Source organism: Staurois parvus, unplaced genomic scaffold (genome assembly GCF_062004578.1).
Source record: "Staurois parvus isolate SC_StPar_1 unplaced genomic scaffold, SC_StPar_1.0 ptg000779l, whole genome shotgun sequence".
In the NCBI taxonomy this organism is placed as follows: Eukaryota; Metazoa; Chordata; class Amphibia; order Anura; family Ranidae; genus Staurois; species Staurois parvus.
The window spans coordinates 2,496,838-2,641,016 of record NW_028318575.1 but is presented as its reverse complement, the minus strand read 5'-3'; the positions used below and the strand labels follow the sequence as shown (position 1 = coordinate 2,641,016).

Here is a 144,179-nt window from a genome sequence, read left to right as displayed (position 1 = left end):
TTAGGTCAAAAGCGGTTTTAGACCGGCTAGAGAACAGCGATAGTAAATCAGAACCACTTGCAGAATTGAGTGATAATGATTCGTGGGGGAAATTCCTCATCAGACACTGAAAACGATTTTGCGACTTTGCTCAGCTATGTACGAACTTGGCGCTATATTTCAAATTTCAGTGTTTTTGGTTTGATTATATTATTGAATTGAATTTATTATTATTATATTATTATTTTTTATGATTATTTATTAAATTATAGTTTATGATTTCGTGTTTCAAATTTTATCATACCCGGAATGTTTACTAGACTCTTGTTCGGACAGATTTCAGTGAGTTATTCCTAAAAATTACAGCCTACAATAAAAAACTACATATTTCCATGCAAAAAAATGGTACCGCTTTCAGCACAAAAAATCGGAAATAATCATACCACCAAGGAGGTTAAGGACCCAGGAGGTGCCGGTGCCAAGGGGTTAAAAAAAAAAAGAATTAAGGCTAGGTTCACACTAAACATTTGCGACATGCGTTCTCTGCATGTTCCCATGCATGTAAGGCAGCCCATTCATTTCGATGAATGCCCAAAAGAAGTCCCTGACCCTTTTTTAAAATTCTCGCCGCACTGAACCGCATTGTGCTGTGGCAGTATGCGATTTGGCACAACCTGCATGTTAGCTAATGTATGGAGGTACCATTAACAAGTAACGGCACCGCCATGTGTCTGCTAAAGGGCAGTGCATTTTGCGCACATTCCCAACATGTACAGGATGTGAACACAGACTTAAAGCAGAGCTCCAGCCAAAAAAGGAAGTTCCGCTTTAAGCTTTTGTCCCCGCTCCCCATTAATGATTGGCACCTTTGGGGAGCGGTGGGGGAGGGGGGGAGAGTGTACCCAAAATTGACAGGTACCTGCTCCCACTTCCACTGCGATTGCCTAGGTGATCGGAAGCAGAAGTTGTCCCCCCCCTCCCTACCTGTAGTCTTCTGGGACACATGACAGGTCCCAGAAGACTACAGGACCATTCACAGTGCAGTGCTTCTCGCACATGTGCAGTGGGCACCCGGCTGTGAAGCCGCAAGCTGTCACAGCCACACTGACGACATTGAAGATGCCGGCGCCGGGGGAAAGAAGACGGCCGGTGAAATCAGCCGTGGTGAAGACACCACGGGACCGAGGGACAGGTAAGTGGCTGTATTTTAAAAGTCAGCAGCTACAGTTTTTGTAGCTGCTGATTTTTAATTTTTTTTAGGTGGAACTCCGCTTTAAGCGGCATACTCACTTTATTAATTCATGAACGTGATGCAAATGCAAGCAAAATTGAACGATTTTGTGAACACACAAAACCTAGCCTTAGACTGCATTCATTTTTGTGAATGCACACAAAATCACACAATCTTGTGTGCATTACAAAATGTGCAAAAGCCGCCTGTCGCGTTGCGCTGTCATTCATTGTTAGGGAGCCGCCTGTCGCGTTGCGCTGTCATTTATTGTTAGGGAGCCGCCTGTCGCGTTGCGCTGTCATTCATTGTTAGGGAGCCGCCTGTCGTGTTGCGCTGTCATTCATTGTTAGGGGTATAAAAGTCGGACTCAGCCTCTTTTAATGGACTTTAAATAATCCCAGATTCTGAGTGCTCCAGATTTAGAAACCCCCCCCCCCCACCACCTTGTGTCTAATTACAGTTACAGTGTTCCAGTGTAATCACTGAGGGGAGGTGACTGAGGAAATGCTTCCTTTTACCTGCAGCAAACTGAGATGTTCTAAGCCTGACATCATTCCTTACTATGTGTGAAATCTGTGAATGATCACAGAGGTCACATGGTACAAGGCTATTCACAACAGCCTTGTACCATGTGACAAGCTGTGACCAATCACAGCTCACACAGTACGGGAAGCCTAGACAAAGTCAATGAGGTAGTGGTAGAGGAACTAGAAGTAGTAGAGCTGTGGGAGGGACCAAACAGGCTCCACCCTCTACAGACTGGGGGCGGAGACAAGACCAGTCACCCTGCACAAGGGAAGAGCTGCAATACACTCTCACTTGAATTGCAGAGAAGGGGAGGGGGCGTGTCTGACCTGGTCTGTTACTGAGTGCTGATGACTGGGTTTGCCCATTGACCCATGGACCACACCATTATATTTGGACACCACGCCCAACTATTATAAAAGAAGAGTTAGTACAATGTCTATTTAGCTGTATATCTATTTTTGTGAATTCTGTTTGTCTTTAAAGTGGAACTCCAGGCACAAAAACATTCATTGAAATATATTCCTCAATGGCCACAAAGGATACAAATGCATTTTGCTTTCCGTTTGCAAACCAAGATGTTAACTTGTGATGTAGCTGTGACATCATCTATGTGCTGTGCATGTGCAGAGAGCAGAGCTGTGGGAGGGACCAAGCAGCTCCACTCACTACAGGCTGCCTGCAGAAAACTACAGGAGGGGGGCGGAGACAAGACCAGTCCTCCTGCACAAGGAGAAAGAGCAGAGCTGTGGGAGGGGCTCAGCAGGCTCCGCCCACTACAGGCTGCCTGCAGAAAACTACAGGAGGAGGGCAGAGACAAGACCAGTTCCCCTGCACAAGGAGAAAGAGCAGAGCTGTGGGAGGGGCTCAGCAGACTCCACCCACAACAGTCTGCCTGCATAAAACTGCAGGAGGGGGGCGGTGACAAGACCAGTCCTCCTGCACAAGGAGAAAGAGCAGAGCTGTGAGAGGAGCTCAGCAGGCTCCACCCACTACAGGCTGCCTGCAGAAAACTACAGGAGGGGGGGAGGCAAGACCAGTTCCCCTGAACAAGGAGAAAGAGCAGAGCTGTGGGAGGGGCTCGGCAGGCTCCACCCACTACAGGCTGCCTGCAGAAAACTACAGGAGGGGGCGGAGACAACACCAGTCACCCTGTACAAGGAGAGAGTGCAGCAGTGAGCAGTCTTTATTACAGGAAGCTCTGCACAGAGGGAAAGTCTCACACTGGAATACTGTACAGATTTGGAAGAAATACACAAAGCACACCGAGATTCAAGGAAGAAAACACATGATGAATGGATTTAGACATTGGGGTTGATTTACTAAAACTGCAGAGTGCAAAATCTGGTGCAGCTCTGCATAGGAACCAATCAGCTTCCAGGTTTTATTGCCAAAGCTGAAATGAACAAGCAGAAGTTAGAAGCTGATTGGCTCCCATGCACAGCTGCACCAGATCTCCAGTTTTAGTATTTGCTAATCCTGGAGTTCAGCTTTAACTACTTGTGGAGCAGCAGCGTGGCCGTACATTGCTGGACTCCAAGCAGTATACCAGGAGGATCAGCCCAAGACTGTTTTTTAGAGCCAGCAGTGGACTCTCTTGTAACGGCAATCGGAGCGGCTAACTAGCTGCTCAATTGCTTTTGCCAGCAACAGGAGGGGGTGTCCCTCCCTCCTGCTGCCTTCCGCAGCTCTCTCGGGGTCTCCTGTCCCACCAGGAGATCCAAGCAACCAGCCAGCACATCCATCAGCTGGCCGGACAGCCGAACAAACCCGGGATCGGCTTTGATTGGCTATCCATTATAATAACCCCGAAAGCAATAACCTGACATCACTTCTGGATTACTTGGAATTAAACGGCGACATTTAAAAAAAAATGAAAAGCATTCTAAATAATCATCTTGGTGTCTTGAATGCTTTTAAGTGCAGAGGAGGGATTTGGGGTCTTATTGACCCCAGATCCCTCCATAAAGAGTACCTGTCATGTGCCTATTGCTGTCACAAGGGGAGGTGCATTCCATATGACAGCACTAAAAGTGACCACTTTTTTTTTCTTTTTTTTAAAGAAACAGTGTAAAATAATAAAAATTAATAATTTTTTTTTAAAAGGTAAAGTGTCCCCGCCTCCCTGCTCGCGCGCAATTACGAACACACACGTCGGTCACGCAAGCACAAAAAAAAAGCGATTGTCCTACACGTGTGGTACAACTGCGAATATCAGATTACGAGTAGTAATCCTAGCACCAGACCTCCAGACCTCCTCTGTAAATCCAAAGTAGTAGCCTGTAAAGGTGTTTGCCTATGGATAGCAAAATTTACGTTGACTGGTGCCATTGCGCAGGGGTACGCAATTTTAAAACGTGACATGTTTGATATCTATTTACTCGCCGTCTTTTCTAGTTTGGTTATGTATTGTGGGTTGTTGTTTTTTTTGCATTAAAATTCAAAAACATTTATTTTTCCCCCAAACATTTTGTTTGAAAAACCGCCACCCAAATACTGTGTGACATTGCAAAACCCACTGTTTTATTCTCTAGGGCCTCTGCTTTAAAATAAATAAATTTTAAAAAAAATTAAAAAAAAATTATATAATTATATATATATATATATATATATATATATATATATGTATGTATATATACAGGGGCGGACTGACCATTTGGAAACTCGGGCACTGCCCGAGGGCCCGGGGTCAGTAGGGGGCCCCATAGGATGCCCCTGGTACCTTTTTCATAGGCTTTTTTGAGTTTGGGCAAGGACACAGGGGCCCCATGCTCCCCTATTGCCCTGGGGCCCCATGAGTTGTCAGTCCTCCCCTGTATATATATATATTGTTTGGGGGTTCTAACTCATTTTCTAGCAAAAGATGTTAATTTTTACATGTAAACCAAAGTGTCAGTAAAAGGCCTGGAGGGCAGTTGCTTGAGCTGAATTGTACACTGACTGGATATATGATATACTAACGGCAAATAGACTATGCACATTGCAAGTGCAGCTGCTCCAGAACTTAGTAAATGAACAAAAGCTCTGCTGACTTCCATCATCCAATCATGTGCAAGCAAACATGCTGTTTTTTTATTTTCCTGGGGTCTGATTGGGTATTCTTTGCAAAGTGAAGCTTTACCTCATTCACTAAGCTCTGGAGCAACTGCCCTTTGCAGAGTGCACAGTCTATTTGCCTTTGGTAAATCAACCTCTGAGCACTCTGTTGGTATTAGTATGCCATCTAATGGCCATTTTTAGGAATTACAGGTGTGATTCCCCAGCATCTGCTCAGTGCTGACAGTAATCCTCCTATGGAGAGCTGAGCGATTCCAGACACACATTGTAAACATTAGCTACATCAGGACATATATTAAAGGTTTGATTGTCAAGGGGAAGGGGGGGGGGGGGGCTGATCGATGGACAGCAGGTCGCTATGATTACAAACATGACCAAAAAGCCAATGAAAGACTTTTCTGCTATTTTATTCATTGACCCATCATGGGTTAGACACGCTTTTTACAATCCTGGTAAAGATTACAGACATTAGTTCATAGTTCATAGATGATTCTCTCTGCAGATGCTGCATAGTGCAAGGGGTGCAGCTGGGAGCATGCTTCAAGTGTTTATACAACCTTCACCATATGGTGCTGTCATATATACAGAACGCACAAAATACGTCTTATTATTTATTTCAGGTACTTATATAGCGCCGTCAATTTACGCAGCACTTTACATATATATTGTACATTCACATCAGTCCCTAACTCTCTATTACATAGACATGACTGTTATCATCGGGAAACCTGGCCTGAGAAATACCATGACCCTAGGTTCACATCTGTGCGGAAATTCGTGCAGCCGCACCACCTGCACAGAGAATTGCGGACCCACAGGCGGGTGCCATTAGTTCTAATGGCACACTGCCCGCACTGGAAAATGCAACTGTACTGGGAACCGAGATTCCCGTGTGGAATGTGTTTTCCAAAGAAGTGCAGGGACTTCTTTCCCTGCCTAGAAATTCTGAAGGACCCTTGTAGCTCTCCCCATTGTGTCTTTTCCCCTATGTTAGCATTGTGTCCACAGTAGCACTTGCGTAGGCAGGGCAGAGTAGGACTGGCCATAGAGGGATTACTTTGACGCAGTTGGCCAGCTTAAACATGTATTGCAATATGTGTGAACCAAATATCCCTATTTGTTGCATAGTTTGCTTGAAAGGGTATATACCAGTGTGCAGAGGGTCCTTCAGAATTTCTAGAGTTAATGTGGTTACACCCCTTTAGCACCTGATGGATAAATGCATGCACTAGCTGTATGGATTTGAGCACAGGGATCTCTTGTTTGTTCTTTCCCTGCCTGTCACGGGCATGGGAGTCTATTCAAATGAATGGGCTCTCGTGCCCACGCAAAACACGGCCCGCACAGCCGCATAGATGTGAACCGGGGGTGAGTGCAAACCTCCCAACTTTCTGAGATGGGAATAAGCGACACCTGCTAGCAAAAGTATGTAGGGACAGGACACACACCCTGCCACACCCCCTTAAAGGAGATATGTACAAAAAAATGATAGATTAGATCAGAGTTTCTCAATCTTTTTTCAGTCAGGGCACCCTTTAAAATTATGGACAGTCTCAAGGCACCCCATTCTAAAATGTGAAAAACTATTCTAAAAACGCAGCAAAATCCAAAATGTAGGACACCCAATGTTAGAGGTGATTTATTCTTCCAAAGCAAATATACTTTTGCACACTGGTAGTGACTAGTATTCCAATGTTTCTCTTCTCCCTCAGTTTTCTCCATCACTGAGCTGATGTGACCCCAGCACTGATGGAGAGGGGCGGGGGAGGGGCAAACTAGGATGCTGTGCAGGCAACTGACATCCTCCTGATCAACTGATGATGTAATTGGTTGTCAGGACGCTGGTGGCTAGAAGGTTGTAATGGCGCACAATGAAGACCTGTGGCTTTGTGTAACTAAAAGGCAGGCATGTTCCACCCGCTGGCTTGTAGACAAGTTTTGGGCAATTTTTAGACATTTTACCAAGACGCCCCTGAAGAAACCTGGGCACCCTGGTTGAGAAAAGCTGTATTAAACCGTGAAGTGCAACAATTTAGAAATTGGGTGAAAGGTTTAGCACTGGGAAACACTTTTTGATTGCTAAGTAGTGTATTTTTATGTACAACTACAGTGCTCAGCATAAAGGAGTGCACCCCAACAGATTTGTCAGAAAACCTTTATCTTCCTTTCAGAATCAACATTACATGGGACACTATACTACAAAATCCTCCCACAAATGCTGGCCATTGATTGCAAACAAGATTTATTTACTTGCACACACAAAAAAGTATTTTTCCTAACAAATTTATTCAAGACCATGTTGCAAAAATGAATACACCCCAATGAAAGTCTTGGGAGCGAAGCTAAGTTTTAGACAACAAAATCATAATTAACAAAAATTCAACTACAGGTGAGTCTAATTATTCATTAAACAGGAGTACAGCAGACAGGTGATTATAAAAGGGCGATACTTAACCAATAGCCTCCCGGCCAATAGCCGTTTAGCAGCTGGCAAAATGCTGTAGATCTCCGGGGTGGACGCCATATGGCGTCCTCCCGGGCATGCTCAGTTTTTGCACGATCTGTCACCGGCTGTATACCTCGGACATGGCCGATGACATATCTGAGTATCGGCCCCCGTTGCCGGTACCATGTGACCTGCTGTGACCAATCACAGCAGATCACATGACAGTTGTATATTATTATTATTATTATACAGTATTTATATAGCGCCAAAGGGTTTGCTCAGCGCTGTACAGTAGCAAGGGGGACAGAACATGTGACAAGACAGTAACAATACACGAGGGGTTCGAGGGCCCTGCTCTTTCGAGTTTACAATCTGGCTTCATTCATGCCATCCATTGTATACTAGTGTCTAGCTGTGAATGGTCACAGCGATCACATGCACATGTCATGTGATTAGCTGTGGCCAAATCAGAGCTAAGCACAAAAAAAAAAAAAAACCTGAATGAATTGATGTCATTCAGGTAAATGCTTGCTTATAGCAAAGTAATTCTTTGCTATAAGCAAATTGTGTAAAAAAAAAAATACTGATCACTTCACCAAAGTAGTACAATGTTACTATGGTAACATTGTACTACTTTGGACATAGTGAAATATGAAAAAAAATCTTAAAAAAAAAGAAAATAAATGTAATAAAAAATTTAAAATAATAAAAAAAAAATAAAAAAATTATATATTTTTTTTTCATACTGTCACCAGTCAGTGTCCCTGTTCACCGCCATGCCAGTTATATGATGATGCTGTACTGCACGGGTGACAATATGTAAAAAAAAATAGTGAAAATAATTTTTTTCATTTTTTTCATTTTCCGAAAAATTATGACAAAAAAAATACAACTTCAAAAAACTCGCCATGCCTCTTATGAAGTACGTTGGACTGTCTACTCTGCAAAAAGGGGTCATTGGAGGATATCTGTACTGTCCTGACATTTGGGGGATATCTGTACCGTCCTGACATTTGGGGATATCTGTACTGTTCTGACATTCTTGGACCTCAAGAAATTAGATTGGCTGTCAGTACTTCAGGATTGATCAATATTCAGATCTATACCATAGTTTGTGAACTCTATAACTTTCCTACAAACTAAATAATACATCCTAATTTGCGTTATTTTCACCAAAGACATGTAGCAGAATACATCTCGGCCTAAATTTATGAAGAACAATTATTTATTTGCAAACTTTTATAACAGAAACAAAGGAAAACATGTTTTTTTTTCAACAATTTTGGTCTTTTTTTGTTAATTTAGCAAAAAATAAAAACCCCAGCGGTGATTAAATACCACCAAAAGAAAGCTCTAGTTGTGTGAAGAAAATGATAAAATTTTAGTTTGGGTACAATGTTGTATGACCGCGCAATTATCATTCAAAGTGTGAGAGCGCTGAAACGTGAAAAATGGCCTGGGCAGGAAGGGGGTAAAAGTGCCCGGTATGGAAATGGTAATTACTTGCCCTCCAGAGGATTTACCCCCTTCCTAACCAGGCCATTTTTTGTGTTATGGCACTGCAATACTTTAATTGACAATTGCACGGTCATGCAACACTGCACCCAAATGAAATGTACGTCCTTTTTCTCCCACAAATAGAGCTTTCTTTCGGTGGTATTTGATCGCTTCTATGTTTTTTATTTTTTTGCGCTATAAAAAAACAACTGACAATTTTGAGAAAAAAAAAATATTTTGGACGTTTTGCTATTAAACATGTCCAGTAAAAAAAATGTAAAAATCAAATTTCGTCATAAATTTAGGTCAAAATGTATTCTGCGACATGCTAAAAAAAAATCCCAATACGTATAAATTCATTGGTTTACTTGAAAGTTCTAGTGTTTACAAATGGTGGTATATATACTGAAATGTTTTTTTTTTTACTAGTAATGGTGGCAATCAGAGACTTATAGCGGGACTGCGGGCATTCTGACACTGGGGGGGTAACTGACTTTGTGTCACTGACATCCCCAGTGACACCAATACAGTTATCAGTGCTGAAAAAAAAGCAATGACACTGTATTAATGGCACTGGGCATGAAGGGGTTAACATGAGGGGCAATCAAAGGGTTAATTGTGTGCTGGGTGTGTTTTACTGGGGGGCAGTGTGTTGGTGCTTTACTGTAAGCACACTCCTCTAGATGGCTGTGCTGTGCAGTGTGCCTGAGACGATAGGGAGGAGGACTGATCCTCAGTAATCACCGGGTGCCTGCAGGTAATCACCGACCGGGCCAGGTGATTGATAGCCGTGGCCGCGGACGGACATACAAAATCACGTATATACTGTATACACGTGATTTTGCGCACCCCTGAAACCTTGTAGCAGTGTTTCTGCTATAGGGCGGCAGGGAAGCGGATAACGAAAAAAACCCCACCCATTTCATGCTGTCAGCAATGGCACCACATGGAAGAGAAATGTCACAAGGCCTGAGAAAGATTTTATTTTACACAAGATAGGTGAAGGAGACAAGAAGATCAGCAAAGCTTTACTTATCAGTCAGACTACTGTAGCAAAAGTGGTATAAAAAAAACAAAGATGGAACTGCAACCATCTCACAGAGATGTCAAGGCCATCCACAGAATTTAACACCTCGACAGGAGTGTCTTCTGATGAGAAGGGTTGAAGTATATCACCATGCAAGTTCATTGCAGTTAGCTACAGAAGTAGAAAGCCAAACTGGGGTGATTGTTTCCCATGAGACAATACGGCGTACACTGCAGAGGAATGGCATGCATGGTGTTGCCCACGAAGGAAGCCTCTTTTAAAGCCAATGCACAAAACAGCCTAGAATTTGCCAGGGCCCATGCTGAAAAAGAAGAAGACTACTGGGACTCTGTACTCTTGAGTGATGAGACCAACATAAATGCTTGGCTTCAAAACTGTATGAGGAGTACAAATAAAAATGCATGAAGCCTACAATGAAGCATGGTGGTGGCGGTGTCCTTCTGTGGGGCTGCTTAAGTGCTGCTGGTGTCGGGGAGTTGCATTTCATTGATGGTGTCATGAATTCACAGATGTACTGCTCTATATTGAAAGAGAAGATGCTCCCATCATTCCGTGCCCTTGGTCGTTGTGCACTTTTCCAACATGACAATGATCCAAAACACACATCTAAGGCCACTGTTGCATTTATGAAGAAGAACAGGGTGAAAGTGATTCAGTGGCCAAGTATGTCTCCTAATCTGAACCCAATTGAACACCTATGGGGGATTCTGAAGAGACAAGTTCAGCATTGCTCAGCATCCAGGCTCTAAAAGAGGTTGTTTTTGAAGAATGGAAAAAGATCGATGTTGCAATATATCGCCAACTTGTTCATTCCATGCCTAGAAGACTTGGTGCTGTCCTTACAAATCATGGAGGTCATACAAAATACTAGATGGAGTGTTTGTTGTGGGGTGGATTCATTTTTGCATCAACTAATTTGAATAAAACTGAAGATTTTGCACTGTAAGTTATATTATTAACCTTTCTTTCATTTAATGAGCCAAACAAATGTTCTATAAAACTCTGTTATGTCAAAGGTTTGGAAATTGTTCTTGTGTTCATTGAGATATTGATTAAAATCTTACTTTTCAAAAGTGGTGTGCATATTTATGCTGAGCACTGTACAGGGGTGGACTGACAACTTATGGGGCCCCCGGGAAATAAGGGATCATGGGGCCCCTGTGTCCTTGTCCACACTCAAAGCACATCCAAAAAAGCCTATAAAAAAGTTACCAGGGGCATTTCATGGGGCCCCCTACTGACCCTGGGCCCTCGGGCAGTGCCTTAGTACTCGAATGGTCAGTCCGCCCCTGGCACTGTATATAGATCAGACCAAAATGAGGGACAAATTAGGAGGAAAGAGGGACAGAAGGACTTTGCTCCGAATGAGGGATAGTCCCTCCAAATCAGGGACATTTGGGAGCTATGTATGTGGATAGGAAGTGGCTGCAAAGAGACCGCAAGGAAATAAGCAGCAGCAATATATAACAAAGGATAAAATAAGGTGGAAAAGTGTTTTTATCTTTTATTTTTTTTAAATGTCAGTGTACAGAGCAGACTGTCATTCAGATATAGGTTTACATCTGGTCCCAAAGTAGTCAGTGGCAGTCAGGGGTGGACTGACCATTCGAGCACTTGGGCACTGCCCGAGGGCCCGGGGTCAGTAGGGGGCCCCATGAAATGCCCCTGGTACCTTTTTATAGGCTTTTTTGGGTGTGCTTTGAGTGTGGGCAAGGACACAGGGGCCCCGTGATCCCCTATTGCCCGGGGGCCCCATGAGTTGTCAGTCCGCCCCTGGTGGCAGTACAAAGCCCGACATACAGCCTGCAGCAAGTCTCCAGGGGTTTCCCTTCTGTACATAGAGGTGGCCTCTGTAGCTATAGAAGGTTCCTCCAGTCCTGTCCGGACATGCTGATCCTGATCGGGCACTTCACATACTACAATAGAAGTTACATAGTTGCTAAGTGCTGGTCAATGCTCTTTTCACAGGCAAACCAGCAATGACTTTTCCAGTTTTTGTCAATGAGCGAGGGAGCAGTTCCTATTATTCCGTCTCCTAGTAACTCAGTTTGGTGTGGAGCTCCGGGGGTGTCCCTGAGCCGGCTGACAGCAGATCACAATTTCATGTTTACCTGACTGCAGTTGCTCTGGAACCTCAATGAAGGCCAGATTCCGATAAATAATTCATCTCCCTGGAGGTAAGAGATTTCCCCATATATTTACTATGATGACGCTGTCAGAAAACTGTAGACATTCCGTATATTTCACACTGACCCATTTTTTTAATGTGTTTTGGGGGGTAAAAAAAAGAAGAAAAATGCGTGAAAAATGTATCCCTTTAAATACTATGGAACTCTTCACACCAGGGCACTGAAGGTGCGGTGTGTTTTTAAAAGTCCTGCATGCTGCATTTTTGATGTATGTTTAAAAACCACATCTAAAACACGTCCCCCCTTTGAAATGAATGGAAACCGCATCAAAAACGCACCCAAATTTGTCCACATTTCACAGATGCATGTTTGGAGTCAGGAATCCATAAAATGTGGCAAAAATGCACATTTATTTCAGGTACTTATATAGCACCATCAATGTACAGAGCACTTTACATACATATTATACATTCACCTCAGTCCCTAACCCTCAAGGGGTGTACAATCTAAGGTCCCTAACTCACATTCATACATACACATACTAGGGACAATTTAGACAGGAGCCAATTCACCTACCAGCATGTCTTTGGAGCGTGGGAGGAAACCCACGCAGGCACAGAAAGAACATGCAAACTTCAGGCAGGTTTTGCCATGGTTGGGAGTTGAACCGGCAACCCGAGCACTGCCAGGCAGAAGTGCTAACCATTTAGCCACACTGCATATGTGTTTTTACCCGTGTGAACTTCGATAATTAAATAAGCAATTCTTAAATATAATATATTTCATTTTAATGAGATGAAATGAATCGATCTCAACAGATATGTGTGTTGTGTGGGCATTTAAACCCACCTCTATGTTGCTGCACATGTTGGGCCGTTGTAAAGGGTTAAAGTGTTACTAAGCCCACAACAGTGAAATCAGTCTGTATATGCAGTAAAGCATGCTTGTTATACTCACTGTGGAACCTAAGGGGCTTAATCCTCTGCATTGTGTAAAAAGGCTGTTTGATCCTGACTTCCCTGATCCTCCCCTTCTTCCAGTGTCCCTCTCTTATCTCTTGATAAGACATATCATGTAGAGTAACTCTGCACATGCTCAGTTTAGTGTGTATTGTTAGAGAGTTTTTTTAAAATTGGGAGGGTGCATGTGATCAGCACAGGGCCAATCAACACTGTCCAGACAGAGGTCAGGGGTTTTACATCCTCCTAGAGCAGAAAGAAAGCTAAGGTATTTAGCAGTGTATATTTACTACAATAATTGTATTTCCATGTTCTGTGTACTGTGGGAGACCGGATATAGTGAATGCAGGGTCCAGGGAAAGCAGATATAGTGAATGCAGGGTCCGGGGAGACCAGATATAGTGAATGCAGGGTCCGGGGAGACTGGATATAGTGAATGCAGGGTCCGGGGAGACCAGATATAGTGAATGCAGGGTCCGGGGAGACCAGATATAGTGAATGCAGGGTCCTGGGAGACCAGATATAGTGAATGCAGGGTCCGGGGAGACCAGATATAGTGAATGCAGGGTCCAAGGAGACCAGATATAGTGAACGCAGGGTCCCGGGAGACCAGATATAGTGAATGCAGGGTCCGGGGAGACCAGATATAGTGAATGCAGGGTCCTGGGAGACCAGATATAGTGAATGCAGGGTCCTGGGAGACCGGATATAGTGAATGCAGTGTCCGGGGAGACTGGATATAGTGAATGCAGGGTCCGGGGAGACCGGATATAGTGAATGCAGGGTCCGGGGAGACCGGATATAGTGAATGCAGGGTCCGGGGAGACCAGATATAGTGACTGCAGGGTCCAAGGAGACCAGATATAGTGAATGCAGGGTCCGGGGAGACCGGATATAGTGAATGCAGGGTCCGGGGAGACCGGATATAGTGAATGCAGGGTCTGGGGAGACCGGATATAGTGAATACAGGGTCCGGGGAGACCAGATATAGTGAATGCAGGGTCCAAGGAGACCAGATATAGTGAATGCAGGGTCCGGGGAGACCAGATATAGTGAATGCAGGGTCCGGGGAGAGCAGATATAGTGAATGCAGGGTCCGGGGAGACCAGATATAGTGAATGCAGGGTCCGGGGAGAGCAGATATAGTGAATGCAGGGTCCCAGGAGACCAGATATAGTGAATGCAGGGACCGGGGTTTAGTAACACTTTAAGATAAACTTACGAGGGGCATTCAAGTCAAACCAGGACCTTTCATTTTAGAGGTATAAAAAGGGATGCTAGCATGGCGGTACTACACTCAGAAGTAAGTGGCAAGCGTGTCCTATTACTGATAGGCAGCTCACATGTTGCGGGTCAGTCCAGAAACCGTTAATCAAGATGGCGGATAACAGTGTCAGTGTGTGCATGGAACAGAATGTGGTGATGAAGTGTCTTGTGAACAAAGATGTAAAACCCACGGAGATCTACAGAAGACTTCAAGCACAGTACGGTCAGCCCCTGCAAGACATTTGAATGGTGTAAACACTTCAAAGATGGCTGTACGGCTGTCAGTGACCATCCCGGCCATGGTGGTTCCCAGCCCACAGCAGTCATTCCTATGAACATTCAGCGTGTGGAACACCTGATCCTGGATAATTGACGCATACTGTAACCTGTAAAGAGATTAATTTTTCTGTGGGAACGGTGTGGGAACACAATGATGAGGTAGTGAAGCTGGCTGCCCTAGGATGGTTCAGGCATACTGACAAATCTTTCGAATGTCGAAGCATTGCAGGCATTAGTTAAACGCTAGGATAAGTGTATAAGTGTAGCAGGGGAGTATGTTGAAAAATAAATGCAGTTTCCACTCCTTGAAATTTGTTCTCTTATTATAAAGATTCAAAAGTCCCGGTTTGACTTGAACACCCCTCGTATAAGCAACAACAAACTGTTATATGATGGCTGAGAAATAATATTTTGGTGTTTTTTTTGTTTTAGGGGATAAGTGATGATGTCTTTTCAGGTGAGACCTCCATCTGAACATGATCCTCACTATTTCTTTGCAAGACAAGTGAAGTTTAGTGCCAATAGAAGATTGGCAATGGAAAGAAGTGAACATGTCACCAACCCAAAACATATTCCAGAATACAATATCTGGATGAAGAAACCTCCGGACTTCAGCATCAAGCTGTACAAGTCTCTGGCATTGCCAAGGAGGTCCAAGGACTTTCATACTGAAGAAAAGAAAAATGTGACCAAGGACACCAAGCAGTGGAATAATCTCGAAGTGATTCCAGGTCCACCGAACCCCATACAGCTCCCTATAAAACCACCCACAAAGTTCTTAACAAAGTTTAGGCATGTTGGTCCCTTCGAGGCCAGCCTCATGTGTGTTAAAGACGGCTTTTACCCAAAAGATAAATTCCAAGACCCAAAGCCACATGACTTCAGACAGGTAAGTCAATTTAGTGGCAAAGGCAACAAGCATAATGTGAAACAATAAACTGAGTAGAAGGCTTAAACCACAGGAGTAACTAGAACCTTCAGGGAACTGGTGCAAAAACCCATGAGGGGCCCCCTGACCCAGGCTTGGGCCTGGGCCACTTTACCCATTCACATGTTCTGCAGTGGGCCTCCTTCCTGACCTTACATTACAATCCCCCCCATATATCAGACTTCCCAGAGCACTCTTTACATTAGAGTTCCCCTTTACAGTACATTAGAGTCTGCAGGGTTTGCCTTATAGTGCAAAGGGGAACTCTGTGTGCCCTGATGTAAAGGGGAACTCTGCAGACCTAAATGCAAAGAGGAACTCTGCAGACCCTATTGTAAAGGATAACTCTGCAGACCCTGATGTAAAGAGGAATGCTGCAGACTCTGGTGCAGGGGCGGACTGACCATTGGGGAACTCGGGCACTGCCCGAGGGCCCGGGGTCAGTAGGGGGCCCAATGAGATGCCCCTGGTACCTTTCATAGGCTTTTTTGGGTGTGATTTGAGTGTGGGCGAGGCCACAGGGGCCCGATTATCCCCTGTTGCCCGGGGGCCCCATGAGTTGTCAGTCCGCCCCTGCTCTGATGTAAGAGGCTCTCTGGTCAACAGAGCCCCCCTTACATCAGAGTTTTCAGAGTTCCTCCTTATCTCAGAATCTGCAGTTTCCCCTTGCAGTGTAAGGGTGAACTCTGCTGACTCTGATATAAGAGGGAATGCTGGGAAGTCTGATGTACGGGGGTCTTACATCAGAGTTTCCCTTTACATGAGAGTCTGCAGAGTGAATACATTGAGCTAAAGGGGTTCACTGATGTAAGAGGGGAATGAGGACACTGATATAAGGGGGGACCTTTATATCAGTGTCCACCCTTACTTTAGGGTCTCCACTCACCCCTTACATCAGTGACCCCCACAGATTGACTGACTGACTGCCCTGCAGAGTTGTCACACACTGACTTTCTGTAATTGCCTGCAGACTTTGGTCCTCCTCTCCCGTGTTCCCCCTCCTTGCAGTTGCTTTAAAATGGAAAGGCGCCAAGCGCCATGACGTCACTGCATACACAAGCTTCCTCTCTCCCCTGCTTCCCCCCTTCTGCACCTGACGAATGACGGACCACCCTCCCCGCTCAAGGCGAGCCTAAGCGAGAGCAGGCTGAGCTCAGCTGATTACTAACTGGCTAAGTTTGGCTCGTGCGGGGGGGCGGGGGGCTTTCTGCTAGTCAGGTGTGCAAGGAGAGGGTGCAGGGGGAGAGGAAGCCTGGGAACAAGAGGAGTTTTAATGGGAAATTTTCTGCTGATTACGAACAGCAGAAAAGTGCCCTTTTTTTTACTGGCAACACTGCTTGGGGCTCCCCACAATGGTGGAACACCAGTGTGACCTTTGCAACCCCAGTAGTCCCGTCACTGGCTGAAACTTCACCAGCATTCCAGTGTAAAGTTACCTTCATTATATTTTGCCACAATTTCAGGGCCACACAGGGTCCCTTCCATAAGGATGTCGCTATATCACCTTGGGGAAGGGATTTTTCATGGTCCTAAATGTTGACTACACATGTCAGATGTAAGTGTATATTATGTACAAAGGAGTGCTAGTGATGTCTTAGTAAAACTAAACTGTATCTGAGCACCACAAACCGAAAACACAATTTAATTTATATTTAATATTCAAAGCAAAATCACCCATCTATCCATGTCTCCTTGCTTTATTTTGTTGAGAAATCGCTCACCTAGTATTTCTAGCCATGGCCATCTTGAGTAAGGGAGATGATTCATATAGCATTTACTTTCCGGAATTCATCTACCCTTAGCTCAGACATGTGGGCAGATGGAAAAACTCCGGGATGTATGACATAATTTTGGCCTAGCCTAGAAAGCAAAAAGCATTGAAAAAGGATTGAAAATAGTCAATGTTGATTGAGAGTTTAGTTCGGCTTTCACCTTCCACTGTGTTCTTCTTGGTGTCATTCGCTGGTGTCACTACAAGCACCCATCTGCTACTAATGTCGATCACTGCAAGGAGTGCAAGTCATAACTACATTTTACTATAGATTGAGCACTGACCTTGCTTAATGTACATATCACTTTTTTTTTGTTTTTAGTTTTAGATGGGGAAGGATTATAAACTCTGTCAGGTTTTTACTACTATCCTGGTCTCTTTTAGGCTAGGTTCATACCTATGCAGTTTACGTTTGAGCTGTTTCTGCATTGCATTTTGTGTTTTTGCACCTGCGTTTTTGTTGCGTTTATGATGCATTTTCTTTCACTTTTCTTGTTGCTAGGTAGGTTTAACATGCAAAACGCATTAAAAAAATGCAGCAAAAATGCACTACATGCTTTTCTGAAGAATTTCCATTGAAGTCTATAGAACCAAAAACGCAACTTTTTGAGTTAAAAAAATTCTCTAACCCTTTCCAAAAATCGCAACGGGTGAAAACGCGGAGATGTGAACCTGTCCTATAGGAAATCATGTTAAATGGATTGTACTGCATTTCTGCAAAATGCTGCAGAAAACTCTTTGGTGTGAACCTGGGCTTAGAGAGATTACTTCCTGTCCTGCAGGCAATGGGGTTGATTTTCTAAAGTAAAATAGACTGTGCACTCTGCAAGTGCAGTTGCTCCAGAGCTTAGTAAATGAGCAGAAGCTTTGCTGACTTCCCCCTTAGGAGTCGCTAAGTTTTGGGTTACCCAATAGTCTTGCACAGCCAGGCAACACTCATTTTCTTCAGACCTTGCACACAGGAGACAGTAAATAGTCCTTAGGCTTGTTTTTTTGTGATTTTATTGAGGGGTAATAAACTTGGATGGGGTTGAGGGATGTATGGGATGCCCAAGAAACAGTAACTGAGGACAACTCCTGAATAACTATGTACTGGTCTCTATGCAACAAAATATCTTCATGGAGAGCTTTCCAGCATCTCCCGGTGTACCACCCCAGTCCCCAGATAACTCCACTTTTCATCCAGCTGCCTGAGGGAATACTTGAGTAAGGGGGTCCCAGAATCTGTCTCTTTAAGTGCACAGTCCCAGATAGGGGCTAGTCAGGTTTCCCACTAGAATGCCCTACCCCCTTATCTGGGCCAAGGGGTGTAGGATTACTCACCTGCAGGCTTGTTGGGTTTGTGACTGCCTTCAGGCCTTCTGCTGGGCTGGCTCCTTCCCTGGCTGTAAAGGTGGTCCTCTCTCTGCGGAACTGTGAGGTCAAGTGATCCTCCTTTCCAGCTCCAACCTCGAGGTGGGTCCCTTCTCACTGCCCCCCCCCCCCCCCCCCAGCTCCTGTATCACAGCTTTTCACTCCATCTTCCACCTGAACTCTCCTGCCCGCTGATTGGTCAGCATCCCCTAAGCATGCAGATCAGCCCCTCCTCACCCCCACCCACTGCCTTCTAGAAACTTCTCAAGTCTCTAGAGCAGGAGGAGGTATCAGAGAACTGATCTGCAGAGCCCTCACCCCTGATCTAATGTGACCTGGCTGACTTACACCGAGGCTGACTCATGCCCAGTTTACTACTCAGATTTCCTCACTAAAAAAACTAGCTATTTCCCCCTGGCTACCTAGAGGGGCGCTACACCCCAAAACACATTCTGCTACTCCTTCTGAGCATGGCCATGCCTTGTGTGAGACTTTTTCACAGCCTAGCCGCACAGGGGCTCAGAATCCAAAGAGCACCTTCAGGCTTCCTAGGGACATAAATTACACATCTAATTTCCTGAATACCTATCACATTTTTGGAGGCCCTGCAAAACCAGAACAGTAGAAACACCTAAAATGACCCCATTTTGGAAAGCAAACGCCCCAAGCTATTTTCTGAAAGTGAGTCTTTTGAAAAAGTAATTTTTTGCCAAAACTTTTTGGAAAATGAAAGAAAATGAAAATTTATTTTTTACACAAAGTTGTATAATAATAAGATATTTCTAACACACATCATAGGCATGCCTAGAAAAACACCCCAAAACACATCCTACTACTCCATCTAAGTACAGTATGTCAATACCACATGTGTGAGACTTTTTCACAGCCTAGCCACGCAGATGGGCCCAAAATCCAAGGAGCACCTTCAGGATTAAATTACACATCTAATTTTCTTGACTACCTATCATATTTTTGGAGGCCCGGGAGCACCAAGACAATAGAAACACCTACAAAATCACCCCATTTTAAAAAGCAAGACTTCATTTTTTGCCACAAACTTTTAGAAAATGCAAAAAGAAAAGAAAAAAAAATTTTTTTTAAACAAAAGTTGTCAAATAAATGTGTTTTATTAAATTGACAACTTTTGGTAAAAAAAATTATTGCATAGGTATACTTACAATTACAACCCAAATAACATTCTGCTACTCTTCCTGAGTATAGGGATACCACATGTGAGACTTTTTCACTTTTTGGACTGAATTTATGCCGGACATTGTATCTAGTGTATCACACAAATCAACTAATTGTATCAAAACCAATGTACTGTAGTGGTCACCGCTGTACGAGTGGTCAAGGAATATAGGTTAATGTAGCATCACCTATAGCAGTCCCAATGCCTATAAGCCAAGCAAGCCTAGCCTTCAGGTACGTGGCTGCCCCAGGAATGTCATGTTCACTTGCCATGAAGTACAAAAAGGCTAAAGAAAGGAAGAACAAACGAGTTCCTGTGGTTCCAGGAGTGCAGTTGTCTGCAGGGAATGGTTGGGACTGGTGTCTCGCAGAAACCTTTGGACTAATATTGATAAATATTTATTATTTCAGCCTCAAATATTTGCTTATATAGTTTCCTTATAGCTGTATCTTTCATGTTACTTTTCACCTCTTCTTATACAGTATGTGCAGCTTATCTGATATAGATGGGGTTGATTTACTAAAACTGGAGAGTATAAAATCTAGTGCAGCTGTACATGGCAGCCAATCAGCTTCTAACGTTAGCTTGTTAAATTAAGTGTTGACAATAAAACCTGGAAGCTGATTGGTTCCCATGCAGAGCTGCACCAGATTTTGCACTCTCCAGTTTTTGTAAATGAACCCCAATGTTTTCTAGAATATTACTGCATGTCTCCCCCTTTGTCTTTCTCTTTCACTTTCTCTCTCTCTCTGACTTTATTGACAGGAACAAATGCATTTTAGCATTGCCACAGTGATTGAAAAGTTTGCTTGGATCTAAGAGGATGGGAGGTAGGGGGAATCGGAATATGATTCCCCCCACCTACTACGACAAATTATAGTGGTAAGGGATATTATAAAGGGGCTAGGGGGTGAGTTCATGTAGAGGATTTACAAGTCCACAAACCCTCCCCCACTTCCCCCTCTCTCTCTACCACTTTCTACCTCCCTCCCTCTTTCGCTCCCTCTCTTTTCTCTCTCTCTCTCCCTTCCTCCTCTCTCTCTCTCTCTGTGTCTCATTATCTCTCTCCCACCCCCAGTCTCTCTCCCTCTCTTTCTCTCCCACCCTCATTCGCTCTCTCTCGCCCACCCTTATTCTCTCTCTCTCCCCCCACCCTCATTCTTTCTCTCCCACTCTCTCCCGCCCTCATTCTCTCTCTCCCCACCCTCGTTCTCTCTCGCCCCCCCTCTCTCCCCCATCCTCATTCTTTTTCTGTCTATCCCCCTCCCTCCCTCTCTCCCACCCTTACTCTCTCTCCCCCCCCCTAATTTCTCTCTCTCTCTCTCTCTCTCTCTCTCTCTCTCACACACGCACACACTCATTCTTTCTCTCTCTCTCACCCTCATTCTTTCTCTCTTACTCTCTCCCACCCTCATTCTGCCCCCCTCTCTCTCTCCCACCATCATTCTTTCTCACTCTCTCCCACCCTCATTATTTCACTCTCTCTCTCCCCCGCTCTCTCCCCCCACCCTCATTCTTTCTCTCCCACTCTCTCCCGCTATCATTCTCTCTCTCCCCACCCTTATTCTCTCTCGCCCCCCCCTCTCTCTCTCCCATCCTCATTCTTTCTCTCCCCCCCCTCCCTCCCACCCTTATTCTCTCTCTCTTTCTCTCTCTCTCTCTCCCCCCTCTCTCTCTCCCTCATTCTTTCTCTCCCCCCCCTCTCTCTTTCTATCTCACACACACCCTCATTCTTTCTCTCTCTCCCACTCTCATTCTTTCTCTCTTACTCTCTCACACCCTCATCCCCCCCCCTCTCTCTCTCACACCACAATTCTTTATCTCTCTCACTCTCTCCCACCCTCATTATTTCACTCTCTCCCACCCTCTCTCTCTCTCTCATTCTTTCTCTCCCACTCTCATTCTTTTCTCTCTCTCCCAGCCTCATTCTTTCTCTGTCACTCTCTCCCACCCTCATTCTTTCTCTGTCACTCTCTCCCACCCTCATTATTTCTCTGTCACTCTCTCCCACCCTCATTCTTTCTCTGTCACTCTCTCCCACCCTCATTCTTTCTCTGTCACTCTCCCCCACCCTCATTATTTCTCTCACACTCTCTCCCACCCTCATTCTTTCTCTCACACTCTCTCCCACCCTAATTTTTTCTCTCTTTCTCTGACTCTCTCTCTCTCTCTCTCTCTCTCTCTTCCACCCTCATTCTTTCTCTCTCTCTTTTTTCTCTGTCTCCCCATCTTTCTCTTACACTTAAATGCAAATACACTTTGAGTGAGATTTACTAAAACTGGTGCACACAGAATCTGGTGCAGCTGTGCATAATAGCCAATCAGATTAGAACTTTAGCTTCCCCAATTAAGCTTTGACAAAAAAAAAACTGGAAGCTGATTGGTTGCAGCACACAAACCAAGCTGCACCAGATTTTGCACACTCCAGTTTTAGTAACTCAACCCCTCTATTGGCAGGACCAAATACATTTTAGCATTGCCAAGTTGATTAAGACGTTTGCATGGATTGGATAGGAGAAGATAGGAGGTGTGTCCATGTAGGGGATTTATAAGTCCACAGTTTTTCATATCTTATGATATATTGTGTAGCTATGTATGCTCACCATTGGATCCTCTTCTCCTCTTCTCCCAGTACAATGTGGAGTTTCCCTTTTTATTCTATAGAAGTGATGTCCGGAATGAGAGCAGAGGGTCTCTGGAGGTCGGTGTCTCCCACCACTATGTATTTGGGGACAGAGGCATAGCTTGAAGCTTGTGAGGCCCAATGCAAAGGTTGACTTGGGCCCCAGCCACTACCACCTGCCAGTTCACGCTGACCTGCCGGGTGAAAGCAATGGGCTTATATGTAAAAGATGAAACTCAGCATTCCCAGATGCCCCCCCCCCCCCCCCCCCAGGGTGGCCTGTTCTCTTACTTCCAGATTCCCATACAATCCCAGTGTCTTCACCCTACAGATCACAATGAGGCCTGTTTGCCCCCACCTTGTGTGCATGTGCATGGTTGAGCAGGGCTGAGCATGGTGGGAGGGGCTGTACTGGGCTGGGAAGGGGACTGAGCAGAGAGTGCACCGCTGGGGAAAAGGGCTTGGGACCTACACAGGGTGGCACAGCAAGTGCAGTTCCCCAGTCACGGGGAGGTTGCACAGGCCCCCTGGAGCATGGGCAGGGTTGTCATTGTCACCCCTGCGAACCCCCAAGTTCCTAACATGGTGAACAATGTCAGTAGCGTTTTTATTATTTTATTTTTTATTATTTTTTACAATATAATTTTTTCATTACTTTTCTACAATTGTATTTTTGTTGGGGGGCTTTGGTGAAATATCAGGGGTCTGAATGACCCCTGATGTCTCACTTTTGAGACAGAGAAAGGAATTGAGTCCAGAGATTCTTTCATTCTTTTCCCTGCAGTCTCAGTTGCACTAAAGATGAATAAATAGGGAGTGCTGTGCAGAGGCACCAGTTTATTCATAAATTGAAACATAGTAAAGACAGTTTACTATGCTTCAGTTATGAATGAACAGTGTGATGAACACAGAAAAGGAAGGGGCCGCTAAATGACATATTTACAGGTCCCTTCCTCCACACTCCATTCTGAAGATTCCCCGCAGGGAGAGGCGGGAAGCTGGCAGCCAGCCGGGGGGATCTGATAGCGAACAGGTGGGAGTGATCAGTGTGGTGTAGGGGTGGGGGGAGGCGGGAGTTAGGTACCGTTGCCCTGAATGGCTCTCCATGCAGCAGTTAAAGGCCACAGGAGGGAGAAAAGGAGAATCAGCTTTCAGCTGTTGCATGGAGAACCATTCAGAACATCAGTACTGATGTCCCCCTGCCACACTGATCACCCCCTCCTGATCACGGATTCCCCCTGCTCCGGGTTTTTTTTTTCTTTGTGCAGAGTGGTGCGGAAAAATTCAACATGCCTGCAGTTTTCCGCACCGCTCTAAAATCTAATTTGACAGGGAGGCAGCATGGGCCACATGGAGCATTGGCCGGGTTGCAATTGCGACCCCTGATGCTACGCCAGTGCTTGGGGCCCTGTAGTGGGAAGTCCTCCAGAACCCATTGGTCACATATCTCGTGCAGTGTACTCTCTTTCTGTCTGTGCCATTCTGATTCGATTTTCAGACTGGGAGCTCTCAGTCTGTACAGGCCACAGGCTCGGGTTCTGTCTGTCTGTGGGGCTCTGTCTGTTTACCTCCAGGTACGGGGCGATTTGTCGTCTCTCTATAGTGACCGATAAGTAGTTTTGGTAAATCTTCCTCACTCCTTATGAAATGAGTGAATTTGGATATTTACAATAACACGCCACTACTTTTTTGTACCAAAAATTAGTTTGACATTGTGCGAATAAAAAAGGAATCATATTAATTGTGTGTCTGTTTTTCTCCTCTTCAGTATGAAACAGGAATCTCTGATTTTGCTACAAGTTATCCCCGGGATCCGTTCAACCTGAAGTTCAAATTGCAAAGCTTAAGCTCCTGTAAGTACCTCGAGGTACATATCACTGATTGAATGAAGTGCAACTCTTTCAACCATTCCTTAAAGTCCAATTGAACTTTCAATTTAAATCAGCTAAGTGCAGGGGCGGACTGACAACTCATGGGGACCCCGGGCAATAGGGGATCATGGGGCCCCTGTGTCCTTTCCCAAACTCAAAAAAAGCCTATGAAAAAGGTACCAGGGGTATCTCATGGGGCCCCCTACTAACCCCGGGCCCTTGGGCAGTGCCCGAGTTTCCAAATAGTCAGTTCGCCCCTGGCTGAGTGCATGAAAGAAAAAGCTGTGCAAAGTCTTACAGCTCATTTTTTTCAGAAAACATCTACAGTCAGAGAAGAAAAACCTATCCCCTTTCAGCATGCTGCAGAGTGGGACCCTTGCTCTTTGCATGTAAGCAGTGGTCTCTCTGCAGAGGTCTGACCCCCTCCCCCCCCCCTTCTTCGCTGAGTCAGAGCTAAAGCTTTCCAATCAACGTGGAGCATGAGCTTTGCTGCACATTTGTTTAGTAATAGAAAGACCAGTCTCCTGCCAGCGTGCTGCAAAGAAAGACCCTTGCTCTTGGTAGCAAAGCAGTGGTCTCTCTGCAGAGGTCTAACGCACCCCCTGCTCAGAGCTACAGCTCTCCAATCAGCAGGAAGCTTGAGTTTTGCTATTTAGGGCTCATGTACACTGCAGCTGATAAACTGACATTTAGGAGCTTTTCTTTTTTTTTCAGCAGCCCCTGAACTCTCCCTAATGTTTTCCTATGTGTCCATGTGCACTATGTTGTTTACAGTCATTTACAGGCAGTTGAGTTTACAGTTGTTTTTTTGATCGAGCCAAACTTGCGTTCACGAGTAGATTTTATCAGCGTTACAAGCGCCAAACGCTTGTAAATGCGTGTAAACGCGGCTAACTGAGTTTATAAGCGTTTGCGTTTAGAAGCGTTTTTTAACTGTTCCATGTCCAGATGCTGTCCGGAGCCTTTTTTCATCATCAGAAATGCATGCAAAGTGTTTTCCATGTAATCAAATGGAACCGGCACACCAGCGCAGTCAGTTCCAGGTTTCGCGTGAAGGAATAAATGATAGAATGCGCCGCATTATGCTCATGATGGGATACATAGTGAATACAACCAGAAAAGACAGGTCATCTCAACACTTACTGCTCTCTCTGCTTCTGCTCTCTATATTTCTCTCAAAATGTCTGAAATCGTTCATTTTTTACTGTTTTTCAGTGCATTCTGGGCATTTGGGAAGATCTCCTGAGGTTATTTTAAAAAAAATCTTCTAAATGCAAAAGCACATAAACGCGGTATGCAAGATGTTTTTTAACCTACGTTTACCAGCAGTCAGCTTCCATCGTTCAGAAGAGTTTTCCAAATGTCCCGTGTACATGAGCAGCTCCTAAATTCGAGTTTAGGAGCTTTAAGCATTTTTTTTTTTGCTAAAGTTCCTAAACTCAACTCCATAAAAGCCTATGTGTCCATGTACACATAGGCTTTTAGCAGCGTTTAGGAGCTGCTGCGTTTAGGTGAGGTTACACCTCCCTCTTCTGAATGTGGAAGAATCGCATTCAGGATAAGAACGTTTTGACCACTGTAAAAGCAAAATGCAAAGAAACAGAAAGAAAGAAAGAAATAGAGAAAGAAAGAAAGAAAGAAAGAGAAAAAGAAAAAAAGAACGAAAGCAAGAAAGAAATAGAGAAAAAGAAAGAGAGAGAGAGAAAGAAAGAAAGAAAGAAAGAAAGAGGGTCAGCCAAAAGTCCATTGAATAATAGAGATATACCTAATTCATGGTTCCCATGTGTGCTCAAATTTAGAGGTATTTTTGCTAATGATACTAGTAAGTTTATCTTTAATCATAATCCAATGAAGTTTCTGTTTGACCGAGTCTAGCGGAATTGTTGACTGTATCCAACATCTAGCTATAGTAATTCTTGCTGCCAAACAAAAGATAAAGAATTAATTTAACTGATTTCTTGGGAATATCATTGGGCAATAGATGAAATAAGGCTACTTCAGGTGATCTGCGTATTTTGATTGTTTTAAATGAAAAGCTTTCTTTGCTATGACTACTAGTTTTTCTTATGCTTTATTCTATGCTTACGTATTCCTGTCTTTATTCTAGCATTTGAGCTTCCACCGGTAGAAGAAAGAAAGAAGAGAAGCAAAGTGAAGCATTTTGTTCTACATAAGCCTGCAGAGCCTACATGGGATCCAAAACTAATTTTACCGAAAAGTCCCTGGCCACCAAAATCTGCCTCCTATACTGTTAGTGTATACTGTTTATTATGCTATCTTTGCTAGCCTGGCCCCTCTCATCTCCTACAGTTCTCTGATTACTGTGCAAGTTCATGAGCATTCAGAGCCAGCAGCAGATACAGACCAGACAGGATGCTATGTGCAGGGGCGGACTGACAACTCATGGGGCCCCCAGGCAATAGGGGATCATGGGGCCCCTGTGTCCTTCCCCAAACTCAAAAAAGCCTTTGAAGAAGGTACCAGGGGCATCTCATGGGGCCTCCTACTGACCCCGGGCCCTCGGGCAGTGCCGAGTTTCCAAATGGTCAGTCCACCCCTGGCTTTGTGGCATCAATTAGTTGTCACTCTTCCCCAGGAAGTGCTATACTGTATGCTGGGGGGGGGGCTGCATAATGCTCTCATGCAATGATGACTGTGGGTAAAGTCGCAATGACCAATAAGAAGCAATTGGAGGCTGAAAGGGGTTGGCCAGCTCTTAATTTTCTCATAAAACTGGATTTGCATGCTAAGAGCAGAAAACCTTCAATGTTCTAATACAATGTTGTGTTTAGAGACATAGAAGACAGCGGGGTGTGTATAGCGCATTCATGGATCGAGTTGAAGAAAAGTTCACTGCCAGTAACCAGGAGGTAAGTGATTTACATTATGTGTCTATGGGGAGACAGCTGATGAGGGTCCAAGGGGTTGTTCTAAGCATTCCCTCTACAAAGGTTCAGGACTGCTGAAGAAATTAGAGTTCCAGAATGCTCTGATAGGCCAAGCCAAGAAAAGACATTCAATGAGCCTGTATAATCTCAGCACTGCAGGTCAAAGAAAGGAACAATAACAACAAAGTAGCCAATATACATTTACTGCACCACCAGGACTTACAGGAGCCAGTGCATGGCAGATAACTGTAAATTTGCTGATTCAGCAGAGTGAATTGCATTATTCTCAGGACTGTTGAGGACTGGGTGCAGAGTCAGGATAGGGGGGGGCAGGAGGGACAGCTCCCCCAGGTGCTGGTATCATGTGAGGTGGGGGTGTTGTGTGGGCGGTTCCTACTGCTACAAGCTGACAGGTGTAGTGACAGCGGCATCACTACTCCTGTCAGGTTAGCGCAGGAAGTGAGAAGCTGAATCTGGGGAGCAGAAGAGAGCCAGGAGGAGGCGCAGGCTGTGATCTCTCTCCCCTCCAACGCCTCCATCTGCTACTGCAGCAATCCTGGCTTAGGACTGTAAGATCAGGACTGTCAGATCAGGACTGTGCAGGGTGTGCTTACCTGCCTCCTTCCTCTCCCAGCAAAGAATGTGGGTAGGGGTGGGTAATTAAACTCTGTAAAGTCTCTATTTGACAGTCAGGAGGAGGTGCAGGCTGTGATCCCCCCCCCCAACGTCTCCATCTGCTACTGCAGCAATCCTGCCTCGGGACTGTAAGATCAGGACTGTCAGATCTGGACTGTGCAGGGTGTGCTTACCTGCCTCCTTCTCCTCCCAGCAAAGAATGTGGGTAGGGGGTGGGTAATTAAACTCTGTAAAGTCTCTATTTGACAGTCAGTGGTGTCCCCAAACTGTGATCCCATACCCCGCAGCATCTTCCCCTGCAGGTTGTCTAGCAAAACTGTTAAAAGTCAGCTTGCCCTAGGCTCCTCCTCAACCATGGCATGTCAAGATGAGTAGGAGTCTGGGAGGAGAGACATCGCACAGCAATCTGCCGTGTTGTATCCGAGGTCTGTGTGTTTGAGGAACTGGGAATTGCACTGGGGACATGGGGGGTGGGGGCAGAAAAAAGAAAGATTTGGGCTGGGAAGAGTGTGCTGGGTGGGGGTGGGCGTGGGGGATTAGTGGTAGGTGGGGGGGGGGTGTTGTAGGGGGGATATGTGCCAGAAGAGGGGAATGAGGGGGAGAGAGGATTTGGTAGGGGGGGGTGATTTGGTAGGGAATGTATGCTAGAAAGGGTGATATGTGAGAGATTTGTGCTGGGAGAAGGAATCAAGAGAGGGGATTTGTGCTAGAAAGGAGATTTATTTTTTAGGGGAGTGGATTTGTGTTAGAAAGGGGGATTTGGAGAGAGAATGTGTGCTAATAAGGATGACTGGGGGAATTTTTGCCAGGAGGGGAAAATTAGAGAGGAGAGATCTGGAGGGATTTGTTCTGGGGGGAAAGGATTTGCGCTCATGAGGAAATTTGGGGAGGAGAGGGGGATTTGTGCTAGTAGGGATGATTAGAGGAGATTTGTGCAAGGAGGGGGGGGAGGTTGTGCTGGTGGGGAGAATCTGTGCTCATGGGGAAATTCGGGGGGGGGGGTAATTTGTGCTAATAGGGATCATTGGAGGGGATTTGTGCTAGGAGTTGGGGTGGGGTGCGGGTTTGTGCTCATGGGGAAATTTAGGGGTGGGGGGGTTTGTGCTAGGAGGGGGGGATTTGTGCATGGAGGGGAAATGTTAGGGGAAGAGGATTTGTGCTAGGATGGCTGATTTTGAGAAGGATTTGAGCTGGGAGGGGGGTTGGGGGGAGGCAAACATTTGTGCTGGCAGGAGGGTATTACAACAGAGGAAGGATTTGCACTGGGAGGAGGGGGGATTTAGGTTTGGGGATACATGCTTTGGGGGGGGGGGGGGGGGTTAACGTGCAGATTACTGCTTGATTTTTCTTTTTTTGCTGGGAGGGGAATTTAGGTTTGCAAAGAGAATATATGCTTAGGGGGTTAATGTGCAGATTAGTGCTTGATTTTTTTTTGGGCAGGTGGGGGATTTTTTCTCACCCATATTCCTCATACATCTTCGGTGGGGGGGGAACAGTTTGGCATCTGCGCCCTGGGGGCTAGATGACCTTGTCCCGGCACTGCCTGGGTGAATATTTCTTAGGATTTCTTTGGGAAATTGCTCATTGCTGAAGGAACCCCTAGTAACCACTGGAGGAACCCTAGTTGAGAATCCTTATTTTAGACCTTGTAGGACCCTGTTTTTTCCTGATTAGTTCCTAATATTAATTTTTGTTGTTGCTTGTGACACGTATTCTCAGTGTCTGTTGGAGAATTAAAGACATCAGCACTGAAAAGGGAGTCAATAGCAGCCTTGCATGTGATGGATGTCTGTGGAGCCCAACAGAATAACCAGCATACTGCAGTGACCCTCTGAGTTCTGTAAATCAGGACTCCGAGACAAGCAGCCCATATGGATTCATTCAAACCCCAATTCTGACCAGACATGCCAGATGAGCCATTGAAATGAAATATTTGGCTGCTACAAGCTATACAAAAATGTCCTCCTTTAGATATCGTACTATTAAATGCTTAATGGCTTTCACTTTCGCTTTTCAAATTTACTTTACATTTTTTTTTCAGACTTTTTCATTAGGCCCATTGAGAGTTGGTCCAAGACTAAGTTTCCTGAAATGACAGAACACAATACTTCACCTCTGTACAGTCCATGGGTATTGAAGCACTGGATCCATACAATTCATACAGGGAGAAACGCACTGTGAAGATATGTGTGATCAGCTGCCATTCATTTCAACAGCACTTGAAAACACGGGGCGTTTTTGCCGCTATGGCGCGTAAAATGCACCACAATCGGGCAAACAAAATTGCGGGACACACAACGCCCTAAAAAGGTTCCTGATTTTATTTGCAAATGGAACCTGAATGTGCTATAGTGCGTTTTCACATTTTCACCGCCTGTTTTCCAAATCGTGGGCAGAATTGCGCCGATTCCACCCGCAATTTGAAACGCCCTAGTGTGAATGGAGCCTGAGAGTTGGTTTCTGCAATTTTTTGGCCAAATTATTTTAGCTGAAGTTACTCTGGTACTTACCTCTGGAGCCACCCTCAGAGCATGATCTCAATTCACTCCAACCTATTTCATGAATGTGTTTCTAAAATTTGTTTTGTTGTCTCCAAAAAAATGAATATAGATTAAGTGCTTTAGCGCCGCCCCATAGCAGAATTACTGTTACAGGGCGGCAGTGGTTCACAAAATCACGTATATACATATGATTTTGCATTTCCGGCCTCGGCTGTCAATCACCGGGTCCCGGCCAGTGATTACTGATTGCCGAGCATCTCCGATGGGGAGGAGAACTGTTTGTAAACAAAACAGTTCTCTTCCCTGTCAGCTCCTGCACACTGCTTTGCATGGCTCTGCATAACACAGCCATCCAAAGCAGTGTGCTTACAGTGAAGCACACACACAGCACACAGTTATAAATGGAACACAACACACTGTTAACCCTTTGATCGCCCCACATGTTAACCCCTTCCTGCCCAGTGCCATTAGTACAGTGTTAGTGCTTTTTATTAGCACTGATCACTGTATTGGTGTCACTGGGGATGTCAGTGACACTAAGTCAGTTCCCCCCAGTGTCAGAATGCCTGCCGAAGTCCCGCTATAAGTCGCTAATCGCCGCCATTACTGGTAAAAAAAAAAAGCCAGGTAACTATAACGCCATTTGTAAACGCTATAACTTTCACGTAAACCAATTAATTTACATGTATTGGGATTTTTTTAAAAAAGACATGGAGCAGAATACATTTTGGACTAAATTTATGATGAAATTTGATTTTTTCCGTTTTTTTACTGGACATGCTTAATAGCAAAAAGAAAAAATATTGTTTTTTTTCTCAAAATTGTCAGTTTTTTTTTGTTTATAGCACAAAAAATAAAAAATGCAGAGGCAATCAAATACCACCAAAATAAAGCTCAATTTGTGGGAAAAAAAGGACGTAAATTTTATTTCGGTGCAGAGTTGCATGGCCGCGCAATTGTCAGTTAACCACTTCCCGTCCGGCCCATGTATACAAATGGGAGCAGTGCAGGAGTGGGTGCCGTTCATAAACAGCGCCCACCACTTTAGCCTGTGCGTGCTCCCTGGGAGTGCGCAGCACCACAATCCGGTCGCTGAACACCGGCCGCAGTACGGGACCTCTGTGCGAAGTCCCGATCATGTGATCACTGATTGGCCAGTCAGTGATCACATGAATAGTAATAAGCAAGATGTCACTTCTGATATCATTGCTTACTACGTGTGAAATCTGTGAATGATCACAGAGGTCACATGGTACAAGGCTATTCACAACAGCCTTGTACCATGTGACAAGCTGTGACCAATCACAGCTCTCACAGTATTTCTCAATGGCTGCAAGACTGCAGCCAGAGAGAAGGAGAAATTATTGCTTTTACAGCCTTTACGGGGGTAAAAGCAATCAGTGTAAGAAAAAAAAAAATCTTCATCACTCCCACAAGCAGTGCAGTGTCACTATGGTGACACTGTACTGCTAGGGTGACAGTATGTTAAAAAGAAAAAAAAACATAAATAATAGTATAAAAAAATAAAATTAAAATGTAAAAAAAAATATTTAAGTATTATAATTTTTGGTTATAAACTAATTTGGGTAATTTTTTTTTTTACTAAAAAGATAACTGAATACATTTTGGCCAAGATTTACGAAGAAAGATTATTTATTTGCAAAATTTTATAAGAAAAACACTTATTTTCAAAATGTTTGCACTTTTTCATTTATATAGCAAAAAAATTAAAATTCCAGTGGTGAATAAATACCACCAAAATAAAGTTGTATCTCTCTCAAAAAAATGCTAAAAATTCATACGGGTACAGTGTTGCATGACCGCGCAATTGTCATTCAAAGTGTGATAGCGCTGAAAGCTGAAAATTGGCCTGGACAGGAAGGGGTTAAAAGTGTCCGGACTTGAAGTGGTTAAAGTAACGCAACGCCGTATCGCAAAAAATGGCCTGGTCAGGAAGGGGGGTAAATTCCCTGGAGGGCAAGGGGTTAAATCATGAAGGTGAAAAGACATCAGGGCTGTGTTGTATGTGTCAGTTTTGTATGTTTTTGGTGTATATTACCTCAGTATGTTATGTACAATGGAAATGTATGTTGATAGTTGTTTCTTATATTGTGTTATGTACATCCCTAATAAAAATGACAACCTATTCGGACTCCATTCATTAGTCATTTCAATAAACAGCTCTGCAGAAAATGAAAAAGAAAGTAATGGCTGTGTAATCTAAGAATTTTATAAAAATGTCTCAGTTTTGAACTGAAAAGTTATCTGAAAATAAAATATATTTATTTTTATTTACCGCTTTTAAAGTATACCCAATCTGCTGCACTCTATGGAGGATGCTAAACCAGTCATATGAATTATTGCCTACAATAGAACTTACAGTCTAATGTTCCTCTATGGAAGGGATCTACAAGCTCTCTAAACAAAGGGCCAGTTTACTGCCCATCAGACTTGTGGGCATTGGGGTTTAAAAAAAATGCCTTAGCATCAGTAGCACCATAGACCATGTCTCAGGCTTGCTGGACAAAAGATTACATGGCACCTGTGGTCTGTAGGAGGAGAAATAGTGCCCCATCATTGGTGTCATGGAAGGAATAGTGCCACATTATTGGTGTCAGTAGACAAAATGGTGCCCTACATAGCACCAGTGGTCTGTAGGAGGAGGAAAAGTGACCCATCATTGGTGTCAGCGGGAGGTATAGTGTCCCATCAGTGGTGTCAGTGGGAGGAATAGCGCCCCATCATTGGTATCAGTGGGAGGAATAGTGCCCCATCATTGGTATCAGTGGGAGGAATAGCGCCCCATCATTGGTATCAGTGGGATGAATAGTGCCCCATCATTGGTATCAGTGGGAGGAATAGTGTCCCATCATTGGTGTCAGTGGGAGGAATAGTGCCCCATCATTGGTATTAGTGGAAGGAATAGTGCCCCATCATTGGTATCAGTGGGAGGAATAGTGCTTCTTTACTGTTGTATGGGTGTCAGTGGGAGGAATAGTGCCCCATCATTGCTGTTAGGAGGATGAAGAGTGCTTCGTCATTGGTATCAGCGGGAGAAATAGTGCCCCATCATTGGTATCAGCGGGAGAAATAGTGCCTTATCATTGGTGTCAGTAAGAGGCTACGTGACCCATCATTGGTGTCAGTGGGAGGAATAGTGCCCCATCATTGGTATCAGCGGGAGAAATAGTGCCCCATCATTGGTGTCAGTAAGAGGCTACGTGACCCATCATTGGTGTCAGTGGGAGGAATAGTGCCCCATCATTGTTATCAGTGGGAGGAATAGAGCACGATCCTTGGTGTCAGTGGGAGGAATAGTGCCCCATCATTGTTTTTAGTGAGAGGAATAGTGTCTCATCATTGGTGTCAATGGGAGGAATATTGCCCAATTATTGATGTCAGCGGAAGGAATAGTACAGCACTCTTGGTGTCAGTGGAAGAACTGGTGCCTTACATAGCACCTGTGGTAAGTAGGAGGAGGAATAGTGCCCCATCATTGGTGTCAGTGGGAAGAATAGTGCCCCATCATTGGTGTCAGTGGAAGGAACAGTGCCCTATTGGTGGTGTCAGTGGAAGGAATTGTGCCCAATCATTGGTGTCAGTGGAAGAAACAATTCCTTATTGTTGATATCAGTAGGAGGAATAGTGCCCCATTGAGTTGGGGTGCATGCATTGATATCAAGGTTCATGTGTTTTAATATACATGATTACGTCCATACTAAATACTGCTGTTGATAACCTGTGAGGTGCTATATCCTTTTTGGTGGGTTCTTTTTTTGCAGTATTTTATGAGATAGACCAACACAAAGTGGCACATAATTGTGAAGTGGAAGGAAAATGAGAAATGGTTTACAAAATTTTTTACAAAACAAATCTGAAAAGTGTGGTGTGCATTTGTATTCAGCCCCTTTTCTCTGATATTCCTAACTAAAATCTAGGCAAACCAATTGCCTTCAGAAGTCGTCTAATTAGTAAATAGAGTCCCCCTGTGTGTCATGTAATCTCAGTATAAATACAGCTGTTCTGTGAAGCCCTCAGAGGTTTGTTAGAGAACATTAGTGAACAAACAGCATCATGAAGGCCAAGGAACACACCAGACAGGTCAGGGATAAAGTTGTGGAGAAGTTTAAAGCAGGGTTAGGTTATAAAAAAAATATCCGAAGCTTCGAACATCTCACGGGGCACTGTTCAATCTATCATCCGAAAATGGAAAGAGTATGGCACAATCGCAAACCTATCAAGACATGGCCATCCACCTGAACTGACAGACCGGGTAAGGAGAGCATTCATCAGAGAAGCAGCCAAGAGGCCCATGGGAACTCTGGAGGAGCTGCAGAGATCCACAGCTCAGGTGGGAGAATCTGTCCACAGGACAACTATTAGTCGTGCACTCCACAAATCTGGCCTTTATGGAAGAGTGGCAAGAAGAAAGCCATTGTTGGAAGAAAGCCATAAGAAGTCCCGTTTGCAGTTTGTGAGAAGCCATGTGGGGGACACAGCAAACATGTGGAAGAAGGGGCTCTGGTCAGATGAGACCATAATTTAACTTTTTGGCCTAAAAGCAAAACTAACACTGCACATCACCCTGAACACACCATCCCCACTGTGAAACATGGTGGTGGGAGCATCATGTTGTGGGGATGCTTTTCTTCAGCAGGGACAGGGAAGCTGGTCAGAGTTGATGGGAAGATGGATGGAGCCAAATACAGGGCAATCTTAGAAGAAAACCTGTTAGAGTCTGCAACAGACTTGAGACTGGGGTGGAGTTTCACCTTCCAGCAGGACAACGACCCGAAACATCCAGCCAGAGCAACAATGGAATGGTTTAGATCAAAGCATATTCATGTGTTAGAATGGCCCAGTCACAGTCCAGACCGAAATCCAATGGAGAATCTGTGGCAAGACTTGAAAATTGCTGTTCCCAGATGCTCTCCATCCAATCTGACAGAGCTTGAGGGATTCTGCAAAGAAGAATGGGCAGAAATGTCCCTCTCCAAATGTGCAAAGAGACATCCCCAAAAAGACTTGCAGCTGGAATTGCAGCAAAAGGGGGTCCTACAAAGTATTGACTCTGGGGGGCTGAATACAAATGCCACCACACTTTTCACAGATTTATTTGTAACAAATGTTGAAAACCATTTCTCATTTTCCTTCCACTTCACAATTATGTGCCACTTTGTGTTGGTCTATCACATCAAATCCCAATAAAATACATTTATGTTTTCAGATGTAACATGGCAAAATGTGGAACATTTCAAGGGGTATGAATACTTTTTCAAGGCCCTGTATATATCTGAAAATCGATCAATCCTGAAGTAATTACGGCCAATCTAATTTCTTGAGGACCAAAATGTCAGGATACTACAGATATCCCCAAAATGACCCCTTTTTTTCCAAACTAGACAGTCTAAGGTATATAGTAAGAGGCAAAGCAAGTTTTTTGAAGTTGTAATTTATTAAAATTTATTAATTAAGAAATTAAAAAAAAAATACTTTTTCACTATTTTTTTTGTACATACTGTCACCAGTGCAGTACAGCATCATCATATAACTGGTGAGGTGGTGATCAGGGACACTGACTGGTGATAGTACAAAATATATATAATTTTTTTCAATTTTGTAATTCTTTTTTTATTTTGTATTACATTTTTTTTTTTACGATTTTTTTTTTTCATAACACAATGTGACCAGAGTAGTATAATGTTACTATAGTACATGGCACCAACATTGTACTACTCTGGGGAAGTGATCAGTATTTTATTTTACACATTATGATATAAGAATTTCATTGCTATAGGCAAGCATTTAACTGAATAAAATCAATTCATTCAGTTTTTTTTGTTGTGATTAGCTGTGATTGGCCACAGCTAATCACATGACACAGATAGGCTGTGATTGGCCCAGTCTGTACCATGTGATTACTGTGAACAAGCACAGCTAGTGACACAATTGTATACAATGGATGGCATAAAAGATAGTTACATAGTTAGTCTGGATGAAAAAAGACAAAAGTCCATCCAGTTCAACCATTAAAAAAAAAAAAAAAAGTTATAATCCTACACCCATAGTTGATCCAGAGGATGGCAAAAAAAACCAACAAAGCACGATCCAATTTGCTCCTGCAGGGGAAAAATTCCTTTCTGATCCCCCGAGAGGCAATCTGATATTGCCTGGATCAACTTTACCTATAAATGTTAGTATCCAGTTATATTCTGTGTATCCAAGAAAGAATCCAGGACTTTATTTTAAAGCAATCCACTGAGCTGGCCAGAACCAACTCTTGAGGGAGTCTATTCCACATTTTCACAGCTCTTACTGTGAAGAAACCTTTCCGTGTTTGGAGATTACATTTTTTTTCCTCCGGACGTAAACAGTGTCCCCTTGTCCTCTGTGATGACCTCAGGGTGAATAACTCTACACCGAGTGTAGAACCACTGATGTATTTATACATGGAGATCATATCCCCCCTTATGTATTATACATGGAGATCATATCCCCCCTTATGTATTATACATGGAGATCATATCCCCCCTTATGTATTATACATGGAGATCATATCCCCCCTTATGTATTATACATGGAGATCATATCCCCCCTTATGTATTATACATGTTGATCATATCCCCCCCCCTTATGTATTATACATGGAGATCATACCCCCCCTTATGTATTATACATGGTGATAATACCCCCCCCCCTTATGTATTATACATGGAGATCATACCCCCCCCTTATGTATTATACATGGAGATCATATCCCCCTTATGTATTATACATGGAGATCATATCCCCCCTTATGTATTATACATGGAGATCATATCCCCCCTTATGTATTATACATGGAGATCATATATCCCCCCTTATGTATTATACATGGAGATCATATCCCCCCTTATGTATTATACATGGAGATCATATCCCCCCTTAATCTCCTCTTTTCAAGAGAGAATGCATTCAGTTCCTCTAATCTTTCCTCATAGCTGAGCTCCTCCATGCCTCTTATCAGTTTGGTTGCCCTTCTCTGTGCTTTCTCCAGTTCCCCAATGTTCTTTTTGTGAATTGGTGCCCAAAACTGAACTGCATATTCCAGATCATCCATTGTTTACAATTGTCATGTGACCTGCTGTGATTGGTCACAGTCATCACATGGTACTGGCAATGGGCCGGTACACAGATCTTTCATCGGCTGTGTCCGAGGGTCACAGCCAGTGACAGACCTCACCACAGCACAGCCTTATCTGGGAGGACATCATATTATGCCCAACTGGATCGACAAGAGTCCTGCTTCATTGTATCTTGCTATTGCCCAGAGGGGAATTTTTTTAAAAATGATCCCTTGTCCTGAGGTTTATGTGTGTCCAGGGGCGGACTGACCATTTGGAAACTCGGGCACTACCCGAGGGCCCGGGGTCAGTAGGGGGCCCCATGAGATGACCCTGGTACCTTTTTCATAGGCTTTTTTGAGATTGGGCAAGGACACAGGGGCCCCATGATCCCCTATTGCCCGGGGGCACCATGAGTTGGCAGTCCACCCCTGTGCAGGACCCTTATTTTTTTGGTCTGTACTAGAATCGGATCGGGTTTTCACACCTATGCGATCCGATTCTGCACATCGCACAGCGTTTTGAGGACCGATTTTAGGGTGTTACACCAGCAGCGGTTCGCATGAATGGGGTGCGATTCTGATGCGGTGCGGAATTCACTGCAGGAATGGAAACATGTTACATGCTAAAAATGGGTGGAACATACATGTTCCCGAAGGTGAACTTGTCCTTTAAATATAGAGCTTTGAATATTATCCACTTGATGGAGCTCTTGATGGCCTAGTGCTGTTACTCTGTTTACCTCTATCTATCTCAAAGGCTTAGTTTACACATGAGACAGTCTTTTGCCACCTCTCTGAAAAGCGACCTGCAATAGATCACCTTTCAGAAACATTTGACAGATGGTGAGGAGGTGATATGTTGCATAGAGTTGATGCGTGGCCCCATTCACTTGAATGGGTTGCATGTGGCGGCAGTAATGCCTGCCAGATGTAACAGGGCGGTTCATTTTTTGCTGCAAGTGTACAACCCAGGGGCGGACTGACCATTTGGAAACTTGGGCACTGCCCGAGGGCCCGGGGTCAGTAGGGGGCCCCATGAGATGCCCCTGGTACCTTTTTCATAGGCTTTTTTGAGTTTGGGCAAGGACACAGGGGCCCCATGATCCCCTATTGCCCGGGGGCCCCATGAGTTGTCAGTCCACCCCTGTGTGTGTCTGTAAAATGAGGTTGTGTCACAGAAATTGAGAAAAGTATTTTGTAGGTACAAGGACTGCAGGATATGTTTGTAGTTAAGATGATAGCAAACAAAATGTGCTAAGATGACACTTTGGGGAGATTTCCTCTTGCTTCCTGTTGTGTCTAAAGCCCCATTCACACTTGTGATTGGGGTCTTTTGTAATTACCCCCAGTAGACCCAGTTGGGTTCCCTGTGATTGGCTGCAAGCCGGAAGCCCCATTCCAAGCACTCACAACTAATTACAGCCCTTGCCATGTAGTCCATCATGCAGCAATTACCTGCAAAGGATTGTCCCTAGAAGCAGACAGACTAATCCACAAGTAATCTCTGTGAATGGCTGCAATTATCTGCAACTGCTCATGATTAGCTGCAGGCTACCCCGATGAGTCTACCACCAGTAATCACAAATGGACCAATGGGGCCTAAGACAGAAAGGGATTAGAAAAAATCACCAATGGGATGGCAGAAACTTTTCCTATTCTAAAATCTAGAACAAATTTTTAAAAAATGGACTTTAGTAATAATAAAGTTTGTATTTAATTTCTTCATTTTTCAAAAAATTATGCCAATAAATTACAACTTCAAATAACTCGCCATGCCTCTTACTAAATACCTCAGACTGGAAAAAAAGGGGTAATTTTGGGGATATCTGTAGTGTCCTGACATTTTGGTCCTCAAGAAATTAGATTGGCCGTCATTACTTCAGGATTGATCGATTTTCATATATATACAGTGCCTTGAAAAAGTATTCCTACCCCTTGACATTTTCCACATTTTGTCATGTTACAACCAAAAACATAAATGTATTTTATTGGGATTGGATGTGATAGACCGACACAAAGTGGCACATAATTGTGAAGTGGAAGGAAAATGAGAAATGGTTTTTAAAACATTTTACAAATAAATCTGTGAAAAGTGTGGCGGCATTTGTATTCAGCCCCCGAAGTCAATACTTTGTAGGACCCCCTTTCTCTGCAATTTCAGCTGCAAGTCTCTTTGGGGATGTCTCTCCCAGCTTTGCACATCTAGAGATGGACATTTCTGCCCATTGTTCTTTGCAGAATCGCTCAAGCTCTGTCAGATTGGATGGAGAGCGTCTGGGAATAGCAATTTTCAAGTCTTGCCACAGATTCTCCATTGGATTTCGGTCTGGACTGTGACTGGGCCATTCTAACACATGAAGATGCTTTGATCTAAACCATTCCATTGTAGCTCTGGCTGGATGTTTCGGGTCGTTGTCCTGGTGGAAGGTGAACCTCCGCCCAGTCTCAGGTCTTTTGCAGACTCTTAACAGGTTTTCTTCTAAGATTGCCCTGTATTTGGCTCCATCCATCTTCCCATCAACTCTGACCAGCTTCCCTGTCCCTGCTGAAGAAAAGCATCCCCACATCATGATGCTGCCACCACCATGTTTCACTCTTCTTCTTCCTTTAGCTCCTGTTATTTTTTCCTCCCTATGTTGATTTTTTTTTCAACATTATTATGTAAACTGTTTTTTCATGTTTAGTACCTTTGCTTTTTTGTTTTTGTTGCAACACATTTAATAAAAAAAACACACACACACTGTTAAAAATACCTTTATTTCATATTTTCATTTGCACCAGAAACTTATTTTTATGGTCATTATAAACACCGACATGTCACAGCATAAAGCTTTTACTTTTTATCTTCAATAACAGTAATATTAACCAGTTGCCCTCCAGAGGATTTACCCTCCTTCCTGACCAGGGCATTTTTTGCGATAATGCGCTGCGTTACTTTAACTCACAATTGCGCGGTCATGCAACGCTGCACCTAAATTAAATTTACGTCCTTTTTTCCCACAAATAGAGCTTTCTTTCGATGGTATTTGATTGCCTCTGCATTTTTTTTTGTGCTATAAACAAAAAAAGACCGACAATTTTGAGAAAAAAAACAATATTTTAGACTTTTTGTTATTAAAAATGTCCAATAAAAAAATGTAAAGAATCAAATTTCACCAAAATGGATTCTGCGACATGTCTTTGCTAAAAAAAAATCTCAATATGTGTAAATTAATTGGTTTACGTGAAAGTTCTAGCATTTACAAATGGCGGTATATATACTGGATTTTGTTTTCTTAATTACTAGTAATGGCAGTGATCAGCAACTTATAGCGGGACTGCGGGACTGCAGCGGTCATTCTGACACTGGAGGGGAACTGACTTGACATTCCCAGTGACACCAATACTGTGATCAGTGCTAATAAATAGCACTGACACTGTACTAATGGCACTGGGCAGGAAGGGGTTAACATGTGGAGCGATCAAAGGGTTAACTGTGTGCTGTGTGTGTGCTTCACTGTAAGCACACTGCTTTGGATGGCTGTGTTATGCAGAGCCATGCAAAGCAGTTTGCAGTAGCTGACAGGGGAGAGAACTGTTTTGTTTACTAACAGTTCTGCTACCCAGTTGGAGATGCTCGGCAAACACCGGGCGCCGGAGAGTAATCACCGTCCGGGACCCGGAACTGACTTGGTGTCACTGACATCCCCAGTGACACCAACACAGTGATCAGTGCTAATAAAAAGCACTGACACTGTACTAATGGCACTGGGCAGGATGGATCCTCCTCATAAGAGCTTACAATCTCAAAAACGTATCAACTGCACATGATGGGTTTGAACCTAGCCTAAGCCATGGTTCACACTGAATGCAACATTAAAATTGTGCTACTTCACTTGAAGTAGAGCGATTATAAAGCCGTTGACTGGTGGGATTTCAGGTGCCACTTGCCTGACTTCTGTGCAACTTCATGCACAGATGTCAATGCAAGTCGCACCTGAAATCGGTGAAAATAGCGCAGGAACTATTTTCATAATCGGTGTGACACCGACCGAGTCAGAGTTGCGCTGATTTGTATGGTTCCATTGCCAACAATAGGGTGTGACTTGTCATGCAATTTGGAACTGTCAAATCGCATGACAAGTTGCACCAGTGTGAGAGCTGATTCACACATGTGTGGTGTTGTTCAGGTTCATGTCAGGTTTACATCAGGTTCAGGACAGGATTAGCTCAGTATTTTATCCTGTTCACACATGTGCGGTTTAGAAATGGTTTCCAGAGAAGTCAAGAGCCTGTACTCTATACCTGAACCTGAAGGCACTGCTCAGAAATCAGACATGACTCTTTTTCAAACCACACTGAATTTCCACCGGCCATTCACCGGACATGGCACCATAGGAAGCAATGTTTTTTAACATGTCATGCGAAATTGGATGCAGTTCTAACCTCATCCAATCCACATATATGTGAACCGGCACCAAACCAGGGCTATACCTATACTCTTTCTCCTCTTGAACAAAAAAACAAGATACATTAGGACTGAATTGTAATTTTTTTCTTCTTTTTAGAGGAGAAGATTTCTTATATTTATTTATTTATTTTCTTTACACAACTTTTTACGTTTACAACCTTCTCCACTAGCAAGGGAAAAAAAGATACATTGGGCCTGAATTGTACATTTTTCTTCTTTTTCAGAGGAGAAGATTGTAAACAAAAAACAGTTCATACTCCTACCTTGTACTCTTTCTCCTCTTGTACAGAAAAAAAAGATACATTGTATCTTTTTCTGCATTCAAGAGGAGAAAGAGTGCAAGGGAAGAGTATGAATTGTTTTTTGTTTACAATCTTCTCTAAAAAGAAGAAAAATGTACAATTCATGCCCAATGAACTTTTTTTTTCCCTTGCTAGTGGAGAAGATTGTAAACAAAAAAAGTTGTATAAAGAAAATAAATACGTAAATAAATGAATACATAAATAAATAAATAAAATGAACGTAAAATAGCTAGGACAGGGTTTGATTTAGATGAAGGTTAGGGTCAAGGTTAGAGTCAAAGGGCATGGTTAGGGTTGAAGGTCAGGATCAGTGTGTTTTCAGCATGATTTAAAAAAAGTTTTTTTTATTAGTATCAGTGTCAGTGGCAGTGTGTTTTGGATAGGATAAAAAAAGAAAAACAAAAAAGAAGCAAAATGGGCATTCCTGTCTTTGGGCCTTGCTATGGGTACAGACAATAAATAACACACATATACGTAGTATCGCTGCAATCGTCAGGAGAAGGAGAATTTATTTGGGGTTGTTCTTTGGTGGTGGATAATAGTAATAGCAAAATATTTACAGCTATATATAAATGATAATTTTCTCTATTTTGGGACAGTTTTCTTTTGATAATAAAAAATCAGGAGGTATCCATTACCATTTACCGCCGAATGAAGGCCCAAATTGTCCTGAAAAAAGAAAAAGCATTATAATTCACTTGGATACAATGAGTAGTTGTGATGATAGGTGCAGGTTTACTAACACATGTCAAAGTTGCAAAACTGGTTTCAGGAGTTAAGATTTCTTTTACCTTCCTCATGAAACTAAGAGCTGGCCTTCCTTTAGAAAAAGGCTGCCCTCCCCCCATCCAGGCCTGTACCCCTCTCTTTTGTCCTTTGCTCCTCTCTTTTGTCCTTTGCTGATGGTAATCCTGGACGTTTCCAAAATTGTTGATCAAGAAGAAGGCAGACAGGAACTCCAGGCAATATGAGGAGGATGGTGCAATGTGGACAGGACTCCTGAGAGCAGCTCCATGACAGGGTCTGGTTGTATCTCCGTCAGTGAGTGGCCCTCAGGAGCCCCATACGCTGAATCACCCCCATTCCTATGTAGGACTTACCTCTCCTCCAGAATGAGCTCCTACAACCCATACCAGCTGCCTTTATACAGTAAGGACTATTCATAGCTGGGACATGTTAGCGTTCTTGGTTGCCATTAGTGTCGTTACTAAGATGTTCTATGCCTCTCTGTACACAATCTATAGGAAACTTTTCAAACAATGGTTAGAAGACAATGAGTGCCTCCAGGGTCCAGGTCATCGCTCAGCTACTGTATATTAGAGACAGTGGAACAGAGTAGTCATGACCTTGGTTACTTTCTTGTCACCTGATTATTTATCTCTACTTTGCCTGCAGTATGATTGACAACTAACTCATTTCCAGGATAATGATCTTTGTTTTTATGGCTTTAACCATTTCAGTCAGTACTGGGACAGGTTTTTCTAGCTCTCAGGGCAAGGATGAAGGACTGCACCCCCTCCCTCACTGTCAAAGTCATTGTCCTTGAGATAGAGACAGATCTTCATAACCTGGGACTGTCCCTGAACTGATCCCAACTTTGATAGTAAGGAGGGGCAGTGTCTATTCTTTGCCTCCTTGCACCGCTGTGCCCAAGGCAGCTGCCCCTCCTGCCCACCCCTTGTCCCGGCTCTGATTTTAGCTCTTCTATGACAGATGGAAATGAGAAGTCAAAGTCACTGTCCTCGAGATAGGGACAGGTTCTCATAACCTGGGACTGTGACCAGATTGATCCTAATTTTTATAGTATGGGGAGGCAGTGTCTAGTGTCTGCCCACTTGATCCACTGTGCCCAGGGCAGCTGCCCCTCCTGCCCACCCCTTGTCCTGGCTCTGATTTCACCTCTTCTACAGCAGATGGAAATGAGAAGTCAAAGTCATTGTCCTTGAGATAGGGACAGATCTCCATAACAAGGAACTGCCCTTGGACTGATCCTAACTTTGATAGTAGGGAGGAGCAGTGTCTATTCTCTGCCCGCTTGCTCCACTGTGCCCAGGGCAACTGTCCCTCCTGCCGACCCCTTGTCCTGGCTCTGATTTCAGCTCTTCTATGGCAGATGCAAATGAGAAGTCAAAGTCATTGTCCTTGAGATAGGGAAAGATCTTCATAACCTGGGACTGTCCCTGAACTGATCCCAACTTTGATAGTAGGGAGGGGCAGTGTCTATTCTCTGCCTCCTTGCACTGCCATGCCCAGGTCAGCTGTCCCTCCTGCCCACCCCTTGTCCCGGCTCTGATTTCAGCTCTTCTATGGCAGATGGAAATGAGAAGTCAAAGTCATTGTCCTTGAGATAGGAACAGATCTTCACAACCTGGGACTATCCCTGGACTGATCCCAACTTTGATAGTAAGGAGGGGCAGTGTCTATTCTCTGCCCTCTTGTTCTGCTGTGCCCAGGGCAGCTGCCCCTCCTGCCCACCCCTTGTCCCAGCTCTGATTTCAGCTCTTATACCCGTATACCCTTAATGGACCACAGCAAGTTTTACACTTCTGCTATGAGCCTGTTTATTGTGCAATATCTTTGTAATTACTTAAATAAGTGATAAAGAGAAAGCTAACTTTTATTATATTGCATCTTGCCAATTCTTAGATGCGATGGCTGCGTTAGTTTTCTTTTTTAGGCTTCCTTTCTTTCATTTTCACCTAGGAATCAGGGGACTTTTCAACAGAACAAGCTGTGCTGCAGATGTAGCAGTTAGACGGTTGAGACAAACCATATACCACTGACAGAGGTGCTTACAATTATCAGATATTTATTTATTTATGTAAAAGGGAAAAAAAAACTGTTTGCTTTAACTGAATATAAAGTATTAGTTGGAGTTTGGTTTCAGTTTGTTAGTGTATCTAAATCTGCTAATACATCTAACACTCCCCTCTCCCCCAGACTGGCAATGCTGCTGTCCAGTGGTGCCCCCTGTGCTCCTTCAACCACAGTGGGGGTGCTCTAATACAGGAGGAGTGTTGCTGGCCAGATCACCAGGTGAAAATGGGGAAAAAAGGCCTAAAAAAAGAAAACAAATGCAGCCATCACATCTAATGACTGGTAAGCTGCAATATATGACATTTTTGCTTTTGGGTTCAGTGTTTGTGATTACTGCCTGCTGTAGGTAAGTGTACTTTGAACATAAATCTTTGCCGTGGAATTATTCTATTTTCTGTAAGAAGATCACAGGACAGGGAGAAGACGCTGCAACTTGCAGAGTTCTGAATAGAAGTGATATGCTCCAGCTGGAATTAATGGCACTCCTCTGTCATCTATTACTATGTCAGTGCCTCATGTGGGAAAAGTCCTTCCAAGTAGTAAACACAGCTGTACACACATCCCGGGTCCTGAGCTGCTCCGTGCCCATTTCGTGACAGATTGGTAAAATAATCGCTTGAAGGCCAAGGCTATTTTTAGTTTACAAGTAAAAATCGCCATTGTTTAAAATTTTACTTTGAACCTCCAAACATTATATATACAGGCGTACCTCGGTTTACAAATTTAATGCGTTCTCCGGGACGTTTTGTATTGCGAAAAATTCATAAACCAAACGCGGTTTCCCATAGGAATGCATTGAAAACCAATTATTCCATTCCGGAGGTCGGAAAAAAGTAAAAAAAAAGTCTTTTATCTGTTCGAAACTCTTTATAAAGTGCACTTTAAAGGCATAAATACTGTACAGGGACATGATTAAATATTTCCAGAATGGATCCAAAACTCGATGCAAAAACAGCTCCAACACCTCCACACTCGACGCCACGTGCTACCCACAGACTCCAGCATGCACGGGGCTGGCGCTATAAACCTCCTAAGCACATTTCATCCTGGAGAAACTTACTTCGTATTACAAAAAAAATTCGTAAATGCATTGAAAACCAATTAATCCGTTCCGGAGGTCAGAAAAAAGTTTAAAAAAAAGTATTTTATCTGTTCAAAACTCTTTATAAAGTGCACTTTAAAGGCACGGGGACGGCGCTATAAACCTCCCAGGTGCAATGCATCCTGGGGAAACTTGCTTCGTATTGCGAAAAAAATTAATAAACTGAGGCATTATTTTCCATGGATTTTCATTCATAAACCAAAAATTACGTTAAACGAGGCATTCGTAAACCGAGGTATGCCTGTATATATATATTTTTTTAGCAGAGGCCCCAAAGAATTAAATGATGGCACACTTTAAAATTGTGAATGCTCATGGAATGGCGATAAACTACGGTACTTAAAAAATCTCTAAAAGCAGCACTTTAAAAATTTTTACATCTTACCAGTTTAGAGTTACATAGGAGGTCTAGCGCTAGAATTATTGCACTTGCTATAATGTTTGTGGCAATACCTCAAATGTGTGCTGCAATCACTGTTTAAATATGTATGTACAACCTATGTATGTGTTCGCTTCTGCATGGGAGGATGGGGGCGCTTTAATTTTTTTTATTTATTTAATTTAATTTAAGTTATTTGTATTTTTACACTGTCCCTTTAATTTTCTTTTCTTTTTTTCAATCACTTTTATGGGCAGGGCTGCTGTTAGAAACCACAGGGCCCCATACAGCCAACCTGACGGGGGCCCCCTTCAAAAAAACCCCAACAAAACAGTTTATTATGCTTCAGCTATGAATGAACACAGTGAGTGATCAGTGCCAATCACTCAATTGTGTTCATTCAGGAAAGGAAGGAGCTGGTTACTATGACATATTTATCAGACCCTTCCCCCACTCTCCATCTTAAAGGATCCTATTGTGTGCTTGCAGCTGCTGGTGGGAAGGAGAGGAGGGAATCCGGCACTGTGGGGGCCCAGGCAGCTGGGTGAATCAAATGTGTACAGGGAGGGTGATTGGCATGGTGAGTGGGGGTGGGAGGGGGGAATTAATGGAACTGATTCCCTGTATGGCTCTCTCTACAGCAGCAAAAACCAACAGGAGGGAGAAGAGAACAATCCAGCTTTCAGATGCTGCAAAGAGCCATACAGGGCATCGGTTCCAGTAATTGCCCCTCCCTACCGTGCCCATCACCCTCTCTGCGCACATCCAATACACCCAGCTGCCTAGGCCCCCCTGCTGGCCTGGGCCCTGTACAGGAGGACTCGTGGTACCCCCTTATTCACAGCCCTGGGTGTAGGTCCCTGAATGCACACAGAGTGCGAATGCACACAAGGTACATAGGCAAGGGGTGTAAAAAAATTGCATGGGAGAGGTGGGGGATGGGTACTAGCCTGGGGTACATCTACCTTTGCAAAAAAAAAAATTTGGCTGGAAGCAATGATTTTTTAAAAAATTACTGACAATTGCCAAGGAAAACTACTAGCAAATGCCACCTTCCTCCTGGCTTCTTTTTTAAAAAGAACAAATGGTACACAGACCACAAAGGTCCCCCAAAATTCATAGCACATCCTTAAGCAGTGACTGCAGACACATTTAGTTATGGTTGGTCAAAATTAGAAGCAAAAAATACTATCATGGGACTAATTTTCAGTAGTTGGGACTGTCCTTGGACTGATGCCAGTTTTATTTCTGCCCCTATGATAGTAACAAGGAAGATGCAGGATTTGTGTAGGTTGTTGTTACTTTGCACTTCGATCTTTGCCTTGGAGGAATGTGTTACAACCTTCAATGTTATGAAAATAAGTGACATGCTCCAAGTGTAATAAAAGAATGACACACCTCTGTCTTCTCTCTCTATATCAGTGCATCATCCGGGAGAAGTCCCACAACTCATAAACACAGCTGTACACACATCATAGGTCCTGAGCTGGTCACACTTTTTGGTAAAATAATCCAGCCATGGGCCTGAAACACAAGGAGTTCGAAAAGGCCGGCAAAAAAACGGGCCGCCAGATCTGGAGGATCGAGAAGATGGAACTGATCGAAGTGCCAGAGCCTCTCCATGGCAACTTCTTTGTGGGTGATGCCTATTTAATACTAAATACGGTGGACATGACGCTGTATAAACTTTACAATCTGCACTTCTGGTTGGGTAAGTTTCAGAAAAAAATTGGCATAGATATTATTGCTGAGTTCAGTTGAGGCAACTGGATCATGCATGTCAAACTCATGGTTTTCGGGCAACATGCAACCCTCTTGCTCCTACATTGAGGTTCTTCGCGTCTTCAGTTTAACTAAAAAATGTTGTAACATTTCTTGTTTTAAGTTGTTTTATAGTTGATAAAAAAGATGCGTCTGTATGCAATTTCTTTCTGCTCAATATTTTAGGAAATGATTTATGGCCCATTTTTCTGGCACAACATGCTTTTGAGTTGCAGTTGGCATTAATTAACAAAGTGCAATTATCTTTTTCTGAAATTAAATTGACGTGTCTTTTGGTAGATCAACCAAGGAACAACCTCCATATTCCAGTACCAGACAACCAATGAGCAACCTCCTTAGTCCAGTACCAACCAACCAAGGAGCAACCTCCTTATTCTAGTACCAATGAACCAAGGAGAAACCTCCTTAGTCCAGTACCAACCAACCAAGGAGCAACCTCCTTAGTCCAGTACCAACCAACCAAGGAGCAACCTCCTTAGTCCAGTACCAACTTAGGAGCAACCTCCTTAGTCCAGTACCAACCAACCAAGAAGTAGCCTCATTAGTCCAGTACCAACCGACCAAGGTGCAACATCCTTGGTCCAGTACCAACCAACCAGGGAGCAACCTTCTTAATCCAGTACCAACCAACCAAGGAGCAACCTCCTTAGTCCAGGGCCAACCAAACAAGGAGCAACCTCCTTAGTCCAGTACCAACTTAGGAGCAACCTCCTTAGTCCAGTACCAACCGACCAAGGTGCAACATCCTTAGTCCAGTACCAACCAACCAGGGAGCAACCTCCTTAGTCCAGGGCCAACCAAACAAGGAGCAACCTCCTTAGCCCAGGACCAACCAACCAGGGAGCAATCACCTTAGTCCAGGACCACCCAATCAGCAACCTCTTTAGTCCAGGCTCAATAAAGTATTTTGTCTTTTTCTGCTGTCCTCACCTATAATTCTATGCCATCATTATTTGGTTCAGGAATGTCAAACTCAAATGAAAGAGCAGAATAAATCCTTAAGCTCCCTTGCACACAGGGCTTTCTTTCTGCTGCTCATCTCTCCTGATGTTTTGGTACACCCAGGAAGCACACAATGTGGGTATCTGCATCTAGGGCCCTATGCATTCAGGGACAAATGCACAGGTCTTCTGCCTTCTGAGCATTTATCCGTGAACACACGGGGCCCCAAATTGCCAGGAGGGAAGCACAGCACATAGCTCTCCCCAGAATGCAAGAGGACTTATTCTGCCCCACTTCCATGCATTTTTCATGTCTTGTATTGCACTGTATTATATTTCTGCAATTTGATGATATCTAGTGGTGGGTATGGGCTACTACAACTTTAGTAATGTGATTTTGGTATCTTTCTCTGTCCTTCTCCTTTGTTTAGTGATAATTAGTTAGTCCTAGCTTCTTCCATGTTCCCTCAGTCAGTATTAGTTGTTCCCAGAGGCAAGGCTTAGGAACATTGTTGTCTTTCACTTCAAAGGACTGGAATACATCCATTCTGCAATTAGTGGAAGTAAAATTGTGTTGCATTCATCTTCCGTCTTATTAAAGAATTAGGCTGCCTGTGGATGGTGCAAAATCAGCAGGTGACCATACTACCTAGACTAACTGGGTCTAAGGAAGTATGTCAATGCATAAAGTGGCATTGGAAACAGAACAGGACTGAAAGATTTATTCCAGTGTTTCTGAACTATACAGTGATGACCAGGGGCGGACTGACCATTTGGAAACTCGGCACTGCCCGAGGGCCCGGCATCAGTAGGGGGCCCCATGAGATGCCCCTGGTACCTTTTTCATAGGCGTTTTTTGAGTTTGGGCAAGGACACAGGGGCCCCATAATCCCCTATTGCCCGGGGGCCCCATGAGTTGTCAGTCTGCCCCTGGTGATGACAAAACTTCATAGAAACAGTGACAGCAAAAAAGGGTCCATTGAGTCTGGCCTTTTTTGTTTTGCTTTTGTTGTTGTTTTATTTTTTTTTAAAGCTGAACTATGGGTAACAAAGTATTTCCTATGTAAAAATAAATTATCTGTAATTATGGGTGTCACATTACTGGCTGCTGGGTTTAGCAACTCTTATTTCCATTCACCCTGGGTACCACGGCTCTACTACACTCATTACATCAGTTCGCTCACTGTACACCTCCTCTTTTCACAGAATGCAAGGCATTCTGTGATTGGAGGAAGTGCTGATGAACGTCACAATCGCCTTTCCTCCAGTCATAGAATGTCTCACATTTTGTGGAAATAATGCAATGATGCAAAGCTGAATGAAAGTAAGAGTTTTACTAAACGTGGTAGCAGCTGGTATTGAGGCACCCATAATTACAGATCATTTATTTTACCACTGTCCTAAAGTGTACACCCATGCTCAATGCCAGAACATTTGGAGTTTGAGTAATCCCCTTAATTAACTAACCTAATTTACTAAACGGAAAAATGTATTAATACCTACCATAATTTTCCTTTCCCAGCACCAATCAATGGCAGCATACTACCACACGTACGCTGCTATGGATTGGTTCCAGAAAAATAACATCTCCACTTCAAGTCCAGGACGTCATATGATGTCCCATGGGCAGAAAGTGGTTTTTAATGTCCATAGCCTAGCCACACAATACCTATTACTGTATTTACTGTATGTTGCTGGCTTCTCAGCCATTACTGTGCACATGGGCCTGATATATGGAAAGTGGAGATAGTTGAAAGTCACTTTCATCCAGAGTAACCAGAAACTGTCATTAGTAATTTTATTTTTTCCTTTTAATCCAATTGGCTGATCGATCTAAATCTATTTTATTCAATGACCTAGATATTGATATTCTTATGTCAAAAATGTAATTTAGGAAGTGAATGCACCCAGGATGAGAGCACAGCAGCGGCTATATTTACTGTACAGATGGATGACCATCTTGGTGGATTTGCAGTCCAGTATCGGGAACTTCAAGGTTATGAAAGCAACACTTTTCTTGGCTATTTTAAAAATGGAATAAAATATCAGGTATGACATAAATTAATATAAAATGCTGTATATATACACATACATATATATATATATATATATATATATACACTATATTGACAAAAGTATTGGGATGCCGGCCTTTACACGCACATGAACTTTAATAGCATCTCAGTTTAGTCCATAGGGTTCAATATTGAGTTGTCCCACCCTTTGCAGCTATAAAAGCTTCAACTCTTCTGGGAAGGCCGTCCACAAAGTTTAGGAGGGTGTCTATGGGAAGGTTTGACCATTCTTCCAGAAGCGCATTTGTGAGGTCAGGCACTGATAGTGAACGAGAAGGCCTGACTCAGTTTGTTCCTGGGCTCCCCATTCCCAATGCACTACTTTATAGAATACGGAAAGGAACATAGTCCTCCAACAACACAGAGTATTTTAGGTGATGAAGTATGTGAAATCCAAAATACTGTTTTCACCAAAACTGAAAGAGAGGGGAAACCTTCTAATGGGGGCATCTATTCTAGTGATGTCATTGGTCCTCCATCAGGTCCTCTGGGGGGTGTTATTCAGCTGAAATTTACATGATGCCTCTGTACGTTCCCTTTGTGGAGCTGTTAGTGTACTTTTTTATTGCTCTACCATGATCTTCCAATTGGGACATCTGTTCCAGAGACAACTGTCTAAGAGAAGATTTCCCTCACTGTGGAGAGATTCCTCTCACTTCCTGTTGTTTCTTTAGGACATAGTAGAATCTTTTTCATGGGACACAGAAGGCAAAATAACTGATAGAGGATTTAACCCTGAAAATAGTTTTGGCTTTAGCTATACTATACTGTAAATTTGAACTCCGCCCAACACTGGTTTTGGTTTGGATAGATTAAAAGAGTCTTACCCAAATCCAAACTTCACTTACGCGTTTCACCATTCCTGGCTTGCTCACCTTGTGAAGCATCAAAGAAGTTTGGATTTGGGTGAAGATACTCTGTATGCATTCACTTTGCTAATTGCTCAATAAATGTAGAAAGGAGAGTGAATATTGGACTGCGGCTTTATCATTGCAATTCTTTAACTAGTGGAGGTTGACTTTATAGGTTCCTGCTCTAATGGGCAGGAAGATTCGTCATGACAATAATTGGATAAAATACATTAATGTTATTCTTTTCTCAGGCTGGTGGGGTGGCCTCTGGCTTCACCCATGTGGTTACCAATGATCTTTCTGCTAAGAGACTTCTACATGTTAAAGGACGCAGGGTGATCCGAGCTACAGAGGTGCCATTCAACTGGTCCAGCTTTAATACCGGAGACTGCTTTATCATCGATGTTGGAGCTGTGAGTAGACAGATATACAGTAAATATATATATATACAGAGGATAGGGGAAAAATATGGATATCATTCCAAAGTTTACAATTTCTGTTTTAAAGTGTAGCTCCACCTTTAAGATATCGCTTTAATACCAAAAGAGTATAAATACTTCATCAGGTAAAACGTCAATTTTCTAGAGTGTTTTTCTGTTGCTTTCAGTACAAATTCCTTCTGCTTGAATAGCATCTTTAAAAAGAAATTGTGTATTACTCGACTGGAAACTGTCTGCTAATGAAATCCCCGGCAATCTTCATAGAGATGACAGACTACCTTGCTTATGCCAGAGTGATGAGTTGAGAGTGAGATGTGAATGGTTTGCTCTACTTGTTGCAAAGCATTCCTTTTTCAGAACTTCCCATTTGTACTCTGTACAGTTTCAAACAGCCTTTCTTAACCAGGGTTCCTCTAGCAGTTGCTAGGGATAAGGTGAGCACTGAACAATTTCTGCCTCCCAAAAAAGGAACCATTCACACCAATGATCTTTTTAACTCATTGACATTGTTCCCAATGACCACCAATGTAAGGCTGACATTCTTCCCAATCACCACCATGTAAGGGGTGACATTCTTCCCAATGACCAACATGTAAGGGGGGAAATTTTAAAATGACCACCAATGGAAGGGGGACATTCTTCCTAATCACCACAGATGTAAGGGGGCATTCTTCCCAAGGACCACCAATGTAAGGGGGCATTCTTCCTAATGACCAGAGATGTAGGGGGGACATTATTCCCAATGACCGCCAATGTAAGGAGCGAATTCTTCCCAATGACCACCATGTATGGGGGGGGCATTCATCCCAACGACCACCATGTATGGGGGGGCATTCATCCCAATGACCACCAATATAAGAGGTACATTCTTCCCAATGACCACCAATGAAAGGGGGGCATTTTTTCAAATGACTGCCAATGTAAGGGGGGGCATTCTTCCAACTGACCACAAATGTATAAGAGACAATCTTAACAATGACCATCACTGTAAGGAGCATTCTTTTTACTGATTACCAATTTAAAAGGTATTATTTCCATTGACCATCACACTAATGTACCTTGAGCTATAGATATAATAATTATTGGCAGGGGTTCCTTGAGACCTAAAAGAGAATTCAAGTTTCCTCCGTGTTAAAAAGTTTGAGAATGTCTGGTCTAAAGGCTTCCTTTAACAAGCTAGTAGTCATATTCAGCTGGACTTGTTCTGTAATGTTCATGTTATTTTACCACTCAATTACCAATGCAGTTTGCTTCCTCAGATCTAATAAGTGTCAGGAACATACCCCAGCATTTGTAGCCAAAGTGGTGACTGGTGACTTGCTTTAAATGTCTTTGGTTTCCAGCCGGTGGTTGTTGCAGTGCCCACTTACATTTACAGCCACCTTCAAGATTGTGTGTGTTTGGAATATTGTGCTTTGACACAGTTAACTCAGTCACCTTCATCCACAATGGAATGTGTCAAGGCCAGATGGAATGGGTTAAACGTTTGTGGAATTACTCTGTCACTATGGTACTAGAAAGCTGGGAGAGGTTTTGTTCATCTGTGTATGGATTATGTCCCACACTTCCTGATACCAAAAAATGGGATTATGTATTTGGAGCAAGATGGTTTATCAGGTTTTGTTAGCAGGAAGACCTTATGGTCCATATTTAAAATGTTATTGACCCTTCATCAGGTCCTCCAGGGTTTTTCTTAGCTGACACTTACCTGATACCTCTATACTTCTTCATTGTTCAGCTTTTATTTTACGTTTATATTGGTCTACCATGCTTGTTAACCTTGGTATGAGGTTGTATATGTATTTCTTTGTTAAAACTTGTAAAAAATTGATATAAATACAGGATGATTTTACAAACTTTCACACTTTCCATCATGTTCTTGGACGACCAGTATCCGTCTTGACATATACAATGGAAATCGGATCAAGTTGACTGAGTAACATGTGGGTTGGTACAGCGTAGTGTGGTGGCAGAGAGCACACTAAGTTTGGTTACAATTTACAAACTTGTATTGAAGGAATAGCTCAAAGTTACAACAGCCCAGCAAGGAGGCTCCTGGCTGGAAACACTCAAAGTTCTGTGCCAAAATGAGAGTGCAGCAGGTTCTGGTGTTCCGACTGTGTCTGTCCCAGAAGGCAGAATGTGGACTGGCCAGTCTGAGCCCAATAGAGAATGATTCCTAGGAAGGATAGCGTGCCTGACCCTACTTGTACAGAACCTTTCCCTACTGCTATTCACTTTCCCTGACAGACGGGTACCCTGTCCCTGTCCTGTCCACTCCCAAAAATGTACGCCGAGCCCGGGAGCCAGGGCCTTAAATAGATTCTGACTGACCCAAGATGGCTGCCAGAATCACATGGGGTGGCAGCATCCAACCGCATCACTTTCCAAGTAATAGAGGAATATGTTCCTCTTGACTTTCCACCTTCAGTGCTGCTGCGGTTGAGCGCCACCTGCAGTGGAGAAAAGAGACTGCACCTGCCTACAAACTCATATGCCAATAATGGCTGGGGAATGTTATGGACACCCATATCTAATCAAAGAAGCTACTTTGAGAAGCTATGAAACCTCTTTGACATTACAATGGCCAATTACGACTAGCTACAGCATGACCTGGATAAATGAGAACCTTCATAGATTTCCTTCAGCAAACCCTACAAGCTGTGAGAACATTTTCTTTGTTTTGGCCTCTTCTTCAGGTCAACTGTGGACATTTTTGGCTAAATTTATGAAGGAAAAATGTAAGGCCAAGGTAGTGCGAGGATGCCGAGAAAAGTCATAAGGCTCTTTATAGTTCTAGGAACATAAAAGCATCCCTCCTTTATCTGATGTGGTGGTTAGAAGTACCAGCATGTCATATGACTAATTAAATGCAGGATCTTCCTTGTATTAAGACTAACCCAATACAACCCACCCCACATGGAACCCAGTGACAAAATGTGATGTTCCTATTCTTGACGTGACCTAGAGTGGCAATGACTCAGTTTACACATTCTACTCTGTGCTGTCACTAGGTCAACCACTGATATATCATTTCCCTAAGCATGGAAACAATAAACTTACCTCTGATGTTGATGATGATTAATGTGTACATGGAGGAATTTTCCTCCTTTACTTTTCCTTACAAAGGACAAAGTTATTTGCATAGGTTCACTCTAGATTCTTACAACTGTACCAGAAATATTTACCACAGTCATCAAGATTTTCAGATAAAACAATTGATTTGCATAACTGCAAGACCTTTACCCAAGGCACGTTTCACAATTTCCTCATTCCCCAACTGCATATCTTGATTTGAAGGCCATACAAGGGTTATGCCTGCTCATATACAGTACATACCAGGGGCGGACTGACCATTTGGAAACTCGGGCACTGCCGAGGGCCCGGGGTCAGTAGGGGGCCCCATGAGATGCCCCTGGTACCTTTTTCATAGGCTTTTTTGAGTTTGGGCAAGGACACAGGGGCCCCATGATCCCCTATTGCCCGGGGGCCCCATGAGTTGTCAGTCCGCCCCTGGTACATACCGTATACTGTATGTCTATGTGCAATAAAATTTTACAAAGCTTTAAGTTAGCCTTTACCAAGTATTCAAAGCAAATGCATTCTTTGTTCTTAAGTCCTAATCTGCATTCGTATTGCCCTCTATATTGTCCAGTGCATGCTGCAGACCAGGGTCGGGACAAGGGGTGGGCAGGAGGGCCAGCAGCCCTGGGTGCTGTGGTATTTGTGGGGTGGGGGGGCACAATGAGGAGATTAGGTGAAGGTGATTTGTGTTGGAAGGGGGAAGTTGGGGGGCAGTAGGGGGGCATAAATTGTTCTAAGAGGGGATATTTGGGGAGGCGTGCTAGGTGTGATGATTTGGGGGGATATGTGTTGGGAGGTAGAATGGGGGAAGAGGATTTGTGTGAGGAGAGGGATTAGGGGGGTTTGTGCTAAAAAAGGTGATATGGCAGGGGGGGGGGGGATTTGTGCTAGGACTGGAGTTTTTTTTGGGGGGAAGGCATTTGTACTAGTAGGGATGATTGGAGGGTATTTGTGCTAAAAGAGGAAATTTGGGGGAAGGGGATTGTGCTAGGAGGGGGAAATTTGAGGGGTAGAGAATTAGTGCCAGGAGGGGGACATTTTTTTTTTTGGGGGGGGGGGTTTGTGCTGAGAAGATATGGGGAAAGAGAGGATTTGAGCTAGGGGGTGGCAAAGATTTGTGCTGGGATGGGGGATTTCGACAAGGGGGGAGATTTGTACTGGGAGGAGGGGGAATTTATGCTTGGGGCAAAAATGCAGATAAGTGCTCAATTTTATTTTATTTTTTTACACGCAGGATTTTGGCTGATACATAATGCTCATTCATCTTGGAGGGGGGGGCACAGTTTGGCATGCCTGCTCTGGGCTCTAGATGACCTTGTCCCGGCACTGCTACAGACAACTGAATGGAAGCAACGCAATAGTTACACTGGCTTGGGCCTGCAATGACAGCTGTGAAAGCACAGAGAAAAAAAAAGGCAGAGGTGATCACAAAGATGCTTGGGGTGTTATTATCTACTTGTGGACCAGAGACATTCCAGTACATTGCTGGACTTCAAATAGTTTTAATGGGGTGATGCCTGCAGCTATTTAGAGCCGGAGGTCAGCTCTCCTATAAAAGCAATCAGAGCGGCTAACCAGCTGCTCAATTGCTTTTACAAGCAGCAGGAGGGAACACCCCCCCCCTCCTCCTACCACCTTCCCTAGCTCTCTTGGGCTCTCCCATCCCACTGGGAGACCTGAGCAACCAACCGACATGTCCATCAAGATCAATAATACAACCATCAGTCCCTCCCCTCATGCCAGGGTACTAGGTGTAATCCTAGACTGCCATCTGTCCTTTCAGCCCCAAATCCAATCACTGTTCAAATCTTGTAGACTTCACCTCTGCAACATCTCCAAGATACGCCGTTCTTAACCTCGGAAACTACTAATCAACTTATTCACTCCCTTGTTATATCTCGCCTTGACTATTGTAACTCCCTCCTCATTGGCCGACCTCATCGCAGGCTATCCCCTCTTCAGTCTATCATGAATGCTGCTGACAGACTCATCCGCCTTACTAACCATGCCATATCTGCCATCCCTCTCTGCCAATCCCTCCACTGGCTTCCCATTGCCCAACAAATAAAATTCAAAACATTAACAATCACATATAAAACCATTTATAACTCCGCCCCAAATTATATCACTGATCTTGTCTCCAAATCTCACCCAAACCATCCTCTCCGCTCCTCCCATGACGTCCTGCTCTCTAGCTCCCTTGTCCCCTCCTCCCATGTTCATCTCCAAGACTTTTCCAGAGCCTCCCCCATTCTCTGGTACTCTCTACCCAATCTATTAGCTATTGCCTACTCTGCCCACTTTTAGGCGATCTCTGAAAACCTATCTCTTCAGGGAAGCCTATCCCACCTTCAGCTAATATCAGAATCTTCTATTTCTCCTTCAGTTCATCCGCTACAGTTATTACCTTTTGTACCACTAGCCCCTCCCTCCTAGATTGTAAGCTCCAAGGATCAGGGCCCTCCTATCCCTCTTGTATTGAACTGTATTGTTGCTGTATTGTCTCCCTTTATATTGTAAAGGGCTGAGCAAACTGTTGGCGTTATATAAATCCTGTATAATAATAATAATAGACCCCAGATCCCTCCATAATGAGTACCTGTCATGTGCTAATTGCTGTCACAAGGGATGCCTACATTCCTTGTGACAGCGATGAAAGTGATGAAAAATGTAATTAAACAGTGTAAAATAAAAAATAAATAAATGAATAACTGAAAGAAAAAATTAAATTAAAGTGCCCCTGTCCCCACGCGTTTGTGTGCAAAGGCATACACGCAAACAGTGATTGCCCCAGACATGTGAGGTATCACCACGCCCGACAAATTATGGGCAGTAATTCTATCACAAGACCTTTTCTGTAAATCTAAAGAGTAGCCTGTAAAGGCTTTTAAAACGTCACCTATGGACAATAAAATGTATGTCGTTTGTCACTGTTGCACGGGAATGCACACATTTTGAAGCATGACATATTTGGTGTCTACTTACTCGCTGTAACATCATCTTTTTTTTTTTTACAAAAAAATTAGGTTATATGTCGTGTTTTTGCATTAAAATTAAAAAAAAGTGTATTTTTTAGTGAAAAACCTCTTCGCAAATACTGTGTGGCATAAAAAATTGCAAAACCCGCCATTTTATTCTCTAGGGCCTCTGCTTTAAAAAAAATATATAATGTTTGATGGTTCTAAGTAATTTCCTAGCAAAAAATGTTGATTTTTACATGTAAACAGAAGTGTCAGAAAAAGGCCTGGAGGTCAAGTGGTTAAAAAGCAGCGAATATGACATTCGCTAAACACTAACTGGCAGTGAATCAATCACACACACCTGCAAGATTTACCTGCAGTGAATGTTATGTGAAATCCGGATTCTCTGCTTTCAAAATATGCCCATTCTCCCAGGATCAGTTAGGAAAGATTCTTGGGTTGATTTACTATCTTCACTTCCAATGGAAATTTTCACTTACTTTAGTGGAACAAAGTTAAAATTCACTTTGAAGCTCCCTGCAGAGAACACCCATTCACTTGCAAGGAAAAAAAACATTTTTCTTACATATAATTAGATGATTGACTTCAGTTTCAGTTGATTTTCAGCTTCAACTCATTCACTAAGTAAAGAGCAAAGAGAAATTACACTTAACTTGGTGAATGAGGTGACTGTGCAAGTTTAAAAAAAAATGTCCTTGCATTGATTGGGTATTCTTTGCAACTTAAATTTTCACCATTTTTTCATCTCGTTCACTAAGATACGAAATAAATTTCCTTTGCAAAATACAAACTCACTTTGTAAGTGATCATGCTCTGCTCATCCCCCAGACGAAGCTACGAATTCCCTGTAGCGCAACGCGTTGGGGAGGGGCAGTGACGTCATCGCGCACTCTATCTACTATAGGGCGAGTACTGAAGGTGTGAGCACACACACCCACCGCTTTGTTTTAGCTGCAAGCTGCAGATTTTTTGACATATCTTAAAGCGCTATTGTATTATATGACATGTGAGTGCATTATGGAAGCACATTAAAGCTGTTTTTACCTCTGGGATAAGACACCATATTCTTTATTTCTCTTTTGCATGAGATATACGAGGAACATAAAGGCAGAGGATTAAGGAGTGGATCAGAGGAGGGAGTATCCCTCACAGCCCTGCAGTCACACAGGTTCACAACATTACTGAAAAGACCTGATCTTCATACTAAAGGAGAGCATATCTGTCTTGGCTGGATATATTTGGGACAGTACTGCTGCTTTCTTCACAGCAAACTTTTTATTTTTTTATTATATTAATTCTCTTGTGGATTACAGATGGAATATTTGCACATTTATATGAGGATTGCACATATAGTGATTTGATAATATTATTATTATTATTATACAGTATTTATAAAGGACCGATAGTTCGCTCAGCGCTGTACATTACAAAGGGGGACAGAACATGTGACAGAACAATACCAATACAATGCAAAACATGAGGGGTTCGAGGGCCCTGCTCTTTGGAGCTTACAATCTAGGAGGGAGGGGATGGTGGCACAGGAGGAGATAGCTGTGGGGGATGGGGTGGTAGGAAGAGTGGAGGAGGTCGATAAGTTAGCAGGGGGTGGGGTAGGCTTCCCTGAAGAGATGGGTTTTCAGGGTGCGCCTAAAGGAGAGGAGAGTAGGTGATAATCTGATGGGTTGGGGCAGGGAGTTCCAGAGAATGGGTGACACCGTGGAGAAGTCCTGGAGGCGGGCATGGGAGGAGGAGACCAGGGAACTAGAGAGAAGGAGGTCTTGTGAGGAGCGGAGTGTGCGTGTTGGGTGGTACTTGGATATTAGGTCAGTGATGTAGTTCGGGGCAGTATGGTGGACAGCTTTGTACGTCAGTGTTAGGACTTTGAATTTGATCCGTTGCGCAATCGGAAGCCAGTGGAGGGATTGGCTGAGGGGGGTGGCGGAGATGAAGCGGTTGGAAAGGTGAATGAGTCTGGCAGCCGTATTATATCATTGTATCAATTTATTTAATTTTTATAATTTTTTTATTTATTTATTCACATCAGTCACTTTATATTAATTACTTTTATATGATTTCATAAGCACATAGCACTTTTCTGTCTACACTTTTTGATGGTATTAGAGCGTGGTAATTATTTAAATATTTTGTTCATAAACGCACATTATAGGAGAGTGGGCATATTAACCAGCGACCTAATACTCATATTTCTCAAGTACACCTCAGTGGCTCACAAGTTTATTTGTTTTTACTGCTCCTATAGTAAATCCGGGTCAGCGTGTTGTAAAAATGTAATGACCTTTTAAGTACAGAGCCTCGTAGCCCTTACGGCCTTTTGGTTCTCTTTTTTTTTGCAGGAAGTTTATCAGTGGTGCGGTGCAAAATGCAACAAGTATGAGCGCCTCAAAGCCTCACAGGTGGCCAATGGCATTCGTGACAATGAAAGGAAAGGCAGAGCTAAAGTCATTGTTGTGGAAGATGGGAGCGAGCCAAGCGCTGTGATGAAGGTAATGCATCTACTGTCTGGAGAGCGACATTTTGTTAGAATGCTACCTAAAAATGTTACAATAAGTTGCAAAAGTGACATTAACCACTTAGGTCCTAGGTGCCATTTTTAAAATGCTAGAGAGACAGCAGATGTTTTGTCCCAGTGCCGTTTTAAAACTTCACCTGTCCTGGACATCGACTCCTGAGAGCCCCATGTGACACTAGCACTGTAACCAGGGGCGGACTGACCATTTGGAAACTCGGGCACTGCCCGAGGGCCCGGGGTCAGTAGGGGGCCCCATGAGATGCCCCTGGTACTTTTTTCATAGGCTTTATTTGAGTTTGGGCAAGGACACAGGGGCCCCATGATCCCCTATTGCCCAGGGGCCCCATGAGTTGTCAGTTCACCCCTCACTGTAACCATTAGGGGTCAGCCCAGTGGCGTCCATGGGTGGGTGCGGGGGGTATGCGCCGCACCGGGTGACACCTATCGCACGGGGTGACACCGGACCCTCTGCACGAGCTCCAGGAAAATGAAAGTTTTAAAGCAAGCCGACGATCCCCGCAAGATGGATTGGATCTGCAGATTGAGCATAATGGATCGGAGTCCGATCCATTATGCTCCCCAATTCGCAGATCCGATCCATCCTGCGGGGATTGTCAGCTTGCAACCTATACGGCTTACAACCTCTCCTTCTGACATCACTTCTCGAGCATGTGCAGAATGGATCAGTGTTGAAAGATCAGTTAACCCCATATAGGTTGCAAGCCAACGATCCCTGCAAGATGGATCGGATCTGTGGATTGGGGAGCATAATGGATCGGACTCCGATCCATTATGCTCAATCCGCAGATCCTATCCATCCTGCGAGGATCATTGGGGGGGTGACACCAAGTGTTACCGCACCGGGTGACATCAACCCTAGGGACGGCCCTCCCCCTGCAGTAGTAGATCATTGCTACAGAGCTCTATTGCTGGCAGTAGTGACCTGTTGCCGAGGAGTTGAATGGGGGGGGGTCTAGATTTGGTCTCCACAGACTGGATAAAGACTCCCCATGAAGGAAACAAAATGTAAAAAAAAAAAAAGAAAAATAGATAAATAAATATACAGTATGTATGTGTAGCATGCTAAATAAAAACACATATGTTAACAAAAATGGTGAAGCGTATGAGGGTTGGGTGAAAGTCTCTGCAGGGTATCATGAGATAGTTGTAATGCTCTGCAGTGTATCACGGGATGGCTGGAATGCTCTGCAGTGTATCACGGGATGGCTGGAATGCTCTGCAGTGTTTCATGTCAAGAGTGTAATGCTCTGCAGTGTGTCACTACTGACACCATTAGCAGAACTCCCAGGGTTGCAAAGGCTGCACTTGCGACTGGGCCTTGGTATTCAGCCACCGGGCTAAGAGAGAAGGGCCCCAGCTGGAGGTCAGGGGGCCCTTCAGAGTTTCTTGCACCAGGGCCCTGAAAATTTTAGTTACGCTTCCTATGTTGACTGTGAGTTTACCCATTCTGCTATGTTACATAAAATGTGCACTAATGTGATCGATTGTGATATCATTTTAATCAGCAGACATAGCTGGTTATATGCAGAAAATATATGGATGGTGTGCAAATTCCATAAATGTGCTGGAAAAAATTACAATGCATTGCAATTTTTTTTACTATATATTCTCAACAAAAAACAATACAGCTCTTTGGTCTTGCCCATGGTAGTAGTTGGCGTTTGACTGACTGTGGGGTGGGCAGGTGTCTTTAACCGTTTCAATACCGTGCAATTTTACACCTTCCTGCCCAGGCCATTTTTCAGGTTTCAGCGCTCTCACACTTTGAATGACAATTGCGCGGTCATACAACACTGTACCCAAACTAAAATTTTATCATTTTCTTCACACAACTAGAGCTTTCTTTTGGTGGTATTTAATCACCGCTGGGGTTTTATTTTTTGCTAAATTAACAAAAAAAGACCAAAAATTTTGAACAAAAAACACATTTTTCTTTGTTTCTGTTATAAAAGTTTACAAATAAATAATTGTTCTTCATAAATTTAGGCCGAGATGTATTCTGCTACATGTCTTTGGTGAAAATAACCCAAATTAGGATGTATTATTTAGTTTGTAGGAAAGTTATAGAGTTCACAAACTATGGTATAGATCTGATTATTGATCAATCCTGAAGTACTGACAGCCAATCTAATTTCTTGAGGTCCAAGAATGTCAGAATAGTACAGATATCCCCAAATGACCCCTTTTTGCAGAGTAGACAGTCCGACGTACTTCATAAGAGGCATGGCGAGTTTTTTGAAGTTGTATTTTTTTGTCATAATTTTTCGGAAAATGAAAAAATTAAAAAAATTATTTTCACTATTTTTTTTTTTACATATTGTCACCGGTGCAGTACAGCGTCATCATATAACTGGCATGGCGGTGAACAGGGACACTGACTGGTGACAGTATGAAAAAAAAAATATATATTTTTTTTTATTTTTTTATTTGTTTTTATTATATTTAATTTTTTATTACATTTTTTTTAATTTTTTTTAAGATTTTTTTTCATATTTTACTATGACCAAAGTAGTACAATGTTACCATAGTAACAGTGTACTACTTTGGGGAAGTGATCAGTATTTTTTTTTTTTTTTTTTTTACACAATTTGCTTATAGCAAAGAATTACTTTGCTATAAGCAAGCATTTACCTGAATGAAATCGATTTATTCAGCTTTTTTTTTTTTTTTGTGCTTAGCTGTAATTTGGTCACAGCTAATCACATGACATGTGCATGTGATTAGCTGTGACCATTCACAGCTAGGCACTAGTATACAATGGATGGCATGAATGAAGCCATCCATTGTATACAACTGTCATGTGACCTGCTGTGATTGGTCACAGCAGGTCACATGGTACCAGCAACGGGAACCGGTACTCGGATCTGTCATCGGCCGTGTCCGAGGTGCACGGCCGGTGACAGATCGCACTGCTGCGCCGCTCTGCATTAGCGCAAACGACGCATTTGCGGGAGCACGCCAAATGGCGTGTACCCGGAACGGAGAGACACTTATGAAGCCGCCAAACGGCCATTGGCCGGGCGGCTAATGGTTAAAGAGCTCAGACAGGTGCTACTAAGTTAGATTAATGACTGGAGTAGGTGGACTTTTTTATATGAATGAGTGGCAGCACTCATACGTCTATTTCCCAAAGACAACCTCTGGATATGACGCTGAGCATGTGCACTCAACCTCCTTGGTTGACCATAGCGAGGCCTGTTCTGAGTGGAACCTGTCCTGTCACACCGCTGTATGGTCTTGGCCACCGTGCAGAAGCTCAGTTTCAGGGTCTTGGCAATCTTCTTATAGCCCAGGCCATCTTTATGTAGAGCAACAATTCTTTTTTTCAGATCCTCAGAGAGTTCTTTGCCATGAGGTGCCATGTTGAACTTCCAGTGACCAGTAGGAGAGAGTGAGAGCGATAACACACCTGCACCCCATTCCCACGTGAGACCTTGTAACACTAACGAGTCACATGACACCAGGGAGGGAAAATGGCTAATTGGGTCCAATTTGGACCTTGTCACTTAGGGGTGGACTCACTTTTGTTGCCAGCGGTTTAGACATTAATTGCGGTGTGTTGAGTTATTTTGAGGGGACAGCAAATTTCCATGTTATAGAAGCTGTACACTGACTACGTCACATTGTAGCAAAGTGTCATTTCTTCAGTGTTGTCACATGAAAAGATAGAATCAAATATTTACAAAAATGTGAGGGGGGGACTCACTTCTGGGAGATACTGTATATATACAAACATTTACATAATATAACGCGCAAAACCAAGACCGCCAAAAACAAGGAAAAATGCTCTCAGACTCAAGAGAATGCATTATTGTTATACGAATTTGCAGCTCCAGCAGTTTGTTCAGCACTTTACAATCTAAAGCAGTGGCTCTCAACCTGTGGGTCACGACCCCTTTGGGGGTCGAACAACCCTTTCACAGGGGTCCCCTAAGACCATCAGAAAACACATTTCCGATGTGTAAAGAACAGCTACTGTGTAGAAAGCAGCTGCTGTGCTGAAAGCAGCTACTCTGTTAAAGCAGCTACTGTGTTGAAAGCAGCTACTGTGTTGAAAGCAGCAGTATTGGAGGTAAAACGACACTCATGAATTATAATTACTGGGTAAATAATTTTATGGTTGGGGGTCACCACAACATGAGGAACTGTATTAAAGGGTCACGGCTTTAGGAAGGTTGAGAACCACTGACTTAGAGGGAGACAATACAGTTACAATACAATACAAGAGAATGAAGAGAGGGCCTGTCAGAGCTCCCGGGTATGACCAGAGGTGTGTGACTGACGCAGGGAAATGCAGACTTCAGATAAGTTATAAACAATTTATTAACACTAACACTACAAACATAAACGCAGTGCAATACTAAAGCATAACACAGTGCAAACAAACCAAACCAAACCACCCACAGATAACAGTACATACAGTGCAAGCGTCGTCAGGCAGGCCGGGTCAATATCAATCGTGCAGGTAGGTACAGGGGGAGCAAGCGGAGAATAGTCAGGTCACGAGCAGGGTACAGCAACTAACAGGCAGGTAGGTACAGGGGGTCAGGCAGAGAATGGTCGGGGTCACAAGCCAGGGATCAGAACAGGAGAAGTCAGCAGAGGTCAGAATCAAGCCGGGTCAGCAACAAGACAGGAACAGGAACAGGAGCAGGAGCAGGAGCAAGATACAGGGCCCAGGAAAAACACAACACCAAGGCAGAGTCTGCAGGTCTGAATGTCCCTTAAATACACCAGTATAATTAGTTCCAGGTGTTTGACTGGCTGCAAGGTTGAGTCTCTGATTGCTGGGAGCACCCGCTGGCCAGCCCTGGTACTGCAGCTCAAAAGGCAGATGAGTCCCACTATTGCTGGCCAGTCCATTCCTGACAGTACCCCCCCCCCCCCCCAAGGAGCGGCCTCAGGACGCTCCAAACAGTCCTAGCTGGGCAAAAAGTTCCACCGCCCGGGTCTGGTAACTGGCGGGATATCAAAGACTGGCACACCGGGCAGGACTCCGGGCAGGGGCACACCGGGCAGAGGCACACCGGGCAGAGGCACTCCGGGCAGAGGCACATCGGGCTGGACTCCGGGCAGAGGCACATCGGGCTGGACTCCGGACAGAGGCACATCGGGCTGGACTCCGGGCAGAGGCACATCGGGCTGGACTCCGGGCAGAGGCACATCGGGCTGGACTCCGGGCAGAGGCACATCGGGCTGGACTCTGGGCAGAGGCACATCGGGCTGGACTCCGGGCAGAGGCACATCGGGCTGAACTCCGGGCAGAGGCACATCGGGAGATTACCAGGTGAAGCAGCAGGCACCGGGCCCCCAGGCGGGGCGACAGGCATCGGGCCCCCAGGAGGGGCGACAGGCATCGGGCCCCCAGGCGGGGCGACAGGCATCGGGCCCCCCGGCGGGGAGACAGGCATCGGGCCCCCAGGAGGGGCGACAGGCATCGGGCCCCCAGGCGGGGCGACAGGCATCGGGCCCCCAGGAGGGGCGACAGGCATCGGGCCCCCAGGCGGGGCGACAGGCATCGGGCCCCCCGGCGGGGCGACAGGCATCGGGCCCCCAGGAGGGGCGACAGGCATCGGGCCCCCAGGAGGGGCGACAGGCATCGGGCCCCCAGGCGGAGCGGCGGGTGCCGGGCCCCCAGGCGGAGCGGCGGGCGCCGGACACCCAGGCGGAGCGACAGGTCTCGGGCCCCCAGGCGGAGTGGCGGGCGCCGGACCCCCAGGCAGAGCGACAGGTCTCGGGCCCCCAGGCGGAGCGGCGGGCGCCGGATCCCCAGGCGGAGCGGCGGGCGCCGGACCCCCAGGCGGAGCGACAGGTCTCGGGCCCCCAGGCGGAGCGGCGGGCACCGAGTCACCAGGCACGACAGTGGGCTCCGAGTCAACTGGCAAGACTGCGGGCACCGAGCCAACTGGCGGAGCAGCGGGCTTCGAGTCGTCTGGCAAGACTGCGGGCACCGAGTCGTCTGGCAAGACTGCGGGCACCGAGTCGTGTGGCAAGACTGCGGGCACCGAGTCAACTGGCGGAACAGCGGGCATCGAGTCAACTGGCGGAACAGCGGGCACCGAGTCGTCTGGCAAGACTGCGGGCACCGAGTCGTGTGGCAAGACTGCGGGCACTGAGTCGTCTGGCAAGACTGCGGGCACCGAGTCGTCTGGCAAGACTGCGGGCACCGAGTCAACTGGCGGAACAGCGGGCACCGAGTCGTCTGACAAGACTGCGGGCACCGAGTCGTCTGGCAAGACTGCGGGCACCGAGTCATCTGGCAAGACTGCGGGCACCGAGTCGTCTGGCAAGACTGCGGGCACCGAGTCGTCTGGCAAGACTGTGGGCACCTAGTCTGGCGGAACAGCGGGCATCGAGTCAACTGGCGGAACAGCGGGCACCGAGTCGTCTGGCAAGACTGCGGGCACCGAGTCAACTGGCGGAACAGCGGGTATCGAGTCAACTGGCGGAACTGGGGGCACCGAGTCGTCTGGCAAGACTGCGGGCACCGAGTCGTCTGGCAAGACTGCGGGCACCGAGTCGTCTGGCAAGACTGCGGGCACCGAGTCGTCTGGCGGAACAGCGGGCATCGAGTCAACTGGCGGAACAGCGGGCACCGAGTCGTCTGGCAAGACTGCGGGCACCGAGTCGTCTGGCAAGACTGCGGGCACCGAGTCGTCTGGCAAGACTGCGGGCACCGAGTCGTCTGGCGAAACAGCGGGCACCGAGTCGTCTGGCGAAACAGCGGGCACCGAGTCGTCTGGCAAGACTGCGGGCACCGAGTCGTCTGGCGGAACAGCGGGCATCGAGTCGTCTGGCGGAACTGCGGGCACAGAGTCGTCTGGCAAGACTGCGGGCACCGAGTCGTCTGGCAAGACTGCGGGCACCGAGTCAATTGGCGGAACAGCGGGCACCGAGTCGTCTGGCAAGACTGCGGGCACCGAGTCGTCTGGCAAGACTGCGGGCACCGAGTCGACTGGCAAGACTGCGGGCACCGAGTCGACTGGCGGAACAGCGGGCACCGAGTCGTCTGGCAAGACTGCGGGCACCGAGTCGTCTGGCAAGACTGCGGGCACCGAGTCAACTGGCGGAACAGCGGGCATCGAGTCGTCTGGCGGAACTGCGGGCACAGAGTCGTCTGGCAAGACTGCGGGCACCGAGTCGTCTGGCAAGACTGCGGGCACCAAGTCGTCTGGCAAGACTGCGGGCACCGAGTCGTCTGGCAAGACTGCGGGCACCGAGTCGTCTGGCAAGACTGCGGGCACCGAGTCAACTGGCGGAACAGCGGGCATCGAGTCGTCTGGCAAGACTGCGGGCACCGAGTCGTCTGGCAAGACTGCAGGCACCGAGTCGTCTGGCAAGACTGCGGGCACCGAGTCGTCTGGCAAGACTGCGGGCACCGAGTCGTCTTCAAGACTGCGGGCACCGAGTCAACTGGCGGAACAGCGGGCACCGAGTCGTCTGGCAAGACTGCGGGCACCGAGTCGTCTGGCAAGACTGCGGGCACCGAGTCGTCTGGCAAGACTGCGGGCACCGAGTCAACTGGCGGAACAGCGGGCATCGAGTCAACTGGCGGAACTGCGGGCACCGAGTCGTCTGGCAAGACTGCGGGCACCGAGTCGTCTGGCGGAACTGCGGGCACCGAGTCGTCTGGCGGAACTGCGGGCACCGAGTCGTCTGGCAAGACTGCGGGCACCGAGTCAACTGGCATTGGATCGTCTGGCTCGACAGCGGGCACCGGATCAGGTACCGGATCATCTGGATCAACAGCGGGCATCGAGTCAACTGGCCTAATAGGATCATCAGGCTGGATCAGTTCATTATGCTGGGTAGAAGCATCCGGCTGAGTAGAGGCTTCAGGCTGAGTAGAGGCTTCAGGCTGAGTAGAGGCTTCAGGCTGAGTAGAGGCTTCAGGCTGAGTAGAGGCTTCAGGCTGAAGAGAGGCATCAGGCTGAACCACGGAAGGCAGGTTCTCAGACGGTAGGCTCACCGGTTTGGATACTGGCAGGATGGTACTGGTTGGAAAGAATTTTCGCTTTTTTCTGGTTTTAACTACTGGGGCACTGCAAGTAAACGCAGGTCTGCAAATAAATGGAGCAGCTGGAGACAGAGAAGAGCTGGAGGATGGAACAGAGGAAGGAACAGTCGCTACAGAGGGCTTCTTTACAGGGTTAAAGGCAGGATAGGTGCAGCGAGTGGGAACAGGGTACTGACATGCGGTAGATAGCCAAGTATACTGGGCTGTAACTGGGGGAGTTGTTGGGAATACAGGAGTAGAGCTTTGAGGAGATAGATTAGAAGCAGGACTGGGTCTTTGTAAGCTGACTGAGGCTGGGTGTAACAAATCTGTCCATGTCTGCAGTATGGGTTGAACAAAGCTCAGCTTACACAAAGCCTGTCTGGTCAATGACTGCACTGCGTTTATACAATCTCTTAGTGTCTGTGGTGAACATGTGGAATAACGCTCCAGAAAGTAACCCACATCATCCTCTAATAACCACACCAGGGACTCTACCTGGTCGGCACTAAATGGTGGCAAAAATTCATCCCTGCATTCGGGGGTACCAGATGAAACCAACTCTGCACAAACCTCAATCAAAGGCTGCACCTCAGAGAACTCTGTGCCCTGATCTACTAGAACATGAGCGAGCCGTATACATTCTAGCAGTTCATCCCGGGTATACTCCTTCAGAGTTTGATAAGCATACTCCCTGTCATCAAACACTAGCAGATATAAATACGCAACCTCATCCAGATCCATCCTTCCCATCAACAAACCAAGATGGCTTCCCTGTGCAGCCACTTCTGGTCAGGATTGGCCTTGGTGTAATGTCAGAGCTCCCGGGTATGACCAGAGGTGTGTGACTGACGCAGGGAAACGCAGACTTCAGATAAGTTATAAACAATTTATTAACACTAACAATACCAACATAAACGCAGTGCAATACTAAAACATAACACAGTGCAAACAAACCAAACCAAACCACCCACAGATAACAGTACATACGATGCAAGCGTCGTCAGGCAGGCCGGGTCAATATCAATTGGGCAGGTAGGTACAGGGGGAGCAAGCGGACAATAGTCAGGTCACGAGCAGGGTACAGCAACTAACAGGCAGGTAGGTACAGGGGGTCAGGCAGAGAATGGTCGGGGTCACAAGCCAGGGATCAGAACAGGAGAAGTCAGCAGAGGTCAGAATCAAGCCGGGTCAGCAACAAGACAGGGACAGATGCAGGATGCAGGAACAAGATACAGGGCCCAGGAAAAACACAACACCAAGGCAGAGTCTGCAGGTCTGAATGTCCCTTAAATACACCAGTATAATTAGTTCCAGGTGTTTGACTGGCTGCAAGGTTGAGTCTCTGATTGCTGGGAGCACCCGCTGGCCAGCCCTGGTACTGCAGCTCAAAAGGCAGGTGAGTCCCACTATTGCTGGCCAGTCCATTCCTGACAGGGCCCTGCTCATAAGAGCTTACCATCACACACAGAATTCAAATTTCTACTAACTTCACATAATATCATGATCTGTGCATTTTGAATTTGGGCTTTGAGCTGCTTGTAAAGACTAGTTGGTTTCCAGAAACCAATTTAGGACAGCCGTGGATGCCTTTGGCTGATCAAAAAAGCTAATGGATTTCCCAATCCACACAATCGAGGTGGATATAGGAAATAAGTACCTTTTTTCCATTTTTTTCTAAGTGATGACATTCCTTCTATTGCATAAGAGCAGATGGAGAAGAAAAATCGGCATGCCGATCTTCCCAGTGAATGGTTGTGCAGGGGATGGGTGTCAAGTCTGATAATTGGAAGACAACAGGCTGAGTTCCCAGAACAGACAGAGAACTGACCACGCTGTGCTCTCCTGCTTAGCATGGTCATCTTATAATAGGAAAGCAGAGGGACTGGCAGGAACACCAGGGACTTCACACAAAGGAGGCAATACAAGTACATGGTACAGCAGGCACAGATCAGGAATAGGAAATGTTGGGTTTACATATTATTTAGCGCTGTTCTGGGGGAGAGGCAAAACGGGTGCGAGGGAGGATTTTGTCCAGGGGCAGCCTGCAGAAAACTGGAGGGAGTAGCCATCCCTCATCCATCTGGTGGTTCTGCCCCGCAGGTCTGCAGCCTCTCCCCTGTAGAGTATGAGAAACAGCCAATTGGGTACCAACGAGGAAACACATGAGTCTCCACCACAGAGCTTAGGGGGAGAAGCAGCTAAACAAAACAAGTCAGCAGCACTCCTACACCTTCTGCTAGCCTGTGACTGGACAGTGAAAGTAGAAGTAGCTCCTCTATCGCTCTGCCATCTCCCCCTATCAGTGTGCCTAATGTTAGCATATGAGCACTGCAGCACAACTGATTGGCTCCATGAGCTGCTTCTCCGTCCTCCAGTCTGAGCCCTGCTGTACAGGGATCACAAGTGTTAATCTGAATCTTTAATATCTGCCAAGAGTTTAGTTTTACAGGGCAGTGCCAGGACACTAGAATTTTCCTAAGGGGGATTCAGTCATTGAATCTTATTCATTGCTCTCTGTACATTTCCTTTAAGATAATGTTACAGAACTCTTCGCCTGAATATCCTCAGACACCTGAATATCCTCAGACACCTGAATATCCTCAGACACCTGAATATCCCCAGACACCTGAATATCCCCAGACACCTGAATATCCCCAGACACCTGAATATCCCCAAAAATGCTGAATATCCTCAGAGATCCTGAATATCCTCAGACATCCTGAATATCCCCAGACACCTGAATATCCCCAGACATCCTGAATATCCCCAGACACCTGAATATCCCCAGATATCCTGAATGTCCCCAGACACCTGAATATCCTCAGACACCTGAATATCTTCAGACACCTGAATATCCCCAGACATCCTGAATATCCCCAGACACCTGAATATCCCCAGACACCTGAATATCCCCAGACACCTGAATATCCCCAGACATCCTGAATATCCGCAGACACCTGAATATCCCCAGACATCCTGAATATCCCCAGACACCTGAATATCCCCAGACATCCTGAATATCCCCAGACACCTGAATATCCCCAGACAACCTGAATATCCCCAGACATGCTGAATATCCCCAGACAACCTGAATATCCCCAGACATCTTGAATATCCCCAGACATGCTGAATATCCCCAGACATCCTGAATATCCTCAGACATCCTGAATATCCCCAGACACCTGAATATCCCCAGACATCCTGAATATCCCCAGACATGCTGAATATCCTCAGACATCCTGAATATCCTCAGACATGCTGAATATCCTCAGACATGCTGAATATCCCCAGACAGCCTGAATATCCTCAGACACCTGAATATCCCCAGACATGCTGAATATCCCCAGACACCTGAATATCCCCAGACACCTGACTATCCTCAGACATGCTGAATATCCCCAGACACCTGAATATCCCCAGACACCTGACTATCCTCAGACATGCTGAATATCCCCAGACACCTGAATATCCCCAGACACCTGACTATCCTCAGACATGCTGAATATCCCCAGACAGCCTGAATATCCTCAGACACCTGAATATCCCCAGACACCTGACTATCCTCAGACATGCTGAATATCCCCAGACACCCTGAATATCCTCAGACACCTGAATATCCCCAGACACCTGAATATCCCCAGACACCTGACTATCCTCAGACATGCTGAATATCCCCAGACACCCTGAATATCCTCAGACATGCTGAATATCCCCAGACACCTGAATATCCCCAGACACCTGAATATCCCCAGACACCTGACTATCCTCAGACATGCTGAATATCCCCAGACACCTGACTATCCTCAGACATCGTGAATATCCCCAGACATCCTGAATATCCTCAGACACCTGACTATCCCCAGACATCTGACTATCCTCAGACATCCTGACTATCCTCAGACATCCTGAATATCCCCAGACACCTGACTATCCTCAGACATCCTGAATATCCCCAGACATCCTGAATATCCTCAGACACCTGAATATCCCCAGACATGCTGAATATCCTCAGACATCCTGAATATCCCCAGACACCTGACTATCCCCAGACATCTGACTATCCCCAGACACCTGAATATCCCCAGACCCTGAATATCCCCAGACATGCTGAATATCCCCAGACATCCTGAATATCCCCAGACATCCTGAATATCCCCAGACATCCTGAATATCCCCAGACATCCTGAATATCCCCAGACACCTGAATATCCTCAGACTTGCTGAATATCCTCAGACACCTGAATATCCTCAGACACCTGAATATCCCCAGACACCTGAATATCCCCAGACATCCTGAATATCCCCAGACACCTGAATATCCTCAGACACCTGAATATCCCCAGACATCCTGAATATCCCCAGACACCTGAATATCCCCAGACACCTGAATATGCTCAGACACCTGAATATCCCCAGACATCCTGAATATCCCCAGACACCTGAATATCCCCAGACACCTGAATATCCCCAGACACCTGAATATCCCCAGACATCCTGAATATCCCCAGACACCTGAATATCCCCAGACATGCTGAATATCCCCAGGCATCCTGTATATCCCCAGACATCCTGAATATCCCCAGACATCCTGAATATCCTCAGACACCTGAATATCCTCAGACATGCTGAATATCCTCAGACACCTGAATATCCCTAGACATCCTGAATATCCCCAGACACCTGAATATCCCCAGACATGCTGAATATCCTCAGACACCTGAATATCCTCAGACACCTGAATATCCTCAGACACCTGAATATCCCCAGACATGCTGAATATCCCCAGACACCTGACTATCCCCAGACATCCTGAATATCCTCAGACACCCTGAATATCCTCAGACATCCTGAATATCCCCAGACACCTGAATATCCCCAGACATCCTAAATATCCTCAGACATGCCGAATATCCCCAGACATGCCGAATATCCCCAGACATGCTGAATATCCTCAGACACCTGAATATCCCCAGACACGCTGAATATCCTCAGACACCCTGAATATCCTCAGACACCTGAATATCCCCAGACACGCTGAATATCCTCAGACACCCTGAATATCCTCAGACATCTGAATATCCCCAGACACCTGAATATCCCCAGACATGCTGAATATCCTCAGACACCTGACTATCCCCAGACACCTGACTATCCCCAGATACCTGAATATCCCCAGACATCCTGAATATCCCCAGACACCTTAATATCTCCAGACACCTGAATATCCCCAGACATGCTGAATATCCCCAGACACCTGAATATCCCCAGACACCTGAATATCCCCAGACACCTGAATATCCCCAGACACCTGAATATCCCCAGACATGCTGAATATCCTCAGACATCCTGAATATCCCCAGACATGCTGAATATCCCCAGACATCCTGAATATCCCCAGACATCCTGAATATCCTCAGACATCCTGAATATCCCCAGACATCCTGAATATCCTCAGACACCTGACTATCCCCAGACACCTGAATATCCCCAGACACCTGACTATCCCCAGACACCTGAATATCCTCAGACACCTGACTATCCTCAGACATCTGAATATCCTCAGACTTGCTGAATATCCTCAGACACCTGAATATCCCCAGACACCTGAATATCCCCAGACATCTGAATATCCTCAGACACCTGAATATCCCCAGACACCTGAATATCCCCAGACACCTGAATATCCCCAGACATCCTGAATATCCCCAGACATCTGAATATCCTCAGACTTGCTGAATATCCCCAGACACCTGAATATCCCCAGACATCCTGAATATCCCCAGACACCTGAATATCCCCAGACATCCTGAATATCCTCAGACATGCTGAATATCCCCAGACATGCTAAAGATCCCCAGACACCTGAATATCCCCAGACACCTGAATATGCTCAGACACCTGAATATCCCCAGACACCTGAATATCCCCAGACACCTGAATATCCCCAGACACCTGAATATCCCCAGACATGCTGAATATCCTCAGACACCTGAATATCCTCAGACACCTGAATATCCTCAGACATGCTGAATATGCTCAGACACCTGAATATCCTCAGACACCTGAATATCCCCAGACATGCTGAATATCCCCAGACACCTGAATATCCTCAGACATGCTGAATATCCCCAGACACCTGAATATCCCCAGACATCCTGAATATCCTCAGACACCCTGAATATCCTCAGACATCCTGAATATCCCCAGACACCTGAATATCTTCAGACATCCTGAATATCCTCAGACACCTGAATATCCCCAGACATCCTGAATATCCTCAGACATGCCGAATATCCCCAGACATGCTGAATATCCCCAGACACCTGAATATCCCCAGACATCCTGAATATCCTCAGACATGCCGAATATCCCCAGACATGCTGAATATCCCCAGACACCTGAATATCCCCAGACACCTGAATATCCCCAGACTCCTGAATATCCCCAGACATCCTGAATATCCTCAGACATCCTGAATATCCCCAGACACCTGAATATCCTCAGACACCTGAATATCCTCAGACACCTGAATATCCTCAGACACCCTGAATATCCTCAGACACCCTGAATATCCTCAGACATCCTGAATATCCCCAGACACCTGAATATCCTCAGACACCTGAATATCCCCAGACTCCTGAATATCCCCAGACATGCTGAATATCCTCAGACACCTGAATATCCTCAGACACCTGAATATCCCCAGACACCCTGAATATCCCCAGACACCTGAATATCCCCAGACACCTGAATATCCCCAGACTCCTGAATATCCCCAGACACCTGAATATCCCCAGACATCCTGAATATCCTCAGACACCTGAAGATCCTCAGACATGCTGAATATCCTCAGACACCTGAATATCCCCAGACACCTGAATATCCTCAGACACCTGAATATCCCCAGACATCCTGAATATCCCCAGACACCTTAATATCTCCAGACACCTGAATATCCTCAGACATCCGGCTGCATGGAGTTTTTCGTAAGACATCACAATAGATAAGAGACAATAAAAAGTTTGCTTCATAGTCTGGTGACATTGAGCGTAATCACGACACGATAAGCCAAATACAGATAAATATAGGGACTTATCCTGGTGTCACAAGGTTGTACACGCTGGAAAGGTGATTGTGACGGCAGGTCTTGTTCTGTTTGATTTATAACGATACAAACATAACTAAAAACAATAAAAAGTCAGATCATTCCACAGCCTGACTAACTAGTTTAGGGCTCATTCAGTCTCAGTGCGTTCCATTCAATTGGCTGCCCTTTTCGCAGGGCAGGGACAAAGGGGTGGGCAGGAGGGGTGGTTGCCCTGGGGGCAATGGTTTACTGTAGGGATGGGGGCACTTTCCTTCTGTGACAAGGATGACAGGAGTAGTGACAGGCGGCAGCGATTTTGACAAGTGAGTGACTGCTGGGAGTAGGATCCCCTAAGCTTGCACATCATGAATACGACGGGGGGGGGGCACAATTTCAAAACTTTGTTTTGGGCACTAGATGACTTTGTCCCGGCACTGCCTTTGGGTGGGAAAGCTGGAACAGAAACCCCTGACCCTTTTCCAAAAACACATGCATTGAGCTGTGGCACCATGATTGGTGGGTGTGAAAAAGTGTGCATTAGCAGATGGTAGTGGTGTTATTAATAATTAATGGCACCTCTAAGGGGGCAGCGTGTTTCTGTGCTGGTCAGGAAAGCGTACAATTTTGTGTGCATTCCCAACACGCAGTAGTGTGAACCTAGTGTTAAACTTGCAGTTGGGGGAGGGGGGCATTAAAAACATGCGGTTAAGTCACACTTTTAGCACTTCACCCCAACTGCCCCCTTAGCTACTTCAGCCTCCGCGACATACCAGTGTGTCATGAGGTTGAACTGGCTTTGCTGGGATGTAAGCTCCAGGCATTATTTCTGGTATCTTTTTTTCTGTCGTTGGTGGGCTGTAATTGAACAGTGATCCTAGCAGCTAATTAGCCGCTGGATCACTTTTTCAGGAGGCAGAAGGGGGGCCCACCCCTCTCAACTTGTTCCGCAGCCCCGGTAGGACAGGAGAGCCCAGGATTAAAGCTGACGGTTCCACCGGCTTACCATAGAGCTGATCGGGGACCGGAATGTCACAGATCATTTCTATGGCCTAAGAAACTGGAAAACTGGAAAAGTCTAGTATTTTGCCACTTCCGGTCTCTCCAGGATGTACTGAGATAACTGGCTTGGGGGATCAGACTAATCTTGGTTAGATGTTTTTAAGGGCAAAGGAGAGATCTGGGGTCTAATAGACCCCATATATCTTAGTAAAGAGGACCTGTCACTGCCTATGTTATCACAAGGGATGTTGTTCATTTCTTGTGATAGCAATAAAAGTGATACAAACATTTGAAATTTTTAATAAAAGCAAAAATATACCTGTTGATCCTGCCAGAAATCCAGTTTATTTGCATGAGCACTCTATGGGGTCTGTTTATAAAATGCTATGATTGTCATCTCCATCCAGTAGCCTAGTTTTCCATTGAGGAATTTCAGAAAACTGTGCTGCATTTTGGCTAATAGATGGCACTGACAATCAAAGGAATTCATCTATTAGAGAAATACTTGGCATACTTGGACAGAGGGGTGGCGGTGGACGTGGTATACTTGGACAGAGGGGTGGCGGTGGACGTGGTTTATTTGGACAGAGGGGTGGCGGTGGACGTGGTATACTTGGACAGAGGGGTGGCGGTGGACGTGGTATACTTGGACAGAGGCGTGGCGGTGGACGTGGTATACTTGGACAGAGGGGTGGCAGTGGACGTGGTATACTTGGACAGAGGGGTGGCTATAGATGTGGTATACTTGGACAGGGGAGTGGCAGTGGACAAGGTATACTTGGACAGAGGGGTGGCGGTGGACGTGGTATACTTGGACAGAGGGGTGGCAGTGGACATGGTATACTTGGACAGAGGGATGGCGGTGGATATGGTATACTTGGACAGAGGGGTGGCGGTGGATGTGGTATACTTGGATAGAGGGGTGGCTATAGATGTGGTATACTTGGACAGAGGGGTGGCGGTGGACGTGGTATACTTGGACAGAGGGGTGGCAGTGGACGTGGTATACTTGGACAGAGGGGTGGCAGTGGACGTGGTATACTTGGACAGAGGAGTGGCGGTGGACGTGGTTTATTTGGACAGAGGGGTGGCGGTGGACGTGGTATACTTGGACAGAGGGGTGGCGGTGGACGTGGTATACTTGGACAGAGGCGTGGCGGTGGACGTGGTATACTTGGACAGAGGGGTGGCAGTGGACGTGGTATACTTGGACAGAGGGGTGGCTATAGATGTGGTATACTTGGACAGGGGAGTGGCAGTGGACAAGGTATACTTGGACAGAGGGGTGGCGGTGGACGTGGTATACTTGGACAGAGGGGTGGCAGTGGACATGGTATACTTGGACAGAGGGATGGCGGTGGATATGGTATACTTGGACAGAGGGGTGGCGGTGGATGTGGTATACTTGGATAGAGGGGTGGCTATAGATGTGGTATACTTGGACAGAGGGGTGGCGGTGGACGTGGTATACTTGGACAGAGGGGTGGCAGTGGACGTGGTATAATTGGATTTTGCAAAAGCATCTGGCACAGTTCCCCACACACAGCTAATGTGTAAGGTAAAGTCTACAGGCTTGGAAAAATCTGTATGTAAATGGATAGAAAACTGGCTAAAAGATGGTATTCAGAGAGTAGTGGTTAATGATTCATACTCTGAAGGGTCTAGGGGTGTCAGTGGTGTACCCCAAGGTTCAGTGTTGGGACTCTTACTATTTAATATATTTATAAACAATATAGGGTCTGGGATTAGAAATCCCATTTCAGTCTTTGCAGATGACACCAAGCTGTGCAGTGGAATAACGACCTTACAGGATGTCTCCAACTTACAAGCCGACCTCAATGCTCTGTGTAATTGGGCAACTATGTGGCAAATGGTTTTTTTTGTTATTAACTTTTTATTGATTTTTAAGCAAGTATAACAGAGTTACATAGAGCATCAAAATGGAAAACAGAAAAGGAAATAGGCTCATCGATGAAAGGCATTCAAATACATGTAATGTCATTACGTAACAGTGGTTTAGCGATCAGTTTCAGACAAATGAGTAGACAAGTCAGAGTTGGAAGTATCTCATGATTCCCAAATTGCCTCAAAAGTGGAAACAGAGTTGGTATGTACAGCAGTAAGGTACTCCATTTTTCTCATTTCTGCTATTACCTTCTTCAATTCCGATAGCGTAGGTGACGTTGTAGAAAGCCAATGCATGAATGGTTCTCCTGGCTGCCGTTAAAACATGGGAGGAAAAGGTAGGCCCAACAAAAAGTGAACAGGCTCAAATGAAATTGGAGCTTTCAAATTAGCCGTAGGAGGCCAAGGACCTCTCTCCAAAAGGGTGCAATGGACTGGCAAGTCCAAAAAAATGTGGAAAAGAGTGCCAGTGTCCTCGCCACATTGCCAACAGACAAAAGAAACATTTGGGTTATGAGCATGGAGAACCTCAGCAGTCCTATACCAAAACATCAGAATTCTATAAGTATTTTCTTTATATACTACACATAGGGAAGATCTGGAGGCTGCCTCCCAAATCCTTCTTCACTGATCCAAGGCAATGTCACACTTGAGGATTCGGGGCCATTTGTGCATTTAAAGGTGTGTATCAATAGAAAGGGGGCAAGCGTCTAAAAGAAGCTTATATATAGATGAAACCATGGCTGGCAAATGAGGAGTAATGCTGATAAATGTAAGGTTCTGCAATTGGGGGCTAAGAATATGCATGCATCATACTTACTAGGGGGGGGTACAACTGGGGGAATCAATGGTGGAGAAGGATCTGGGAGTTCTGGTAGATCACAAGCTTAATAATGGCATGCAATGCCAAGCTGCGCTTTCTAAAGCGAGCAAAATCCTCTCTTGTATTAAAAGAGGTATAGACTCCAGAGAGAGATATAATTTCCCCCGGTACAAATCATTAGTAACACCTCATCCTGGAATATGCAGTTCAGTTTTGGGCACCAATTCACAAAAAGAACATTGGGGAACTGGAGAAAGTACAGAGAAGGGCAATCAAACTTATAAGAGGCATGGAGGAGATCAGCTATGAGGAAAGATTAGAGGAACTGAATTTATTCTCTCTTGAGAAGAGGAGATTAAGGGGGGATATGATCACCATGTATAATACATAAGGGGGGATATGATCTCCATGTATAATACATAAGGGGAGATACAATCTCCATGTATAATACATAAGGGGGGATATGATCTCCATGTATAATACATAAGGGGAGATACGATCTCCATGTATAATACATAAGGGGGATATGATCTCCATGTATAATACATAAGGGGGGATATGATCTCCATGTATAATACATAAGGGGGGAGATGATCTCCATGTATAATACATAAGGGGGGATATGATCTCCATGTATAATACATAAGGGGGATATGATCTCCATGTATAATACATAAGGGGGATATGATCTCCATGTATAATACATAAGGGGGGGATATGATCTCCATGTATAATACATAAGGGGGGATATGATCTCCATGTATAATACATAAGGGGGGGTATGATCTCCATGTATAATACATAAGGGGGGATATGATCACCATGTATAATACATAAGGGAGGATATGATCTCCATGTATAATACATAAGGGGGATATGATCTCCATGTATAATACATAAGGGGGGATATGATCTCCATGTATAATACATAAGGGAGGATATGATCTCCATGTATAATACATAAGGGGGGATATGATCTCCATGTATAGTACATAAGGGGGGATATGGTCTCCATGTATAATACATAAGGGGGGATATGATCTCCATGTATAATACATAAGGGGGGATATGATCTCCATGTATAGTACATAAGGGGGGATATGGTCTCCATGTATAATACATAAGGGGGATATGATCTCCATGTATAATACATAAGGGGGATATGATCACCATGTATAATACATAAGGGGGGATATGATCTCCATGTATAATACAAAAGGGGGGATAGGATCTCCATGTATAATACATAAGGGGGGATATGATCTCCATGTAGAGCTATTCATCCTGAGGTCATCACAGAGGACAAGGGGGCACTCTTTACGTCTGGAGGAAAATAAATTTAATCTCCAAACACGGAAAGGTTTCTTCACAGTGAGAGCTGTGAGAATGTGGAATAGCCTCCCTCAAGAGTTGGTTCTGGCCAGCTCAGTGGATTGCTGTAGGAAAGTCCTGGATTCTTTCTTAGATACACAGAATATAACTGGATATAACATTTATAGGTAACGTTGATCCAGGGAATATCCAATTGCCTTTCAGGGGAACAGGAAGGCATTTTTTCCCTGCAGGAGCAAGTTGGATCATGCTTTGCTGGGTTTTTTTGCCTTCCTCTGGATCAACTGTAGGTGTAGGATTATAACTTGTTTTTGGTTTTTTTTTAATGGTTGAACTGGATCGACTTTTGTCTTTTTTCAGCCAGACTAACCATGTAACAAAGCTTGAATGTGAAATAATTTGAAACATGCAGTCAATGCTCAGAGTAATTCCATTAATTCATAAACTATTAATCTCTTATCTATATAGCAGATCCAAAGTGCAATGGGGTGACTTTACCCTGTTCTCAATACAAAAATATTGTTAGCTAATTACATTGATACCAAGTGCACTGGATGTTGGACCTCAGTACTGGTGATGCTGTGTTTGGGGGTCCCGGTGTCACCCTTGAGATACTTTGCATGCACACTAACTCAATAAAGCATTCATTATGGAGACGGGGGGCTGCAAGTCGACAGTTCCTGCTTAATTAGTAGTGGGGTTTGTATGGGCCACTTTGGTAAGTGGGTTGGGTATGGAACAGACCAGCTGGTCACTGGGTGGGCCTGAGGCTGACTGTAGGGAGGCCCTGGCTATGCTGTGCACTGTGCTATGTCATGGGGTCCCAGTGTCACCCTTGAGTTACTTTTCATGTGCACTAACTCAGCAACCCAAATATTAAAGTGATCAGAAGCTGCAAGTGGGCGGTACTTGCTTGCTTAGAGGTGGGGTTTGTGTGGGCCACTGTGGTAAGTGGGTGGTGTCTGGGAGGGGCCAACCAGTCACTGGGAGGCTCTGAGGCAGGACTGTGGGTGGGCCCTGGTGATGCTATGTTTCCGGCCATGTCCTGGGGTCCCAGTGTCACTCTTTAGTTACTTTGCATGCACAATAACTCAATAGGCCAACTAATACAGTGATCGGGGGCTGCAAGTGGGAGGTCCTTGCTTAGAAAGAGGTGGAGCATATATGGGCCACTCCAGTAAGTGGGCAGAGTCTGGGAGGAACCAACCAATCAGTGAGTGGGCCTGAGGCAGGACTGTGAGTGGGTCGTGGTGATGCTGTGTTGCAGGCCATGTCCTGGGGTCTCAGTGCCACCTATGAGTTTATTTGCTTGCAATCATTATGGTGGTATTTAGGGTGTAACATGAGACATGGGTGCATTCCCCGAGCCCCCCACCACTTGAATCACAGTGTCTTCTGTTTTGTATTGAATACAACGCAGTTGGTATGTCATTCATTAACAGGGATCTGCAAATGGGAAAACTACAATTCCCATCTGCCACAATGGCAAAGGGACCTGTATATCTCCATAAAGAATAGGTGTCACTGGCATAGCTATAGGGGTTACAGGGGTAGCAATTATGACCTGGCCGTATGCTTCTGGGGGCCCGTGTGATCTCCATGTTTTAGACCTGGACAGGAGGGGTGACATATATATGAACAATCCTCCCTATTTTCTTCTTGTAGCCCCTGAAAGCCTACTTCTCCTCCTGTTCCTCCCGCCTGCATTCAGCAGCTGCAGGAGGTACAGGGAGTGAATTGGTTCATGTATATGCCTCCCCTCCTATCTGTGGTACCTCTGCTGGTTTGGCCTCCTGTGTGACTCCCCTGGTCCCCCCCCCCTTCCCACAACTACTGCCAGCGGCACCTGAGGATGTGTCTGCATAAAGAGCGGGGGAAAGGGCTGTAAATGATGTTATTCACTGGCTCCTTCCTTTTTGAATGAACACAGTGAGTGATTGGTACTGATTGCTTCTGTGTCCATTTATAGCTGAAATATAGTAAACAGCACCTTTTTTAAAAATGGAAAGGGAAATCACAAAGTCTTTCTGGCCATGTGATTTCCCTGTGGTTCCCATACCCGCAAATGCGCTGCGGGCTGATGTGTGGGGGAGCTATTCAGAATAAATGGCATCCCCAAGCATCTCGTAAGAGCAGCGCAATTTAGCTGTGGGTGGTTACGGGTGCGGGAACAGATGAGATATCTGCACCCGCAACCATCCCGCACAATGTGAACCAGGGCTGAAAGAGAAGGTGCAGACTGATGAGCTCATCACTATGTCACTCTGCTCCTTCCTCCTATTAGCAAGACATGAGCACTGAAGCACAGTTGATTGACTCTTTGTGCTGCTTTCCCCTCTTCTAGTCTGAGCTCTGCTGTACAGGGGATTGTAAAAGGCTAATACCAGGTCAGATTCTGGAGTTTACTCTACTCGCAAAGAAAATATGTAAAGAATGATGTATGAATGACTACAGAGCTTCAATTACATACATAGTTACATAGTCTGGCTGAAAAAAGACAAAAGTCCATCCAGATCAACCATTAAAAAAAAAAGTTATAATCCTATACCCACAGTTGATCCAGAGGAAGGCAAAAACCCAGCAAAGCATGATCCAATTTGCTTCTGCAGGGAAAAAATTCCTTCTTGATCCCCCGAGAGGCAATCAGATATTCCCTTGATCAACTGTACCCAGGGGCGGACTGACAATTTGGGAACTCGGGCACTGCCCGAGGGCCCGGGGTCAGTAGGGGGCCCCAATAGATACCCTTGGTACCTTTTAATAGGCTTTTTTGGGTGTGGCTTGAGCGTGGGTAAGGACTTAGGGGCCCCATAATCCCCTATTGCCCAGGGGCCCCATGAGTTGTCAGTCCACCCGACTGTACCTATAAATGTTAGTTTCCAGTTTCATTCTGTGTATCCAAGAAAGAATCCAGGACTTTTTTTAAAGCAATCCACTGAGCTGGCCAGAACCAACTCTTGAGGGAGTCTATTCCACATTCTCACAGCTCTTACTCCAATCTCTTTTTGTTGACAGCTGAAGCTATTGATATATAGGTAAAAAAATCATTCTTTGAACACGTACGATCTTTTTTCCTTTCTTACCTTCTCTCTAAAAATGATGAAAATATGACCACGGCAGGTCTGTTGTCTAAAATTGGCCACCATTTCTCTTTCTAGGCTCAGAATGTTGTCAATTTTTTGTGGCTCATAAATAAAATTAAATGCATGTATTTGTAATCTAAGCAAATATCTATTTGACATCCAAGTCAATGTGAAAGAGGACAAAGTTTTGCAAATACATATAAAGGATCAGTGGCAGAATACGACTTATGCAGGCCATAGATGGAGAGAAAAACGGCCGATTTTTCTTTAAAAAAATGAAAAATCGGTTGTTCAAGCGGCCGACGTTACCAGCAACGGTAAAAATAATCGGCCGATTTTCATCCCGTCTACAGCCGGCAAAGAGTGTCCCTGCAGAGAGCTCCGCTATTTCTTTGACAGTTCTTTGACATTTATAGCGGATGCAACAATGTATCTATTTGTATCCATTTAGGATACAGATGTTTTTATTCAGAAACAAATAGATACATTGTTGCAACCGCTATAAATGTCAAAGAACTGTCAAAGAAATAGCGGAGCTCTCTGCAGGGACACTTTTTGCCGAACTGGAATTCTTCTTCTTCTTCATCCTCTTCTTCATCCTCTTCTTCTTCATCCTCTTCCTTTTCTTCATCCTCTTCTTCTTCTTCCTCTTCTTCATCCTCTTCTTATTCTTCATCCTCTTCTTCTTCTTCTTTTTATCCTCTTCTTCTTCTTCTTCATCCTCTTCTTCATCCTCTTCTTCTTCCTCTTCTTCATCCTCTTCTTCTTCTTCATCCTCTTCTTCTTCTTCATCCTCTTCTTCATCCTCTTCTTTTCTTCCTCTTCTTCATCCTCTTCTTCTTCTTCATCCTCTTCATCCTCTTCTTCCTCTTTTTCTTCATCCTCTTCTTCTTCCTCTTCCTCTTCTTCTTCTTCTTCATCCTCTTCTTCTTTTTCTTCTTCTTTTTGTCTTCCTCTTGCAGGTCACTGCTCATGCGCAGATTTTTGTATTGGTAAAAAGATCGGCCGATTTGCCCATCATTGCCGTGAAAATCGGCCGATCGGCAAAATCGGCAGATTTTTTTCCAACTTTACTGATTAAAAAAATGCCAAAATACCGAAAAACGGCCGAACAATTAGCCCACTAACGATCCGAAAATCGGCCGATTTTATTTTCAGCCGAGAAATCGGCTGATTTTCGACCCATCTATGGCCTGCATAAGCAGACTGAAGCACAACTACAATAAAAAGTATAAAGAATACAAAATATGCTGTTCTGAGGCCATCTAGTGGTTACATGTGTCATTACATAACTTTATTGTTAGACTACAACTAATTAGTACATCAATCTATCTACATACTGTAGTGTACCTATACATTCCTATCACATTTCATATGAATATTATGTTACATAATAATATAATATAATATTTATATTATTTAAGGTTCATAAATAGTGCCAACAGTGCTTTATACATTGCACATTATGGGGCACATTTATATTTATTTATTTATTATAGGTATTTATATAGCGCCGCCAATTTACGCAGCGCTTTACATATACATTGTACATTCACATCAGTCCCCAACCCTGAAGGAGCTTACAATCTAAGGTCCCTAACTTACATTCATACATATACCAGGGCCAATTTTAGACAGGAGCCAATTATTATTATTATTATTATTATACAGGATTTATATAGCGCCAACAGTTTGCTCAGCACTTTACAATATAAAGAGAGACAATACAGCAACGATACAAGAGGATTAGGAGGGCCCTGCTTCTTGGAGCTCATTAACTTACCAGTATGTCTTTGTAGGAGGAAACCGGAGTACCTGGAGGAACCCCACGCAGGCACAGGGAGCACATGCAAACTTCAAGCAGATAGTGAAGTGGTTGGGATTCGAACCAATGACCCTAGTATAGCAATAATCCAACATTCAGCAAACATTCACGCCAAGTGTTTTAAATTACTGTTATTGATTCATCACCAGTGAATGTTTGGTGAAAATCACATTCACTGCATTATAAATATGTGTGGGATCATTTCATAGAACTGAGTCTACCTAAGATGAGGACCCCTCAGGTCCCACTGGGAGATTTAATTACTACATATATATCCATTCTGTGTACATACCGTTTATGGGTCATCTAAGACTTCTACATAGAGGCAATATTTATTTGGGAGATTGTTATGGCTTTTTATGGTTGATAATGATTAATAATGCCGTTTTATATGTATACAGGTGAAACTCAAAAAATTAGAATATCGTGCAAAAGTTCATTTATTTCAGTAATGCAACTTAAAAGGTAAAACTAATATATGAGATAGACTCATTACATGCAAAGCAAGATAGTTCAAGCCGTGATTTGTCATCATTGTGATGATTATGGCTTACAGCTCATGAAAACCCCAAATCCACAATCTCAGAAAATGAGAATATTGTGAAAAGGTGCAATATTCTCGGCTCAAAGTGTCCCACTCTAATCAGCTAATTAAGCCATAACACCTGCAAAGGGTTCCTGAGCCTTTAAATGGTCTCTCAGTCTGGTTCAGTAGGAATCACAATCATGGGAAAGACTGCTGACCTGACAGTTGTGCAGAAAACCATCACTGACACCCTCCATAAGGAGGGAAAACCTCAAAAGGTCATTGCAAAAGAAGTTGGATGTTCCCAAAGTGCTGTATCAAAGCACATTAATAGAAAGTTATGTGGAAGGGAAAAGTGTGGAAGAAAAAGGTGCACAAGCAGCAGGGATGACCGCAGCCTGGAGAGGATTGTCAGGAAAAGGCCATTCAAAAGTGTTGGGGACTTTCACAAGGAGTGGACTGAGGCTGGAGTCAGTGCATCAAGAGCCACCACACACAGACGGATCCTGGACATGGGCTTCAAATGTCGTATTCCTCTTGTCAAGCTGCTCCTGAACAACAAACAACATCTGAAGCGTCTTACCTGGGCTAAAGAAAAACAGACCTGGTCTGTTGCTCAGTGGTCCAAAGTCTTCTTTTCTGAAGAGAGCAACTTTTGCATCTCATTTGGAAACCAAGGACCCCGAGTATGGAGGAAGAATGGAGAGGCCGAAGGACCCCGAGTATGGAGGAAGAATGGAGAGGCCCAAGGACCCCGAGTATGGAGGAAGAATGGAGAGGCACAAGGACCCCGAGTATGGAGGAAGAATGGAGAGGCACAAGGACCCCGAGTATGGAGGAAGAATGGAGAGGCACACACTGCAAGATGCTTGAAGTCCAGTGTGAAGTTTCCACAGTCTGTGTTGATTTGGGGAGCCATGTCATCTGCTGGTGTTGGTCCACTGTGCTTCATTAAGTCCTGGGTCAACGCAGCCATCTACCAGGAGATTTTGGAGCACTTCATGCTTCCTTCCGCAGACGAGCTTTATGGGGATGCTGACTTCATTTTCCAGCAGGACTTGGCACCTCCCACACAGCCAAAAGCACCAAAACCTGGTTCAATGACCGTGGGATTACTGTGCTTGATTGGCCAGCAAACTCGCCTGACCTGAACCCATAGAGAATCTATAGGGCATTGCCAAGAGAAAGATGAGAGACATGAGACTGAACAATGCAGAAGAGCTGAAGGCCGCTATTGAAGCATCCTGGTCTTCCATAACACCTCAGCAGTGCCACAGGCTGATAGCTTCCATGCCACGCCGCATTGAGGCAGTAATTGCTGCAAAAGGGGCCCAAACCAAGTACTGAGTACATATGCATGCTTATATTTTTCAGAGGTCCGATATTGTTCTATGTACAATCCTTGTTTTATTGATTGCATGGAATATTCAAATTTTCTGAGATTGTGGATTTGGGGTTTTCATGAGCTGTAAGCCATAATCATCACAATAATGACAAATCACGGCTTGAACTATCTTGCTTTGCATGTAATGAGTCTATCTCATATATTAGTTTCACCTTTTAAGTTGAATTACTGAAATAAATGAACTTTTGCACGATATACTAATTTTTTGAGTTTCACCTGTGTATATATATATATGTATATATATATATTTTTCATTTATTTGTATAGTTGTAATGGCGTGTTGCCAATTTTACTTTATGTTTTTGTCTGGGATTATAAATTGTAACTGACTCCCAGTGGCAATGAATGTTCTTGTGGTGTCTATTAAAGTGAGTCTCTATGATTTCTAAACCTTTATGTTTTTATTGCTGACTCAGCCTCCTTTGTGGAGATTCAGCCTTCCTAAATTTACTGATGAGCTCTAGCCTTTCAATAAGGGTATTTGTTCTGGGGATGAAGGTCTCAGAGGGCTCTTCTCCAACTTTGAGAGATTTTCTAACACTTCTTGTTGCATCACTGGGACAGGAAATTTGAACAATGGTACATAGCAAAAAAATTACCAGGTAGGAGTTTTAACCCTTCCCTACTGTATCCAAAGCTAAAAAAAAGTCTGTCATTCATCAGTTCATGTGTTTACAATGTCTTGTTTATGATGCAGATTTTAGGTGAAAAACCCAAGCTTCCTGAAGGCGATGACGACACGGATCATGTGGCAGATGTCAGCAACAGGAAAAAAGCCAAACTGCACATGGTGAGTTGAAAGGGGGTGTCAGGAATCAGCAGCAGGGATGGCCAGAACTGCGTGGCTACATTCAGGAAACTGGGACCAGACTGTGAATGCTACTTGCCTTCCATGGGATTTACCCCCCCCCTTCCATTTTTGCAGTACAGCACTGCATTACTTTAATTGACAATTGCGCGGTGATGCAACGCTGCACCCAAATTAAATTTTTGTCCTGCTTTTCCCACAAATAGAGCTTTTTTCGGTGGTATTTGATCACCTCTGTGTTTTTTATTTTTTGTGCTATAATAAAAAAAAAAACAATTTTGAAAAATAAACAGTATTTTTGCCTTTTTGCTATAAAAAATGTCCAGTAAAAAAAAATTTTAAAAATCATATTTCGTCATAAAGTTAGGCCAAAATGTATTTTGTTAAAAGGCTTTGCTAAAAAAAAAATCCCAATACGTGTAAATTAATTGGTTTACATGAAAGTTATAGCGCTTACAAATGGCGTAAGTATATTCTGAAATTTTTTTTTTATACTAGTAATGGCGGCGATCAGCGACTTATAGCGGGACTGAGCGACTCCTGGACTGCGGCGGGCATTCTGACACTGACTAACTGCCACTGACATCCCTAGTGACACTAATGCAGTAATCAGTGCTAATAAAAAGCACTGACACTGTACTAATGACACTGGGCAGGAAGGGGTTAACATCTGGGGCAATCAAAGGGTTAACTGTGTGCTGTTTTACTATGGGGGCTGTGTGTATTTTACAGTGTAAGCTTTGTATGGCTGTGCTATAAAGAGCAAAAACAAAACAGCATGCTGGAGCTGGCAGAGGAGAGATCTGTTTACATACAGACCTCTCCCCTGTCAGTGTTCTACGGCGATCATCAGGTGCCAGCGGGGAATATCCGCCCGGGACCCGGTGATCAACACCTCTAGCTGCCAATGGCAGATAGGGCAGCGCCCCCTACCTGGAAATACAAAATCACGTATATATATATATATATATATATATATATATGTGTGTGTGTGTGATTTTGCACAGCCCTTCCGCCCTGTAGCAGTACTAAGCAAGATATACAGTGTAGCACCCCATTAGGCTACTAGTTGGTTAAAATTTAGTTTTTGGCCTCCCTGTAGTTAGGGAGAGAAACAATTGTTTAGTCAGGTCTGCTCTGGTCTTTCCTGGAATGAACTCAGCTGCTCCCCCTCCCCATATCCCATGAACCTGGGGCATAGTGGGTGGGAGAACACAGATTCCAACCTGCGTATGAATGCCTCTCCAGCCAATACTTGGTAAATTTGGTGAGTGACCAGCAGGGGGCTGAGGGGGGTATAAATAGGCTGAAACCAGAGAAGAGGCCTCTTTGTTCCTGGGAAACTAAGACCCAGGGCTGAGGCACCCCTGGGAGAACCATGACCCACCTGCAGCTGCAAGAATCTTCTCCAGGGTCCTGGCTACTGTTTGGTTGGGGGACCTCTGTTCTAGTCTCTGGAAGCATTTGCAGAAATCTTCCTAAGATCCAGGACAAAGGCAGTTAGAATACAGAAACTGACAGATACTGCAGGCTGCTATACAGAATTCAGGACACAGTGAGTACCAGCCTTTGAGACTTTCTTTGGCCTCTTTTGGGAGATTTACATTATGACCAGTACACTCAGGACTGTTGAGGAGTTCCTGTTTAGTACCACTTTGTCTACACTTCACAAAGGGGGTGCTTTCACCCTGAAGTATTAGTTCAGCATTAGAGTCTTCTACTACCAGTTTGAAGTTCATTGGAGTATCCCTAGGCTCATCCTCACCCTATCCAGCCTGTTCTCTGACTCCAGTGATTGGGAAATGCTGTTTGCCTGGCCACTGGGAATGGAAACTGGGATCAAACAGCCAGGCCAGGTTCAGCTCTGCACTACAACAGTAGAAAAAAATCAATTCAAACAGCAGGAAATGTAAAAATAGGTGAACCAATAACCCAGTGACAGAGTAGCTGATGAATAACTAACAAACAGAAAGCCTAACTAACAACTAACTATATACAATATATACAAAATGGGGAAAACCGGAGATGCATGGAGCAGATGAGAAAGGGGAACAAAACTGGGATCAGGAACAAGCGAGAGCAGGTACAAAGCAGCAGGATACAGGGTACAGCAAACAGGGAAAGAGCAGGAACAGGATCATGGCTAGCAGTATCTGGCAGCAAGCAAAACACTGGAGTGAGGGGGGCTAATACGGGAGGACCTAAATGCACACCCAGCAGCCAGCATCAGGCGGAAACTGCTGTTTGCTGAAAGACACCTGCTGGTGGACACTGGAACTACAACCCTCCACCAAGGGAACCACAATGCCACCAGCAAGTGATCAAAGTACTCAAAGGGGGATTTGCATCATCCCATCACCTACCTCTCAAATCCCCCCCCCCCAATCACACAAATATGGGTTTAACCAATTACTTTTTGCCTATTCTTCATGGTGAATGGTGGTGTGTCACCTTTGTCTATACTGTATACTTAGTGCTAAAAAGCATCACTCATCTCAAAGTTGGGAGGTATATATAAAGGAGGGGGGAGAGACTGTGGACAGGGGCAGGAGAAAAACTCAAGTTCAGCTTTAAATGCTGCACTCAGTGCCATGATCCCATTGTAAATCACAGCCTTCAACCAGCATTTGTATCTCACTTTCTCAGGTTTCTGATGCAAGTGGTTCCATGAAGATCACAGTGGCTTCAGAAGAGAGTCCTTTCTCCATGTCCATGCTCCTGCCAGAGGAATGCTTCATTCTTGATGCTGGAGATAAGATCTTCGTCTGGAAAGGTGACTATGACAGAGATGGCCAAACCTGGGTTCCCAACTGGAACTGTCAATAAACTGAGCTGTTCTAAGGCACCCTGGTATTGCTCGTGGAAAGTTTCCTTGGCTTCCATTGTATGATCAAGAAAACTTCAGATCCCCAACACTCTGATAACAAACAAAGGCAATAGAATTGCCATCAGTCATTCAGGGCCAGGGGCGGACTGACAACTCATGGGGCTCCCGGGCAATAGGGGATCATGGGGCCCCTGTGTCTTTGCCCAAACTCAAAAAAGCCTATGAAAAAGGTACCAGGGGCATCTCATGGGGCCCCCTACTGACCCCGAGCCCTCGGGCAGTGCCCGAGTTTCCAAATGGTCAGTCCACCCCTGTTCAGGGCCTAAGTGGCTCCTTTTTTCTGAGGTACAAACCTGACAGGAATCCAATTGTCTGGGGTGCTGGTGATCTGGACTTGTCTTGATGTTTGTGATGGTGCCACTGACGATCTCACTGGCCGATTGCTATGTTGTAAGAATGCTCACTCATAATACAATGGCAATCCAGACTTGGAGACACATTGGAAAGCAATAGGTTTCTGAAGGTGGAGAAGAGCGGAGGAGCTTTGGTGATGGTGAATCCAAGCAGCTTTTCTGCTCTTCTAAAGGATCTATTCCCCTAAAACTGAGATTTCTGGAGACCTTCCTTAACACTCCAGGCAGGATGGCACCTCCAGATGCTGGGTGGGCTATTATTTTACCCCAAGGCTGAGTCCATGACTAAAGTGAGGGACTGAGAAGGACTATTGGGCACCAGCCACTTACCATGAAAATGACTTATGGACTCTCCAGATCAATATCCAACTTTACAGAGTCAGAACCTATAAGCCAACCTGGCAACACCGTAAGCATGTCTCCAAATTTCACTGGGTCCTCCAAGTGAGTCACCAGGGCTTCTGAGAGACCTGTCATCTCCATCCATTATTATCATCCTCGGCATTGCTTTCTTACTCTTCTTCTATTATCTTCCTTGCTGTCATCCCCATCCTCCACCTCATGATGATCCTTCTTTCCCACTCTCTTCTATCACTTCTCTCCTTCCCGTTACTTTACATTGCCATCCTGATCCTCACTCTCCTGATCCCACAGGGGGAAGAGAAGAGGGACCCTCATCAGTTACAAACAGTCCTGAGAGAAGACCACCCCATCCTCCACTTCAGCCAACAGTGACATCTCAGTTTTGGTTGGATGGATCTGGATTTTACTGTCTGAATGTATATATATCCAAAAGCTTTGTGAACAGAGCCTATATACCCACATTAGTAAAAAAAAAAAATTAAAAGATCAAAACAGAATTTAAAGATTTAGAAAATTAAAAATGAAAAAAATATTATTTTGCTACACTTTAATTGCAGGTATATTAGGTAAAAAAAAGAAAAAAAAATTTAAACAAAATTTGTTGCTTTCGAAAAAAAAAAATCAAAAGTAAAGCCTCCAATACATGGGTAGAAAATCGACCTATTTATCATCCGAAAATCGGACCTAAGAATAATGGGACGATTTTCACTCTGTTAGTGGGTCAATGGCACCGGCCAATTTTCGTGGTTCCTCTCCTTTTCGGTGATCGGGCATGTTGGAAAATTCATGAAAAACTACCGATTTTCGACTCAATGATGGTTAAATCCTACAATCGTTTTTCCGAAAAGACTATGCACATGAGCCGTGACCTGGAAGGAACAGAAGTTTTGCTTGTTATATGGGGTGAACTTTAAGACTTGGTCGGCCTATTTTCGAAATCAATGATGGCGCCATCGGATTACCAAGTGAACAACGTTTCCGATTTTCGGACGAAAAATCGGTCAGATTTCGAACCATGTATGGCCTGCATAAGTCTTCCAGTAAAGCCTTTAGCATTCATAGCGTTCTGCACATCCAAGAGAGGCAAATGCCTGTGACCCCCTGCTTCACTCAGTGGTTTCTCCTGCCATCCCCTACTTCATTATGAAGTGGAAGGAACCACATTGCATGGTGGGGGGGAGCAGGCATTTGACACTCCCAGAAATTCCAGATACTGAAAACTTTGCTGGAGGACAGTGGAATACCTACCTCTCACTTCCCCACAGAGAGGTAGGTATCAATGTTTCTATTGCAGAAGCCAAGTTGTAAATTTTTTTGGGAAAATGATATTCATCCTAAAAAATGTAAATGATGTCTAATATACGGCTTGAACATTTCAGGCAAACAGTCCAATAAGGAGGAGAAGAAGACGGCACTGAAGACGGCTGAAAGTTTTATCAAGCAGATGAATTATTCCGCCAATATGCAGGTAAGTGTCTATGAGGGTGGCCATAGTCATTGGAAGTAAGTTGGACATGTGACCTCCTGATGGGACCTCCCCAATGTTCAAATGGCTCTAGAAGCAGTGAAATGACTGGCCTCAGGTGATACACAGAGACTAAACATGTCCTCCTATATACGTTGAACCTGTTTATCTGCAGCCATTTGTCCTGCACATCCTGGCAAAACTCAGAGATGAAAAGAAGGGGGTGGGGAGCTGCAGTTACACACTGTACAAGAGCTCTGAGAGCTGATTGGAGGGAAGGGACACACCCCCTTTCAAACAGAACACAGGAACAAAGTTGAGGCTGTCAATCACAGGCTGTGTGCTGGATATCCCTCCCGTCAACTTTTTTTTCTTGGTGTCAGGAAAACGTGTCAAAAGTGATTCATGCTGATAACAGAGGAGCAAGGCAGCAGACAGAAATGACACTTAGTGCTCTGGATTTAGACAAGTACACACTATTTCATGTCTGAGGTTTACAACCAGTTTAAAGTGGACCTGTCATCTGATAATTTATTTCATGTTCAGTCCAGACATACTAAGCAATGTGCCAACTTGGCACTTCCAAATGTTTATGATCACTTACCGGTATCCCGGTTATCCCCCTTATAGCGCCTTTGTTTTTCTCTCCAGAGTGATGGCACCAGCTTTGTTCAGGCATCATCCAAGGTTGATGCTGACAAGGTTGATGTAAATCTTGGTGCCTGTGCAGTTTTGCTCACAAATGTTTGACACTAATCGGCCCCTGCTGCAGCCTCTTAACCATGTGACTAGATACAAAGATACAATATAAAATCCCATCACTGAGGGAGAGGAGACTGAGGAAATGCTTCCGCCTACCTGCAGCAGACTGATGGCATCATCTCAGCCTAGACAAAGTCAGTGAACTGACATTCACTTCCAGTCTGGACACTTTTACCCCCTTCCTGTCCAGGCCAATTTTCAGCTTTCAGTGCAATCACACTTTGAATGACAATTGCGCAGTCATGCAACACTATACCCATATGAATGTTTTAGCATTTTTTTGAGACAGATAAAGCTTTATTTTGGTGGTATTTATTCACCGCTGGGATTTTTATTTTTTTTGCTATATAAATGAAAATGTCCAAACAATTTTGAAAAAAGTGTTTTTCTTATAAAATTTTAGAATTTCATCATAAATCTTGGCCAAAATTTATTCTGTTATCTTTTTAGTAAAAAAAGAATAACCCAAATTAGTTTATAACCAAAAATTATAATTTTTAAACATATATTTTTACATATTCTTTTATTTTTTTATATTATTATTTATGGGTTTTTTTTTTACATACTATCACCCTAGCAGTACAGTGTCACCATGGCGACACTACTACTTGTGGGTGGTGATGAAGATATTTTTTTTTTATTTTTTACACTGATTGCTTTTATACCCATGAAGGCTGTAAAAGCAATTATTTCTCCTTCTCTCTGGCTACATTCTTCCAGCCATTGAGAACTACTGTGTGAGCTGTGATTGGTCACAGCTTGTCACATGGTACATGATTTTGCGCACCTGTGCCCCCCTGTAGCAGTATTTCTGCTATAGGGCGGACGGGAAGCTGTTAACCACCTGCTGACTGTGCTATAACTGAATGATGGCTACAGCGAGGTCGTCCAGTTCTGGGAGGGTGTCATATGACATCCTTCCAGAACCACGCACTCAGCGCTCTTTGTGATTTCTATGTCCTTCAGACACAACAGATCACATGTCATGGTAAAGGGCCATTTACCACGTGATCAACTTTGTCCAATCACAGCTGATCACCATGTAAACACACTCGCTGGTTATCGGCAGCACTATACTCATGCTGTCACAGTGTGAAAGGAGACATCTACACTGATAATCAGCACCCTGATTATAATTGCAGCCCCAACAGTGATCATTAGTACTGCCAGTCAGTGCCATCTATTAGTGCCCTTCAATGCTGCCTATTTGTGCCCACCAGTGCCGCCTCATCAGTACAACCTATCAGTGCCCATCAGTGCTCCCTATTTGTGCCCACCAGTGCCGCCTCATCAGTACAACCTATCAGTGCCCATCAGTGCTGCCTATTTGTGCCCACCAGTGCCGCCTCATTAGTTCAACCTATCAGTGCCCATCAGTGCTGCCTATTTGTGCCCACCAGTGCCACCTCATCAGTGCTGCCTATCAGTGCCCATCAGTGCTGCCTATTTGTGCCCACGAGTGCCGCCTCATTAGTTCAACCTATCAGTGCCCATCAGTGCTGCCTATTTGTGCCCACCAGTGCCGCCTCATCAGTGCTGCCTATCAGTGCCCATCAGTGCTGCCTATTTGTACCCACCAGTGCCGCCTCATCAGTGCTGCCTATTAGTGCCCATCAATGCCGCCTCATCAGCACACATTAGTGAAGGAGAAGAATTACTCGTCTGCAAAATTTTATAATAGAAACTGTGACGGACGCGTAGGCGGGACAGAACGCACACGGAGGAGGATAAACACACAAAGTTTTATTGAAATAGGAGAGACACTCAATCAGGGTAACTAGGGTAGCGTCCGGGTACCCAAAAAGAGGGGAAGAGAGGTCAGGAGTCCAAACAGTTATAATCCGACCTGTGGTAGGGCGATTCAGGTAGCGATGATCCGAGCACTCAGTGGGGCAGTCCAGGTAGCTACAATAATCCGGGTACACAATAGGGGCAGTTTAGGCAAGTATTAATCCAGGTACACAATAGGGGCAGTCCAGGCAAGTAATAATCCAGGTACACAATAGGGGCAGTCCAGGCAAGTATTAATCCAGGTACACAATGGGGCAGTCCAGGCAAGTATTAATCCAGGTACACAATGGGGCAGTCCAGGCAAGTATTAATCCAGGTACACAATAGGGGCAGTTTAGGCAAGTATTAATCCAGGTACACAATGGGGCAGTCCAGGCAAGTATTAATCCAGGTACACAATGGGGCAGTCCAGGCAAGTATTAATCCAGGTACACAATAGGGGCAGTCCAGGCAAGTATTAATCCAGGTACACAATGGGGCAGTCCAGGCAAGTATTAATCCAGGTACACAATGGGGCAGTCCAGGCAAGTATTAATCCAGGTACACAATAGGGGCAGTTTAGGCAAGTATTAATCCAGGTACACAATGGGGCAGTCCAGGCAAGTATTAATCCAGGTACACAATGGGGCAGTCCAGGCAAGTATTAATCCAGGTACACAATAGGGGCAGTCCAGGCAAGTATTAATCCAGGTACACAATGGGGCAGTCCAGGCAAGTATTAATCCAGGTACACAATGGGGCAGTCCAGGCAAGTATTAATCCGGGTACACAATGGGGCAGTCCAGGCAAGTATTAATCCAGGTACACAATAGGGGCAGTCCAGGCAAGTATTAATCCAGGTACACAATAGGGGCAGTTCAGCCAAGCAATAGTCCAGGAATTCAATGGGGCAGGTTAGGCAAGGGAGAAGATGGGCGTACAGTGGGTCAGTCCAGGCAAGGGAAATATGGGGATTCAATATGGCAGTCCAGGCAGGGGAAATATGGGCATTCAATGGGGCAGTCCAGGCAGGGGTGATATAGGCACCCATTTAGGCAGTCCGGGCAAGGGGCACACAATAAGGACAGTTCCACACTCCGCCACATGCGGCTTGTAGGGGCACTCACGGCACGTAGTTTCCAGGGGCAACCAGAGGACCATGTGCAGGAACACTCACGATTTCAGGGGCGGCAGCAGCCAGTAGACAGGGACCCTCACGGTGGTCAGCTTTCCAGGGGCAACAACGGTCAGCAGGCAGGGACACTCGTAGTACTCAGCTTTCCAGGGACACAGTGGTCAGCAGACAGGGACCCTCACGGTACTCAGCTATCTAGGGGCACAGCGATCAGCAGACATTATCAGCTTTCCAGGGACACAGCGATCAGCAGACAGGGTCAGCTTTCCAGGAACAACCAGCGATCAGCAGACACTCAGCGGGGGTCTGGGCTGTGGAGTCTGGCCTCAGCTCAGACCTCACACAGCGCTTTTCTTCCAGAGCAGGGGAACAACAGGGAAGCCAGGTCCTACTCCAATCTTCTTATTACCAGAGAAGGACGCTTCCTGGTTGCCCCGGCAATGGCCGGCCCTGTGTCGGGTTAGCAGGGCAACGAGGCATGCCCCCTCACTCCAGCCACGCCCAGGGAGCGCAGCCTTTGCCTCTGGCAGGCGCAGAGCGCGGGAAACCTCGGGGCCACGCTGCGCCCGCCAGGACAAGGAAGGGTGGCGCGCAGAGACACCCCGGTGGCCAGCACGTGAAGAATCCACGTGCAGGTACAGCGGGGTGTCAGACTCCTCCATTGCAGAGGAGAGGTGCTAACCGCACCACAGGGGGCAGATTCCTGATGTCTGGTACAGGCTTTGATGTAGGCTCGTGCTGGACATAGGGACCTGTAAGGGAAAGGGAGGGGGGAGGATGAAGGAGAGCGAGGGGGGACCGTGACAGAAACAAAGAAAAACTTTTTTTGTTTTCAAAATTCTCAGTCTTTTTTCATTTATTTAGCAAAAAAATAAAAAAAAACATCCAGTAGCAATTAAATAACACTAAGCTCTAGTTGTGTGAAAAAAATTCTAAAAATGTCTTATGGGTGCAGTGTTGCATGACCGCGCAATTGTCATTCAAAGTGCGTCAGCGCTGAAAACTGTCCTGGACAGGAAGGAGGTAAAAGTGCCCGGTAGGCAAGGACTGGAGAAATCAAGCAGTAAAAGCTGTAGAAAGCACTTTAATTTGCATTCATTTTTAGCCCCTTCTCAGCATAACCTTTGATTATTATGTCTCTTTGGGTTTCAATTGGGGTGGATTTGATTTAAATCAAACTGATTTAAATCACGATTTAAATCACTAGTCAGTAAGGCTTGATGTAAATCTTAGTTTTCTACATAAAGATAATTCTTGCTGGTATAACTTTAATATGCAAGTAGATGAAGATTTTTAGAATAACAACTTTTCATATTAGTTTTTTTATCCCCAGTTTAATAGGTTAATCATTCATATTTGGACAACTTTTCTGTTGTACTTAGGAAGGAGAAAAATAATCATTACCTTAATAATAACAATTTAAATAGATTTATTCATCTGAAACAATAACATTCCAGCAGATGTGATTTGCTTAAACATCCATGTTTGTTAACTAATTTGGCTAAACAAAATATATATATTTTAAGAACCTTAGACTGTCAGCCCCCTCCTCCTCCTCCACTTAGTTTCACTTTCTTCTTGTGCAGATCTATCCCACTCCAAACAATCAGAAAATATTGTTTCTATTCTATTCACTGAACTTCTTGAAACTTAGCAGTGAAGGGGTTGATTCTGTATTCAGAGGTTTGTAGAAGTTAGGATGAAGGTCTTTTTCTTAACTCTGTTCATGTTATAACATTTTTGCTGTGAAGAAGAGGCATGTGATCTCCGCTGAGTCAGTTTTGAGAACTGCAAAAGTAAACCAACATCTGTGATAATATCTTGTAGGCAGAGAAACTGCCCAATAATCTTACAGAAACCGCTGGAAGAGCATGACATTGTGAATGGATTCATGGAATTTATTTACCAAAAAAATTAAACATATTCAGCCTTATTCTACATAATTAAAAAACTAATCTTTATTTCATGATGGAATAACCTTTGGATGGTAATATATTTTCCTCAAAAAGCATTTTATTTTAAAAAATCCGATTTAAATAAAAAAAATCCAATTTAAAGCAAAAAAATCTGATTTAAATAAAAAGAATCCGATTTTTTTGATTTTTTTTAAAAAAATCATTGATTTTTATCCACCCTGGTTTCAATCCTCCTCCATAGAAGTCATGGTTTCCGTATACTGCACTGATTATTGACAATCAGTCTGACACAGCTGTATGCGTTTTGGAACCCATTTATATTTTGTAGTATACACCAACGGTTCTGGATATGTAATCTACCAAAACTTGCGCCAAAATTTAAATCACCAACCAATGCTGCTGCTCCATGTTGATCAATAATCAAACAGAAAAGTGAAAAAAAAAAAGCGCAAAAAAAGTATTATAAATATAAATAATAATAGTGTCTAAATCTAAACACAGCACAAAAAACTTAATACAAATATAAAAATTTAATTTTAAAAAAATAAATAAATAAATAAATACAAATTAAAACAATATAAAAAATGTTTTAAATTAAATGAAATAAAAATAAAAATAAAAAAATAAATATTATTTATATTTTAATTTATAATTTTTTACATTTTTTTTATTTTTATATTTGTATTAAGTTTTTTGTGCTGTGTTTAGATTTAGACACTATTATTATTTATATTTATAATAACTTTTTTTTCTTTCTTTCACTTTTTTGTTTGGTTCTGGATATGTATCTGGCTGATAGAGAGTAAAGAAGTAATATGCATGGCTCCGCCCACTGCCCCACAATGAGGAATAATCCTCTAATTCTTGGGATATGTGATGGAATGAGATTTGTGACTATCTTCTATTCTAAGAAGACTTTACTGAGCCGCCCATTCATTTCTCCATACCTTCATTCTCTCCAGATCATCGTACTGCCGGAGGAAGGGGAGACTCCGATGTTCAAACAATACTTCAGGGACTGGAAGGACAAGGAGCAAAGTCAGGGATTCGGGAAGGTGGTGACCACGGGAAGAATCGCAAAAGTGAATCAAACTCCATTTGATGCCAAAATTCTGCACCAATCGCCGAAAATGTCCGCACAATACAACATGCTGGACGATGGGTCCGGAAAGGTGGAGGTAATCTTGCTGTTACACAGTGGCAGCATCTGCAGAAAAAAAAGCTGTTGAATTTTTGCTTTTTATAGGAAATAAAATAGAAAAATAAATACAGCTCTGTAATCCTTAAAGTGTTATTAACCCACAACAGTACAATCAGTCTGTATATGCAGTAAAGCATGCTTGTTATACTCACTGTGGAACCTAAGGGGTTAATCCTCTGCATTGTGTCAAAATACTGTTTGATCATGTCTTCTCTGGTCCTCCCCTTTGTCTACTGTCCCCAATCCATCTTCTGATAGTACAGAGACTTAGGAGGCACTCTGTACATGCTCAGTTTGGTGTGTATTGCTGGAGAGTTTTTTTTTTTTCTGGGAAGGTGCATGTGATCATCTCAGGGCCAATCACCACTGTCTAGACAGAGGGTCATGCAGCCTCATAGGACAGTCAGAGGAGAATGAAAACTTCTACTAGCTTAATCAGTGCTCACATATAGAAGTCACTAGACTGCTATATACTGCTGGTAAGAAAAGGTATTTAGCAGTTTTTAGTTACTAAAATAATTGCATTTCCATGTTGTGTGTACTGTGGGAGAGCAAATATAGTGAATGCTGGGTCCGGGGAGAGTGGATATAGTGAATGCAGGGTCCGGGGAGAGTGGATATAGTGAATGCAGGGTCTGGGGAGAGTGGATATAGGGAATGCAGGGTCCGGGGAGAGTGGATATAGGGAATGCAGGGTCCGGGGAGACCAGATATAGTGAATGCAGGGTCCAGGGAGACCAGATATAGTGAATGCAGGGTCCGGGGAGACCAGATATAGTGAATGCAGGGTCCGGGGAGACCAGATATAGTGAATGCAAGGTCCAGGGAGACCAGATATAGTGAATGCAGGGTCCGGGGAGACCAGATATAGGCAATGCAGGGTCCGGGGAGACCAGATATAATGAATGCAGGGTCCGGGGAGACCAGATATAGTGAATGCAGGGTCCGGGGAGACCAGATATAGTGAATGCAGGGTCTGGGGAGACCAGATATAGTGAATGCAGGGTCCGGGGAGACCAGATATAGTGAATGCAGGGTCCTGGGAGACCAGATATAGTGAATGCAGGGTCCGGGGTTTAGTAACACTTTAATACATCATTATATGTAATTTTTAAACACAAGCAGAGCTAATAAAATCTATAAAATTCAGTGCTGGATGTGCCAGAACTGCATTCCCCCACATTCCCACTAAATGTCCTGAGTATCAGCCTATTGCAGTCTCTGTACAGCAGGACTAAGACTGGGAGAGGGAGGAACAGCACAAGGAACTAATTAGTTCATGTGCTGACAAGAAGCATGCTGATAGGAGGAGAAAGCAATAATGGATCAACCCCAGCAACAATAGACCCCTGCCTACAACAACAGATCTCCCAGCAGCCAGCATCAATGGACCCTCCAGCAGCCAGCAATAATAGACCCCTTCCTCAGCAGTATATTCTCCCCCCCCCCCCCCGCAACAATAGATCCACCATCAGCAGAGGTAGACTTCCCCGACAATGGAAGACCATCCTGCAACAACAGATCCACCACAGTAACAATAGTTCCTCCAACAGCCAGTGACAACACACCCTCCAGCACACACTAGCACCTCTTGGCAATACATACATTCAGTGCTGGAGGTGCTGGAACTGCATTCCCCCACATTTTTCCTGAAAAAAGTCCTGAGTATCAGCCTTTTAATAGAAGAACAGCATGAGGAGCTAATCAGTTCATATGCTGGCAAGAAGCATGCTGAGGAGGAAGCAACAATAAAACCACCCCAGCAACAATAGATCTCCCTGCAGCCAACATCAATAGACCCTCCAGCAACCAGCAAAAACAGACCCCTCTCTCAACAGTAGATCCACCCCAGGAACAATTGGCCCTAGCAACATTAGATCCCCCAATCATCAAAAGTAGACTCACCCACCAATGATAGACCCCTCCTGCAACAACAGATTCTGTCTCAAGCAACAGTAGACCCTTCCGCACACCTCAGCACCCCTTGCCAGTACATACATTCAGTGCTGGAGGTGCTGGAATTGCATTTCCCCCATTGTTCCTGCTGAAAAAAGTCCTGAGTATCAACCTTTTGCAAGAAAATCTGTTCATATGCTGGCAAGAAGCATGTTGATAGGAGGAGAGAGCAGAGTGACAGAGAGATGAGTTTATCATGTGCTGCTTCTCCTTCACTGTCCAGTCCTAGGCTAGGGATCACAAATCATCTGAATGGGAGATACAGACTTCATGAAATGTTTTTTATTAAGAGTATACTTTGTTCTTTTGGAAGATTTGGCGCGTTGAAGACACCGGAAGAGTCCCGGTAGAGCCTGAGGCCTATGGACAGTTCTTCGGCAGAGACTGCTACATCATTTTGTACTCTGGAGCTAAAGGAACCGTCATTTATACGTGGTAAGAGAAAAGAAAAAGTGTTCAATGATTACAGCTTCCAAAATGAGATCAATGGAATACACCGATAATAAATCAAGTTCTAAAGCAAAATCGAGCAATGTCACCATAAAACACAAAAATATATTAGAAAACAAAGCTATATCCATTCAATCTGATGAGGAGGAATGCTTCTAAAAAGTCACAATTGCTTTAATTTCTTAATAAAACTCATCACTAAATGTTATACCGTTCCTTTTTAATATTGGTACTTCTACTTATGCCTCTACTTACAGTATATTGCCAATAGTATTGGTCGGCCGGCCTTTACACACACATGGACTTTAATGGCCCCCCAGTCTTAGTCCGTAGGGTTCAATATTGAGTTGGCCCCGCCCTTTCCACGCACATGAACTTTAATGGCCCCCCAGTCTTAGTCCGTAGGGTTCAATATTGAGTTGGCCCCGCCCTTTGCAGCTATAACAGCTTCAACTCTTCTGGGAAGGCTGTCCACAAGGTTTAGGAGGGTGTCTATGGGAAGGTTGGACCATTCTTCCAGAAGCACATTTGTCAGGTCAGGCACTGATGTCGGGGGAGGAGGCCTGGCTCACAGTCTCCGCTCTAATTCATCCCAAAGGTGTTCTATGGGGTTGAGGTCAGGACTCTGTGCAGGCCAGTCAAGTTCCTCCACCCCAAACTGGCTCCTCCACGTCTTTATGGACCTTGCTTTGTGCACTGGTGTGCCATCATGTTGGAACAGGAAGGGGCCATCCCCAAACTCTTCCCACAAAGTTGGGAGCATGAAATTGTCCATAATGTCTTGGTATGCTGACGCCTTAAGAGTTCCCTAAACTGGAACTAGGGGGCCAAGCCCAACCCCTGAAAAACAACCCCACACCATAATCCCCCCTCCACCAAACTTTACACTTGACACAATGCAGACAGGAAAGTACCGTTCTCCTGGCAACTACCAAACCCAGACACGTCCATTGGATTGGCAGACAGAGAAGTGTGATTGGTCACTCCTGAGAACACGTCTCCTCTGCTCTAGAGTCCAGTGGCAGCGTGCTTTCACCGGTTTGCATTGCACTTGGTGATGTAAGGCTTGGATGCAGCTGCTCGGCCATGGAAACCCATTCCATGAAGCTCTCTACACACTGTTGTTGTGCTAATCTGAAGGCCACACCAAGTTTGGAGGTCTTTAGCTATTGACTCTGCAGACAGTTGGAGACTTTTGTGCACTGTGCGCTTCAGCATGCGCTGACCCCGCTCTGTCATGTGACGTGGCCTACCACTTGGTGGCTGAGTTGCTGTTGTTCCCAGTTGCTTCCACTTTGTTATAATCCCACTAACAGTTGAGTGTGGAATATTTAGTAGCCAGGAAATGTCACGGATGGACTTATTACACAGGTGACAACCTATTACGGAACCACGCTTGGAGTCACTGAGCTCCAGAGAGCGACCTATTCTTTCACCAATGTTTGTAGAAGCAGTCTGCATGCCTAGGGGCTTGATTTACTGTAACTTCTCAATGCTGATATTGCATTATTTAATTTGCCCACTAGATGTCACTGGTGTTTTCAGTTAACTGCAGTGAAAAGCAGGAGTCTGCATACGATTCAGTAAGAGGGCCACATTATGTATTTTACAAATATTCAAGGGCCAGAAATAGACACCAGTGATGCCTCAGGTGTGTAATGGATTTCTTCTCATGAAAAATAAAAATAAGTTGTACCACTACCCCTTTAGGAGTTGCAAGAGATTCGGGCCCCCCTATAGTCCTGCACAGCCGAGCAACTCGCATTTTCCATTCAGACTTGCATCCAGGAGACAAAAAACAGTCCTTGAGCTTGTTTTGATGTTTTATTAAAGGAGAATAAAACTTGGATGGGTTAAGGAGTGTACAGGATGCCCAATGGAACTGGAACTGAGGACAAAATTCCTGGAACTATTTACAAGTATATACAACAAAATATCCTCTTCTGGAGAGATAGCCAGCCTCTCCTAGTGTACCACCCCAGGTCCCAGACTCTCCTCTGCCTGGCTGCCTGGAGGAATCCCTGAGCAAAGGATCCAGTGCCCTGTCACTTTAAGACAATAAGACAGTCCCTGGTGGTAGCTAGTCTGGTTTCCCACCAGAGTGCTCCTTCCCCTATCTGGCCCAGGGGGTGCAGGTCTTCTCACTCAGTCCTTCTCTTGTGCGGCTGGTGAGTTGGTGACTGCTACCAGGCCTTCTAGCTGGGCTGCTTCTTTCCTGCTGCACAAGTGGTCCTCTCTCAGGGGGCAGTGAAGTCCCAAGTTTTCCTCATTTCAAGATCCTCTGCCTGTAGGTGAGCCCCTCTCTCATTATGGGCCCCCTCACAGGCTCTTGCCTCCAGCCTCACATTCTTCTCTCTCTTCCAACTGAATTCTCCTGCTCTAGGCAGGCTCAGTTATTCTTAAAGGTTGTCCTGACCCCTTGTCAAGCCTTCAGTTGGGGATTGGCCAGGGTCCTCCAAGAGTACAGACCAGCCACTCCTCAGATCCGCTCACTGCTTCTAGACCTTTCTCCAAAGCTCAAGAACGGGGAAATTCCAGAGGGCTGGTCTGCAGAGCCTCTCAGCTCTAGCCACAATTTGACCCCTGCTAACTATTGCACCCAGGCTGCTACTCAGCCCTCCTGACTAACAAATAAGCTAGAGTTCCCCCTAGCTAACTAGGAGGGTGCTACTAATTAATGAATACAATTTAAATGAATGGATACATATTTTTTCTAATCAGCATGAAATGATTCAGGTTAATAGAGAATGAACAATTGCAAATAAACTTGAGGCATTAATAAAGGTCAAACAAAAATAAATTCCATTGGTACCTCTCATTAGAATCCCCCCTTACTTTAGGGTCCCCATCAGAGTCCCCTCTTACATCAGGGTTTCCCCCTTACAAAAGGGTCTTCACCAGAGTCCTTCCTTACATCAGGGTCCCCAACACAGTCCCTCCTTATATCAGGGTCCCCACCAGAGTCCTCCCCTCACATCAGTATCCCCACTAGAGTCCTCCCCTTACATCAGGCTTCCCACTGAGTCCCCCCTTACATCAGGGTCCCCACCAGAGTCCCCCCCCCCCATACATCAGGGTCCCCATCTGAGTCCTTCCCTTACATCAGGCTCCCCACCAGAACTGGAGACTTTGCACATTAGCTGTTGATGGGGGGTGGGGGGGAGGCTAAGCTATTAATAAAGGTCAAACAAAAATAAATTAAATTTACCCCTTACTCATCAGAGTCCCCCTTACATCAGGGTCCCCACCAGTGCCCCCCTTACATTAGAGCCCCCCCCCCTAAAATCAGGGTACCCATGAGATTACCCCTTAAAATTAAACACCCCATCATCGTCCCCCCTTACATCAGGGTCCCCATCAGTGCCCCCCTTACAGTAGAGTTCCCCCTAAAATCAGGATACCGATGAGATTACCCCCTAAAATCAAACACCCAATCATAGTTCCCCCTATTATTAGAGTTCCCTCTAAAATCAGGGTACCCATCAGAGTCCCTCCTAAAATCAGACACTCCATCAGAGGCCCCCTTACTGTTGATGGGAGGGGCAGCCCATCAGCTGTGGGCAGAATAAAACCTTTTGACACTGCCACTGACATTTTCTACTGGTCTACATGCTTTGCCTTTAGGCAGTCACTAATGATGTAGTCCCTGTGTATACATGTAGAGTTACATCACTCTGGTACCTGGCTCTATTCCCAGCATCTGATAGCTTACTGTGTATGTACCACAAAGTAAAATACTGCTGGGAGGAAAAATTTTTTTTTCTTTTTTCGTCAGAAGAGACTTTGCATGTTTCTTATGAAACCCCCCCCCCCCCCCCCCAAAAAAAAAAAAACTGCACCTCTTAGTTTTTAACTTTTTGACTGGTTCTACTACTAATGGGTGTCTAGCAGAAAGTGCAGTATTTCATTTATCCACTAGAGGTCACACTTGAGAGCCCTCATGTATCCCAGATCTTTGCGATGAGTTGGATTTCATTCCTGAAACTAAAAAAATTCCAGTCCCCTAAAACTAGTCAGGCATACTTCTCTTTTAAAAAAGATCTAAGAAATCTAATAAACACTCAATAGACATTGGAATAACAAACACTTTTATTTAGCCCGTAGTACAACTATAATGTTCAGTTCACCATTATATCCAATCAGAAATTGCCTTTTTATTGATCTGACTACAATTAGCTGAAATATGATTGTACAGTGCTTCTACAGTTGGTGGAATCAGCTCATACTGTAAGAATTCTTAGGCTCCAGTTATAATGGAATATTCCTATCTATTCTCATAGACTTGACGATGTTGTGGTGTTAAACATGCCATGAGAAAAATATAAATGCTGCCATTGCTGATCTTGCCTTCCAAAATGCTTGTTTCCTGGCTGTCACACTAATCTACTGGCTTTGGCCTGTAAGAGCATACAGATCACAGGTTCAGAATTCACTGGCTGCATGCTTGTTCCAGATCAGTGGATCTGGAAGCTGGAAACAGCCAGGCAACTGGTATTTTTGAAGGAGGCCAGAAATAGGAGCCCTTGTAATTTTTTCCTACGTGGGCCTCCTTTATTGCTTTACAGGTAGATTATCATTCCCCAAAATATATCAACATATCACCAGAAATATATGATACATGTTAAGTGATCTTACTATTTCTCTGCACAGGCAAGGAAACAAGGCCAGCAAAGATGAGATTACAATGTCCGCCTTCCTCACTGTGCAACTGGACCGCTCTATGAAGGCTGGAGCAACACATGTTGGTAACTTAGGGAAATATACTCTATTTATTATCTATCTATCTATCTATCTATCTATCTATCTATCTCATATCTATCTATCTATCTATCTATCTATCTATCTATCTATCTATCACATTAATTGTCTGAAATGTTTTGAACACCTGACTATCATGCCTATATGAACTTGTTGGACACCCAATGACAAAACAATGGCAGTTATTATGCCCCCTTCCTTTCTTGGGATATAGCATCCACTACTCTTCTGTGAAGGCTTTTCACAATACCGTGGAGTATGAATGTGGGAATTTGTGTTCATTCATCCAAAAGAGTATTTGTGATGTTGGATGAGAAGATCTGGCTCAAAATTACCTTGCCTTTCCTTTCCTTGTCTTTTCCTTTCCTTTTCTTGCTTTTCCTTTCCTTTCCTTTCCCCTTTCCTCTTGCTTTGTCTTTTCCTTTCCTTTTCTTTCCTTTCCCCTTTCCCCTTGTCTTTCCCCTTTCCTTTCCCCTTGCCTTTCCCCTTTCCTTTCCTTTCACCTTTCCTTTCCTTTTCCCTTTCCTTTCCTTTCCTTTCCTTTCCTTTCTGTTCCTTTCCTTTCCGTTCCTTTCCTTTCCCCTTGCCTTTCCTTGCTTTGCCTTTCCTTTTCTTTCCCCTTCAATTTCCTTTCCTTTCCCCTTTCCTTTTCTTTCCTTGCTTTACCTTTCCTTTTCTTTCCCCTTGCCTTTCCTTGCTTTACCTTTCCTTTTCTTTCCCCTTGCCTTTCCTTGCCTTGCCTTTCCTTCCCCCTTGCCTTTCCTTGCCTTGCCTTTCCTTTCCCCTTTCCTTTCCCCTTTCCTTTCCTTTCCCCTTTCCTTTCCTTTCCCATTTCCTTTCCTTTCCCATTTCCTTTCCTTTCCCATTTCCTTTCCTTTCCCCTTTCCTTTCCTTGCTTTACCTTTCCTTTTCTTTCCCCTTGCCTTTCCTTTCCTTTGCTTTCCTTGCTTTACCTTTCTTTCTCCTTGCTTTTCCTTGCTTTACCTTTCCTTTTCTTTCCCCTTGCCTTTCCTTTCCCCTTTCCTTTCCTTTGCCTTCCTTTCCTTTCCCTGCCTTTCCTTTCCCCGTTACTTGCCTTGCCTTGCCTTTCCTTCCCCCTTTCCTTGCCTTGCCTTTCCTTTCCCCTTTCCTTGCCTTGCCTTTCCTTTTCCCTCCTAGACTCTGTAGGCAGTCTGTATTGTTCAGAATAGCTTGCTGTACAGTAAAGTATAGGGCCTGATTAAGGGCAATTAAAAAAAAGTGCAATATCAGACAATATACCACCCAAGCCTGAGATTGTTAACCCTTAGAACAGACAGTGTGCACATCTAGTTTACAACCGAAGATGAGATTTGACAACACAGTACAGACAGGGTTAATTGTGGTAAACATAACTCCTCAATGCCCTCTTTAAAGTATATGTGAACCTTCACTTTGCAAAACAATCCATTCAGCTTAAAATAGGAATGAAAGGCAAAACATTTGTGTATAGATATAAAAAAAAACATTCAAAATATTTGTTTTTCCCTTTTTTATAAGTGATGACATACCCTCTGTTCTCAGCTGCATAAGAGCTGAGGGAAGAGAAACAGTAGTACACTGGTTTTCCCACTGAATGACTGTGGATATTTGGGGGCGTGTCAGGACAAGTCTCATCATTGGAGGAGAGCACACTGAGTTCCCAGCACAGCTAGATAACTGACCACGCTGTGATCTCATGCCTAGTGTAGTCAGTTTTTAATAGGGCCTCACAGGCATGGGCAGGAACACCAGGGATTTCACACAAAGGAAGCAATACAAAGAGAACAGGATACCTTTTCATGCAAGTACATGGTACAGCAGACACAGATCAGGAATAGGAAATGTTGGGTTTACTTACTCTTTAACTTTACATAAAGGGGAAAATTAAAGTAGAACTATAGGCAAAACTTGTTTTCATTTTGGATAGAGTAAGAGAGGGTTATAACCCCTGTCAGATTTTCTTTTGCCATCTGTGTCCCATTGCAGAGATTTCCCTTCACTTTCTGTCCCATCGCAAAACAGGATGTAAGAGGAAATCCTTACAAAATAAGGGAATTCCTTGGGGACCTCCAGATCACCAGAACTAATCTCATTGGAAGATTTCCTCTCTATTACTTTTCTGGGGAAATTTTGGCTTTTCTTATGCTTTCGCATTCAGTGATAATGGAAAACAGGACAAATACAGAGGAGGAATCTTCTTAACAGGGCACAGATAGCAATAAAACCTGACAGAGGTTCTAATCCCTCTCCACTCCATCCAAAACTAAAAAAAAGTCTTGCCTTTAGTTCAGGGGTGGACTGACAACTCATGGGGCCCCCGGGCAATAGGGGATCATGGGGCCCCTGCGTCCTTGCCCAAACTCAAAAAAGCCTATGAAAAAGGTACCAGGGGCATCTCATGGGGCCCCCTACTGATCCCGGGCCCTTGGGTAGTGCCTGAGTTTCCAAATGGTCAGTCCGCCCATGCCCTGGTGGGAGAGCTCCACAAGGAAGATGACTCACAGTTCAATGCAGTCAGATGTAAAGGAGGAGGGGTGTCGACAGTGTCTGTTTCAGCGAGTGAAGTGCAGCCTGGCCGCTCTGGTCCCAAGAAGGGAGGCTTCTTCCCAAGATAGCAAATCCCTAGCCTGTCCCTTCTCATCTGGAACCTTCCCCTACTGCTACTTACTTTCCCTAACAAGCAGGGTCTTTCTCCCTACACTAGCCACTTGAAAAATGTGCTGAAAAACCCAGGGGTAGGGACTTAAATAGACCCTGCTGACCCAATATGGCTGCCAAGAGGCACATGGCCACAGCATAGCCAACTGAAACACTGCTCCTTTGACCTTGGAAACCATAAAGAAACAGTGTTTCCCTAAGACTTCTTCTCCAGGTTTTGGTGCCACTTGGATTGAGCGCCACTTACAGTGGAGAAAACAGACTGCACCTGCCTACAAGGGTACTGTTTGCTTCTGCCTGCTATTGGGACCTGTACCTGGCAATACTAGTTAAGGCTCCAATAGCCTGGGTTAAGATCATTTTTATGGGCAGCACGGTAGCTAAATGGTTAGCACTTCCACCTGGCAGTACTAGGGACATTGGTTTGAATGCCAACGACGGCACCACCTGCCTGGAGTTTGATGGGGCCCCTGTGTCCTTGCCCAAACTCAAAAAAGCCTATGATAAAGGTTAGGGGACATCTCATGGGGCCCCCTACTGACCCCGGGCCCTCGGAAAGTGCCCGAGTTTCCAAATGGTCAGTCCGCCCCTGCTTTAGTTATACTTTATGTAAACTCTAAAGCTGGCCATACAAAGATTTTTGTTTGAGTGTTCGTATGAAAATCATTCATCAGAGCATTTGATGATGCTGTTGTTGAGTCAACTAATTTACTTCAAAGGCTCTCAATATTTCATCCAGACCTACTACTTGAATGGATTCCTAGACCATTAAACAGGTTTCTTTCATTGATTATAACATCAATGAAAGAATAATACAAAGCAACGTTTTTTTAAATTGATAGGTATATTGCTTATTTAGATATATTTTATATATACACATATTGTAGTTACAGTACATAGCTTGAAAAAATACATTTAATTCAACCAATAGAAAAAAATAAAGAAATAGAAAATATCAATACAGAGAATCCTATACTCGCAGTTGATCCAGAGGAAGGAAAAACAAGCAATAATCAATAATATAATTTACTCCAGTGGGTAAAAAGATCCTTCCTGATCCCCCAGGAGGCACCCAGAAATTCCTAGGATCAGCAATCTCTGGTGTTATACATTATGTGTTCATCAGCCCACACTGGCCACTTTATTAGGTCCTCCTGTTCAATTGTTTAGTAACACAAATTGCTAATCAGCCAATCACATGGCAGCAACTCAATGCATTTAGGCATCTAGACGTGGTGAAGACGACTTGCTGAAGTTCAAACCGAACATCAGAATGGGGAAGAAAGGGGATTTAAGTGACTTTGAATGTAGCATGGTTGTTGTTCCCAGACGAGCTGGTCTGAGTATTTCAAAAACTACAGATCTACTGGGATTTTCACACATAAGTAATCCTAGGGACATCATCCTGTGTACACCGGGAACTGTGCAACTAGTGCTATTCTGACCACATGCGTTACCAGAATTAGAACGTTCGTTGTCACGAACATTTGTTCTTTTAAATGATTATGTACAATATAGAAATGCTTTAAAGAACAACACAGACAACAGTGTAAGCAAAATTGGATATATTAGTTTCTTATATACAGTATATATATATAGACATATACACACACACACACAAGGTGGTATCAAAAGGTTTTGAGACTAGTTTTGTAACAGTCCAACAGATGGCAGCACAAGGCTCCACACACAGTTACAGGGAGCACTGACCTTCATTCAGTGTGCCAAAAGACATCATCCTGTGAAAATTGAGAGCTGTGCAACTGGTGCTATACTGACCATTACCACATCTGATATGTCATTATGGACAGCAAACTAGAACAAAGCGCAAATGTGAAACTGGGCAAATCACTGGATCTCCTCCATGCTGTCAAAATGGTGACCTTTGAGCTGGATCTTCATCTTTGGGAAGAGGGCATTTCCGGTGGTTAAGCTCGTTAAAGGTCTTCCTGATCGCTCGTCGTCTTCTAGTGATATTCTTCCTCTCTTAAAGCGTGCATGCCACTCAAAATGCCTCAAACGACTCATTGGAGCATCCCCATAAACTTGCCAAATCACATCAAATATCTCTGTGGCAGATTTGCCCAGTTTCACGCAGAATTTCACGTTTTCTCTTTGTCCTAACTTGCTGTCCATGAAGAAATAGCAGACATGGTAACACACATGGTCAGAATAGCAACAGTTGCACAGCTCCCGATATACACATGATTATTATTATTATACAGGATTTATATAGCACCAACAGTTTGCTCACCGCTTTACAATGTAACGGGAGACAATACAGCAACAATACAGTTCAATACAAGAGGGTTAGGAGCAGGGGTGGACTGACCATTTGGAAACTCAGGCACTGCCCGAGGGCCCGGGGTCAGTAGGGGGCCCCATGAGATGCCCCTGGTACCTTTTTCATAGGCTTTTTGAGTTTGGGCAAGGACACAGGGGCCCCATGATCCCCTATTGCCCGGGGGCCCCATGAGTTGTCAGTCCGCCCCTGGTTAGGAGGGCCCTGCTTGTCATGTTTCACATGACTGTCATAGGCCTTTAAGTGTTCTTATATTTTGTCTCTGCTCCTCCCTTTCCTCTGGTTTAGTTCATGCTGTATAGATAGCCCCACCCCATTTCCCAGAAAGGAATTTCAGCTTCAACCCTTATGTCATGAAGCAGATCACATTATGATCTTTTGACCTATCAGATGTTCATTGTTGTAAGATTCTCTCAGTTTATGGAATAAACTTCACAAGATCTACAAGGTGTCATCTGATCGAGTCACTGCCTGTATTATTGGTGTTATCGCTATCTCATCACAACTGTAAGTTACAGAGATCACTCTTTCAATGCTTAGATTGGAGAGACAGAACACTGCTCCTTGGAGCTTACAATCTAAGATGATGTCTTTTGGCACGCTGTCTTGTTGTGCTCCCTGTGACTGTGCATGCAGTCTTGTGCTGCCATCTGTTGGCGTGTTACAAAACTAGTCTTGAAACCTTTTGATACCACCTTGTGCATATATATATATATATATATATATATATATATATATATATCTATTCAGTCGTATCCGACCCTTGGCGATTGCATGGACCGTCACTCGTAAGTGACTTTTTCCATGAATTCTCTTAACAATAATATTACAGGGTAGGTTGCCAGGTCTTTCCCCAACCCCCACCATGCAGGAGATCCCACGTGGCCAGGGATGAAACTAGGACAATTTAGACAGGAGCCAATTAACCTACCAGCATGTCTGGGAGGAAACCCATGTAAACACAGGGAGAACATGCAAACTTCATGCAGGTGGCACCATGGTTGAGAATTGAACCCATGACTCAATTACTGCAAGGCAGAAGTGCTAGCCACACATATATATATATATATATATATATATATATACACACAGTTGCAAGAAAAAGTATGTGAACCCCTTGGGATTACGTGGAGTTTTACATGACTTGGGCATAAAATGTGCTCTGAACGTCATCTAAGTCACAACAATAGAAGAACACAGTCTGCTGAACATAATTCTACACAAACATTAGATGTTGCCATGGTTTAATTGCACATAACATGTAAACATTCACAGTGCAGGGAGGAAAAAGTATGTGAGGCCCTAGCTTAATGACTTCTCCCAGAGCTAATTGGAGCCAGGAGTGAGCCAACCTTGACTCCAATCAGTGTGATGATATTGGATGTGTTGCTGACAGCTGTCCTGACCTTAAAAAACACACACCTGTTTTGGGTTTACTGGTTTCAAGAAGCACTGTCTGATGTGAACCATGCCTCGCAGAAAAGAGCTCTCAGAAGACCTACGATCAAGAATTGTTGACTTGCATGAAGCTGGAAAAGGTTACAAAAGTATCTCCGAAAGCCTTGATGTTCATGTGTCCACGGTAAGACAGACTGTCTACAAATGGAGAAAGTTTAGCACTGTTGCTACTCTCCCTAGGCGTGGTCGTCCTGTAAAAATGACTGCAAGACCACAGCGCAGAATGCTGCATGAGGTAAAGAAGAATCCCAGAGTGTCAGCTAAAGACCTACAGAAATCTCTGGCACATGCTAACATTTTTGTTGACACATCTACAATAAGGAAAACATTAAACAAGAATGGAGTACATGGGAGGACATCACGGAGGAAGCCATTGCTGTCCAAAAAGAATATTGCAGCACGTTTGAAGTTTGCTGCCTCAGGGCCTGGACGGATTGTTGTCATTGATGGGAAAATGAATTCCAGAGTTTATCAAGACATTTTGCAGGAAAACGTACGACCATCTGTCCGCCAACTGAAGCTCCGCAGAGGATGGGTGATGCAACAGGACAATGACCCAAAGCATACAAGTAATTCAACAAAACAATGGCTGCAACAGCACAGAATACGCCTTCTGGAGTAGCCCAGTCAGAGTCCTGACCTCAACCCGATTGAAATGCTGTGGCATGACCTTAAGAGAGCGATTCACACCAGACATCCCAAGAATATTGCTACACTGAAACAGTTTTGTGAAGAGGAGTGGTCCAAAATGACTCCAGATCGTTGTGCAGGTCTGATCTGCAACTACAGGAAACGTTTGGTTGAGGTTATTGCTGCCAAAGGAGGGTCAACCAGTTATTAAGTCCAAAGGTTCACATACTTTTTCCTCCCTGCACTGTGAATGTTTACGTGTTATGTGCAATTAAACCATGGCAACATCTAATGTTTGTGTAGTATTATGTTCAGCAGACTGTGTTCTTCTATTGTTGTGACTTAGATGACGTTCAGAGCACATTTTATGCCCAATTCATGCAAAACTCCACGTAATCCCAAGGGGTTCACATACTTTTTCTTGCAACTGTATATATATATATTTTAGAATCAAATATATCTGATTTTGCATACACTGTTGTCTGTGTTGTTCTTTAAAGCATTTCTATATTGTACATAATCATTTAAAAGAACAAATGTTCGTGATCACAAACTATTTAATTCTGGATGAAACTGTTCTTAGCGCATGCCCTTTGAAATAAGTACAATTCTTCCCAGCTGAGGATCACACTAACAGAATGTTATTAATTCAGATAAGAAATGAGAAAACAAATTCGAAGTTGGTTGTTGATTTGTCCTCAATAACCACTAGAAAATCAAACAAACGTTTTGAAAACCAACAGATTTGTAGCCTTGTATGTCTAGCTTCACTGATAAAGAGTATAATAGGAGCATCCAGTTCCGGAAGTAGCCCTGTAATATATTTGCTGTATACCTGATGTCACTACACTGCTTCACCCTCAGAGAATATTTATTGATCGCCGTGGCTCATGTTGTCCCTTGATAAGATTGTTTACAATGAAGTAAAATGGTAGTGGCAGCTGACAGCGCAGCATAATTGTATTCTAATATGCTATAACCGGGACAGATGGGTTATAGGTCAATAGTAAAATAGCTGTTATCTCAAACAAAACACAATTCATAAAGCTGCAGGAAGGATTTTACAATTGGTTCTCCTTTTATTTCATGATAATGTCCCAGACAAAATATACTGTGGTTTCCTTTGCAAGACAGCCAATGTTGTAACATCAATGTTCAGAATGACCTTCAATCCATGCCTACAAAACTGTATGCCAAGAATCCCTGGACCTAAAACAGGCCATACATGGGTCGAATTCCAAACGATTTTTCGTCTGAAAATCGAAAAGGTCGTTCGCTCGGTAATCCGATGGTGCCATCAATGATTTCGAAAATCGGCCGACCAAGTCATAAAGTTCACCGAATATAACAGGTGAAACTTCTGTTCCTTCCAGGTCACGGCTCATGCGCATATTCTTTTTGGAAAAACGATTGTACGATTTGACCATCATTGAGTCGAAAATTGGTCGTTTTTCACAAATTTTCCAACGTGCCCGATCACCGAAAAGGGGAGGAACCACGAAAATCGGCCGGTGCCATTGACCCAGTAACAGAGCGAAAATCAGCCGATTATTCTTAGGTCTGATTTCCGGACGAAAAATCAGTCGAATTTTGACCCATGTATGGCCAGCATAACCCCCACTCCCTCTAGAATGTGGGTGACCAGATGTCCCTGCTTTTAGGGCTCTTCTTCAATTTAAAAAAAACATTAGGGGAGATTTTTTATTTTTGTTTATTTCAGGTACTTATATAGCACCGTCAATTTACACAGCACTTTACATATATATTGTACATTCACATCAGTCCCTAACCCTCAAGGGGTGTACAATCTAAGGTCCCTAACTCACATTCATACATACACATACTAGGGCCAATTTAGACAGGATCCAATTCACCTACCAGCATGTCTTTGGAGTGTGGGAGGAAACCCACACAGGCACAGTGAGAACATTCAAACTCCAGGCAGGTGGTGCTGTGGTTGAGATTCAAACCAACAACCCTAGTACTGCCAGGTGGAAGTGCTAACTGTTTAGCTACTGTGCTGCCCGTAAAAATGATCTTAACCCAGGCTATTGGAGCCTTAACTAGTGTTGCCAGGGACAGGTCCCAATAGCAGGCAGAAGCAAACAGTAACCTTGTAGGCAGGTGCAGTTTGTTTTCTCCACTGTAGTTGGCACTCAATCCAAGTGGAGAGGAAGTCTAAGGGAAATGCTGTTTTTTTATGGTTTCTGGGGTCAAAGGAGCAGTGTTTCAGTTGGCTATGCTGCGGCCATGTGATTCTTGGCAGCCATATTGGGTCAGCATGGTCTATTTAAGTCCCTGCCCCTGGGTTTTTCAGCACAGTTTGCAAGTGGCTAGTGTAGGGAGAAAGACCCTGCTTGTTAGGGAAAGTAACTAGCAGTAGGGGAAGGTTCCAGATGAGAAGGGACAGACTAGGGATTTGCTATCTTAGGAAGAAGCCTCCCTTCTTGGGACCAGAGCGGCCAGGCTGCACTTCACTCGCTGAAACAGACACTGTCGACACCCCTCCTCCTTTACATATGACTGCATTGAACTGTGAGTTATCTTCCTTTTGGAGCTCTCCCACCAGGGCAGGGGCGGACTGACCATTTGGGCCCAGGGTCAGTGGGGGGCCCCATGAGATACCCCTGGTACCTTTTTCATAGGCTTTTTTGAGTTTGGGCAAGGACACAGGGGCCCCGTGATCCCCTATTGCCCGGGGGCCCCATGAGTTGTCAGTCCTCCCCTGCACCAGGGTGTTTGTAAAGTTGGCATTCTATTCAATACAAGTACAAGTTTTCTGCATCCAGTTGGGGTTATTTAGTAAAACTGGAAAGTGAAAAATCTGGTGCAACTCTGCATAGAAACCAATCAGCTTTTAGGTTTTACTACCAACGCTTCATTGAACAAGCTGAAGTTAGTTAGAAGCTGATTGGCTACCATGCACAGCTGCATCAGATTTCAGTGCTCCAGCTTTAGTACATTTAGTGTATTTTCTACTCACACCATGCTGCACCTCTCCACAACTTGAACCTAAGGAAAACCTGCAGAAAGCAAAACTATCAATTTGGGTCGAGGCTGACTACAGCCTAGCTGTTCTAAATTTTGAATAGGAACTCTGCTTAGCACAGGGTTCTTACAGTAAAAAACAAGCAGGGGTTCAAATCCTTCCCAGATCTATGGAAAAAAACAAAAATGAAAGCTGTGTCTCAACCATCATTTACCAGTGTATTAAATAGAGAGAAAAATCATCTAAATGGTGGCGTACTGTCTTCCCTGTGTCCCAGAACCCTATCCTATTCGTATCTGTTCCCTATAAGTTCATGAAGATTTACTATTTACTCTGCAGTCAGCGATGACTGTATTTCCCACAGTATCACACACAGGGTTTGTAACAATGCTAATCCGCGGACCCAGCCAAAAAAACAAGTTAAATTTCCAGGTGTTCTGAGAAAAGGGGCCCTTTGTATTTTAGACTTTTTTTTAATTTAAGAAATAAAAAAAAATAAATAACACTTAGAAGGTTAAAAATAAGCTCATTGGTCTAGCACAGTGGTCTCCAAATTACTACTTCATGTGGCCCTTTGCTTGCCTTTATCCAGCTCTTGGGACAGTATTCCACAGACTGACACTAATGATGGGACACCATTCCTTCCACTTGTACCATCAATGGGACACTATTCCTCCCACTGACACTAACAATGGGGCACTATCCCACCTGCTAAAACCAATGATGGGGCATTGTTTACTTCCACTAGGGGAATTTTCTACTCCCACTAGCCACAGTCCAGCCCTGCCGAAGGCTGAAGGACAGTAAACTGGCCCTTTGTTTAGAAAGTTTGGAGACGCATGGTCTAGCAGATTGTCTACTAATCTATGCAAACTGGTCCAATGCAGACCAGACCTAGATCTGAACAGACTGGTGATGTGTGCATTTTGTGATGTTAACTCCAAAAAACAGATTACAATATTTCAATTTTATCCCTCATCTCCAGACTCGGGTTGTCCAAGGAAAGGAGCCTCCTCATTTGTTGGCCATATTCAAAGACAAACCCCTCATCGTATACAAAGATGGAAGCTCAAGGAAAGGCAGCCAAGCTCCACCTCCTGCAGTACGATTGTTTCAAGTGCGGAAGAATTTGGGATCCATTACAAGGATCAATGAGGTAATAAAAACCCTTGCAGCGATAACAACAGGGCATGTCTCAATGGGCTTTGGCCTTGTTTTAATGGCATCAGTTTGAAATGCTTCTGAGATCATTCAGAATACATTGACTGGTGCATGTGACCTGTGGACAACCTTCTTCTAACCTGCATTTGACTTGCTTGAACCAGGCTTTGCATTCCCATAGACTTGTATAAGAATGCAAAACGTGCTTGAAGCAAATAAAAGTCAGTCGACGTAGGCCTTTAAAGATGATTAGAAAGAAATATTGAGTGGAAGGAGTAGACAGGTAAACGGCTAACACGTGAGAGTGGGCATCACCAGAAGCTATTTAGATATGTTTTTTGTTGCTGCTTCCTCCAGTAGACTGTGGGCTTGAAGCATCTACATGTAGAGCAGCCTTTCTCAACCTTTTTACCCTGAAGGAACACTTGAATTATTTTTGGGTCTGAGGGAACCCCCTTACAATATTATGATCACTAAATTGTAGAATGTTTTAAATATAAGAATTAAAAAAGATGGCATACCTAGCATATTTGATACCTCCTGCTCCATACAACAACATATTTGGCAATAGACGTGAAATCAATGAGTAGTAACAGAAAAGAAATGCAGACAGTCAAAATTGTGGTGTCTCCCTTTTTAACTGCTCCGTGTAAATGTGTAACTTGCATTGGCACTCAGTGTAGGTATGAGATGGAATCCCTATTGCTCACTGCTCAATGGACTCCTGGCAACCTTAGGAGAAACCCTAGGGTTTGGCAGAACCCTATGTAGTGCTCACTCCCACAGAAGCCCGCAGTTTTAAAGTCTTTTAGTTGTCCTGCACCCAGGCACACAATCACTCCTTTGGACGATATAGATTGGATAGGTTCAGTGTAACTGTGGGACACTCCAGTAACTAGCAACTTGAGGACACTGAACTTTAGAGATCTGAGCAACATCCTTGCAAAGCAAATAGTGGACTGAGCTTTGTAGTAGCCACTTGAGGATGCTCTCCTTCCTCCTAAAGACGTGAGCAGAGTCCTTGACCAAGAAATTAATGGACTGAGCTTTTCAGGACACCAGACACAAAGGGGTTTATTTACTAAAGCTGGAGAGTCCAAAATCAGACTCCCTTCTGCATAGAAACCAATCAGCTTCCAGGTTTCATTGCCAAAGCTTCATTGAACAAGCTGAGGTTAGAAGCTGATTGGTTTCTATGCAGAAGGGAGTCTGATTTTGGACTCTCCAGCTTTAGTAAATAAACCCCAAAGTCTCCTTTGAACATAATGACTCTAGCATAAGAGGGATAGCTACAGAACACAATATCAGGGATCTCTCACAACAGTCTGTACTCACTAATGTCATTAGATAATTGATTGCCTCCTTCCAATATATTCCAGATCCAGACACTTTTCCAGTGATACCAGAGTACATCCTCAGATGAAAAGTCCCTCAGTCAGCTCCAGAATAGGCCTCCCAGCTAGCCTAGCTGGGATCTTGGTGAACAGTAAACACATGGCAGGTTTGCCCAGGGGCAAACAGTCTCCTCTAGGCTGTGATCTCCTCCTCAAGGATAAGACACCTCTGTTCCAGACCTTAAAGTATTTATACATGCTGAGCCCAAAACAAAATTTGCCGAACCTAGCACCTATCTAGGAGGCTGTTACATCTGGTTGAGAAAGACTGATGTAGAGGAATGCCATGACTGATAAAACTACTGCTGTGATTAAAGACCTCTGCAGACATGTTTCCCCATGTTCCTATTGCCTTCCCCATCCGTGTTTCCAAACACACCATATGCAGCAACTCATTTGAGATCTTAGAATTTCTAGCTGACACATACCCTGAAGGACACCATCATAAAGCTTCTTTAAAACCTAGTCCTGTGAAGCCTTTGGATATCTATCATGTCTCTGTTGCTCATGCCTCCTTTGGGAAATGATGATTTGACAAAAACCTGTATGGAAAGGGGCATCATCTTGAAATATCTATTCAAAAAAGGCTATCTTTTATGCGATTTGTGATTTGCCGTACAGCTTGTGGGAAGGTGCAATGTGGTGCGGCAGTAGTAAACATGCAGGAAACAGAACTTGTAATAAAGTTGTAGCACCCTTCTAGTTAGCTAGGAGGAACTAGCCAATTATTTTTTAGACAGAAGGCTAAGCAGCAGCTTGGGCAATAGTCAGCTGGGTCAAATTTGGGTCATGGCTGAGAGGCTCTACATATCAGTTTCCTGATACCTCCCCCTGCTCTATAATCTTGGAGAAGATTCTAGAAGCAGTGGGCAGGGGTGAGGCGGGAATGGTCTGCACTCTTGAGCAATTCTGGCCAATCTCCAAGCAGGATGCTTGGTATGGGGTCATGACAGCCCTTAAAAGTGGCTGAGCCTTGTCAGCAGCAAGAGAGTTTGGGTGGAAGATGTGAGGAAGCGGAGGTGGAGGAGCCTGGGAGGGGGCCCAGTGAAAAGAGGCCCACCTAGAGGCAGGGATCTGGAAAGGAGGATCGCTCAGCCTCACTTGCTCCCAGAGCAAGGACCACCTGTAGAGCCAAGAAAGGAGCCAGTCCAGCAGAAGACCTGAAGGCAGCCACCTACATAAATCTGCTCACAGGACTGAGACTGAGTGAATAGTATTACAACCCCTGGGCCAAAGAATGGTGGGAAACCTGATTAGCTTCCCACCTGGTACTGTTTCATTTAAAGTGGCAGGCACTGGAGTCCCTTTCCCAGGGATTCCCTCAGGCAGCTGGATAAGAAAGGAATTATCTGGGTCTGGGGTGGTACACCAGGAGAGGCTGGAGAGCTTGTACATAGTTGCTAAGGAGTTTGTCCACAGTTGCAGTTCTGTCGGGCATCCCGTATACCCCTTACCCCATCCAAGTTCATCACCCCTTAACCTCCTTAGCGGTAATCCCGAGTGTAGCTCGGGGTAGAGTTTCAGTACCAAGAGCGGTAACCCCGAGCTACACTCGGGCTTACCATGCGGCGTTGCTCTGGGGGTCCCTGCAGCACTTACCTTGTCCTTCGCTCTGGGGGTCCCCTGCAGCTTCCCCGGCCATCTCCTCCGGCCGATGCCGGCATCCGGCTTCTGTGTTCCGGTCCCTGTGACGTCGGGACGTACGGGCGCCGGAACCGGCGGAAAATTTGAAATTTTTAAAAAATGTCATTTTTGCTGTCATTGCGGTTTCAATGCATTTCACATATATTTTGTCCCGAGTGCTTTGTCCGGCGCCCTGCCTGCATTTTGAATGTTCTTTCTGCCTGGAAACTTAGAAAAGTCCATGGCGTCCAAAAAGCGTCCCTTTAGGTCAAAATCGGTTTTAGACCGGCTAGAGAACAGCGATAGTAAATCAGAACCACTTGCAGAATTGAGTGATAATGATTCGTGGGGGAAATTCGTCATCAGACACTGAAAACGATTTTGCGACTTTGCTCAGCGATGTGCGAATTTGCCTCTGTATTTCAAATGTCAGTGTTTTTGGTTTGATTATATTATTGAATTAAATTTATTATTATTATATTATTATTTTTTAGGATTATTTATTAAATTATAATTTATGATTTTGTTTCAAATTTTATCCTACCTGGGATGTTTAATAGACTCTTGTTTGGACAGATTTCAGTGAGTTATTCCTAAAAATTACAGCCTACAATAAAAAACTACATATTTCCATGCAAAAAAATGGTACCGCTTTCAGCACAAAAAATCGGAAAGAACCATACCGCCAAGGAGGTTAATAAAGCATAAAAATCAAGCTCAAGGACTGTTTATTGACTCTGAATGCAAGTGTGTGGGAAAAAAATGTATGTTGCTTGGCTGTGCAGGACTATGGGGGACCCAAATCTCTAGAGGGGTAGTGCTACAAAGTCAAAATTCAAACTTTACAAACAGCCCGGCGGGAAGGCACCTGACTGGGAACATTAACAAGCTGAAACGGCAATGTGGAATGGAGCAGGTCTCCGGTGTGCCGACAGTGTCTGTCTTGGAGGTTGGAATGCGACTTGGTGCCACCTGCAGTGGAGAAAATGGACTGCCCCTGCCTACAAGCCTGGTACCTTCTTTTGTACCTGTTGAACTTATAGTATAACGAATTGTTTTCACTTCTTGTTATGCGCTTACACTGCGGCAATATTTTGTGGAAAAAAAACGCAGCTTCCTTTATGATGGATTAAGCCACGTCTGTCACCATTTATACATAAATAACAGGTTCACTTGATTGGCTTTCTGTGTTGCAGGTCGATGCCGATGCCAGCTCTTTAAATGCCAATGATGCTTTCGTCCTGAAAATACAAAGTAACTCTGCTATCATGTGGATCGGAAAGGGTGCAAATGAGGAAGAGATAAAAGGAGCGGAATATCTGGTGAAAGTTCTGAAGTGTAATGTCACAAAAGTGTCCGAAGGCAAAGAGCCGGGTCAGTGCAATTTAAAAGCTGCATTTTGACAATTTAAAGTGAACCTATGTTTATTAAAGGGGTTCAAATAAGAGATGATTGCTAGGGTTTCATATATTTTAAAAGCTGATGGAAAGTGTCCAGAATCGGCGAGTGTGGCCAGATATACAGTTACTGGATGGTAACAGAGCCTCAGGAACCTTAACCACTTGCCCTCCCGAGGATTTACCCCCCTTCCTGACCAGGCCATTTTTTGTGTTAATTTAACTGACAATTGCACGGTCGTGCAACGCAACCCAAATGAAATTTACATCTTTTTTTTCTCACAAATAGAGCTTTGTTTTGGTGGTATTTGACCGCCTCTGCTCTTTTTATTTTTTGCACTATAAAAAAAAAAAATGACTGACAATTTTGAAAAAAAAAACAATATTTTTGACTTTTTGCTATAAAATATGTCCAGTAAAAAAAATGTAAAAAATGAAATTTCATCATAAATTTAATAATGAAAATAATGTTTTCTGCTCCATGTCTTTGCTAAAAAAAAAAATCCCAATATGTGTAAATTAATTGGTTTACGTGAAAGTTATGTGTTTAAAAATGGCGGTATTTTTTTTTTTTTACTAGTAATGACGGCAATCAGTAACTTATAGTGGGACTGCGGCGGGCATTCTGACACTGTGGGGAACTGACTTGGTGTCACTGATATCCCCAGTGACACCAATACAGTGATCAGTGGGAATAAAAAGCACTGACACTGTACTAATGACACTGGGCAGGAAGGGGTTAACATGTGGGGTGATCAAAAGGTTAACTGTGTGCTGTTTTACTATGGGGGCTGTGTCTGTGCTTTCAACTGTAAGCACATTGCTTTGTATGGCTGTGCTATGCAGAGCCATACAAAGCAGTGTGCAGGAGCTGACGGGAGAGAACTGTATTGTTTATATACAGTTCTCTCCCTCCATCGGTAATGCTCGGTGATCACCGAGTGCCAGCGAGTAATCACTGCCTGGGACCTGGTGCTTGACAGCCGTGGCCGCGAACAGCGGCGTGGCTAGGGTGCCCCTTACCTATAAATGAAAAATCACGTATATATACGTGATTTTGTGCACCCCTGCCGCCCTGTAGCATCTGCTATAGGGCAGCGGGAAAGCAGTTAAAGTGGTTGTAAACCTCAGTCATGAAATATGAACAAAGCATATCTCTCTATAGTGTGTATTTGTCTCAATTAGGAGCACTAAGTGTCATTTCTGTCTGCTGCCTCATTCCTTTGCTATCGGCATGAATCACTTCTGACAAGTTGTCCTGACACCAAGAGAAAAATTGTGACAGGGGAGGGACCTCTGCCAGATTGATAGGCTCAGCTCTGTTTCTGTGAGCTGTGTGGAGGGGGGGGGGTGTCTCTTCCCAATCAGCTATCAGAGCTCTCTTTACTGAGCTATGCAGAGTGTAACTTCAGCTCTCCGCCCCTTTTTTCTGAACTCTCAAAACAGCTTTAAAATTCAGTACTTTCAATGGCTGTAGAGGAAAGAGTGCTTCAGAAAAACAGGTACAACTTATGTAGGAGGATTTGTTTCCTCTCTGTGTATCACTTGAGGCCAGTCACTTTACTGGGTATATGAAAGAGTTTACTACCACTTTAATGTCTCTGTCTATAGCCAAGTATTTTTGAACATACAGTAGAGAAAATAATTATTTGATCCCCTGCAGATTTTGGAAGTTTGCCCACTTACAAAGGTGTATTTTAAATGATAGAGACAGAATATCAACCAAAAATCCAGAAAAACTCATGATACAAATGTTATAAATTGAGTTGCAGTTCAGTTAGTAAAATAAGTATTTGATCTTCAAGCAAAACATGACTTAGTACTTGGTGGAGAAACACTTGTTGGCAAGCACAGAGCTACTTTCTTGTAGTTGGTTACCAGGTTTGCACACATCTCAGGAGGGATTTTTGTCCACTCTTTTTTACAGATCTTCTCTAAATCCTTAAGGTTTCTTGGCTGTCGCTTGGCAACTCGAAGTTTCAGCTCCCTCCATAAATTTTCTATATAATTAAGGTCTGGAGACTGGCTAGGCCACTCCCTGACCTTAATGTGCTTCTTCTTGAGCCACTCCTTTGTTGCCTCAGTGGTATGTTTTGGTCATTGTCATGCTGGAAGACCCATCCACGACTCATCTGCAATGTTCTGGCTGAGAGAAGAAGGTTCTCATCCAAGATTTTAAAATACATGACCTGGTCCATTAGCCCCTCAGTGCGGCAAACTAGGCCTGTACCTTTAGTAGAAAAACGGCCCCAAAGCATAGTGTTTCCACCTCCATGCTTGACTGTAGTAATGGTGTTCTTAGGGTCATAGTCAGCATTTTTCCTCCAAACATGGCAAGTCGAGTTAATGCCAAAGAGCTCAATTTTGGTCTCATCTGACCATAGCATGATCTCCCAATCCTAGATGTTCATTGGCAAATTTCAGAATGGCCTGTACTTGTTCCTTCTTGAGGAGGGGGACCTTGAGGGCGCTGCAGTATTTCAATCCATGGCAGCGTATTGTGTTACCAATGGCTTGTTTAGTGACTGTGGTCCCAATTGACTTGAGATCATTCACAAGCTCCTCCCGTGTAGTTCTGGGCTGATCTCTCACTTTTCTCATGATCATCCTTACCCCATGAGGTGAAATCTTGCATGTAGCTCCAGATTGAGGGTGAATGATTGTTATTTAGTATTTCTTCCATTTGCAAATAACCGCTCCAACAGTTGTCTCCTTCTCACCAAGCTTCTTGCTGATGGTCTTGTAGCCCATTCCATCCTTGCACAGGTCTACAATCTTGTCCCTGACGTCCTTGGACAGCTCTTTGGTCTTGCCCATGGTGGTGCCCAAGAAAGAGATTCTGTGGAGAGGTGTCTTTTATACACATAACGAGTTGTCGTTAGGACTAATCTGTGTACCACATGAGCACATAGCCAGTCTATGGGAGCCAGAATTATTGTTGGTTGATGGGGGATCAATTACTTATTTTACTCACTGAACTGAAACTCAATTTATAACATTTTTATTGTGTTTTCTCTGGATTTTTTTTGGCTGATATTCTGTCTCTATCATTTAAAATACACCTATGATAAAAATTATAGACCCTTCAATTCTTTGTAAGTGGACAAACTTCCAAAATCTACAGGGGATCAAATAATTATTTTCCCCACTGTACCCCTCTGCCTGTGTTATATAAACCAACTGAATGGTTTGTTCTTGATCCCTACAGATGTGTTCTGGAAAGGTCTGGGGGGTAAAAAGAACTATCAGACTTCTCCTCTCCTGGAAACGCAGTTTGAAAATAACCCGCCAAAACTTTTTGGGTGCTCCAATAAAACCGGGCGCTTCGTGGTGAGTTCAAACCTCCTATGAAATCATACTCGATTTACAATCAGTTTTTACATTATTGGATTGTAACAGAGGATACAATTTGTAGTAGACATGTGCAGAACGAAAACATTTGCTTAGTTTTGATTCATTATTTAAATAGTTTTGTTTCGGTAAATTTGTTTAGATCATTTCATTCGTTTTTGGAATACACTTCGTTTTCGAATTCGTTTAGATTCAAATTCAATTCAAACGAATATAGAAAATTCGAATCAGCATTCGAATTTGAATTGACATTCAAATTCAAATTTATTCTATTCAAAATTTGAATTTCAGAAGACAGTTATATTCTTTCTATTTTATTCTATTCTATTGTTTTTTCTATTCTATTCCATTATATTCTATTCTAGTTTATTTTATTTGAAATCAGAATTTCGGAAGACAGTTTTATTCTTTCTATTTTATTCTATTCTATTGTTTTTTCTATTCTATTCTTAACTATTCTTGTTTCATTTTCTATTCTATTCTATTCTTTTATTTTATATGCTATTTTTTTATTCTATTCTATTCTTTTATGTTTTATTCTATTCTAATCTATTCTATTCTTTTATGTTCTATTCTTTTAGTATTCGAATATGAGTCGAATTAGATTAGAAATTTGTCTGAATTTAGTTTGGTTATTACGGATTCGCAACTATTGTAATTCGGAAATTTGGATACATCCGAATTTCCAAATAACAAAACGTGTCCGAATTTCGATTCTTATTTGTAGCAGCAGATAACATCACAGGAGACTGACCCATTGTTTTCTGTACCTACAACTTATTATCCAGAGGTCTTTCATGCCTGGATTTGTGATTGAAAGTAAAGAACCTTATGGACTTTATAGGCACTACAAACAATGGTTTATAAAATGTAACATTTTAAGAACATGCACACAATAGTACAAACACATATAGAAAAAATTTTTGTTACAGAATATATTCTGCCCCTGTAACATACAAAAATATGATCAATGCAGATTCATGTATTGCTAGTAAATCCCACATTAGTAAAGATATGCCACAACTCGGTAATAACTAAGAAGAGGTACTCTTTAGATGATAATAATAGTAATGGCTCAACATGTTTCGCGATGATATCGCTTCTTCAGGAGCTGCAAGAAGACTTCTATGTGAAGAGATATACAGAATTGTGTGAATAAAATAACAAGCAACAACTTACATACAATGCTGAATGTACACATCAAAACAAATGGTAAGCAAATTTAATACCTCAAGGCACATACATGTGTATAGAGGTGATGGAAGGAAGCGTCTAATGACACCATGAGGGGCCAATCGATGAGGGGGTGCCAGCAATAACGGAGGGAAAAGTCACCCGTCATATGACAGAACCTGGTACGTAAAAAGTATATGATTTATTTATTTCATGTACTTATATAGCGCCGTCAATTTACGCAGCGCTTTACATATATATTATACGTTCACATCAGTCCTTAACCCTCAAGGGGCATACTATCTAAAGTCCCTAACTCACATTCATATACAAGGGCCAATTTTAGACAGTATCCAATTAACCTACCAGCATGTTTTTGGAGTGTGGGAGGAAACTGTAGCACCTGGAGGAAACCCACGTAGGCACAGGGAGAACATGCAAACTCCAGGCAGGAGTTGCCGTGGTTGGGATTTGAACCAATGACCCGAGTACTGCCAGGCGGAAGTGCATACCATTTAGCCACTGTGCTGCCCATATATATGATTAATAATAGTATAGTGAGGCCCTATAGTAAGGCTCTATAGTGACTCTTAGTAACTAGTTGATACCACTATAAATTAAGGGATATAACTGACCTCCCCGCTAATAGCACATAGTAAGGCCACTGGTTTTTGTCCTGGTATGGGAACACCTGGGTCAGCCTGAATGAGTCAGTATTGTATGTATAGATCTATACCAGGGGCGGACTGACAACTCATGGGGCCCCCGGGCAATAGGCGATCATGGGGCCACTGTGTCCTTGCCCAAACTCAAAAAAGCCTATGAAAAAGGTACCAGGGGAATCTCATGGGGCCCCCTACTGACCCTGGGCCCTCGGCCAGTGCCCGAGTTTCCAAATGGTCAGTCCGCCCCTGTATTGTGCATATGGAATACTCCGTACTAGGGCAGGAGGGTGGGCACTGGCAGCATGCAAGATTGTATTACTAGCTGTTTTACGATAAAGAGTAGTGGCTAAGCAATTATTCTGATCTTTGTAGATCTGTAAATCCAAAAAAGTAATAGTGGACTCATGATAGTTGAGTGTAAATTTGAGATTGAAGTGATTAGCATTTAACTTGTCCACAAACATTTTCAATGATTCAACAGAGCCTGTCGAAATAATGAAGATATCGTCAATATATCTATACCAACATACTGCACGATCAAGATAATTGCCCATAGCTTTGTTGGAAAAGAGATCCTTTTCCCATCCCCCCCCCAAGTACAGATTGGCGTAGGCCAGGTCCCAGCAAGTGCCTATGGCTACCCCCTGCCCCTGGAAGTAGTGGGACCCTTTAAAGAGAAACCAATTGTGTGTCAAAATAAAGAACAAAAGTCTCAATAGGAACTCATTGAATTCCCATTTGGAACGTTCTTGCTCAAACAAGAACATCAGTAGAAGTTCTTATGCCCTGCTTGTGGGGAGGGATGCTGGAGTACAAAGCCTCCACATTAAGAGTCACCAGCAGGGAGTCTGAGGGTACAGACATTCCCTCAATGTGTTTAAAAAAACCAAGAGTTTCCTTAATATAGGATGGTAACCACACAACATGGGGCATGAGGAAAAAATCAATGAATCTACTGGGATTTTCAGTCAGAGTCTATCCCCGAAACAATGGGTCGACCCCAAATAGGCTGCATTGATTAGATTTTTATAGCCCAGATTGAATTGCCCACAAACCTGCCTGAGATTGGACGGTACCAATCTGTATTGCGTAATATATCATTGCACATTTTTTCATATTGCAATTTTGTCATCAACATAATGTCACCTCCTTTGTTGGAGGGTTTAATAATTAGATCAGGATGGTTCTGAAGTCTAACAATGGCTTCCTGTTGTCTATTATTGAGGTTCTTCATAGTAGGTGCTAAACTCATGAGTTTAATGTCACTTATAGTGGTTGTTAAAAAGGCCCAAATATTGTTATTAACCCCTTCATGCGTTAGGGTAAAACAAATCTAAATGCCTAAGCACAATTTTGCAACATTGACCCGTGTTAGTAAAACCGTACATATCACCACAACTACTTTGTACATCCAGGTGGATTATACCTTGTTTTTGCAGGACAAATTGGGCTTGGTAAATGGTAATGGATATCTCCTGATATTTTTTTATTATCAAAGGAAAACTGGCTCAAAATAATAAAAAATTTTTTTTTTTTAAATTTAGCTGTGTGTTCCTTGTTACTACCATAACCTACCACCAATGAACAACCCAAAATAAATTTTCCAGCTCTTGACGATTGCAGCAATACCATATACATGTGTATGTATATGTTATTTGGTGTTTTTACCCGTAGTACACCCCAGAAACAATAGTGTGTATTTTGTTTTTTTGCGGGTTTGTTTACCTAAAACACACTGACACTAACTGACACAAATACCAATTAAAAATAAAAATCCTGACCTTTGACCCTGACCTTTTGACTTTGACCTTTGACTCTGACCTTGACCCAAACACTTACCCTGACAGTGAACTAGATCAAACCTTGATCTAGGTATTTTTTCTTTATTTTTAAGTATTTATTTATCTCTTTTTTTTTATTTTAGCAAACATTTTTTTTCCTCTATGCCATGAGTTAGAGAGTTACAATGTATCTCTCTCCTCCATTCATGGAGAAAGGAAATAAAACAAGGGGGGCAGGCTATACAGTGACTGATCACTGTGATAGCCAATCAGAGACTATCACAGCAATCATGTGACCCAGAATTGGGAGTCTCAGGTCCCAATCGTTAGAACGAGACCTGGGGCTTTCAGTGACACCGCGGTCTTTGTGCTGGGAGCATGCTCCCAGCAGAAAGACAGCTACGCAAATATGCTGCCCCATAGAAAAAAGCCCAGTTCTGTGAGGCCGCATATTTGTGTGACGTCGGCACGAAGGGGTTAATTATTAAATGTGGGAAGTTCTGAGATTTACATTTGAATTTTTTAGTTAGATTCTACTGAGTTTCACAGCTCACAGTAGTATTAATGCCAATAACTTCACTAGAGTTTTCATTCTGCTCCAACAAAAACATCACGCACGAAAGTCATCCATAGTGAAGTGCTTGATGCATTCAGTAAGTTCTTTATCCTGTCTCCATCTTTGTCTATCAGGATCAAACAGGGATTTAAATGTAAGATTCCTGGTAAATAAAGATCGTTAATTGTTTCATAACTAAATGGTTAGCACTTCTGCCTGGCAGTACTAGGGTCGTTGGTTTGAATCCCAACCACGGCACCACCTGCCTGGAGTTTGCATGTTCTCCCTGTGCCTGCGTGGGTTTCCTCTGGGTATTCTGGTTTCCTCCCACCTCCAAAGACATGCTGGTAGGTGAATTGGCTCCTGTCTAAATTGGCCCTAGTATGTGTATGTATGAATGTGAGTTAGGGGCCTTAAATTGTACACCCCTTGAGGGTTAGGGACTGATGTGAATTTACAATATATATGTAAAGTGCTGGGTAAATTGACGGTGCTATATAAGTACCTGAAATAAATAACTTTTATTTATTTTTATTGCAGGTACTTATATAGTGCCGTCAATTTACACAGCACTTTACATATATATTGTAAATTCACATCAGTCCCTAACCCTCAAGGGGTGTACAATCTAAGGTCCCTAACTTACATTCATACATACACATACTAGGGACAATTTAGACAGGAGCCAATTAACCTACCAGCATGTCTTTGGAATGTGGGAGGAAAGTGGAGGAAACCCACGCAGGCACAGGGAGAACATGCAAAGTCCAGGCAGGTGGTGCTATGGTTAGGATTTGAACCAACGACCCTAGTACTGCCAGGTGGAAGTGCTAACCATTTAGCCACTGTGCTGCCCCAAAATAATAACAATCCAACTGAGTCGTAGGATAAAAACTGAGGCCATATTTGAGAACCTGTAATTCATACCTGGTGAGGTGATAAGGAGTGACATTGATAACACTCAATTTAGAATCGGTGGTAATCCTGAAAGAGCTGGATCTGTTGGAGGCTGTGAATTGTGTGTTACATAGGGATCTAAGGTTTCTTGTCTCATAAGCATGTGTGGAGGAATTACCGGTAAAAAAACGGTTTGTGATTGAGTGGAAGACATTGGTGGTTGTGGATTGGTAGTGTACGAAGGTGTTGGAGGGATGGCCATCCTAGAAGTGTTCGAGGTAGGTTATGAATTGGAAATGCCAGATTGTAAATTAATAATTTGCAAAGCTTGTGTAGCCACCTGACCTAGGTGATTGTTGCGTGTTCCAATGCCAGTGTAAGGGTTCCCATTGCTTGTAGCAGCTTGGACACCTGGGACATGAGATGCACCCGAGGCAAACTGTTGAAAATGATGGGGGCGTCTTTTGGAAGCGTGGGAAAGGCCATAACCCCCCCCCCATAATGATTTATTTTGCATGGACCAAGAAAGGTATCATAAGTTCCAGACATACAATTATCCTATGGTGGTTGTTGAATAGAGGAAGAGGAAGAATCTGACTCAGTACCCTCATCAACATTTGTGTTCTCATTAGAGGACAGATTGGAATGACCTTGTCTCGGTAATCCACGATTATATGTTGGATTGGCATATTATTCTATAAAGGCCAACGGTCCTTAGAGAGTTTGTTCTGCTTTTTAGAGATAACTTATATAGTCTTTAACTTCCTGATATTTACCCTCATATTGTACTTTATTGAGGGTCTCACTATACTAATTATTAATCATCATATACTTTTACGTACCAGGTACTGTCATAGGACGGGTGACTCGCCCCTTCGTTATTGCTGAGACCCCCTCATCCATTGGCCCCTCATGGTGTCATTAGACGCTTCCTTCCATCACCTCTATGCACATGTATGTGCCTTGAGGTATTATATTTGCTTCATTACCATTTGTTTTGATGTGTACATTCAGCATTGTATGTAAGTTGTTGCTTGTTATTTTATCCACACAATTCTGTATATCTCTTCACATAGAAGTCTTCTTACATTCCTGAAGAAGCGATATCATCGCGAAACATGTTGAGCCATTACTATTATTATCATCTAAAGAGTACCTCTTCTTAGTTATTGCCGAGTTGTGGCATATCTTTACTAATGTGGGATTTACTAGCAATACATGAATCTGCATTGATCATATTTTTGTATGTTACAGGGGCAACATTTTTTTTATATGTACTATTTTGCGAATGTTCAATAACGTGTTACACTTTATGAACTATTGTTTGTAGTGCCTATAAAGTCCATAAGGTTCTTTACTTTCAATCCCAAATCATTATGATTAGGACGTGGCACTTTGGAGCCTGGTTAGTATCCGTACCAGGGGCGGACTGACAACTCGTGGGGCTCCCGGGCAATAGGGGATCATGGGGCCCCTGTGTCCTTGCCCAAACTCAAAAAAGCCTATGAAAAAGGTACCAGGGGCATCTCATGGGGCCCCCTACTGACCCCGGGCCCTCGGGCAGTGCCCGAGTTTCCAAATGGTCAGTCCGCCCCTGATCCGTACAGTATCCATCCTGTGTTGGGAGCATCTTCTTTCAATCTTAATTTCATGCCTGGATGACCAGGGAGATTTGGACATGCACTGATTAATGCAGAACCGAAGGGTTAATAATCTCCTGTCTAATGGTCCCATGCATGTGTAGGAGGCCATCATCCCGACACTCGGAGACCAGCTTGGCACTGTAAGCTGAGCTGCACATGCAAAGTTCAGTTTACAGAACCGGAGAAAACAGCGAACAGGCATGACGGGACATTGTATTGCAGAAGAGATATTGCATATCTGCCTGCACAATGTTTGTACAACAGATCTGGAGTTCAACTTTAAATTGACAATACCAAAATAACTAATTTGCATATATTACTTTTATTCATATATATTTACAGTATGTGTGTGTGTCTGCACTTAGTCCTCCTGCATAGTCCTGATGTAGCTTCCTCATGGGGTGCACTGCTGTTTCCCTACTGCTTACTACATAATGAACCTAAAAACAATAGGCGGTTGAACAGCAAATCAAGTAAGGAAATGCTGATCACTTGCCTATTATTTATACACGGCTCAAAAAAATGAAAGGAACACTTTTTAATCAGAATACAGCATCAAGTCACTGAAACTCCTGGGATATTGTTCTGGTCAGTTAAGTAGCAGAGGGGGTTGTTAATCAGTTTCAGCTGCTTTGGTGTTAATGCAATTAACAACAGGTGCACTAGATGGGCAACAATGAGATGACCCCCAAAACAGGAATGGTTTTACAGGTGGAGGCCACTGACATTTTTTTTCCTACTCATCTTTTCTGACTGCTTTTCACTAGTTTTGTATTTGGCTAGGGTCAGTGTCACTACTGGTAGCATGAGGCGATACCTGAACCCTACAGAGGTTGCACAGGCAGTCCAACTCCTCCAGGATGGCACATCAATACGTACCATTGCCAGAAGGTTTGCTGTGTCTCCCAGCACAGTCTCAAGAGCATGGAGGAGATTCCAGGAGACAGGAAGTTACTCTAGGAGAGCTGGACAGGGCCGTAGAAGGTCCTTAATCCATCAGCAGAACCGGCATCTGCTCCTTTGTGCAAGGAGGAACAGGATGAGCACTGCCAGAGCCCTACAAAATGACCTCCAGCAGGCCACTGGTGTAAATGTCTTTGACTCAGAAACAGACTTCATGAGGGTGACACAAGGGCCCGACATCCTCTAGTGGGCCCTGTGCTCACTGCACGACACCATAGAGCTCGATTGGCATTTGCCATTGAACACCAGAATTGGCAGGTTCACCACTGGCACCCTGTGCTTTTCACAGAAGAGAGCAGGTTCACCCTGAGCACATGTGACAGACGTGAAAGGGTCTGGAGAAGCCGTGGAGAACGTTCTGCTGCCTGTAATATCGTTCAGCATGACCGTGGTGGTGGGTCAGTTATGGTCTGGGGAGGCATATCCATGGAGGGACGCACAGACATCTACAGGCTAGACAATGGCACCTTGACTGTCATTAGGTATCAGGATGAAATCCTTGGACCCATTGTCAGACCCTACACTGGTGCAGTGGGTCCTGGGTTCCTCCTGGTGCACAACAATGCCCGGCCTCATGTGGGGAGAGTATGCAGGCAGTTCCTGGAGGATGAAGGAATTGAAACCAGTGAATGGCCCCCACACTTGCTTGACCTAAATTCAATAGAAGTCCTCTGGGATACACCTCGGTCTCATTAGGAGCATGCCCTGACGTTGTCAGGCATGCATACAAGCACGTGGGGGCCATACAAACTACTGAGGACCATTTTGAGTTGCTGCAATGAAATTTCAGCAAAATGGACTAGCCTGCTGCATCATTTTTTCACTTTGATTTTCAGGGTGTCTTTGAATTCAGTCCTCTGTAGGTTGATCGTTTTCATTTACATCAAACGATGGGGCATCCTTGCGTTCCTAACATATGGCCCAGTCCATATCAGTATAGATATTCAGCAGGAGATTTTTCCCCATTCAGATTTGATGTGTTTTCAAAGTTTTCCTTTAATTTTTTTGAGCAGTGTATCTTAAAGGGAAAATAATTTCCTTTCCCCACTGACTCCAATGCATTTTGCAGATATTGTGAAATTTTCAGTAAAAAATCAGACATTTTGGCAAAGCAAAACTGTCAATTTCTCTTATTGTACATAATCACTGATCACTAATCAGAGTTTATCAGAAATGTCCCCATAGTGTGACCTGTTGGTGCAGATTTGGCCACTTCAGGGGGTTATGTTGATGAAGTTGTTCTACTCACATGTGTAAAATGTATTTATTGTAGGTTGAAGAGGTACCGGGAGAATTTACACAGGAAGATCTGGCAGAGGATGATGTAATGATGTTGGATACTTGGGAACAGGTAAGTAATGTAGGATCAGATGTTAACTTACACCAGTGGTCTTCAAATTGTGGCCTGGGGCTGGATGCGGCCCTTTGCTTGCTTTTATCCAGCCCTTGAGGCATTATTCCCCCTACTGTCAGCAACAGTGGGGCATATTTCCTGCCACGAACACAGACAAAGGGACACTATTCCTCCAATTGGTACCCTGATGGAGCACTATTCCTCCCACTGGCACCAACAATGGGGCACTATTGCTCCCACTGGCACCAACAATGGGGCGCTATTGCTCCCACTGACACCAATGATAGGGCACTATTCTTCCCACGGACTCTAACAATGGGGAATTATTGCTCCCACTGACACCAATGATGGGGCACTGTTTCTCCCATTGATACCAATGTTGGGGCAATATTTCTCCCACTGACATCGATGGGGCACTATTCCTTCCTTTTATACAAACGATGGGGCACTATTCCTCCCACTGACACTGATGATGGGGCACTATTTCTCCCATTGATACCACTGATGGGGCACTATTTCTCCCTTTAATAGCAATGATGAGGCATTGTTTACTCCCCCTGATGCCAGGACATTTTCTTCTCCAATTGGTCATAGTCCAACCCCTGTCCTACACTCACAGTTGGGAGCTCTGCTAGGACTACCTCACTATGTTTGAAGGGACACTATTCCTCCAATGGATACCAATGATGGGGCACTATTCCTCCAATGGATACCAATGATGGGGCACTATTCCTCCCACTGATACCAATGATGGGGCACTATTACTCCCACTAATACCAATGATGGGTCATTATTACTCCCACTGAAACCAGCAATGGGGCACAATTTCTCCCACTGACAGCAATGATGGGGTACTTTCCCTCCCACTGAAACCAATGATGGAGCACTATTCCTCCCACTGAAACCAATGATGGGGAACTATTCCTCCCACTGACACCAATGATGGGGCACTATTTCTCACTTTAATCCCAATGATGAGACATTGTTTACTCCCACTGACACGGACATTTTCTTCTCCAACTGACCACAGTCTGGCCCCCCAAAAAGTTTAAAGGACAGCAAATTGGCCCTTTGTTTAGAAAATTTGGAGACCTCTGTTATCTCTCACCTCCACTACTGCAACTCCCTCCTCATTGGCTTACCTTTACATAGGCTATCCCCTCTCCAGTCCATCATGAATGCTGCTGCCAGGCTCATCTACCTTAGTGTCTGCTATCCCTCTCTTCCAATCCCTCCACTGGTTTCCACTTGCCCAACGAATAAAATTCAAAATACTAACAACTTACAAAGCCATCCTTAACTCTGCGCCCAACTACATCACCAACCTGGGAGAGATAACCAGGGAGTGAATTGGGAGCTTTGTGGAATCATTAGTTAAAAAGGGGCATATTCTGGATGTTGAGGTGGCATGGTTTGGACAGGGATTGGATGTGGGCCTGAAAAGATAGTTCAGAATCCAGGGTTACCCCTACCACTACCTAGAACTACCTCACTACTTTAAAGGGACACTATTCTTCTAATTGAAACCAAAGATGGGGCACTATTACTTCCACTGACACCAACAATGGGGCACTATTTCTCCCATTGATGCCAATGTTGGGGCACTATTCCCCCAATGACACCAAGGATGGAGCACTGTTACTCCCACTGACACCAACAATGGGGCACTGTTACTGTTACTCCCACTGACACCAATGTTGGGACACTTTTCCTCCCACTGACACCAATGATGGAACACTATTACTCCCACTGAAACCAATGATGGGGCACTATTCCTCCCATTGATACCTCTGATGGGGCACTATTACTCTCTCTAATACCAATGATGATACATTGTTTACTCCCACTGACACCAGGACATTTTCTTCTCCCACTGGCCACAGTCTTCCCTAAAGTTTGAAGGGCAGCAAATTGGCCCTTTGTTTACAACGTTTGAAGACCCCTGACTTATATCGACTGTGAGCTATGAGCAATGGAGTCTTTCCCGGAGGGGTGCAGAAGAGCATTATAGCTTGCAATGCGTATTTGCCGGCCAAATGCTAAATGGTGCATAGAGCTGCCTTGGTGAAAAGGGAAAATCTAGGTATAGCAGGCTTAGTCCTGCATTATTTTTGGCATGGTGAGGAGGAATGTCTAAATGCAAAAAGAACTCTATTGAACATGTCCATGGTTTTCAAAGAAGAGCAGCTGTGAAGGTACGGAGAGGGAAGATCAGACTTCTTCTCCTGTCCATCTAAAGGCCTATGGACGTCTAATGTTAATATGATTCATGTACTTGTTTGATTGCTGACACAAAGCAGATAGAATCTTCAAGTAAAGGAGATGGGGGAGCCACAACAACAGTTCACAAGCCTAGTAACAATTTATTCAGTAAAAAAAAAAAATGGCTGCAGAACAATTTGCTTATGCTCTTGCTACTCTTTATTCCCGAAGGATCTCCTAGTTTGTCCAGAGTGTGAGCTCAAAGTACTTAGCCCTGATGCAGGGGGCCACCATCTACCCCCCTGAACTGTGTTGGCTTTGCCTGAGACCCATACTAATTAATGCATTGTTTCTGGACAACTTTGTGAAACTTTGTGGTGCTGTCATGGTCTGTGCTTGAAGATTCTACCTCAAGGACCTACTGTAATATTTTGTCATAGTACACCTGAGAGCTCCCTATGTTCTTTATTAATGGCTTGCAGACCACCCACTGCATACATACTGCAGGTGAGTGGATCACTTACATGTACATGATCCATTCATTTCCGGGTAGGGAGCATGTTTGCCTGCCACCTCATCTGTGCTGTCATTCAGTACTGCACAAGCCACATCGCTGCACCCTGTACAGAGCCCTGTGTAGTTAGTAAACACAGAACTCTGTGCTGTGATTTGCTAAGCCGATCAGCAGCTCATGGCCATAAATCATTGGCCGGGACCTGCTGATCGACTTACCAAATCACAGTATCAGGGGAGGACTGACAACTCATGGGGCCCCCCGAGCAATAGGGGATCATGGGGCCCCTGTGTCCTTGCCCAAACTCAAAAAAGCCTATGAAAAAGGTACCAGGGGCATCTCATGGGGCCCCCTACTGACCCCGGGCCCTTGGGCAGTGCCCAAGTTTCCAAATGGTCAGTCCGCCCCTGCACAGTACAGAGCCCGGTGTTTACTAACAACACAGGGCTCTATACATGGAGCAGAGATGTGACTATTTTTTTTTTAAACAGCCATCTCTCTTAGTGTAAGCAGCACACATTACACATTGTAACACAGTTAACCCTTTGATTGTCCCAAGATGTTAACCCCTTCCCAGCCAGTGTCATTTTACAGTGATAGTGTATAGTATTATCACTGATCAATGTATTAGTGTCACTGTTGATATCAGTGTCAGTTAGTCAGTTCCCCCCAGTGACGGTTAGTGCCAGATTTCCCGCCGCACTATCACTATCACTATCCCACTATATACTCACCGGCCATTTATTAGGTACACTTTGTTACTGCCAAGAAAATATCCACAACACCATTCCACTGCCACCACCAGCCTGAACCGTTGATACAGGGCAGGATGAATCCATGGATTCGTGTTGTTTACACCAAATTCTGATCCTACCATCTGAATGTCGCAGCAACCAGTCTGCCCATTCTCCTCTGATATCAATTTGGCATTTTCGTCCACACAACTGCCGCTCACTGGATATTTTCTCTTTTTCTGACCATTCTCTGTAGACCCTAGAGCTGGTTGTAGCAGCAGTTCTTGAAATACTCAGACCAGCCCATCTGACACCAAGGGGTTTATTTACTAAAGCTGGAGAGTGCAACATGAGGCACACTTCTGCACAGAAACCAATCAGCTTCCAGGTTTTATTGCCAAAGCTTAATTGGAGAAGCTGAGGTTAGAAGCTGATTGGTGTCTATGCAGAAGTGAGCCTGATTCTGCAGTCTCCAGCTTTTGTAAATCAACCCCCAACAATCATGCCACATTGAAAGTCATTTAAATCCCTTTCTTCTCCATTCTGATGCTCAGTTTGAACTTCAGCAAGTCGTCTTCACCACGACTACATGTCTAAATGCATTGAGTTGCTGCCATGTGATCGGCTGATTAGCAATTTGTGTTACCAAACAACTCAACAGGTGTACCTAATAAACGCTGATAAAATCTACTCCTGAACGCAAGTTTATTGCATTCAAATAAATGACTGTAAACTCAACTGCCTGTAAATGACTGTAAACGCAGATGTGTACATGGACACATAGGAAAACATTAGGGAGAGTTCAGGGTCTGCTGAAAAAACCGCTGAACATCTCCTAAACGTGAGTTTATCAGCTGCAGTGTACATGAGCCCTTAGGGCATTTTCTTTAGCCAAGTAACAGGTATAACTTTTGAACGAACCACTTTTCAGCTCGTAGCTCCTTCTAGAATCACCTTGCCACTAGTTCAAGAACATTTGTTTCTTCCACCCTTTTTTCATGACCAGAAGCATTGAGATGTGTTTACTAGCTAAAAGAGGTTTACGTTCCCACACACTTGCTATAGAATGGGAGGAATTTAGGAGTATATTTTTAAATACTGATGAGATGTTGCAGGCCCCCTGCTTACGTTTTGTATCGGCCCCCAGACAGCTACATCCCTTAAATGGTCCGCTACTCGATATTTTTAGGAATTTAATCTGGGACAAAAAAGACCAGAATGGAATTTTCCCTGATAGGTTCACTAAGCAGGAGTTTCTTAAACCTGGTAAAGGTACAAAATGCTCAAATCTCATGATTCTTTAATTTTTTTTATTCTTTCAGATATTTATTTGGATTGGAGATGACTCAAATGAGGTTGAGAAAAAGGAATCATTGGTAGCAGGTACATGACTATATTTTGAGGACGGAACCTTGGGAGACCCTGACATGGGGAGGAGGAGGAGAGGTCCAAGGATGGAAGCTTGGGGGACCCTGACATGGGGAGGAGGAGGAGGGGAGGTCCAAGGACAGAACCTTGGGGGACCCCAACGGTAAGAGGAGGAGGAGAGGTCCAAGGACAGAACCTTGGGGGACCCTGACATGGGGAGGAGGAGGAGAGGTCCAAGGATGGAAGCTTGGGGGACCCCGACATGGGGAGGAGGGGAGGTCCAAGGACAGAACCTTGGGGGACCCCAACGGTAAGAGGAGGAGGAGAGGTCCAAGGACAGAACCTTGGGGGACCCCGACATGGGGAGGAGGAGGAGAGGTCCAAGGACAGGACCTTGGGGGACCCTGACATGGGGAGGAGGAGGAGAGGTCCAAGGACAGGACCTTGGGGGACCCTGACATGGGGAGGAGGAGAGGTCCAAGGACAGGACCTTGGGGGACCCCGACATGGGGAGGAGGAGAGGTCCAAGGACAGGACCTTGGGGGACCCTGACATGGGGAGGAGGAGGAGAGGTCCAAGGACAGGACCTTGGGGGACCCCGACATGGGGAGGAGGAGGAGAGGTCCAAGGACAGGACCATGGGGGACCCCGACATGGGGAGGAGGAGAGGTCCAAGGACAGAACCTTGGGGGACCCTGACATGGGGAGGAGGAGGAGAGATCCGAGGACGGAACCTTGGGGGACCCTGACATGGGGAGGAGGAGGAGAGGTCCGAGGACGGAACCTTGGAGGACCCTGACATGGGGAGCAGGAGGAGAGGTCTAAGGACGGAAACTTGGAGGACCCTGATATGGGGAGGAGGAGGAGAGGTCCGAGGACGGAAGCTTGGGGGACCCCAACATGGGGAGGAGGAGAGGTCCAAGGACAGAACCTTGGGGGACCCCGACAGTAAGAGGAGGAGGGAGTTGTGACACTGAAGGTGCAGTGAGATAGGTAAGATTCCAACCAATGGAGAGTCCAGCCATGGAGACCAAGGAAATGTCAGAGGCAGCAGAGGGGGGGTCCCCGGTGTCAGAGGCAGCGGAGGGGAGGGGGGGTCCACTCTTCCCACCACTCCATCCCCCACAGCCAGTCCCTCCTAGATTGTAAGCTCCAAGGAGCAGGGCCCTCGAACCCCTAGTGTATTATTGTATTGTTATTGTACTGTCGCATGTTCTGTCCCCCTTTGTAATGTACAGCGCTGAGCGAACTGTTGGCGCTTTATAAATACTGTATAATAATAATAATAATAATTTTGTGTAACTGTGTATCAGAGGCGCCCCTAGGGTTGGTGTCACCCGATGCGGTAACACTTGGTGTCACCCCTCTAGAGAGGAAGGAGCGGTGCCGGTGTAGTGGTAAAATGAGTATCCCTTGAAGATATGTATCCCCTGAAGCAATTGCGCATGTGCCGGTTTCAGGCCAAAGAAGCCGACCTCCGACTTTAGCACAGAGTCGGCAATCGGCTTTTTCGGCCTGAAACCGACACACGCGCAGTTGCTTCAGGGGATACTCATTTTACCGCTACACTGGGGCGGGGGCAGCTGTCACTGTGTCGGCATCCTGCTCCTGCACCCCCTACACATTACTTTTCAGTTCACTAGCCCCCACCCACTGACCAACGCTCCCTAATGTAAAGTGATGGGCTTGGGCTCCATCTGTGTACTGTTAGGGCAGTGCTGCCTGATGTCACTCATGGCATAGGGTGGGATCTCTGTAGGGCAGACATCTCGACTGGCCAACTCTTTTTAAGCAGCCAATCGATGTCTCTGGCACAGGTCTCACCTTGAATTTTAGCTGTGGCCTGGAAGCTTTATCCTAGTGGTACATGGTCCTAATATGGAAAATGATAACTATGTCAAAGGAGCTAATATTTTCTGTTAGAAAGCCGCAAGGGAAGGAGGGTTGTTCATAAACTCTAAGTTGAGTTTAGATCTACTTAAACCACCCAAATGTTCAGTTTTTTCAACAACTAAAAATGTCTAAACTTTTGCTCCCATATTTGGACTACTGCTGCCGTTACGGGGGTCTTCTCTCTTTCTCTTTGTTGGATTTTTAATTGTTTTGGCATCATGAAGAATACAATTAAAGGTGCAGGGAAACCAAACTGTAAACTAGAACATTGAAACTTGCCGGCTTTTAGGAAGAGTATGGCGACACCATTACTATTGTAAAAAAGGAGTGGTGGGTGATACTGACCTTTAATAAATGCTGACAGTCAACCTCTTGTAAAACAATTTACTATGTTTATCCTGGTCTATTCACAGCCAAAAGATATCTGGAAAGTGACCCAAATGGAAGAGACAAGAACATCCCAATCACTGTGGTCAAACAAGGATTTGAACCTCCAACATTTACTGGCTGGTTTCTGGCCTGGGATCCCAAAAAATGGCAGAAGTGACAGAAGACATGAACTTTAGCAACAAACTTCCAGACATCGAAGACAAAGCAATGGTGTGTAATATAATATCGTTGCTTGGCTGATTTATCACAGTCATTGGGAATATTTTTCAAGGTCAAAACCAGTTTTGTTTTGCCAAGCTCTAGAGATAGAGGTGGTGGCATTCACATACTGTAGCTATAAATCCACCTTGTGTATTATGAATAAGTGTTTTCTACCTGGGAAGAAATATTGGTGGAACCCAACCCACCAACTTAACTGTTTCCCAAAAGAAAGCTCAAGTTAGAAATGTTTAAAATATGTTAATAAATCCCCAATTAAACTGATTTCTGCTGTGTTTTCATTTACGTATGCTACATTCAAAGCATGCCTCAGTTGCCAGTGTGCTTAAGTCAGCTCCCAATTGAACATTCAAGCCCCCAAATAGTTGGTGGCGAAGCTGGAGATGTGTACAATGCCATGGAAACTGCAGATCTAAATAGAGTCTAAGATGATGATAGCAGACAGCATGAAAAAGTTTCTAAGGTGAGCAAATAAATCTTTCATTTTTGAATGTTCAAGGCCATCGAGCAAGAATAGAAATGCAGATTTTTTTTATTACTCTAAAGCAATGGTGGTCAACTGGGGGGGCCTCAAATGCAACCCTCGACAACCTCAAAGGTCCGCACATAAATAGTAAAACACTATGGGCATGTTAAAAGAGATGGTCAAAGACTGCATACATAATACAAGAGGGAGACAGAGACTGTGTACATGATACAGGAGATGGTCAGTAACTGCAAACATGATACAAGAGATGGTTGTTGGCTGTGGACATGATACAAAGATGGTCTGAGCAGATGGTAAGAGACTATGGATATAATACAAGAGATAGTCAGAGATGTCAGACATGATAGAGGAGATGTTCAGAGGCTGCAGACATAATACAAGAGATGTTCAGGACTGAGGACCCACTGCAGGAGACTGTCGGAGACTGATGACATGCTATAGGAGTTATTGGAGACTGGGCACATGTTTCAGGAGACAACCATAGACTGGAGACTCGTTACATGAGAACTCACTACGATAATAGGCCAAAA

General features: G+C 44.2%; 2 protein-coding genes across 2 annotated transcripts; both read left to right on the top strand.

The window, feature by feature from the left end:
* The first annotated feature begins 14,858 nt into the window (after window positions 1–14,858).
* On the top strand, window positions 14,859–27,120 carry CUNH7orf78 (chromosome unknown C7orf78 homolog). The gene is made up of 4 exons (XM_089654570.1): window positions 14,859–15,305; window positions 24,052–24,136; window positions 26,262–26,404; window positions 26,947–27,120. The coding sequence occupies exons 1-4, from the start codon at window positions 14,859–14,861 to the stop codon at window positions 27,118–27,120; spliced, it is 849 nt and encodes a 282-aa protein (XP_089510696.1).
* A 20,676-nt stretch (window positions 27,121–47,796) lies between these two features.
* On the top strand, window positions 47,797–143,426 carry LOC149444748 (scinderin-like). Its single transcript, XM_089654580.1, has 16 exons — window positions 47,797–48,045; window positions 50,952–51,106; window positions 52,235–52,396; window positions 60,843–60,992; window positions 88,721–88,813; window positions 91,478–91,604; window positions 93,814–93,902; window positions 100,445–100,660; window positions 102,953–103,074; window positions 107,740–107,830; window positions 118,870–119,040; window positions 123,259–123,436; window positions 126,668–126,789; window positions 135,762–135,839; window positions 140,615–140,675; window positions 142,967–143,426. The coding sequence occupies exons 1-16, from the start codon at window positions 47,853–47,855 to the stop codon at window positions 143,098–143,100; spliced, it is 2,142 nt and encodes a 713-aa protein (XP_089510706.1). The 5' UTR covers window positions 47,797–47,852; the 3' UTR covers window positions 143,101–143,426.
* Window positions 143,427–144,179: the final 753 nt, after the last annotated feature.

What these genes read in the sequence shown, in the direction of transcription:
- CUNH7orf78 (XM_089654570.1), top strand. Translation starts at nt 14,859, where the DNA reads ATGATGTCTTTTCAGGTGAGACCTCCATCTGAACATGATCCTCACTAT. An exon ending in ATTGCAAAGCTTAAGCTCCT is followed by an intron (nt 24,137 to 26,261) that starts GTAAGTACCTCG and finishes TCTTTATTCTAG; the next exon opens with CATTTGAGCTTCCACCGGTA. An exon ending in CAAAATCTGCCTCCTATACT is followed by an intron (nt 26,405 to 26,946) that starts GTTAGTGTATAC and finishes TGTTGTGTTTAG; the next exon opens with AGACATAGAAGACAGCGGGG.
- LOC149444748 (XM_089654580.1), top strand. Translation starts at nt 47,853, where the DNA reads ATGGGCCTGAAACACAAGGAGTTCGAAAAGGCCGGCAAAAAAACGGGC. An exon ending in ATTATTCCGCCAATATGCAG is followed by an intron (nt 93,903 to 100,444) that starts GTAAGTGTCTAT and finishes CATTCTCTCCAG; the next exon opens with ATCATCGTACTGCCGGAGGA. An exon ending in CCATTACAAGGATCAATGAG is followed by an intron (nt 119,041 to 123,258) that starts GTAATAAAAACC and finishes TCTGTGTTGCAG; the next exon opens with GTCGATGCCGATGCCAGCTC.